General features: G+C 44.2%; 2 protein-coding genes across 2 annotated transcripts; one reads left to right on the forward strand and one right to left on the reverse strand.

Moving 5' to 3' along the window:
- Positions 1-37,204: 37,204 nt before the first annotated feature.
- LOC117052885 (solute carrier family 2, facilitated glucose transporter member 3-like) lies at positions 37,205-54,462 on the forward strand. The gene is made up of 10 exons (XM_033160217.1): positions 37,205-37,328; positions 40,347-40,442; positions 43,921-44,081; positions 44,582-44,822; positions 46,483-46,645; positions 47,547-47,734; positions 48,809-48,913; positions 50,791-50,892; positions 51,895-52,098; positions 52,855-54,462. The coding sequence occupies exons 1-10, from the start codon at positions 37,314-37,316 to the stop codon at positions 53,080-53,082; spliced, it is 1,503 nt and encodes a 500-aa protein (XP_033016108.1). The 5' UTR covers positions 37,205-37,313; the 3' UTR covers positions 53,083-54,462.
- A 3,331-nt stretch (positions 54,463-57,793) lies between these two features.
- Positions 57,794-116,830, reverse strand: LOC117052776 (actin-binding LIM protein 2-like). The gene is given in 27 exon segments (XM_033159934.1): positions 57,794-58,418; positions 59,099-59,179; positions 59,380-59,387; positions 61,978-62,032; positions 64,116-64,174; positions 67,683-67,827; positions 70,224-70,276; positions 76,974-77,027; positions 78,644-78,745; positions 85,483-85,581; positions 87,382-87,415; positions 87,417-87,503; positions 88,645-88,692; positions 88,694-88,777; positions 89,027-89,053; positions 89,800-89,817; positions 89,819-89,842; positions 89,844-89,891; positions 91,947-92,005; positions 93,212-93,299; positions 93,719-93,812; positions 95,584-95,686; positions 95,689-95,709; positions 97,608-97,717; positions 101,036-101,219; positions 107,087-107,230; positions 116,631-116,830. Coding segments are annotated over 27 exon segments (1,959 nt in total). The 5' UTR covers positions 116,647-116,830; the 3' UTR covers positions 57,794-58,304.
- Positions 116,831-121,896: the final 5,066 nt, after the last annotated feature.

A 121,896-nucleotide genomic window follows, 5' to 3' on the forward strand; every position in this document is an offset into this window, starting at 1 on the left:
GAGTTCTGGGAAACGTAGTTCAGGCCTCACAGAGTTACAATTCCCAGCAACGCTTAATAAACTAGGGAAAGAATTTGCTTCAAGGGTGTAATGCTTTCACAGCCCAAGCATCTCTTGTGGAAACTCCGCTATCTTTATTCGTGATCTCTGTTCCACCCATTTGTCTCCCTTCTGTCTGCTCCAGGATGTCTTTGATGAGCTTTGACAGGATGAGATGTTGCTCCAACTAGGAAGCAGCTTGGGACTGGGAAGTGAATCTCTGTGAGGTACTGGAGTCCCCAACTCCTTCCAGCATCTCAGCCATGCCCTGATCCACACACTTCCTATCCTCCCAAGTAGTCTCATGGGCAGCTCACCGGGCCCTTCAGATATGCCTTTTGGGCTACGTTTGACTTCATGGAATTGCAGAGTTGGAAGGGATCCCGAGGGTCATCTAGTCCAACCCCCCACCAATGCAGGAACCTCAACATTCAAGACAGATGGCTGTCTAACAACCTCCAACGAAGGAGAGCCCAGCACCTTTCAAGGGAATCCATTGAAGCTCTTACCGTCAGAAAATTATTCCTGATGTTTGGTCGGAATCTCCTTTCTTGTAACATGAAACTATTGGTTCAGGTCCTCCCCTCTGGAGCAGGAGAAAACAAGCCTGCTCCCTCCTCCATGTGACAACAGCCCTTTAGATATTTGAAGACGGCTCTCATATCTCCCCTCAGGGTCCTCTTTTCCAGGCTAAACATGCCCAACTCAAGTTGTGCAAGCCTGAGCTAACAAGTGTTTATTTTTTTCATCATGAATATTTGCTGATGTTGCTGAGGTGGTAAGTGTGCTTAGATATTTTTTTTTTAATAGTGTTATGGGGTTTTTTGTGGGGCCCTGGGTAAGCACCTACACCCCTTAAATTTTGCACCACTCAGAGATTGGGGTGGTGTGCAACAATATGACATGGTTTTGGGGTGGTGGCGTAGGTTTCTCAAGTCTTCGTGCTTTATTACATGGTATTAAAGGTAAAGGGACCCCTGACCGTTAAGTCCAGTCGCGGATGACTCTGGGGTTGTGGAGCTCATCTCGCTTTACAGGCCGAGGGAGCCGGTGTTTGTCCACAATTCTCTACCACTGACTGCAGCCCTTGCCCAAATAGCTGTTTTGCTAGCTTTGTCCCTTCCAATTTCATTCATCATAGGGGAAAACCCTCCTGCCCAGAGCCCTTTGCATTTGCCCCAGCTGACATTCTTACTTCCCTGTTATTCTTGGCATTTGCCAATATTCTACTCCCGGATTTAGGGATCACTCTCATCCGGGTTTATGTAAAAAGGTTCTTGTTCTTCTATTTTCTGTATGCTTATCTTTGACTTTGAAGTAGTCTTGATAAAGTGGTGGGAATGAAAACCAAGCTGGCATTAACATACTTCATGCACACAATAGAACTGCACAGAAGTGGAAGGAAGCAAATGTTTGCCTTTGGGATCAGGTGGAATTAAGTGAAAGAAACCCTCAGACAAAATGACTATCCTGTGCCATGGGTGAGGTGGCAGAAGTCAATCTCCTGCTCCACTAGGCAGCCTCAGCAGGGGAAAGGCTTATTTGCACGGAGGGGGAAAAGGAAGGAGGTGAATCTCACAAGGTGCTGATGGAAAACAGTATGGTGTGTTTACAAAAGCATTCCATTTGTGTGTGTGTGTGCCTAAGACACTTCAGGTAGGACAACTCCATCAGAGGCAATTATCACTACTGTCTTTTGAATGAAGTGTTTTTGTCTTTGGGGATAAGCTCTTCAGAGCACTTGCAAATGTATTATTCAGGGGGAAGGAAGTACCTATGGCCACCTGGTTAGGCACAGCAGCAAATAGTTTGAAGTGGGGGGCAGTGGTGGTTGTGTTGTTAATAAATTGTGCTATTTCCTACAAGAACCTTCCTTGTGAGGTTCAGCTCTTTTCTTTTTCTGGTGTGGGAGTTCCTTTCCCCAGCTTATTTGCATAAGGGCCCAGCTTCCTGGAGGGACAGGTCCCTCAAACAGGCTAGCCATGCATCTTATCCACCACACCTGAGAGACTGGAAACGCTGCCAGACTTGGAAGTATTGGCTGTAGAGCACAGGAGAGAAGGACTTGGAAGAAAGCCAGTCATTCCTGGATGGGAACTGGCACAGGAGTAAATGAAACTCTGCATATGGAGGCGAGTGGGTGGATACCCACACACACAAGGCAGACTCACACATAAAAGTCCTGCCCTCTTTCTGCCTTCCCATTCAGAGAACTGCTACCCAGGAAGTTCTGGTAAATGCAAAATACCGGTAGGTTTCAGGTGTCATAACAGGCAGGAGTAAAACACATATGTTGGGAAAGATGGAGGGCACAAGGAGAAGGAGATGACAGAGGACGAGATGGTTGGGCAGTGTTCTCGAAGCTACCAACATGAGTTTGACCAAACTACGGAAAGCAGTGGAAGACAGAAGTGCCTGGGGTGCTGTGGTCCATGGGGGTCACGAAGAGTCAGACATGAATAAATGACTAAACAACCAGAAGAAGACAAGTTGTAATGTAAGCACTGTTTTGGAATAAGTTTCCATGAAGCATTGGGTAGTGTCAACGGGGAAAAGGGAAATAATAAAATATCTAATTACAGCACTGGAAGGTCAATCCCATCTTAGGGAACAGTAGCTAATAATAACCTTTGTTCTGGAAGAAGGACATTACCTCTAATAATCATAACTTATCTGAGCTCGCATCAGTTGAAGTCACTTTGTTCTTTTCAAAGTACAACATGGCAAACAAAAGGGCAGATGCACTCCATCCATGCACTTGAAGCACGTGACTTCCCCCAAAGAATGCTGGGGACTGTAATTTGCTAAGGATGTTAGCAATTGTGGCTAGGTGAGGGGGGAAACTACAGTTCCCAGGATGCTTTGGGGGAAAGTCAGGTGCTTTTAATGTGTGTTGGGTGTGCTTTAAATGCATGCTGTGGATCAATCTGCTTAAATTGGATGGGTGTCCTTGTTTGGGGGATCATTAAGATTAAATACCGGCCTCAATTTGTGGCTCTCTTTTCCCAAAGGGTATATCTAACATAATTGATCTGAGGTGCTTACTCTGTGGTTGATTTTTCTGCAATATGGCTCAGCAGTATCCAGTGAATGACCGATGCTGGTGAGTCATCATTTTCCCCATCTATCTTCCCAAATGCCTGGTAGCTTAGAGACATTTTTTCCTTGTAGGAGACACTTGTTTGTAGCTTTGTTGTTTTAGCACCTGAGGTGCCACAAGGCACTTCTAGGGGCTCTCACTTCAACTCCTGCTTTGTCTTGGAGAAATCCAGTATATCTCTAAAGCATCCAGCTCCAGATTCGGGACTTGTCCAAAGCTGCTGAACACCCCAAGGAAATAATAACAGGACATTATGTCCTACAAATGGAGCTGGTGTTTCACCTGACATCTATTGTGCCATTGTTGTAGTAAGGATTAATGGGATGATAAAAGCATGTCAAGAGCCATGAGAATGTTAGAAACAATAATTATTAAGTATGTGTATCAATACATTCCAGATATGTAAATAAACAGAAGGGAGGAGATCCTTGGAAGAGAGGCCTTCAAATGACCTCTGTGCTTCAGTCAACAGGCTTCCTGCCAAAGTACTACTAAAATTCAGCAGAATTTTACAGTGTTCAGAGGAGGAGGAGGAGAAATCAGTCGTGCTTGAAAGAAGCACTGGGGAAACTATACAACCAGACTTTATGATTTGAAATTTGAACCTGAACCTACTTAGCATCTTAGGAGTTGCATTTGTTAGTTTTTTCTTTCCTTTCTTTAATTCTTTTGATTTTGTTCGTTTTTATTTCTTTTTATCTCTTACAAGGTGAGGCGTATCAAGGGCCCAATGGCTGCAGGCTGAATTTATTGACGGCATTTGGCTCACTTGGAGTATGTTGCATACACTACTTTGAACAAAGAGAAACAGCTATCTGAATCAAGGTTAATTGAAGGAAATTTTGCTGACATTCAGATGATCCCAAAATCAGTGTGGTATGGAGGCACCCTGGGAGATGGCTGGATCATGTGGCACCAGCCACGTGATCTCCAATAATAATAGTAAGGAAGCCCAAAGAACTAAAATAATAATAATAATTAAGTATATTATTTATATCATACTTTAAATGTAGTGTACACAAACACAGGGGAGGAGATACTTGGGAGAAAAACGGTCTTCAAATGATCCTTGCGATTCAGCAATAGTGTTTTCAAAGTACAAGGGTCATCTAGTCCAACCCCCTGCAGTGGCAGAAGGGTTCTCAGTTGACCCCATGCCATCTCCATTAAAAGGCTTTCAGGCATCTGGTCTGGAGAGCATCCTCTGCTGGAGTTTTGGAAAGCTGCTACAAGTCAAAAATAGATAGCACTGAAGAAGAAGAAGAGTTTGGATTTGATATCCCGCTTTTCACTACCCGAAGGAGTCTCAAAGCGGCTAACATTCTCCTTTCCCTTCCTCCCCCACAACAAACACTCTGTGAGGTGAGTGGGGCTGAGAGACTTCAGAGAAGTGTGACTAGCCCAAGGTCACCCGGCAGCTGCATGTGGAGGAGCGGAGACGCGAACCCGGTTCCCCAGATTACGAGTCTACCGCTCTTAACCACTACACCACACTGGGCTACTTGGGACAATGGACGGATTCAGTAAAAAGCACATTCATATATGCCAGTGGCCTAAGCAAATATATTCAAGTGACTGAGGGCCCCATTAAATACAAACCCCCAAATTTGTTTTGCACCATTTTGCAGCGGAAACCCCGCGTTTAGCAGCACCCAACAAACTGAGCAATTGCTACTTCAGTGTGGGGGAATGAATCCCAAATGTTGGGGTTCGTAGTTAATGTTAAATACAAACCCTGTGTTTGATATATCGATTGCTCAGTTTGTGGGGCACTGCAAAATGCGGGGTTTTAAATGCAAAACGCTGCAAGCGAACTACAAAACTTTGGCACAGGTTTGGAGAGCATCCCAAATTCTGGGGTTCCTTGTTAATTTTCCTGTGACAGAGTAAGCAAAGCTCTGTAAACTACAGTACTGAAAATTCCTGCCAGGTTCAGCATGAGATGCTATCTTAAGACTGTATTCAATCCCTGATCCATCTAGCCTAGTATTTGCTCAGAACAGAAGCAGCCAGGAAGTCGAATGTTACTTGGAGCTGTCAGGTCTGTTAATCCTTTTTAATTAAACATGCCTAAGCTACTTCGCATGATTGTTTTGAAGATAAAAGGAGGGGAGAAGAATGTATGGCCACAAGCTTCTTAGAGGAAAGACCCGGTAAAAACATGGTCAATAAATAATAAATTTAAAACAACCTCTCCCTATGATAGACAAATCAAACTGCCCTATACCGAGACAGACCTTTGGTCCATCAAACTCACTGCTGTGACTGTAACAGTTTTCCAGAGGCCCTTTCTCTATCCTGTGTTATAGAAAAATGTGGGGTTGGCTTTTACAACCAAAAGTGAAGTTGAAGCTTCATGCCTGACTGTTAATCTCACAGCAAAACCGCAACATAGGATAAAGCTTGCATGTGCTTTCAAGTGGGGGGGGGGCTCCTGTTTGTTCATCTGCTTCACAACATTCCTACTTCTTACAATGATCAATGATTTCAAAACATTGCTAAAATATGCAGGCTTTAGCAGGCTTGGGGGAGACTGAGCTATTTTGCACATGTCTACCTATGGAATAGGTAGACATTTGTCTCCTGAGAAATCTCTTTGTGGGACAAGAAGCTACAGTTAGAATTGGATATGGAACAACTGATTGGTTCAAAACTGGGAAAGGAGTACGACAAGGCTGTATATTGTCTCCCTGCTTATTTAACTTATATGCAGAATTCATCATGCGAAAGGCTGGACTGGATGAATCCCAAACCGGAATTAAGATTGCTGGAAGAAATATCAACAACCTCAGATATGCTGATGACACAACCTTGATGGCAGAAGGTGAGGAGGAATTAAAGAACCTTTTAATGAGGGTCAAAGAGGAGAGCGCAATATATGGTCTGAAGCTCAACATCAAAAAAACTAAGATCATGGCCACTGGTCCCATCACCTCCTGGCAAATAGAAGAAGAAGAAATGGAGGCAGTGAGAGATTTTACTTTCTTGGGCTCCGTGATCACTGCAGATGGTGAGAGCAGTCACGAAATTAAAAGACGCCTGCTTCTTGGGAGAAAAGCAATGACAAACCTAGACAGCATCTTTAAAAGCAGAGAAGTGAGAGCTGGACCATAAAGAAGACTGATCGCCGAAGAATTGATGCTTTTGAATTATGGTGCTGGAGGAGACTCCTGAGAGTCCCATGGACTGCAAAAAGATCAAACTTATCCATCCTTAAAGAAATAAGCCCCGAGTGCTCACTGGAAGGACAGATCCTGAAGTTGAGGCTCCAGTACTTTGGCCACCTCATGAGAAGAGAAGACTCCCTGGAAAAGACCCTGATGTTGGGAAAGGTGGAGGGCAGAAGGAGAAGGGGACAACAGAGGATGAGATGGTTGGACAGTGTTCTCGAAGCAACTAGCATGAGTTTGGCCAAACTGCGGGAGGCAGTGGAGGATAGGGGTGCCTGACGTGCTCTGGTCCATGGGGTCACGATGAGTCGGACACGACTGAACGACTGAACAACAACAACCTATGGAATTACAGTACTGATAAATAGCATTCAGACAAAGATAGGTTGTGCCTTCAGTGCTGCGGGCTCAAACCTGTAGAACTCCTGCCCTGAGGGATAGCTCATTTGGTAGAGCATGAGAATCTTAATCTCAGGGCTGTGGCTTTGAGTTCCACGTTGGGTGAAAGATTCCTGTATTGCAGCGGGGGCTAGAACATCCTTGTGGTCCTTTCCAACTCTTCTGTGATTTTGTACAGGCACATACATTTATCTGATGAAAATAGAGATGTCCTATTCAATAATAATAATAATAGTAATAATAATAATTTTATTTCTACCCTGCTTATCTGACTGGGTTGCCCCAGCCACTCTGGGAGGTTTCCAACATATATAAAAACATAATGAAACATTAAACATTGAAAAAAACCTTCCCAAACAGGGCTGCCTTCAGGTGTATTCTAAAATATAAGTACAGTGGCACCTCCGGTTGTGGATGGGATCCGTTCCGGAGGTCTGGTCGGATCCCGAGGTTTCCTCAACCTGAGGACCGCTTCTGCTGTGCATGCATCCCGAAGGGTTACGTAAATGGAGGTACGACCGTACTTATCTCCTTGGCTTGGGGGTCGCATAACTCCATACCCTCCAGCATTTCTCCAAGGAAAACAGAGACGCCTTTAAGGAAAAGCGGGACATTCCAGGACCAAATCAGAAACTGGGACGGCTTCAGTAAATCCGGAACTGGCCCTGGGAAATAAGGGACTCTTGGAGGGTCTGCAGGCACCTTCCTGGCTGAATGTCATGAAAGGCACAGCATACTTTCTTACTCCAGCAGCAGTGCTTGGGTTTCTCCTTGGATTTATTATTATTTTTTGTTTTAACGGTAAAAGACCCCTGGACAGTTAAGTTCAGCCAAATATAGTTTTTATGTATACACACCCTGTTCACCTCTGTGGTTTGTGAGTGGCACCTCATTTGTTTGTCACTTGATAGCCTTTCAGTCATCGCTTGCTTGTATCATGAGGTAAGTCAACAGCAAACATATTTTTTTCCTCGTCGTCTTTCTAAACCATGTTTGTTTATGTATATAGATTTTCATGGATAGCAAAGGTACATAGAACATATTTGTTATCAATTCACAAAGTCTTTCCTACATGTCTGTTAAATTTAAACAACACCCACCCACCCACCCCGGGAGACAACACTGCTTAGTCTCTGCTTGGCCGCAAGTTTGCTGAGACACCACCACTGAAATACATTTATTTCAGCACAGCAGCAACATGTCAGAACCACCGTTCAAATAATGTGTTACTGGCAAAAACAAAAAACAAAAAATTAGAAGAAAATGTACAAAGGGTGCTGGATGCCAAAAGAAATACATTTGTCAAGGGGAAATTAAAATGAATGGGAAAGAGGAAAAAAACCAATGGAAATAAACTGGAACTGAAAATGAGGGAGATAAATGCAGTTGGGATAGAGAGAAATTAATGGCAGGGGGGTATGAGAAGAAGTAGATTGGACCAGGAAATATACTGAAGAACTCGGACCTGACCTCTGTTTTGTCTTCTCCTAGCTCAGCCAGCATCCCAGCCACAAGCAGAGCCCAAGGACAAGAGCATACCCCTGTTATTTATCCACCACCAGCAGCATATTACCAAGGAAGTAATCCCATCACTATTTTAGGCATTTCTCTAAGCACCTTGGCTCCAAAATTTCTATTTGCTGCTGGTGATGGAATATTTAGCTGAGGGCAGAAAAGAAACCAGTGTGCCGAGGTTGGCACCCATTAACACAGACCAGGGGTGTGGTCCTGTGCAGCAAGCCTGGTGCCTCCAGAATGTGCCCGTGTCAGTTCCTCATGCAATTTTGCCTTGCATCACACTGACGGATCAGCATTCCAGAGCTCCGGAGAGGGAAAGCACCATGCCAGAAAACTACTCAGCGCCCATTAAAGGGGAGCTGCTGCCACCCAGCTAGGAAAAACCCTTCACATCCCACACAGCTTTCAGCTCCTCACCCAGGGTGACGAAACAAAAGTGCCCTTGTGCTACTTTGTTGTTGTTCAGTCGTTTCCGACTCTTCGTGACCCCGTGGACCAGGGCACGCCAGACCCCTCCCTTTTCCTAGTAAAAAACCTCCCTCCCTCCCTTAACTGAGTATATAATAGGAATTCCCAGTTAGAGCTGCTGGTTAAGGTTGTTTAGTTTTTGTTTTGTTTGTCATCCTTCGCCTAATCCTGCACTGGAAGCTGCCCACTGGGAAACCCAGTCAGATGGGCAGGATATGAACAATGAAATTATCTTTGCTGTTGCAAACAGCATTCAATAACCTTTACAGGTTTGGAACTGGCATCTACTGGTGTCCACTTCAGTTTTATTGCTGACCTGCGACTGACTCCGGCTCCTGATACTCAGCCTTAAAGGAAGTTTTCCAATTTAGGAAGCGAATCAGATTTGTCCCCTACCCCCACTCTTGACATAAATGTAGTATGGGCCAAATAAAATGAAAAACTAAAATATGGCACTCCCCCCAAAACAGATACTGAGACTTTTCAGAAGACTGTTCCTGAAAATACTCCACAAAAGGCGAAATAAAATGAACGAGTAGCAAAATTAATTAGAAATAACCACAGTGGGACTTCCGGTTTGGCTCGCCATGGTGGGGGCTGGTTATAATAACACCGGAGCAATTTCACACGGAATGTTTTGAGGATGAGATGGGAGTAATCATCCTCCCAACACACACACCCCCAGGGCTGGGGGGCAGCTTCACCCACAGATCGCCCAACACCAGCCCCCAATCCGGAAAGGAATGAGGGGGCTGGGGGCACTGGGTGGAAAGCACTGTGCGTCTCTTTGGCAACTCTCTGAAGTTGCCACCATGAGCGAACAAACTCCTGTTTTTTAAGATGAAAATTTGGATTTAATTAATGGGCATACTCTGAGTGAGGGGGTATAAACTACTCTGCTAATTGATTCAGGCACTGAGGAGCTAAAAGATTCGAGTTGAAGATGGATTATCATCACGACGGAACTGGTATGTCAGAACGGAAGGGGGGTGGGCTTTTTTTGCTTCCTTTGATTTTACTTGGCAACACACACACACACACACACACACACACACACACCCCCGGAAGGACTGACTGCCAATGGATTATGTAAGCAAGCAAGATTGGAGTGTATTACAATATTTGAGACTTATTTTGACCTTTTTATTAACTGTGTGGAAAAGATTTATGAAGATGCAATTATTTTTAATGGATTTTCAAGAATGGACATGGGGAATTGAAGCTTCTAGTCAAAGTATGGGCTTATCTGTTCTGGACAGACTTACCGGTAAAACGAAGAGATTTAGAGGTACGCCTGGTACAATTGGCAGAAAGCCAGGTTTCCTTCATTTTGGGACATGTCGCAGCTGATAATTCTGGTTATGAAGAAATGAAAGTGGAAGACATGGAGAAGCTAAAACACCCACACAGGAACATATTGTTTGATTTAACTCGTTTGCTGGATGAACTCAGAGACTGTGAAAAATGAACAAAGGGTTAACATCAGATTGAATTATGGGAACCACCTGGACGAACTCTGAAGCAGAACAAATTTGAGATGATCGCCATCCCCCGACCTAAGAGCATGGGAAGCCAAACAAAGATTTATAATTTGGCATAATATTTGGACTGTTTGGTTATTTTATAATTTGGAATGTTTTTAATGTGGCATTTATTGGATTGTTAAATTGGAAAACTTAATAAATATTTTTTTTAAAGAAAGAAAGAACCGCAGTGATCAGTCTGTTATTAGGAGAAAATGAAATTACAATCTAAACTGAACAGCAGAGGAAAAAGCATATTGATAGCACACTATAGCATGGGCGTACCCAGGGGGGGCAGTTGCCCCCCCCCTAGAAGAAAAAAAAAAAAGGTTATCGGCAGCCTAAAAGGAAAAAAAAGCTCTCCTAAAAACTACTGGTCTTTCTCCCCCTCCCAAAATCTCAATAACAATTGAGCTCTTGGCCGACACTGTGTGTGTGTGTGTGTGTGTGTGTTGCGCCGGCTGATCGTTGCAAGGGAGCTTTGGAAACTGAGTTCCCTTGCATGAAGTTCCTTTGCGAGGGCTGAGGATCCTGGGAAACTGAGTTTTTCAGCCATTTTGGGCTTTCTGTTTGGGGGGGGGGTAAAATTTTTCTGTTTTTTGAAGCTGTCTTTGTTTGCTGTTTACATAATGTGGTCAGTAATCTAAAAACGAACTGAACCCCTAAAAAACGGGGCATTCCTCATCCCCCAAAAAGGTCAACAACTTTGAGCTGAACCCCAAAAAACGGGGGTAGATCACTGCTGAAAGTAGATCACAGTCTCTAGGGAGTTGGCCACCCCTGGTGTAAGACACGTAACTAGAATAAAAATTTAAAAAAAATCAAGCGAATCATTGTAATAACTACCGTAATAAAGCACTGCTATAATTATATATAATTTTCCTAAAATTTTGGTTTCATTCACCTTTCCATGCTGAAATGTCACAACCTGAACGACCATGGCTCCCCCCCCCCCAGTTTTGATCCTGGGTACGCCCCTGCACTATAGGTATGTTCACATGAGCAGCTTATAACACAGTGAGTTTATCCCTGTTGCATTTCAAGCTTCATTTGCACAGTGTTGTTCACATCAGAGAGGGAGCAGGGATGTCTTCATCTGATGCTCATTAAAAAAAAAAAGATGCGAGCTCATGTGTGAATGCACAATGTCTGGCTTAGGTTACCTAGTCAAATAATGATTGCAAATGTTTTGAGGCAAAAATGCATAGGGCAGTACACAAATTTAATAAATATATATGTTTTCTAAAAAAAATCTACACCAAAAAGTGTTTGGTATCCTTCCCCAAAGGCAGGTGGCCCTCGTGGATGGCATGCAGGGAAGCAGGGCAGTCCACTAGGTTTTGAGTCCTTTTTTTGGCTCCCTCTCCCTCTGTTTCTTTTTCCTGGAATTCTTCCCTCAGGGCAGCTGGTGGTAGAGTATGGTGGAGGCTGCATTATACAGACAAGCCTGAGGGATACATGTAAAGAAAGTGGCACAGCAGCTGTCCTTTGGTCCAACATATTGCTAACAGCAATTCCATGTCCTGTTTCCCCTCATTCCTAACTGAGTCAACTTTTCCTTATCGCAACCTTGTAATTGGCCCACTGGGCATGTTTCTTCAAACAGTCTTTGCATGCAAGTCGTTCATTGTTTGCACAGGATCAGGGCTCCTAGAATTTTTAAGGCCCTCTTGTAGCTTGGGGGTTATGCATGCCTGCAGGCTTAATACAACCCCCAAGCTTTTTTCTTTTGGAACAGTGGCCACAGTGCCAGGAACCTTTGTGCATGCTTTAGTACCACATTTATGAAACAATGGCCCTGAACCACATAATGGAATGCCAATCACATGATGGCAAAAGTTACAGGTAGGTAGCCGTGTTGCTCTGCCATAGTCAAAACGAAATAAAATAAAAAATTCCTTCCAGTAGCACCTTAGAGACCAACTACCGTAAGTTTGTTCTTGGTATGAGCTTTCGTGTGCATGCACACTTCTTCAGATACACTGAAACGGAAGTCACCAGACCCTTAAATATAGTGAGGGAGTGGGGAGGGGTATTACTCAGAAGGGTGGTGGGAATGGGTGATCAGCTGATAGGTGTGGAAAACCTGTTGATGACTGTTAACTTTTTTGGTCTTACAGGGAAAGGCAAGGGGTGAGATGGCTAAAGATAGCTTTGTTATGTATAATGAGATAAGAATCCAATGTCTTTGTTCAGACCAGGTTTCTCCATGGTTTTAAGTTTGGTGATTAGTTGCAATTCAGCCACTTCTCTTTCCAGTCTATTTCTGAAATTCCTTTGTATTAAGACAGCTACTTTGAGATCTTTTATAGAATGTCCTGGGAGATTGAAGTGTTCTCCTACTGGTTTCTCTGTCTTGTGATTCCTGATATAACATTTATGTCCATTTATCCTTTGGCGTAGGGTTTGGCCTGTCTGTCCAATATAGAGAGCTGAAGGGCACTGTTGGCATTTGATGGCATACACAATGTTAGAAGATGAGCAATTAAATAGCCCTGAGATGGTATGTTTGATGTTGTTGGGGCCAGTAATGGTGTTGTCCGGGTTTATGTGGCAGCAAAGTTGGCATCTGGATTTATTGCAGGCTCTGGTACCCCTCCCCACTCCCTCACTATATTTAAGGATCTGGTGACTTCCGTTTCAGTGTATCTGAAGAAGTGTGCATGCACACGAAAGCTCATACCAAGAACAAACTTAGTTGGTCTCTAAGGTGCTACTGGAAGGAATTTTTTATTTTATTTCGTTTTGATGATGGCAAAATACATCCTTTGTCCCCTGAGCTTATCATTACTGTCCAACAGCCCTTTTTCGCAACATGTAACCATTTGCTCTTTATTTGTGTGCATTAGAGATGAGTTCGAAAGCACGCCAAAAAAGTGCAAATAGATAAATAGGTACCACTCCGGCGGGAAGGTAAACAGCGTTTCCGTGTGCTGCTCTGGTTTTGCCAGAAGAGGCTTGGTCATGTTGGCCACATGACCTGGAAAAACTGTCTGCGGACAAACACTGGCTCTCTCGGCCAGTAAAGCGAGATGAGCACTGCAACCCCAGAGTCGTTCACAACTGGACTTTACAGTCAGGGGTCCCTTTACCTCTACCTTTTTACCTCCTAACAACCTTCTGGTGTGATTTGGCCTGGCTATTCCAGCAACTGAATCCTTGCTGAATCCAGGAATTAGAAGGAGGTTCAGACATACAGCCTAATCCACCACCACCCCAACTCACAACAATACGTTACATTATTTGACAACAACAATCTCTATGGAGCAGGATCCTACTATAATTTTTACTCAGAAGTATTCTGCCAGACAATTGACTTGAATCCATTAAACTGATTGAGCACCTGCAAGCATTGTAACTGAGGCATGGAATGTGCGCAGCATGATTAACTTTATTGTAAACAAAACAGAAAACCAAAAAATGCATCTTTTTTGGGGGGGGGGGTAACTAATATCTGCCTTATTGAGAAGCATGCTGGAAGTCCCACAAAACACATGCAACTTTGTCCACTTCTGACACCCAACTGCTAACATACGCCCATTTTCATGACAAAGATACTCCAAGAAGCTGTCCCAAAGGTCTAGAGCTGGCTTTCTTGGGGCCAGTCTTCTTATCAGGTCATTTGATTATTCAACCAATGAACAGACTGCCTGCTCCTTGTTCATTTTCAGCTCTGCTCACAGGAATGTACCGGTACTCCATCCAAGCCGGGCTCATCGCAGCTTTGTACATGCATTCGGCATTCTGACTGCATAATTGCCCATTTTGCTCTCAGGAACTCGGTTTGGTAACCTCCTATAATGAGGCCAACTTTAAAGCATAGGTCATGAAAGCCAGCATCCTGAGTTCATTTCCTAAGAATTGGCAAGGTGTTATAGATAGTGCAAAACAGGCCCAGTCAAAGGATTGTTATGGAGTGTGCCAATCTGGTTTATTTCTCTATATCATGACCTCAGTGAAGTTTGCATACTTGATATTAAAAGAGGCTCCCAGTTTGACCTATTTTATCCCTTGGTACTAGTCTTCATCTTAAACGATGACCTGGATGACATGAGTAAATATATTGACATCCTAATACCTAATGTAGAGATCAGCACACTAATCCTTTGTTACCAACAAATATTAATAATCACTTCCTGTAGAAAGAACTGAGTTCCCAACAGACATATGCATAACCAAAACAAAATAAAAAATTCCTTCCAGTAGCACCTTAGAGACCAACTAAGTTTGTTCTTGGTATGAGCTTTCATGTGCATGCACACTTCTTCAGATACCAATCAATCCATTTATTTATTGCATTAGCCCCATGGCCATAGCGCATAGTAAAAGACCAGGCAGTAGTCTGACACTATTATGCAAAGAATACAACAGATACAGTTAAAACAATTGGAAGTGAAATCGTACTGGATAAAACAAATAAAATAAAAAGCACTAGCGGGCGTGACGACACTGTCCATGTTGGGAATATACATAAGACTAAGGCTAAGGGAAGTTGGCCAAAAAGGTGGTCCTGAGTTTCAGGGCCTGTAATATGTAGATGGCCACTCCACGTGAAACCAAGGGGTTGGCATCCACCAGTAGATATTTCATGCGGTCATTGTCCCTGGCAATAGTTGGCGGGATCAGAGGGAGAAGCCTAGATCTTATTGAGGCATATAGTGGGCAGTAGAGGAAAAGTGTAAGTCCTCTATCTTTCCATTGTTGCATGGGCAGAGTCGAAGATCCAGAGGGGTATTGGAAAATACACCCTGTAAGAATGCTGTGGGAATGGCATGAAATCAGATACACTGAAACAGAAGTCACCAGTCTGAACAATTACCAAACTTAAAACCATGGAGAGACCTGGTCTGAACAAAAACATTGGATTCTTCTCATTATACATTTTAGCCATCTCACCCCTTGCTTTTTCCTGTAAGACCAATTGCAGTCGCTAACAGTTGTCAACAGGTTTTCCACACCTATCAGCCAATCACCCATTCCCACCACCCTTCTGAGTAATACCCCTCCCCACTCCCTCACTATATATAAGGGTCTGGTGACTTCCGTTTCAGTGTATCTGAAGAAGTGTGCGTGCACACAAAAGCTCATACCAAGAACAAACTTAGTTGGTCTCTAAGGTGCTACTGGAAGGATTCTTTTATTTTTTATTTTGTTTTGACTATGGCAGACCAACACGGCAACCAGCTGTATATGTATAACCAGTTAGTCATTTCTCACTAAAGTCATGTCCTTTCAATTGCAAACTGGACAAGAGAAATACATTAAGCAGAGAGGAACTTGTCAGAAATAAACTGTGGAACCAATAAATAAAAAGGTTGTAGCACTCACTCATCTCCAAAGACCACTCCCTCCTTCACTGGGTCAAAGTGGGACTTAAACCTCCCATTTTCTATGGTTGGGTAGCTCAAAGCTCTAACTTTTCACTCCATGCTCTCAAGCAGGGCCAACCCAACAGCTTTTGGCACTAGATGCAGACCCCAAAATGGCAAGCCCCCCCCCCTGCTATGGAACAAGGGGTGAGGAACGATCTACAGCAGGAACAAGGAAGGAAGGAAGAGCGACACTGGGATCTGCTGCCCAGGTGAGTCCTCCTGCCACCTGAGGTGGTCGCCTCGCATTGCCTCATGGGTGGGCCGTCCCTCCTCTCAAGGAGCAGCTTCATGTTTCATTGGCCCACAGGCCAAAGAATGGAGGAGAGAGATGTTGCAACCTTGCTAGTGCAGGTAATAGGTGGGGAGAGCATAACTCTCAAACAAAAGGCACAGCCCTTCATCCCTGACTTACCGGTAGGTTCCACTTACTTCAGGACTTCTGTTTACTTCCCCTCCCTTTCTCCCTTTCTTTTTAATGTGCTTACAATCCAAACAAGGTAACTAAATGCTGCAATAATGGTCCTCTTCAACCAAGCCTTTGGCTGATTGAAGTATCTGATATCATTTTAAATGGGGAGGGGGAATATTGTTGTATTTGATACTGTAATGTTTTTATTATGCATTTTGTGTTTTTTTTGTATTTTTATGTTGTGAACTGTTGTGTATTGATTCAAGGGTTATCATATCTGTATTACTATTGTCTGTATTCACATTAGGGTGAAAGTAACTGCCTTCCTGTTCCAGAAGGAACAGCTACTATTGGTTCATTCAAGTTGCTGTATTTGCATCCTCAGTCTTATTGGTTCCCACCAAAAGGCAGCTTTGTGACTGCTTGAGATTGTTCCCTCCAAAATGTATCCTTTCTAGCCAGTCTACTGTCCCTATAAATGTAGCTTCCCTCTCCTCAGTTCCCCAGTCTTGTTTGCTTGAATAAAGAGTGTTACATGAAGAAGCTGTCTCCTGCCTGCTATGTCAGAGAGCTGAAATCACTTGCTGAATCACTATCCCCATGCAACAACATGAACCACCCTGAGATCTATGGGCAGTAAACACAATCAATCAATCAATCAATATGTGTTTTTATCCACTATTGGTATAATTATGGATTGGTGTCATTTTGAATTTCAAAAGAAGTGAGGGTATAATAATAAATATGATTGGAAAAGTTACAGTAAAGTCTCTGGACACCATTTGAGTCACTTCCTGTCTGGTTGCTAAAGAAAATTGGGTAACAAAACAAGGAATCAGCTAACGTCATAGCAGTTTGCAACACTGGGTGTGTAACTGGATTTCACTCCGAAAGCAAAAGGGAACTGTTTAAAATGTCGTTATTTTATCTGTGTGGAGACAGAAACATGTCTGATGCTGGCCAAGCCCAGATACTGGGTTCAGAAGAGTGCTGTGCTGAAAATTTATTCTGTGTGCAAACCCCCCCCCCCAACCGACCATTCTCTTATCAATTAAAGAGAAAGGAAAATGCATTCTAAAATCATCAAAGGTGGGGAAAATGTTGGTGAAATTCTCATGGGCAGGGAGAAGGGTTTTTGTTGAGCTCACCAGCCTCTTATTTTTTATGTGGTGTGGATTTTTGTGACTATCCTTCCTTTCATTCTACAAATCAAGCCGTATGCTCCTTTGAGTGTTCGCGGTTTCATTCTTTGTGAGTAGCTGCATTTTTATTTTCTTTTAATCTAAAACTTGTGTGAAAGACATTCATGCAAGAACCCAGCTTTCTTCCTTTGCTAAAATGGTTGTGAGAAAAAGTGGGCATTTACCGTACTTGCATAGGGAACTTATTTTTCTGATGGGCCATTGGGGCCAGAAAATTCCAGAGGCTTCTGTTAAAACTGAAAGCTATCCTAAACTGTTCGCTTTGCCATTTTTTATTTATATTTGGATTATTTAACTTAGTATTCAGCTAAGTCCTTTCCAGAGAAAACCCACTGAACTTAATGGACCTAAGTGAATCATGTACCGGTATATTAAATTCAGTGGGTCTACTCAGAGTAGCATGGGTACTGAATACCACCTGCCAAAATGCATGTGTGTTGATAAGGGCCAGGGGGGGAAACTGGGGCAGGGAAAGAAATAATTTGTAGTCTTGGGGGTGAATATTTGAGAATGCAGCCTCAGTCGTTGACTTTGATAGCAAACTGATTTTGAAAGGGGACCACAGTTATTTCTACTGTGGCTGGCAAATCTTAAGCAAGATGATTTTCATTTATTTATTTACTATTTAATGACATGTTTATACCAGTTACAGGTAGGTAGCCGTGTTGGTTCCGTGAAGTGTGCAGGCACACGAAAGCTCATACCAAGAACAAACTTAGTCGGTCTCTAAGGTGCTACTGGAAGGATTTTTTTTATGTTTATATCACTTACCATTGCAAAGAAATAAAAATAATGTCCAAATCACAGGAGGGAGAGTGTTCCAGAGGATTGGCCCCACCACGGAGAAGGCCTGGTTTGGTTTTGCTGCCAGATGCCATTCCACAGCAAGGCCTCCTCTGAAGATCTTCTCGAGGATAGAGGGAAGGCCAATTGTGAGAGGTTCAACAGCTGGAAAGAGACTAGGTTTTCTATACTCCTGGATGGAGGGAGCGTGTTGCTGTGCAAACAGGGAATACCCACCATTTCTGACTCCGCCCTGAAAGAGCAGAGTGGATAGGGAGGGGATCTCTATTTCTTCTCAGGGCAGCTAGAGAAATTGCAGACTGCTTCCATTTGGTAGCTGCAGTGGGGAGGACATAGCTTTTCTTACAGGTGGGTAGCCGTGTTGGTCTGCCAGTCAAAACAAAATAAAATAAAAAATTCCTTCCAGTAGCACCTTAGAGACCAACTAAATTTGTTCTTGGTATGAGCTTTTGTGTATCTGAAGAAGTGTGCATGCACACGAAAGATCATACCAAGAACAAACTTAGTTGGTCTCTAAGGTGCTACTGGAAGGATTTTTTTATTTTATTTTGTTATAGCTTTTCTTAGTGAGAGCAAGAAAGTGAGGGAGGACCCTTTATCTCTTCGAGTTGAGTGAGTGGGTGGGAATGCCTGGAGGTAGAGGGGACACCCCTGAGGAATGTGCTGGCATTCTGGTGCAGGAGGAGGCTAAAATTCAAGTGCTCCCCTCCTCAGTCATGAGGCTCTGGGTTGAGAACTCCACGCTGGTTATCTGGCAATTCTGTAACGCAGTCTCAAAGGAGAACGTCATCTCTGTCTCCCAAGTTGCTAAGTGTTCCCCATTAGTCCAATTGCTATGACAGCACTGTCTCCATGACAACCCTTCAGCTGAGAACACCCTTATGGGAACACGAGCAAGGAGTGAATATAAGAAGGCGGATGGAAGCATTTCAGTGCTCCTTGCTGGCTGCAGCCCTGAACTTCAGGGTCTGCATTAAAGTTAAAGGTAAAGGGACCCCTGACCATTCAGTCCAGTCGCGGACGAATCTGGGGTTGCGGCACTCATCTCGCTTTACTGGCTGAGGGAGCCGGCATACAGCTTCCGGGTCATGTGGCCAGCATGACTAAGCCGCTTCTGGTGAACCAGAGCAGCGCACGGAAACACCGTTTACCTTCCTTACTTGCACTTTGTGCTTTCGAACTGCTAGGTTGGCAGGAACAGGCACCGAGCAACGGGAGCTCACCCCGTCGTGGGGATTCAAACCACTGACCTTCCGATTGGCAAGCCCTAGGCTCTGTGGTTTAGACTACAGCACCACCCACATCCCCTCAGGGTCTGCTTTAGAGCCTGTCAAAATGGCATCTCTCAAAGCTCATAGAATCATAGAGTCATAGAGTTGGAAGAGACCACAAGGGCCATCCAGTCCAACCCCCTGCCAAGCAGGAAACACCATCAAAGCATTCCTGACAGATGGCTGCTTTGGATATAAAATGCCAGGCTACCCCACTGTTGGGGACCCAAAATCTTCTCAAGTATTCTGAATTTGCATAAACTTCCAATTCTACTATTATCATTTTTAATGTGAAATTTCGAATATGAGTTCAATATTCAAATGGCAAATGCCAACTCAGCTGCCGAATACAGTGACATGTTGCCTGCTCCATCTGAAAGAAGAGAAAAGGCAAACACAGGACTCCGTGTCTCCCCCCCCCATTCCTTTCACAGTTCTTATGTCACCTGCCTTTCTTCCTTACCTGCTGTGGTGAGAAGATCTCAAGGAGAACCACAGAAGGAGGGAATGGACACACTCAAACACTATGAAGTATAAAATGTCATTGCATGTCTGCTAACAAATACTGTCAAATATTCGTAGCCTCAACTAGTCAAAGATGAGATAGTAAACTCAAAATGCATTAGGATGTCAAATAATCAGTGAATATCTGCAGAAGAGAATTTTGATTCAGCTTTTCAGGAGCCAATTGATTACATCTCTAATACAGTATTTCATGGAGAATGCCTTTGCCTTCAAAGTTAAACCAGACAAGCCTAAGAGACTGACCTGAAACATGCATGCGTGCGTGCGCACACACACATTCAGAGGAAAGCTCTAAGGAGTTCTACAACTGGCACCACTTATACTGTATAGACTTACTGATATGATTGATGTTTTATTTCCAGATTTCCTGGGTGAGGGCATGCAGATAGCTGAAGCACGAGGTTAGACACTGAACAGGAGGCAAGTGAGGACATGTGCCCCAGGAAAGTTCAGCCAGGCTTTGTGGAGTCACTACGAACTACCAGAGGGAAAAAGCTGGAGAGAAGAAAATACGTGTGGAAGAAGGAATCATTCAAGAGGCTGAATTAGAGGGGAAAGTGAAAATAATGCGTCCATTGAATATCCCAGTATGATTGAGCTACAGTATACTTTGCTTTGATACACAAGGTTAAAAATATTTCTCTTACCACACCTTGGACCCACTAATTTTGTAATGTGTAAAGAAAACAGAATGCAGACTGCTTCAAGAGATGATGTGATTATTCAGGATACTCCCTCACCAAAATATTTGGACCAGATGTTTGTGAGGCATTGGGTATTTAGAAGGAATGAGGATAGTATCTATGAAGACTGCATTACAAATGTCAATATAAGGCATTAAAATAGAGATGAAATGAAAATTCCACAGAGGAGAAGGACAACATTCTCCTATGATTGTCATAAAGGTAAAGGTAAAGGGACCCCTGACCATTAGGTCCAGTCATGTCTGACTCTGGGATTGCGGCGCTCATCACGTTACTGGCCGAGGGAGCCGGAGTACAGCTTCCAGGTCATGTGGCCAGCATGACAAAGCCACTTCTGGCGAACCAGAGCAGCACACGGAAATGCCGTTTACCTTCCCGCTGGAGTGGTACCTATTTATCTACTTGCACTTTTGACGTGCTTTCGAACTGTTAGGTGGGCAGGAGCTGGGACCGAGCAATGGGAGCTCACCCCATCGCGGGGATTCGAACCGCCGACCTTCTGATCAGCAAGCCCTAGGCTAGAAAGGGGATTATGGGGAGCTAAGAAAGAGGGGCAAAATTTTCACACTAGTGAGAAGTCTCTATCATTTTTATGACTGGGAATATTTCCTTTCCACAGCAATGCTACAAATTCATATTAAGATCATTCACTTTTTGCTCTTGTGACTGTTCTGTGAATGCCAGCTGGACTGGGTAGAGGCTTTGTGTCACCTCGGCTGTCTCCACCCTCCCTTCTGCTCTGCATCTAGTGCACTTCCAGTGGTTTGAGAAGCCTTGCACCCACAACATTAGCCGCAATCATGGGACTGTCCTGTCATTTATGAAATATAGCATTTTGATGCATTTACCCCCAAACCAGGTTTAATTCAATTTGAGAGAAAGAACAACCTAGCTGTTTTTTAAGTTGGTCGTGTCCACACCCCTTGTCTTTTTCTCTAAGGGGAAGGCACAATGCAAACTCGGCAGTTGGAGAGAGATTTGGTGACTCCCATGGAATCAGGATTGTGTTTGAACTGAGAAGATGCAAGGGATGCCAAGTGTTCATTGCTGAAAGAACCACTGGCTGATGGTATGGTAAGACAGTCTGACTTTTAGTCCAGGAAGCCCTGAAGAACTTGGGACTCGGGTGGCGCTGTGGGTTAAACCACAGAGTCTAGGGCTTGCTGATCAGAAGGTCGGCGGTTCGAATCCCAGCGACGGGGTGAGCTCCCCTGTTCGGTCCCAGCTCCTGCCCACCTAGCAGTTCGAAAGCACGTCAAAAGTGCAAGTAGATAAATAGGTACTGCTCCGGTGGGAAGGTAAACGGCATTTCTGTGCGCTGCTCTGGTTCACCAGAAGCGGCTTAGTCATGCTGGCCACATGACTCAGAAAGTGTACACCGGCTCCCTCGGCCAGTAACACGAGATGAGCGCCGCAACCTCAGAGTTGGACATGACTGGACCTAATGGTCAGGGTTCCCTTTACCTTTACCCTTTTCCGTTTATACCCCTGCCAAGTCTTTGTTCATCAGGTGAGATACCCTTAATAGTGCTGCAAGATATCCATGTTCACCTTATGTCTGTACAAGTAAAAACCTTCTCCTTTTTCAAGGGCACATGAGCAAAGGATACCTGACCACAGTATGCAAAGTGACATCAGCTTTCAAAGTTGTTTGTGGGCACCAAGATTTATCTAGAGCTGGAACGTAATGAAAGTGTTGCAGGATATTAGTTCAGTTTGACCCCTTCACATAGAACCCAGTTCACGTTGTTCCCTTCTTTGTTCTGGGAAAGTTCACTCTATTGTCTCTGCTTCCTGTGGTAGTTGGTTAACATTTCCTTTTTTGAAAGTGAGGAGATTTCTGCAAACACTCTTGAGCAAACATTTTCCTCTTAAGAACATAGGAATATCATAGTCTGCGGGATCAGGCCAATGGCTCATCTAGTCCAGCGTCCTGTTCTCATAGTGGCCAACCAGATGCTTGTGGGAAACCAGTGAACAGATGTTTGTGGGGAAACCCTGGTTTCCAGCAGCTGGTTTTTCGAAGCATTGCTGCCTCCAACTGTGGAGGTTGAGCATAGCCATCATGGCTGGTAGCCCTTTCCATGAATCCTCTTTTAAATGCATCCAAGTTGGCGTCCATCCCTGCCTCCTGGGGGAACAAGTTCCCTAGTTTGACTATGTGCTGCATGAATAAACACTTTCTCTTATCTGTCCTATATCTTCCAGCATTCGGCTTCATTGATGTCCATGAGTTCTAGTGTTATGAGAGAGGGAGAAAAAGCTTTTCTCTACCCACTTTCTCCATGCCATGAGTAATTTTATAAACTTCTATCATGTCGCCTCTTACTCACCTTTCCTCACCCGGACATAATTTGCACCCTCCCTTCCTCAGGTGGGCGGGGTTTGCGGCACTGGGCATGATTGCCTGGGCAGGTTCACTCCCCCAACTCTGGTGGGCCCTTGGGCCTGCCCCCGGCCAAGGAGGACAAAGGACAGTGGCTGGGGGTGGGGTCAAGGGCCAGGTAAAAGCAGCAGAGCTGCCCAGCCATCCCCCCTTTTGGTTTTGGTGGCCCTTTCCTAAACCTTTTCCAACTCTGCAATACCCTCTTTGAGGTGAGGCTACCAGAACTGTCTTGAGTCACTCCACTTTTCTTTGTAGCTATTAGCTCCTCTGCATCACTAATTATCCTTCCTGCCCAATAACACCCTTTTGCTTTTTCTTCCCGTTCCATCACAGATATTATTTCCTACCATTAAAGTTGAAGGGAAGCGTGTCCATGCATCCAACTTCATTTAATTTCTTTGCAGTTTACCTCTCTGCTCTTTTCTCCTCCACTCCACCTCCTCGTCCCCCGCCCCCAGCCCAGCCAGCCAGTCCCATAATGCTCTGGGTGTCTGGTCTTCCTGGCTCGCGCTCTTTTCTCAGCGCAGATTACCCTTTTCTCCTCTTGAGTTTATGAGCTTGAGGGGGTTTTGTGTCTTTTTACTGAATTTGTAATGATCTGTTCCCAGAAAACACACACACATACATTCATTAATGGGAAGAGATGAAGATCCCAGTGTATCTTATCTCTTCAGCATCTGTTGGCTGCAGAATCACTTCTTCTCCTTCCCCTGTCCATTCTTCACCATGCAAGTGGTCCCATATCTGCAGAACCTCCTTGATTGAGGTGGAAATATTTGTGATGTGTTTTGGAGGAGGGAGAGGGCTTCTATGGTCCTCATTGCACATCTCAAATAGTGCTTTCATCAATGGGGATAGGGCAGAGAAAACAGGGGTCCCCTAGGCTTAACAGGAGGTCGAAGTAGGTTCCCTCAAGCCCTATGAAACAGATTTTGTGGTCCACTTTTTCTCACATGGCATTGCAAGAGGTGACCATGTAGATGTGACTCTGATATAGGAGGTGGAGGGCAGGAATTATAGATAAGGACTGAGCAGGTGAGGCCAAGTTTTGTTTTTGGATGGTGGGCAGGACATACTCTGAAATGAGAAAGGGGCTGAATGTGTGGTCTGAGAGAAATTGAAAAGAGGGCACTGAGGTTTTTGTTTACTGCTGTTGTAAGTTTACCCTAATGCTCCTATTAAGATGTTACAACTAGCTTCTTCTACCCTATTTTGGAGGCTTATTCCCCCCCCCCAAAAAACTTCTCATTCTGCTCTCCACCTAAATGATATCTCCTGTCCTATAGAAATTTGCCTGCTGGCTGCAGTGCTGAACAGCAGCACCAACTCAGACTGTGTGTGTGTGTGTGTGTGTGTGTGCATACACACATTACTCTGGACGTGTGAGGCAGCACATAGTCTCCAGAGTCTTCTAAGGAAGGCCCCATCATCCGTCTTTTCTTATGCATTATTGCTGAAAGGGGCTGGCATCTTATCCTCTCTCCTCTGACCTTTGTTTTGTATATTTGCATGTTCCCCGGGCTATAAAAGGAAGAGGAGAGCCAGGGAGTCTCTGACAATGATGGAAAAGGAGGTATTGGTGAAGTGAACCTAGGGGGTGGAAAACGGGATGAAAGAAACAGGAGTGGTGTGGGTGGGATATAACAAGGGGCAAATGGGTAGAGATGAATGAAAAAGGATGGAGAGGATGGGAAGGCAGAGCAAAAACACACACAAAAGCCCCAACTGGCTGGCTGCTAAGATGCGGTCCATGGTTGTTTACCAGCCTGCTTGTAGAAAAGCTAATGCTACTCTAGGCTGCATCAACAGAAGCATAGTGTCCTGATCAAGAGAAGTAATGTTGTTTTTGGCATCTGTCTGTCTTGAGAAACAATGGAGTTGTGCCTCTGGGGATGGAATCAAACTGCTGTGTTAGCTCTACTGAAAGAGCTAGGATGGTGTTGAATGCAGAGAGAAGCCAGAATGAGGGGTGGAGTCAGTCAGTGATAGGCATAGGGGGCACGCATGGTGGAAGGGAGAGGGAAGAAGCTGAAAGAGAACAGGAAGCAAGTGAGTGAGAAAGGGAGGTGCCCCAGGCCATGTGAAGGGGATTGACATGGGGAGTGATGCAGTAGCTCAAGGAGGGAGGCAGAGACTGCAGGAACATTGACTGCTGCCCTGGCATCCTGAATAGGAAGCCCACTGGGACACATGGCAACACATCCAGTTTCAGTTGCAGGTAGGTAGCCGTGTTGGTCTGCCGTAGACAAAACAAAAAAATAAGATGCACACAAAAGAGCAAAAAAAAAAAATTCTTTCCAGTAGCACCTAAGAGACCAACTAAGTTTGTTCTTGGTATGAGCTTTTGTGTGCATGCACACTTCTTCAGATATCCAGTTTCAAATATCTAAAGGTCTTCCGATGCAGTTCAATACCCTGAGAGGCAAAGGAAGAGGATGAAGCGGACCTGGCCCCAAGTCTGCAGGGTTTTCCTCTTGCGCAATAAATCCATACTGTGTTGAGAGTCACCAAAACTTCATATTGTCCTCTTCATTGTGGGACATTATCAATAACAAACCCTACGATGTCAAAACCAAGGCATGACCAGTCCAAGTACAACTGGTATTTTTAAAATAATAACTAAAATTCTTGAACCCCTGCATTCTACATTGTCTAAGGTAGGGGTCGGCAAGGTTTACCTCACCTGGGCCAGTTCACTCCAGCGGAGATCCGTGCGTGTGTGAGCGCGCCTGCCCGTGATTTCCAGCACCTGCGTCTGCGCAGATGCAATTTCCAGCGCCATGGAAGCGAGTCTCTGCGCCACACCGGTTTAGCACAGCGTGCAGGGACTAGCCAAGTGGGCAGCTCGGTTTGGGGGCAGCTCGTTGGCCGGTGAAACAACCCCCGTGGGCCACTTGTGGCCCATGGGCCTTAGGTTGCCTACCCCTGGTCTAAGGGCATGCTTGTCTGCCTCTTCGTGGAGCTGTTCCCTTGAGAGAGGCATGGAAGTGCTAATTGGCAGAGGTCCTCAATACATCTCAAATTATATCATAATGAACGATGGAAGACAAAAAGTACAACTTCCCCTCCTGACACTAGTATCTAGAATCTTTGCCAGCCCCAATGTTGGTGTTCAACCTGATATGGCACACAGTCGTGTCACATGAATGATGGGGTGCAGCCTGCCAGGGGTAGTGATCTCTGACCTTCCTCAAAATAGTGTTTCTATTTCTTTCCGCTGGTTGGCATTACAGTTTTCCATCAGGTGTTGCTGGAAAGGCAGCAAGCTTTTGAAAAACTGCCATCACTCTTCACACTCCATATCAAGTTTTGCTTGCCCACTAGCTGTAGAAAAGAACCCCCCCCCCTCTTTGTGTGTGTGTGTGTGTGTAACTTTTAAAGCAACATCCTGGTTTTCTCTTGCTTTAGGGTAAAAATAGTTTTGTTTGTTCATTTAAAAAAACACAACCTGAATTCTGAACAGAACGAAAAAGAAAACACCTTTAGCCCAGCTAAAATGTGTAAATATGGTGTATCCACAAGTAAAAATAGCAGAATATTAATGCAACAGAATGTGTTGGTGCCAACTAGATACCTGTTCAGGCAATGGCAGCCAGAGATTATTCTGTATCACATATAGATAGGCCTCCTGTGATGCTAGCTCAGATCAGCCAGTCACTGCCAGATGTTTTACCACCACAAAATGTCTAATCACATAACAATGAAGATGTCATACAGACAGCCACACAGTGATAGCACACAACCAAGGATACATGGAATGTACATCCAGATATTTTGATTTTGGGGGGTCTTTGTAGGTAAACGGGAGGTCTAGCAGGTGGCAACACGAGAACTGGCCTTTTCAATGGTGGCCCCCCAATCGTGGAATGCTTTCCCCATGGAGACTCACCTAGCGCTACCATTACATATTTCTAGGAGATATTTCCTTTTTCATCCGGCCTTTTGCTTTTAAATAGCTGTGGCGTTTTTGAGCGGGTGGAGTGTTTTAATCTAGTTTTGACAAAAACAGAATTGTCTTTTAGATGGTTTTGTTTTTTTAATGCTGGTTTTAATGTATGTATTTGTTTTTTGCTTAAACTATTGTTAAGTTGCTTTGAGTTGCCATGGCAAAAAGCAACTAATAAGTTAAATGGGCACACTCGGTTGTCTCTCAAGGCAGATGGATGCCAACAGCAAATAAACAGTCCTCAGTGCAACAGGTGCAACTGTAAAAATTACATATAGTTGTAAATTTGGGAGGTTTATCTGGATGTATGGCCCATAATTATTGGTCGTAAAACAGGTTTGGTCAGGAGAAGGTTAATGGTACCAGGAGTTCAGCTGGAGATTATCTTGATGGCTGTGGCCTGTGGTCAAGTACCCTCCTTTGTTAAGGAGATATCTCTTAATGGATGGGCTGTTTTGCAAGGAGAGAGACAGTTGAGAGTTGGGGCTTTGCCTGCTCCCCCCACAGCCCCTCCATGATAGACTGGCAGTGCTGGAAAAGATCCAGAGGCCTGACTTGCTCTTGCTAATTCAGTGGGGATTCCCTTAGAAATCTGATGGGAGCAATATCTGTTGAAGTTAATGCTGTGAACCTGTATATACAGTACGTGGGGATGAGGGAAGAAGCAGCCATGCAGATCAGATGGGGGGGGAGCGGAGTGACCTCCACCTCATGGTTTGGGGGGGGGGAGAGGGATTGGGGGGTGGCAGACAGAGAAGATGCAGTCCACTGTGGCTGCTGCTGCTGCTTTCCTGCTGAATAAGAGCTGTTCAGCTTTTTTTCCATCAGTGTGAGGGGAAGGCAGCACCTCACAATCGGCTGCCCAGCTTTCCCTCACATAAGGAGCGATATTCTGCTGCATATTGCCCTGTCAAAATCGTTATTTCAAAACCGATTTTGGCCAATATACTGAAAAATTGCACAGCGCTAAAACAGAAGTGTGCGTGCACACGAAAGCTCATACCAAGAACAAACTTAGTTGGTCTCTAAGGTGCTACTGGAAGGAATTTTTCATAAAATTGTGATATCACCATGCAAAAATGATTTTAAAAAACTGGGCGGGGGGCAGGCAAGGAACCACTGCCTTAGGTGACTGGTGCAAAGAGTCAGAACGGTTTCTGAAGTTTTCAAGTCCGTGGCTTCAGTAAATGAGCTGACCCAGAATGTTGGAAGAGAAGCTGCAGAAAGAAGTTGTGGCATATTTAAAGGGAATATTGTGGAACAACATTCCCTGCTACCTGGCCAATTTGCTGACTTTTATTGCAGATAATATAATAAATATATAATTAAAAGTACAGTAATAAAGAGAGAGAGAAACAGTTATAAATAAGAATATAATAAATAATAATACTATACTTAATAATCAGTGAAAGATATGTCCATAAATGGGCATGCTCTCCTACGGACAGAGAGCCACAGACATAAAACAGACAGATGACTCAAGAGACCCAGAGGTGTGCTTCACCTGGTATGTTTTCGCAGGCAAGGTTTCCGAAATAGAAACTCAATCGCAAATAGCACATTTAAATTATGGATTGAAGTGTGCCTGTCAGAAGACACAAACTGCGCACCTTCTGGCGTGACTCTTGCAGCGTAGGCATGCATGTGACTTGGCCTGCCCTGCCTGTCTTTGCACTGGCATCTGCAAAAGGGTACAGGGAGGGTCAGATGACACAGCCACACATTTAAAGGGAAAGCGGGCGATCCGGGAAGGATGAACAGAAGCCAGCCACCGCAGGGGAAGCGGATGGTGGCTTTGGAAGGGGAAAAGATGCACATTCAGGAAAAAGCAGGAACGGTTTGGTTTATATCTGCAAGAAAAGAAAGGCAATTGAAATGTGGGCATGCCTCTGGTTTGGTGTTCCTTTGCAGGGAGAAGCGTGAGTATCCCTCTAAGCTGATGCCGTGCACACCCTCCAACCATCTCAGGATGATGACAGGCACAGGAGGAGCTGTCATCTGCAGCCAAGGGATAGAAAGAAAAAATAGATTCTAGGGCCCGCCCTAGCCAGATTCCGTTCTCACCCAGCAGCATGCAAAATTCCCATGTAACAGAGGCAATCCTGCCACCACCTGCCTCTGCCAGCATATTTAGGGTATCATTAAGGCTGCTAAAGTGTGATCGGACTTCTCCGGGAAATGTTTATGTGCAAATGTCACCTATTGTGCTCTTGTGCAGTTCCTGTTCCTTTCAAAGAGGCTCATGCAAGGGGACTCCCTAATGGATCGGGCCCCATATAAATTAGTGCACTGGGTGCAGTTTGGAATTCTCACCTCCTATCGGACTCCAAAATCTCTTGGAACAAACATTCCTGATAATGTCAAAATGTTTTGTTCTGATTATATTTTCTGTTTTGAAGTTTTTTCCTAGCAATTTTTGAAAAACTCAGCCTTAACACCAGACAAGAATTATGAGTGCACATATACCAAATGAGCCATCGTGCATGGACCAGGCAACTCCACTGCACAACTGCACAGACCCTTAGTTCACCTCCAGTGCAGTCACCTACAGTGTAATTTATTGTTCACAAAATCATAACGCATTTTCTGAATCAAGAGATGACCATCTGCAATTCTGCAATCAGCACTGAGCAACTGCTAGCAGTGAATGCAAATTAAAATTGATTTTCAATATGTGGTTATTGTACTAATCAGTTAATGTGCTATTGCTTTCTAATGAGAAATGGTCTGGTATCAGAGGACCACCTTACAGTGAATCAGATCAGGCCAGTAGTCCATTCAGTTGAGGCTCATCATTTTGAGCCCAACCCTGTTCTGACAAGGCTCATAAGCAGGCCTTTACCATGTCATAGGTACCCCTGAGCATGTGCAGAGTGTGCACATGTTTATAAAACACCATATCAAAGAGACCCCTTGGAGAGACAACTTTTCCAGATGTACACATCCCCAAGAGGTTGGCCAAGACTGGTCAGTACAATTGGCAGTGGCGTTTGTCTTTCAGAATGACAACATTTACAGGTAGCAGAAGTAATGCAAGAAAGATTTAATAGTGCCCTAAGTGAAAATGGAGGGACGCGGGTGGCGCTGCCTAGGGCTTGCTGATCAGAAGGTCGGCGGTTCGAATCCCTGCGATGGGGTGAGCTCCTGTTGCTCTGTCCCAGCTCCTGCCAACCTAGCAGTTTGAAAGCACACTAGTTCAAGGAGATAAATAGGTACTGCTCCGGCGGGAAGGTAAACGGTGTTTCCGTGTGCTGCTCTGGTTCGCCAGAAGCGGCTTTGTCATGCTGGCCACATGACCCAGAAGCTGTACGCCGGCTCCCTCGGCCAGTAAAGCGAGATGAGCGCCGCAACCCCAGAGTTGGACACGACTGGACCTAATGGTCAGCGGTCCCTTTACCTTTACTAAGTGAAAATGGGCTTTCCAGATGTCTGGTTTTGGTTTCACATGGGTAAGAAGCGTGGGAAGGGAGACAAGAAGGAGGCATATAGAAGGGATCCTGAGGGTCATCTAGTCCAACCCCCTGCAATGCAGGAATCTCAGCTAAAGCATCCATGACAGGTGGCCACCCAACCTCTGCTTAAAAACCTCCAAGGAAGAAGAGCCCACCACCTCACAATGAGTTTGTTCCACTGTTGAACAGTTCTTACCATCAGAAAGTTCTTCCTATTTGAAGCCATTGGTTCGGGCCATACCTTCCAGAGCAGGAGAAAACAAGCTTGCTCCATCTTCCATGTGACAGTCCTTGATATATTTGAAGATGGCTATCATATCTCCTCTCAGTCTCCTCTTTTCCAGGCTAAACATACCCAGCTCCCTCAACCGTTCCTCATAAGGCTTCCTTTCCAGACCCTGGATCATTTTGGTCACCCTCCTCGGCACATGTTCCAGCGTGTCAATTTCCTTCTTAGATTGTGGTGCCCAGAACATCAAGTGTGGCCTGACCAAGGCAGAATAGAGCAGGAATATTACTCTATATGCTAATTTATTGAGACATGCAATGTAGCAAGCCTTTATAATGCATTTCATTTCAGTTGGCATGGAATATTCATGGAAGCTGCCCATTAAATAAATAAATAAAAAGAACTGTACGTATGCAAATTTGTGGACTTGCAAATGAGCCTTCCACCTTTTCCCTCATCCATTCTCAAGATGACAATTAATGCTGGGACATTTCCTTCAGGGTGACCTAGTTTTAATTCTCTCTGCATTGCTTCCGGATTATCTTCCTGGAGCTTTTTTTTTCTATTGGGAGTAGGTCGAATCAAAACACACCATTTGGGACAGGCAATATAAAATCCTGATGTTTACAAATCTATAGGTTATCCCCCCCCCCCAAATGCCAGCATAGATAAGTGTCACTAACTTTATCCATATCCAATTTCCATCTGTGGCATTTAGATGGGAAGGAGAAACTGCCTCTTTCCCATGACTCTTGTTGATGTCATCGGTTTAATGGAAACTCCTGCGTGGCCCTCCCTGAATCTCAGCTCCACAGCTGTTGCAAAGCACACTGAATTTTCCTCCAGGAACAGAAGGTGTCTGTGTTGCTGGGTTTTCATGGGTGGCTCAAGACTCTTGCACTGGGGGGCTTGTTATTTTTGGAGGGGTGTGTCGTTGCTATTGGTTTTTTTAAAAAAATCTTTATTTTAGGTCTTGTTGCGATTTATGTGCAAATTGTTCAGTTTGCTTGTGTGTTAATGTTTGATTTATTGCTTATGACTACTGTAATTTTTTGCTATGTTGTAGTTATGGGTTTTCTTCCATGTTGTAAGCCCTCTTGAGCATGGTTTGAACAGTGGAAAGGCAGCATACAAAGAAATTTATGTGTGCATGCATGTATGCATTTTGCTGTCTGGGGCAGAATGGTGCCCCCTCCTTGTCAAGTTGCAAAATACCCCCCAAACATGCACAGAACTGGCTCTAAGAGGATATTTTTCATTTAAGACATGGGCCTCCCAGAGAGAGAACATTAAATTGTGCAACAAGGAATTATTGTGCCAGTGGAACATTCTGGGTACCATTACTGTTGAATAAAACCTGTAGGGTCCCCCGCCCCCCGCCCAGATCTCTCTTTCTGGCCCAGTATTGTGAGGTTTGTGCTGTAAATATTAAAACAAAAACTAAGAGAGATCAGCTGACATGAGAGCCTTTTACTCCCTCATTGTACTTTGAAAATGTATCAACAGACTTGCAAATAACTCTACACAATTAAACAGTAAATTTTAGGCTGGCCTCTGAAAGGCACCCAGCTTTGATAGTTTATTTAAACAAATAAATCTGCTCTCTTTGCCCAACTCTGTGAGAATAAAAAACCCTCTCTGGCAAGCACCTTTTCTTTTGGTGTGCAAACAGCCTCCAGCAGAAAGAGGGAAAAGAAGCATTTTCCCAGGAGATAATATGATAGCAGGGCTCAGAAAGGAATGGGGACAGGGAATGAAAGGCCAGCAACTGCCCTGAGGTCTGGTCCTGGGGGTTCCCTCTGTGCGAGAATGTCTTTTATATCTTTTAAGCGTATGCAAACATTCTGCACTCTCTCGCTCGGTCATTAATATATCTTGTGTTAGACCTTGTGCATGTGATATGTGCATGTAATTGTTACCTTGCTAAACATTAGCAAGTAGCAGGTTGGAACAGACAGCCAATTTTTGCTATGGAAGGCACAACTAATGTAGTTACAGGTAGGTAGCCGTGTTGGTCTGTCATAGTCAAAACAAAATAAAATGAAATAAATCCTTCCAGTAGCACCTTAGAGGCCAACTAAGTTTGTTCCTGGTATGAGCTTTCGTGTGCATGCACACTTCTCGAAAGCTCATACCAAGAACAAACTTAGTTGGTCTCTAAGGTACAACTAATGTAGTTCATATAGGAAAACTTTGCTTTTTTGCTCACTTCCGTTTCAGTGTATCTGAAAAAGTGTGCATGCACATGAAAGCTCATACCAAGAACAAACTTAGTTGGTCTCTAAGGTGCTACTGGAAAGAATTTATTTTATTTTATTTTGTTTTGCTCTTTTGTGTGCATCTTATTGCATGCAGTGGGGCAATTGTATCTCCTCTCCCAAACTTTTTATTTTCCTGTTTCAGGTAGGTGATTGATTCAGGAAAATGATACAGTTGGGGAAATGATGTGGGGTGACAGGAAATGTGCTTTGTCGCACCCCAGACCTTTGTGACAACAGAGTCTGGTGCAAGGGAGAGAAATCACACCCCATTTTTCCCCAGTTGTAACCTATTTTAAGGGGAATGGAATCAGGAAAAATGTGAGAGAGAGGACAAAGTCACCTTGCACCAGAAATCGTGGTATGTCAAGCATCATATTAATGTTGCTAAAATCGTCAAAGAGTGTGTTTCATGCCGCCCTCTGGTTAGGCCTCCATAAGGCACCACCGCTGGAAAGATCAGGGTTCTCAAATATTTCCCAACAAAAAAACATTGTATTCACCAATTCTACACTATGTCTTATTTCACAGGGTTTGTATCGCTGACCCTGTGCCTGGTGCCATTTCAGCCAGAGCTCTGCAAACACCTTTTAGTGTGTGTGTGTGTGTGTGTGTGTGTGTGTAAAATCTGCATCTTATGCCACATAGGAAATGAATGCAGGCTGTTTTCATTTGTGAATAGCTGCAGATGTTAGCGAAAGAAGGAGTATTATGTAGAAAGGGGTTGGGTGAAGAACGAATGTTGCATGTTGCCAAGTGAGTCTGAGAGCATGAGAATAGGAAGGAAAGAACCAAAGGGTTATTTTAGAACTATACCCTGTTGGGCCTTGCAGAGACCTCACTTTTGCACCACGACTTTGCTTCCTGTTAACATCTGCCAAATCATTCACTACCGTTTCCTCTTCCTCCAAGCTATATTTTCAGTTCTTGCGGTCACTTAAAAACAGAAAGCAAGGTGCCAATGCCCATGGTCTCTTCCCACCGGCAGAAGCTCTTGCATTTTCAGCAGTGGCCTCCTGGGCTCCTCCAGTCCTTCAAAAACACACATGGGTAATTCCAGTCATTTGTGAACTTTCGGGAATCACTTCCTTCTCCAGGCTTTCCCTCTCTTTCCAGCCGTGTATGAGCCTCTCCATCCTGTCCTGAAATAACCCTGTCATTCCTGCCCTGGCCTACCCACGTACACAACGCTGCTAGCGCCTGTCAATCCCACTAGAGCGTAGGCCCTCTTGCTCCAGGCTTCTGCTTCTCCTCCCCCCTTGAGATTTCTGCTAGTGCCTCTCTCTCAACTGGTTTCTATAATTTTGGGCCTCCCCTCAGATTTCCCTGCTGTCTTTGCTTTTCAAAACTGCAGCTCTGCCGGTCTTCCTCAGCCCTGAACAGCGATGCCCTGCTAGTACTCGCATCTCGACGAGTTTGAGTGAAAGAAATTCAACTATTTTGTCCTTTCCCTCTGTCTGCTGCGTTATTAGCACCCTTCCAGCAGCCTCCTTGCTTCTTCTCTCTCTCAGCTGGTGTGGCTTTCGGTGTCAGAGGCCCAGCAAACCTGTACAGAAATGCCACCCTCCGTTTCCAAGGGTTGTTTGCAATTTTAAATAGTAATTAAACTATACCCAGAATAGTTTGGATCAAGGGAATTCCTGAGAGATTAAAGTCCCGTGGGTGTTTATTTCCCTGAAGCTTGCTGTGTCCTTCTTCCCTGGCCTACCCAACAAGAGCCGCAGCTGAGGAACACCCTGGTTTCTGGCCCCAGCAAATTTCCCAGAAGACTAGTTTCAGTGCTACAAGCCCAGCCAGGTTTTGGATTACATGTGGATCAAGTTCACGCAACCAAGCAGATGAGATAGTACAGTAAACCTCTTTCTGGACTTGCACAGCTTCAGACTGACTTACAAGTAAGGGATAATATGACTAGATACTGTAGGTTGCTGGGAGGAAATGCCTACATATAGAAAACTAGGTGTCAGAGAGAAAGGTAGCTAACCTTCTTCCTGACATGCTAGTTTTCTCTGTGTGTGGATTTCTGTGTGCAAGTTGAAGCATTCAGTCATGTGATCCCATGCCCCTACGATCTGAGAAGTAGAAGGGAGAGAATTAGATAACTGCGATCTGTACAATCAAGAAAAGGTCATAGCTTGCCACTAGAGATTTCTTCATCTTCATAATATGTGTGTGAAATGATGAGCAAGTCAGATACACACATGCACCGACAAGAGATACGGTAAGTGTATAGCTTATGGCATGACTTAAGGGTATTCTTTTGTCCCTCGTTGTCCCTGTTTCCATGACAACATTGATCAGGAAAAACTGAGCTTGTGGCAAAGATGCTGAATTGGAGCAGCTTCTGAGTTGGAGTGAACAAGGAGGCCTGAAGGACTGAGAAAATGAGACAATAACGGCACGTCTCCCTCGTAAGCACCCCTCTCTGGCTGCATTTAGGAAGTCCTGCAACAACATAATCTCTCTTTTGCTCTGTGGTTTCCTTTCAGCTTCCCGAGAGCTTGAAAGGAAGGAGCACCCTGCCCGTAGGTGGAGAAATGTATACAACCCCAAGTACGCAAAACTATGAAGGTAAAATTATGCAATTGTCAACATAACCTGTTCTCACAAAATATGTGAGTGGTGGTTTTTTTTAAAGGACCTGGAATATTGGTCCCAGTTCTCTCAACATCAATACTGAGGCAAGGAGCTATTGTAAATGTTAAAAAAAAAAAGCTAAATTGGACAATTGGAACTACCTCAGGCTTTGTGGATCTTTGAAGTGGATCACTGTGGTGCAATCCTTAACCAAAAAAAATAAAATAAATTGTCCTCCCACTGCATGCCTTAGAAGCAAAGTCAGAGCTATTTTCAGGAATGCGATTTGGAAATCTGTTGAATGGGAGGGGGATCATTTTTAGACTTTTGAAATTGAGTTTCTGAATGTTGCTGGATGTGGCATTTCTCTCAAGTGTTCAGAAGCAATCAGTCTGCATAGTCTACAATAATTCTATAGTGTGTCTAGAACATTATTGAATGCTTTCTCTCAATCAGGTCCAGCCATTAGGGAGATGGAGGAGGCTTCCTCAGGCAGCAGCTTCTGGTCCAGTTAAAGCCCGTAAGTTTAGTTATAGAATGTATACAGTCATACCTCGGGTTGCACGTTTTCAGGATACGAACGTGCCGAACCCGGAAGTACCGGAATGGGTTACTTCCAGGTTTCGGCGCTCACGCATGCGCAGAAACACCAAATTGCGTCACGCGAGTGTCCAGACGCAGTGGCACGGGTTGCGAACATGCCTCCTGCACGGATTGCGTTCGCAACCCGAGCATCCACTGTACTTTTATAGCTGGGCTGGGGATTTTATTTTGAGTTGCGTAGGCCGAAATGCCTTAGCCTGTCTCTGCTAGAGATGAGCTCAAACTCCCAAGAGACTGCCATCTACTCACAGAGTTAAAAACTGGCAGTGATCTATCCCCCCTTTTGGGATTCAGGTCAAAGTTGTTGAGTTTTTTCAGGGAGGAGGTAAAATGTTGAGCTTTTTATTAGGGGAGCCACAGTTGTTCAGCCAATGATCTACCAGTGATCTACCAGACATCCAGTGATCTACCGGTAGATTACGATCTACCTGTTGGACATGCCTGGATTAGATGATCCTCGGGGTCCCTTCCAACTCTACAAATCTAGGATTCCGTGCCAGAAAGGAGAATACAAATATATGAATGACGTAGACTGCAGAATTAAAGCAGCTGCAAATTTGCTGGTTTCATCTCCCCTTAGTTTTAGCAATCTTTGATTAATCATCCGTTATCTCTTTTATGGTGGCCCCAGTGCCAAAAGAATGACGAAATTAGGACGACCAAAATTGCACAAAACGGGGGGGCGGCAACCTTTTGAGTTTCCCAGGGGCAAAATAATAATTTTTTTTAAAAAAATATGAAAATGGATTCGGGCTAAATCTGAGACTGAGGCCATTTTAATAGTTCCGTAATAGCAATTCCTTAGTGCTCAGGAACTGTGGCAACACTGGCCCGGCATAATTGTGGAACGTTTTAATTTCTTCATGGGTTTTTCCTCTTCTGTCTCCGATTCTCTCCCCACCCCCATTTGTTGCAGAAGCCCAGAATGAGAACTCCTAACTATTTCTTGAGCGTTTTCGCATTCCCTGAGAAAGACAAGCGGGCTGAATGGGAGAAATCCTTTAATTCACGCCCTCCTGGCCGATATTTCTGGGCTTTGGGGAGTCTCTGAAACAGAGAAAGCAAAGTCTTCTGCCAGAAAAAGCCCCGACGCCGCTCCATCGGGACTGGACCAGGGCGGGGGCTCGCCGCCCCGTCACTGCCCGGCTGTCCCGCCCCGCCCGGCAGAAGCTTGAAATAGACCCGCACCGCCTCCCAACCCCGAAAGAGAAAGAGAGCGAGAGCGAGAGCGAGGCGGGCGGACGGATTTCGCGCAGCAGGAAACGACGCGTGGAGCGTAGCGGTTGCGCATCCTCGGAGCAGCGCCGCGCCGGCACTTTCTTCTTTGACGGGCGCGGGAGCGGAGGCGTTTGGCGGGCATGGAGAGCAAGAAGGTGAGGGCGATGCCTCAGGGCTCGGGGCCGCTCGGCGGCGGCGGCGCCTCGGGAACGCGCTGGCGGGCGCATCGGGAGCGACGCCGTGCAAGGCGAGGGACGGGCCTCTGCGCATCTCTCGGGGGTCTGAAAAAGGGGCAGGAGGCAAGCGAGGGAAAGGGCCGCTTGGCTGCAGGCCGGCCGGCCGGAAGGGCCTTAGAAACTGGAGAGGAGGATGGCCCTGGAATTTGCAAATGGGAGCTGGTACTTGGGATGCTTTGGGATGGAGAGGGCGAGGAAGACCCGTTCCTCCACACCTCTTGCAATACAAATGAATGAATAAGCCTGTGCCTGTTCTGATTCTCAGTATCTCCCGGTGCTGAGTGTTCGGCGCAGAATATTTTGGGTCTCCGTTATTTGCTGGTTGCCCGATTGGTGTGTGCTTGGGTGAGGACAGGCTTCCAGGCACGCGCCCGGCAGCGCAACTGGGTGCTTCCCTTTAGCGTTCAGTAAAGATACCTGGCGGTTATTTGCTTTCGTCAGAGCATTTGGGATGCTTGGGATGCAGGCGATGGCTGCTCACTGCTGCCCAGATTCGGGAGGGGGTTCTTGCAGAGAGCCTCTGTCCAAGGTCATTTTGAGGGTGGCAAAGAGATGGATTCAACAAGTGGTGCCACTTGGGATACACTGCTCATTGCCCGGGGGGGAGCTTTTAAAGCCTTTAGTAAAATGTGGAGGAGGAAGACCAGAGTATGTGGAAGGGAGAGAGCATGCATGTGCTTGGAGTTGCTGTGGGTTCCACCGTGGGGCACCCAGGCCTCCCCACCCCTGAATACCAGGGCTGCCTTCTGGACAGACATTGCAGAGGGCAAATACTGTTAGATAGTAGCAACACAATTATGCTGGATCGGCAGCAGAGGAGATGTTTTTAGACAAATGTTTCTCATGGAATTGCCAAGGCCTCTTTGCTGTCCTATGACTTTGCAGTAAGATAAGGAAGCAGCAGAAACCCCACAGTGAAGCAATCCAGAGATTGTTGCATTTAGGGGCAGCCATAAGACACTCTTGAGATGTCGGGCAATTCAGAGGAGTCTACAGGGAAGCAGAGCTGTAGGAGGAGAAAAGTGAGGTTGCCTAAGGGAGCCTGGCCTGTAGGGGGGTGCACGTGCAAACACTCACGTACATACATCATGGTTGAACAGAGGACTGGAAGTAGAAGCCTCGGCCCCTTACAACTGCTTTGTCTTGTGGCTGGTCTAGGCTGATGTAGTCCTGTGATTCAGTGTGGGCTGCTAGACAGGAAGTCCTTGATTCAAATCTCACCTCAGCTATGAAACCAGGGAGTTGGCCTTAGGCAAGCTGGGGCTTCCCATCTGCAACAGAGTAATGGTAATGACACAGCTTACATTTCCAATGGTGATGGTTACAGAGATGGGAAGGGCTTTCAACAGTGAAAAAAAGTGCCATATCATGCCATATCGGTTGCAATAATCATTTGACTGTTTGCTGGGAGATCTTAACCCTTCACAGCCAGCTTGGGGGTATTTACATGCCGTACATGTTTTTGTTTCCCTTTGCATTAAAAGGGCTGCTGAGAGGGTACCTAGCCATAAAGGCATCAGACCTTTGTGCCAGGATCCCATCACTACCAACATTTGTGGAAAACAGGGTGGGGGAGATTTAAAGCACAGAAGCTGTAGACAGGTGGGGCCAGGGTGGTTTGTTCTTGTTTTGTTTTTTGGGTGGAGATGCTGGGGGGGGATGAAGTGGGGCAAGGGTGTTGAATTTCATCACCTTCACTATTTTCTCCAGAGCAAACCTCTCCCCAAAATGGGGGTGCCTGACCCATGACAGATTCAGGAAATCTGTTTTGGGAGTGCATGAAGTGATGAGATGCACTTGAGGTTTATTACAAGTTGGGACGCAGGTATATTTGGGTGGGCTACTTCAGGGGCTCCCACTGGACTGGACCCACACATGCTGCTGTGCTGTGTCTCACCTAGCCGCACAAAAGTGGGGTCATGCGGTACCTGTAAGTGGATGGGCACAGTTTAAAGGCCTGTGCCCACATATATATACAGATGTGCAGAAGTGTACCACCGCTGCCCCTCTGCAGCAACCAATCTATCTTCTCAGATTTCAGCCCCAGAAAGCCTGGGAGAATTCCCCGGTGCTCTCAAGAGGCTGCTGTGCTCTTGTCATGTGGCCTGGATCAGAATCCATGCCTTAATGAAAAAACGGTCACAAATAGCAAATCACACATCAAATTAAAACAGCCCTCGGAGGGATTGTGCAAGTTGTAGAAGCTTGACAGTAACAGGGAGGGACAGGGAGGTCATCTTTTTTATCTTTTTCAGTAACTACCCCACCACCACCAAAAAAAAAAAACCTGCCTGGGGCCTTACCTGTGGCAATTCCAGTGCATGTGCTGGAGGAAGGGCTAAATTGTCTGATCTGTGGGAGATTAATGTTTTAATTTTCTTCCAATCTTGGATAAGGTAAGGAAGGAAGGTTCACAAATCCTATATTGGGCTCCATTAGCCTGCTTTCCTGCACAAGCATATTCAGGAAATCCTCAAGGAAGAACTTGTGTGTTGTGTGTCTGATATGATTTTTACCCTTTTAAGTGCTTGAATGTTTTCTCCCAGACACAAGCTTCACCAGTTGTTGCCTAGGGAGGGAGTCAGCCATTTTGAGGAGTTAACATTTGCAGACAATTTCCCACAAGTGTCTTTATTATTCTTCCTTTAAAAAACCAAAACTTTTGTGGTGACTTAGCAGCGTGTAATGAAGAGCTGAATGAGAAATATAAATGCTCTTGGATTAGAATTTTTCTGTTGGGGTAATGGTTCTCTGTATTTCCTGCAGTGTCTACAAGTTGTATTCTTTCCCAAGGAGAAATGGATAACTTGGAAAGCATTTCTCATTTTTACTCATTGATTTCTAAGAAACTTTGGATTGAGATTGCTGCTTGTTCGCATGGGAAGCCAATTGGGAAAATGTGAATTAACTCTTTTCTCTCCTTCCCTTCTATTGCAGAAGATAACGTGCCCGCTTGTCACTGCTGTGTTTGTTGCTGTCATTGGGTCTCTCCAGTTTGGGTACAACACAGGAGTCATCAATGCTCCTGCAGAGGTAAGGCAATGGCACATATGCTGTGGGCTTTTAGGGTCTCCATTGCTATCCTTGCCTGGTGACCAGGAAGTTGAGGAAGCCATGAAGGGTACAAGAAGCAGGGCGGGGGGGGGGGAGAATAAATCAAATTGTGGGGCACAGAAATGTAGTAGTCATGGAGACTGGGGAGATGAAACTCAAGAACAATTGCCACCTGATGTATCCTTAACTATTGTGCGTATGAGGAAGAAATAAAAGTAGGATACAGTCTCTCCGGGAAGAATCCTCATGCCTAAATTCCACCAGCCACACAGGGATTCCTGGCTTGATATCTGGCAGTCCAGACAGACAAAGAATGCAAAGCATGGGTGTCACAATGCCCATGTTTTGAGGGGTTTCCGGTTCAAATTCCTCTGTAGCTGTTAACACATTTCCAGAAAATGGACTTGTTGTGTGATAAATGTAATGGTCCTTCATTTTGGTTGTATGCGATGCAGAGGTTCCCCTTCAAGAAAGCAGTTCTTTTAGGGGGATATCAATTTTCCTTGCAACCTATTGTTGCTGACCATTGTCTGAAAGTGGTCTCATAAGTACCAGTCATGCCCATGGAATCCGCACAGATCATCCTGTAAGGAGGGGAAGAACTGTTGAGAAAATCTGGGGGAAAGTACAGATAAAAACTCACTGTTTTCTGACCTGGCCTTGAGGGAAGGGGGAAATACACAACTTACAAGGGGCATCATAATATAAAATCTGAGTAAGCTCAGTTGGTCGAGCATGAGACTCTTAATCTCAGGATTGTGGGTTCGAGGCCCATGTTGGGCAAAAGATTTCTGCATTTCAGGGGGTTGGACTAGATGACCCTCATGGTCCCTCCCAAACCTATATTGCACACATGCACATGCACACACACGTTAGGTGTTTCTGCCCTGCCCTGCAAATAGGTTCCCAGGACTGCTTCCAAGAAACTTGGCAAAACTATCAAAAATACACAGAGACAATATACTAAACTCAGCAAAAGCAGCAATATCCCTGCTCTAGGATGGCCAAAACATAAAAACGGCAATGTTAGTGCTATAAAGAGAGTTTTGTGGCAGACAGATGACTGAGGTGGGGACAGTGGGAGAAGAGCAGATTTGATGCTTAGAATTGGGGTAAGATTAAATGATTAACCTCTCAGGGGCACACATCTTTGGGGTTTTTTATTCATATCCCACCTTTCCTTCCAAGGAGCTCAAGGGGCGTAAATGGTTCTCCCTCCTCATTTAATCCTCACAACAACCCTGTGAGGTAGGTTAGAGGCAGTGAGCTTCATGGCCTAGTGGTGGCGATTTGAATCTGGGTCTCCCAGGTCCAAGTCCCCCTCAGCATTACACTGGTAGGAGGGGGAAGGAAGGTAGCTGCAATGAATGGAGGAGAGCCAGCTGCTGAGTCACACAGTGAGGGCACATCTGCTGGAAGGAAGAAAGGGAGGGAGGGGGAAGGAAGGAAGGGGGGAGGGCCTGGCGCACAATGCAGAGCTAAGAGATGCTCTTGTTTCCCTCAAGCTTCTCTTCTACTTCAGCCCCCACCTCTGGCTCCAATCCTGCAACTATCATCCCCCTTCCCCTCGCAGTTATAATTCTTGCCCATCTTTTCTCGATGTTCATGTTTTTAATCTTCATGCAGTAGTAGAGCAATAGATGGGAAGTTCCAAGCAAGACACCTCAGAATTGCGTCATTAGATTAAGAGAGAGAGAACCGGGGAAGTGTGTGGGTTTGGGTTTTTACAAAACGAATGACTCACTTGTACCACGCTCCCTGCAAATGCAGAAACCACAGGCGCCTGTTCTTGCGCTCATGCTTAAGGTCCTGTTGCCATCTGGTGGCAGCGCAGAAGATGGCTGCCTCCCGGCCACTGACCCTGCTGCTCTTTCCTCATGTTGACCAGAACTATTTGCACCTGAACGCTTTTTCAAATATGTGAAAGGGTGGGTGGGTGGGATTTCTTGTGGTTTTAACAGTTGTGAGTGCAGAAGATGGAATTTCAGCAGACTTATTACCTCCTTTCATGTCTGACTGTATCAGCCAAAAGCCTCTTCTCTTCACAGGAGCTGAGCATGTATCGGAATGTAGTTTTGTATGACGCTATTAATTAAACGTCTGTTTAATTCAGTGGATTGAAAGATCAGGTCCAATATTACGTGATGAAATAGACCTGTTTAAAGCTATAAGCCAATGCACTCTTACCTTTGAGAAGCATTTGAGAACTGCTTGCTTGGGATTTGACATGGCTAAAAAGGAGCTCGTGTCTCCACTCCCCATTTCTTAACCTTTCTAGAATAGTTCCATTCTTTGTACCTCCAGGGGACATTTTACACATTGAATTACCTGCAACAGATTTTTTTTTTTTTAAAAAAAAGAATTACCCGCAACAGATTTCCTGTACATTTCAGACATTAGAATGCACACTCCTTATTCACCTGACATATGGCAGGGGCACGGGACTTTCAGGAAAGTTTGTCTGCTGTTGTGTATGTTCTCACTGAGTACCGTATTTTTCGCTCCATAAAGACGCACTTTTTTCCTCCTAAAAAGTAAGGGGAAATATCTGTGTGTCTTACGGAGCGAATGGTGGTCCCTGGAGCTGAATTGCCCAGGGGCCAAAAGATGATCATGTTTTTTATTTTACAAAGAGAAAAGGAGTGTTGAAAGGACCCCACTCAGCTGATCAGCAAGAGATCTGGAGAGAGATCAGCCCCGCCCTCTTGCCCAGGCCTCCTTTGCTGAATGTGCTGCAGAGGGAGATTGTTTGTTTCCCCAGTGATATGTGACTGGCTGATTAGATTATCTGTCTGGAAACGGTAGAAAAGGCTCCCTTTCCTTTAGAAGCTGCAGAAATGTGTGTTGAACCCCATAAAAACGGGGCTTTCCTCTTTGCTTTTTCCCCTTTGCAAAAGGAACTTTGCTTTTCCCCCTTTGCAAAAAAAGCTGCAAAACTTTTAGCTGATCCTCAAAAAAACAGGGTTTTTCTCTTTGCAAAAAAAAGCTGCAAAAACTTCAGCTGATCCTCAAAAAAACCAGGGCTTTTTCCTTTGCAAAAAAGCTACAAAACTTTTAGCTGATCATCAAAAAAACCAGGGCTCTTAAAGGAGAAAAACCAGAGAAATATTTATTTTCTTGTTTCCTCCTCTAAAAACGAGGTGCACCCTATGGTCCGGTGCACCTTATGGAGCGAAAAATACCGTAATTCCTGATTTAAACTTCCAATAAAGCCAAGGTTTCTTCCCCACTTACTGTTGGAAAACTGCTGCCCTAGAATCGTAAAAGTATTTCTCCTGTCTTGAACCAGATTCACTTAGAAAAGTATTTAACTTTTATACCACTCAAGAAGCTTTTCTTTTGATTTCTGTTCTCACCTCCTTGCTTTAGTACAATTCCAAAGTTTCCTTAACGCGATATCCCTGGTATGTGGTTGTAACTCAATACCTATGGAGTGTTTTTTTCTTCTCACACACAGATTATCAAGGGCTTTTTTAATGAATCATGGGTAGAGCGGTCGGGAGCCCCGATGTCCGACACACTGCTGACCTCACTGTGGGCACTCTCTGTGTCAATTTTCTCAGTAGGAGGGATGATTGGCTCTTTTTCTGTTGGACTTTTCGTCAACCGATTTGGCAGGTACGTTGGGGGGATATTCTGGAGCAGTTTCCGCCTCCGTTTTGAAGAACAGGAAGGGATAAGAGGAAATTATCTCCATTACAGAACGGACAGAGAATTCAATTCTATAATGATCATTGTGTCACACTTTTGGGGAATGCCTAGTATGGAAATACTAAGAAGGCAACTTGCCCTACCAGAAAGCAAATATGCTTTGGGCAGCCTATTTTGGGGGCCATTAAGGACAACAAATTGCACAGGCAGAGGGGAACAATGGAGCGCAATCCATCAGGAAGAGCTTCTGCACAGGCCCCCTCGAAACGAGTCTGCTTTGTCCTTCAGTGAGGTTTCTTTGCACATGAGAATGTCCCAGTGATGGATTATGACCCATATTAATTAGGGGTGGATGGTGCCACTTTGATTTTCTGTTTAAATAAGTAACACCACTTTGGGGGCATGTTTATATGGAAAAGCAGTATATAAATGGAAATAATGATAAGATTTTTCCCCCTCCTGTGCAGGCGAAACTCTATGTTGCTGGTGAATATTTTGCCCATTTCAGGTGGCATTTTGATGGGCTTCTCCCGAATGGCAAACGCTTTGGAAATGTTCATTGCTGGCCGGCTTGTTGTTGGTCTCTACTGCGGCCTCTGCACCGGCTTTGTGCCCATGTATATCAGTGAGGTCTCCCCCACTGCCTTGCGAGGAGCTTTTGGCACACTGAATCAGCTGGGTATTGTCGTGGGTATCCTGGTGGCACAGGTAAGACTTTTCCTGGAATGACTACAAAGCCACACAGCTAAGTGGTTCGTTGGTATTGCTGGAAGGGAGTTAATGACCAGGTCCCAACTCTGTGCACCTGGGAGTAATCCCTGTTGAGGACTGTGGACTTAATTCTAAATTAAACATGCATAAGATTGGGTTCAGTTGGCTACTTGGGAAATAGTTTATGGCTAGTTGATAAGGCTGCTGGCAGGGACTGTCTGGTTTTGTTACTGACCTCATGCAAGTTACTCTGGGGGGACGCGGGTGGCGCTGTTGTCTAAACCACAGAGCCTAAGGGTCGGCGGTTTGAATCCCTGCGACGGGGTGAGCTCCTGTTGCTCGATCCCTGCTCCTGCCAGCCTAGCAGTTCGAAAGCACGTCACAGTGCAAGTAGATAAATAGGTACCGCTCTGGCGGGAAGGTAAACAGCATTTCCGTGCACTGCTCTGGTTCACCAGAAGCGGCTTAGTCATGCTGGCCACATGACCCGGAAAAACTACAGTGGTGCCTCGCAAGACGAAATTAATTTGTTCTGCGAGTGCTGTCGTATAGCGAAAATTTCGTCTTGTGAAGCACCAACGGGGGAAGAGCAGTTTGACGGAAAAAAATCACGAACATTTTTCGTCTTGCGAGGCAAGCACATTGTAAAATTCGTCTTGCAAGACAGCCTTCCGCTAGGGAATGCCTTTCGTCTAGCAAGTTTTTCGTCTAGCGAGGCATTCGTCTAGCGGGGTACCACTGTATCTGCGGACAAACGTGGCTCCCTCGGCCAGTAAAGTGAGATGAGCACCGCAACCCCAGAGTCGTTCGCCACTGGACTTAACTGTCAGGGGTCCTTTACCTTTTTTAAGTTACTCTGGGAGCTTTTTTTCAGATTAAAGCTGAACGTGCTTAAAATAAATGAGGATTCATTCAGGAAAGGGGATGCTACATTACAAAGAATCATTCCTTCTTATCATTGAAACCTGGGTGGAGTTCTGTAGAGGCGGGCTAGGGATCATCAACAAACTACGATTCCTCATGGGAAGAATCCATAGTTCTTTATGGGAAGCCCTTGTGTTCAGTCGTTCAGTCGTGTCCGACTCTTTGTGACCCCACGGACCAGAGCACGCCAGGCACGCCTGTCTTTCACTGCCTCCTGCAGTTTGGCCAAACATGCCAGTCGCTTCGAGAACACTGTCCAGCCACCTCGTCCTCGGTCGCCCCCTTCTCCTTGTGCCCTCCATCTTCCCCAAGATGGAGGGCACAAGGAGAAGTCAGTTTGGTGTAGTGGTTAGGAGCGGCAGACTCGTAATCTGGGGAACCGGATTCGCGTCTCTGCTCCTCCACATGCAGCTGCTGGGTGACCTTGGCCTAGTCACACTTCTTTGAAGTCTCTCAGCCCCACTCACCTCACAGAGTGTTTGTTGTGGGGGAGGAAGGGAAAGGAGAATGTTAGCCGCTTTGAGACTCCTTCGGGTAGTAAAAAGCGGGATATCAAATCCAAACTCTTCTTCTTCTTCTTCTTCTTCTTCTTCCCCAACATCAGGGTCTTTTCCAGGGAAGCCCTAGATTGTTATAGAACGTTCAGTTATTCTGCACGTAACTTTCAGTTTATGGGAATATAGCTCATAAGCGTTTTGTCTTGTTCTTTCTCTCCACCTACTGCTACAATCAGATCTTTGGCCTAGATGTCATCCTGGGAAGTAAAACTCTCTGGCCACTACTGGTAGGATTAACTGTTGTCCCAGCCGTCTTGCAGTGTGCAGCACTGCCATTCTGTCCCGAGAGCCCACGATTCCTGCTGATCAACAGGATGCAGGAAGAGAAAGCACATGCAGGTAACCGCCAAGTAATGAAGAGACCCAATCCCTTGGCTTGCCTCGGCGTAGCCACTTCATTATCCTTATAGGACAATCTATTCACTGCCAGAAGCTATAAGCGGAATTGCGAATTAACAGGCCACACACTACCATCACCTTTCTTCTGTACACCCCATGGTGTTCTGTCCATACTATTGGCCATGCATAGCTGTGAAGGTTACAAGAAGGTACCGCCCACTTGAGCAGCCATTTTGCTTAAAACATTGAGAAAACAGCACAACAAAAACATAGAAGCATGGAAATCCTGGCTGGCCCATTCAGTTCCTCTTTTGTCTTGTCTTCTCCAAAACTTGAACTGGACTCAAGCAAGTCGTTTTGTGGGTTGTGTGAATGGTTTATTGCTTAAATGCGGGCCGGAGGGCGGGGGAGCGCATGCCCATACGTGCGCACACTTGCTTTTTCTGGTGCACTTTCTGGGTCAGCGTGGCACCAGAAATAGCTTGTGCGCATGCGCAAACGTCCTTTCTGGTGCACTTTTGGGTCTGCGGAGGCCAATGCAAACGGGCCTCCGCAGACCCAAAAGTGGGCCGGAAATGACACTTGTGCATGCGCACAATCTATTTCCAGTGCCGTGCTGACCCAGAGATGAGTGGGCAGCGGTGGCAGGGGTCGTTGCGGGCCGGATAATTGGCTTCGTGGGCCGTATCCGGCCCGCGGGCTTTAGTTTGGGGACCCCTGGGTTAAACCAAAGGCCAGTTAACCTCATGAGTTGAGCAAAAGAATAGACTAGGGAGCCGGCTTCTTTGTCATGAAGAAATGAACCCTCAGGGTAGGATGGCATCGTCACTGGTTGGGACTCAACAGTTTGTAGACTGTTGTCGTGCTGTGCATAATTCAGATGTTTGATTCCTCCTGCCAGTTCTCCAGAAGCTCCGTGGTACCCAAGATGTGTCCAGTGATATTGAGGAGATGAAAGAAGAGAGTGCCAAGATGTCTCAAGAGAAGAAAGTGACGATTCCTGAGCTCTTCCGTTCCCCCAGCTACCGCCAGGCCATCATCGTTGCCATTATGCTGCAGCTCTCCCAGCAGCTCTCTGGCATCAACGCAGTACGTTCCTTTCCTCTTTCATTCCCCGAGTGCTTTTCTCTTGCAGCCAAATACTTTTTGCCACGCAGAAGGAGGAGGCCATGTTCTAAATTGCTGGCTGTGTGGATGGGCCAGTTCCTGTTGGAACTCTAATTTGAAGCAGAGAATAGTGATTACTGAGTCACAGTAACTCAGGCCCCAGTCCCTAGATATAAAAGTAGGAACAGCTGCAATCCCCACGAAAGGGCTGTGATGAGGCTTAATGATAGCAGGGAATTTTGTTACCTGCCCTCAATCTTAGCAACAGTTAAGCAACGCAGTGGGTGGTCAATCCTGCGCACACTTATCTGGGCAGAATTCCCATTATACTCAGTGAGATTTGCTTCTGAGTCAATAGGCACCAGGCAAAAATCTTCCTTTATAACCAGGCCTTTGGTTGACATCCTATGCCTTTTTAAAATGTGGCTCTTTCTTTGGGGGGAGGATGCTATTGGGTTGTTGTTTTATTTTGATTGTATGGTGGTTTTTTTGTTGACCTTTTCTGTGAACCACCCTGAGACCTCTGGGTATAGGGCGGCATATAAATTGAATAAATAATAATTATTTTATTTGCCAAATCATTTTTATTAGCTTTTCCAATCATAAAAATCACATATATTTATAAATATCAATTAATCCATATAGCCCAATTAGTTCAAATAAATCCAAATAAATTGCTGAATTATTGAGTTTTTTAAGACTTCCCTTGCTTCAGACAATCAGGATCTTGATCATCCTCTTAATTCCATTGCCTTCCATAGTCTCGGTGTCATCTGTCTCTTTTCTGATGTTATCTGTCGTTCTTTTCATTTTCTTTCATGCCACTGAGTGCTTTCACAAGTGAGATAAAACACCCAATATCCATCATGACCGTGTGGATTTTATGTCCGTACTTTTTTCCGCCCCCCTGGCACGGTGCCTCTCTGCTTCACATCCAAAAGTCCCATCTCAACAGCCGCCATAATTAATTAATAATAATATGATAGACGTTGAATTTCCCTGCTTAGCAAGGTGAGCTCCAGACACCAGCAGTGACAAATATTTATCTGCCTGTAGGTCTTTTACTATTCTACTGAGGTTTTTGAAGATGCTGGAGTGAAACAGCCGGTGTACGCTACCATTGGTGCCGGTGTGGTCAACACCATCTTTACAGTTGTATCGGTAAGTAGTCTTTGGCAACATGGCATTCATGTACTTTATAGCTGAGTCAAAGTCTCCCCTCCCCATTATATTTTATAGAATATAGAACGATAGGGAGGGAGGTAAATATATGGCTAGAACTCAAGGTGGACACTGGGGTGGGTACTCAGTACTGTACTGCAGCCCTGTGCTTATTTGTTCTCTCCACTCTAGCTGGGCAACATTTTCTTTTTGAAAAAGAAAAGAAATTTCTTCTCTCCCAAACGGAGCGTTGCTTCCTTCTCCTTCCTTCTTTCCCGATTGTGTTGCCCTGAAGCCAAATCTGCCTGTGGGCGGGAGGCAGTTCCCTACAGTGGTGCCTTGCAAGACGAAATTAATTCATTCCGCGAGTCGTTTCGTATTGCGAAAATTTCGTCTTGCGAAGCACAGTTTCCCATAGGAATGCATTGAAATTTAATTCCCATAGGAATGCATTGAAATTTTGGTCTTGCAAAGCACGGCCATAGAAAACTTTGTCTTGCGAGTCACCTAAAAAAATCGCAAAACCCTTTCGTCTAGCGAGTTTTTCGTTGCGCGAGGCATTTGTCTTGCGAGGTACCACTGTATTTTATTGCTGTCATGAGAGAGGGTGGGGTGCTGCTGCCCCTGTTTGCGTCCCTCCCCACCCCCACAAGCACGGAAATGTTTCCCAGCTATAGAACAGCAAACTCTGAGGTGGCATTTCTTGTCTTAACCAAAGTGACTTCAGATATTAAAGCAGTACTACTTGAGCTATAAGTTTTAATTCAGTTCGTCAGTTGGCCTTAGTTCTCATGGGTTACCAGAGTAGAAAATGAAAAGGGTAATTGATTTCTACATATTTAAATGGTCTATCTTAATATATATATATTTAAAATGACTGGTAATCTTTGCTTATTAAAGTATTAGGGTACTGTTTCAGGGTTGGGGGATAGAGAAGAGATTTCAGTTAAGTTGGGATGCAAATTCACAGGACACTTCACCAGCCTGGTGGTTGCTATGGTCATCATTCAGTTACAAAAGGTGGTAAAGGGACCCCTGACCGTTAGGTCCAGTCGCGGACGACTTTGGGGTTGCGGGGCTAATCTTGCTCTATAGGCCGAGGGAGCTGGTGTTTGTCTGCAGGCAGTTTCCGGGTCATGTGTCCAGCATGACTAAGCTGCTTCTGACGAACCAGAGCAGTGCACGGAAACGCCATTTACCTTCCCGCCAGAGTGGTACCTATTTATCTACTTGCACTTTGACGTGCTTTCGAACTGCTAGGTGGGCAGGAACAGGGACCAAGCAACGGGAGCTCACCCCGTTGCGGGGATTCGAACTGCCTACCTTCTGATCGGCAAGCCCTAGTCTCTGTGGTTTAGATCACAGCACCACCCACGTAGTACACTTTAAAGTCTATTTTATGCCCCCAAATGAGAAATATGTGTGTTCTTTGGGGATTTTATTACATGAATGCGCTGAATTGGACAGATTCTTGAGGGTTGGGTCTATCAAATATTATTAGTTGTGACAGCTAAGTGGAGTGTTCATGTTCAGAGGTAGTTCAGAAATCGTGTGGCTCTTTAGGTACAAGGTGCTGAGAACGAACACCAGGGAAGGGTGCCCTGCTTGTGGGCGCAGCCTCTTCTGAAAGCAGAATCCTGGATCAATGTGGACTTTGATCCTCTGACTCAACATAGCAATTGTTAATTTTCATAAGGTGACAAAACAATGAAGACTGCCACCATGTCTCAAAAAGATAAATGTCTACATAGAAGTTTGTTTCTCCTGCCTCTGCAGCCTCTCCTCTCTCAGCAGAGGAGAAAGAGGAGGAGGCGCTTAAGGTTGGGGAGAGCGCTTGCCACCAAAAGCAACATTTTATTTTTCTTCCCATTTCCCAGCTCTTCCTTGTTGAGCGTGCAGGCCGAAGAACGCTCCATTTGATTGGCTTAGGAGGCATGGCCATCTGTGCTGTCGCCATGACTATTTCCTTGGCATTGAAGGTAAGCCGCCACCATCCCTGCTTCCTGGTGCGTCCGCAGTGTCTTTGGGGTCAAAATGGATCAGGCACACCTGCAAGTGTAATGAGAAGAAAGGAAATGGCTTAGCAGGTTGGAATTATTATAATAGTATTGCAGCTGATTTCTCACAGGCCAGCATGTACACTAGTCCACTAGCAAGCAAGACAGCCACAACCAGATCACACTTATTTTGGAGGTCAAGGTGTGGTGTACATGGTTTCCCCCACTCCCCGTGTTGTCCTCACAACAACCCAAAGGCTGAGAGGCAGTGACTGGCCCAAGGTCACCCAGTGAGCTTCATGGCTGAGTGGGGGTTCGATCCCTGGTCTCCCAGGTCCTAGTCCAACCCTCTAGCCCAGGGGTCAGCAAACCTACCACGCTTTGGGCTGGTGTCTCGAGCACCCATACGCGTGCGCACATGCTATTCCAGTGCACTTCCTTTTCAGAGGAGCACCGGAAATAGTTTATGTGCATGTGCACGATCTCCTCCGACCCGGATGTGCACCAGAAATAACGCATGCGCACAAGCTATTTCCGGTGCTCCTTCGACCCAGAAGTGGGCAGCCGCGCTGGTAAAAGCAGGCAGTGGGGGTCACCACGGGCCGGATAAATGAGTCCCTCGGGCCGTATTCAGCCGGCGGGCCTTAGTTTGGAGACCTCTGCTCTAAACATTACTGGTTCTCGTAGGCGTGCTAGCTGCTTATTTGCTTCATGCTATTGCTGCTCACAGGGCTGGCTCAAAAGTTTTTTTGCAGGAAGAAATTGCAGCTTCCTTGCACCTGGGTTCAAATCTAGTCTTGAGTCGGGAAATCTTGACGGCTGGGTCTTTCTTTCTTAGCTTTAGGCGCCTTTCTGTAAAATATAAATGAAAATGAACCAGATACAGAGACAGGCTCTAAAATACTTTGCAAGACACAGGCGTGTTTGGACTCTTCTGTCTCAAATTTGCTAACTGCTGTTTAATTCTCTTTCTCTTTGTTATAGGGCGTTGTATCCTGGATTGGCTACCTCAGCGTTGTTGCCACTTTAGCCTTTGTGGCTCTCTTCGAAATTGGCCCTGGCCCAATCCCCTGGTTCATTGTGTCTGAACTATTCAGCCAGGGGCCTCGTCCCGCAGCTGTGGCTGTAGCTGGCCTTTCAAACTGGACGTCCAATTTTCTGGTGGGCATGCTGTTTCCGATCCTAAAGGTAAGAGTCTTGCTTTGAGCTATGTATCACGATCTGTGTATTGGGTGGTGAACAGAATAGCCAAACCACAATGTCAGGCTCCTGTCTGAGTTCTCAGTCTAAAATCGAATAGAATGGGAAAGGTGAGAGGGCAAGCAAGGGCACTGAGAGGTGAAAATGAGCAAACAAGAGCTTGTCACACTTGAGAATAGTGGTTGCTGTGAAAATATTGAAGGACAGAAAACAAAGGACAATAGGTGATTAGATATCTCCGGAGTTTGAAGCATGGGAACTCCCAAATAAATAAAATTAAATAATAATTTGGTAGATTTGGAACTTTTTTAAAAAATTGATATTTGGATAAATAATTTGGAATGTAATTTGGAATGTTTCAATGTGCTTTTGTTATATTGGAGAAACTAATAAAAATGATTTGGCCAAAAAAAAGAGAATAGTGGTTCTGAGGAGCTTTAATGAGTGGTTTGCCTGGTGTGATAACATTTGGGAAAGTTACAGGTAGGTAGCTGTGTTGGTCTGTCATAGTAAAAAATAAAATAAAATAAAAATAAAAATAAATCCTCCCAGTAGCACTTTTGGGAAAGTGTTTTCTTTGCAACTTCCAAGGATTAAGATGCAAATTAAAATAGGCATATCCATGTCATGTTGTGCAGGAGCACCATGCAGAAGGACTCTGGTGGTTGCACCCCATAGCTATGTTTTAAATTTCAGGCCTGTGACCTTACTGAGGTATAACTCTTTCTCTTTTCTCCCTCGCAGAAAGCCCTCAACCATTATGTCTTCCTCATCTTTGTTGGTTTCCTCATCATCTTCTTCTTATTCACCTTCTTTAAAGTCCCTGAGACAAAAGGCCGGACTTTTGAAGAGATCTCCAGTGGCTTTGAAAGGAGAAGAGAGGATGGTGTTCTTCCAGCAACCACGGAAAAGGGGCCAATGGTGGAACTGACTAGCATACAGCCCACTAAAGACGTTGCACCAAATATTTAAAATAATGTTCTGTTCTTGACACTTTCTTGGTTCTGAGGATAATCCTCACAGGGGGGAAGCAGAGATACTTTTTTAATTGCTGCTATTTCTTCATTTCCCCCTCAGCCTTTCCTTGTGTGCCAAGACTCTTGCCACATGCTAAAACAAGTTAAATGCAGGGAAACTTTCCTTGCTTACAGTGCTGGAAGGCAATACAGCTTTACCATTCTCCCTTCCCTGTCACTCATTCGTAGAGACCTAAGAAATGGCTCCCTCCCCCGCCTCTTTTTAATGCATTCTCCTTGCATCATTACATGGGCCTAACCCTGTATAAGGGGGTTCTGGTCATTTACAGCATTGAAGCAAATTACTTTCCTGTAAGTGAACTAATGGCTTCTCCTATGGTCCTTCTCTTGCCAGAGTGTTTTCTACAGTGTGGATGTGGGGAATGGCTGTCCAGGATTATTTAAATCATGGGTGTGTATGGGAAAGAGCTATTTATTTCATCAAATGGGAGTTTCCTTCATCTTCGGGAAATAGGGATAAAGAGAAAATATCCCCCCCCCCCTTTTGTACTATTCAAGAAAAATTGTTTACTAGAGTTTATTTATTCCTGTGTCATTTTGCTTGTAAATATTTATTTTTATGTAAAATAGAAGGTAGTGCGGACTGGGAATCACTATGACTGTCAAAGCATTTTGGTGGTAGGCAGTGAAATACCAAAGAGGAAAGAGGTCACTCTGTAGGTGGTGTACGGCCCTGCGGAGATTGCGCTTATCTCCTTTTAAAAGGGTCTGCTGTGCAGTTAGGAAAACTGAGCCTTGGAGAGAACAAGCCTGTAGTTCAATGGACACTTCTGTGCTTTACCAGACTATTTGGTGAATGTGTTGAATACCTGTCATTAAGTATTACTTGAAAATTGTAATGTCATCCCATTTCCAGCTTATAGGCTGGAGGCCGTTTCTTGTAGTGATTTTTGAAGACATGAATGAATTTCCTGTGGCTGCTAATGTGTGAACATATTATTCAGGAAGGGGAACATAAATGTCTTATTTCGAGACCCATCCAAACAGTCTTTATGGACCTCAGTATTTGTAGGGTCTCCTAATTTGCATTTGCAATATGAGGATTGAGCCTTTCTGTGAGGGCATCCACCTCACACTCTGCAGTAGTGAGAAGTGAAAAACCATCTCTGGAGGCCTCTCTGTAGGTTCCCCTGCATTCCTCTTCTTTTCGAAGCAGATGCAATTCTGTATCAAATTTTCATGCATATTAGGGTCCTGGAATTCACGCTGTCGCTTAAAGGCATTGTGAAGTAGTAAGATGACATTGACCTACCGTTTCTTGTGGCAGTCATGATAGTTTAGTGGTTTGTTCTCGTTCTCTCTCTCTCTCTCTCTCTCTCTCTCTCTCTCTCTCTCTAAAAGAGTAACACAACAGATGGTATTTATGAAACTGAAACGAAAACTAGTTTTCCAAAATGTATTTTTGTAATTAATTATTTTATTATTAAATGAAGTATGTGGCAATTTATTGACAAGAAATAACTTTGGGCTGCAGACAATAGAATGTAGGAATAGACTAAAGCTACTAAAACTGGATACTGAAAAAGTTGTAACCCATTTATCTGAAGAGCCCGAGATCTCAAATATTTGTTAGCCAGAGCTAGGGCTTATTTTACTTGAGATTTTGCTAACTCTTGTCTTGCGGGGAATGTTCTGTTACAGGTACAGATATATGACATAGTGCAATATGCTAGCGGTATGTGTGTGTTAATTCATTCCACTTGAAGAGGAAGCCAGTATGTATTAATGTTCTCTTCCCTGTTCATACCCATTAACCCAGTGGGACAATGTCCATACTCAGTGACCGCATGGGAAGATGTCTACCCCATAACCTTAAACCAGTAATAAAAATAATACTGTCACCTTCGCCTCTCTAAGGGAACCCTGGGAGCTGTTGCTGTGTGACAGAGAATCTAGAACTCTTAATACAAAGATGGAGACCCACACCAACCCATCATCCCTAGTGTGATGTGGTGTTCCTTTGGGCATTGAACTTGGGGAGGTTTTGAAGGAAGTGTCTACTGTCTTGGGAGTACCTGTTACATTCATAGCTTGGAAGAGCCTCACTTCCAGAACAACTGAAAAGAGATTGTCATAAACACTGGAAATTGTTACCACCCGTTTATATTGATTATTGCGAATTATCTTCATGTTGCTTCTTTTTGCTGCTCAGCCTGTTACATAAAACTCTGAGTGTAATGAGATTGTAGTTGCAGTAGGATGCCTCCAATCACCCTGCAGCAAGAGAAAGAGAGACTGGTAGCCCCCCAAACCCCTTCCCTCATGGCTTGAAACATTTGGCACCCAGCAAAGGCATGAAAAGCCTGTTTTCACACAATCTCATTGGGCTTCCAAGATGGAAGAAGAGGAGAGGCAGCTTCAAGTGTCAAGCATTCTGGTTACACTCTTTAAAAAAAAATCCATAATTTCCTTACCCAAATAACTACCCCTCACATCCACTCCCCATTTTTGGATCCTGCTTTTTTTGAGTTCACACTTTTTTATTTTTTTGACCCTCATAGCCTAATTTAGTCTCTCCCCCCCCCCCGGCATCTCTTCCAAATGGGTGGCAAAAGCATTCCTGACCTTGCATTCCACACTTCCGTGCAATGCCTTGGGTTGAAATTGTGTAACTCACTTGTTCCTTTTTGTTTTCTGTACTGTGAATATTTCCAGTGGGTTTTATAATTTTTGTTATTGTGAATGTGTTGGATGTTTTTAAAATAAAAAGGTTTCGGTGGAAATACTGCATACGTGTGTATAATTTCCAGCTTTGTAATTTCTCCCCACAAGACAACAACCAGCAGCTGCCACATGTAGTTCTACTAACATTTAACCTTTTCGTGCAGATTCAAAACCCTGCACATCATTCCTGGACTTCCCATGCAGCAACCTGCAAAATCACTTAGACCCTACAGATCTTCCACTCCACAGACCAAAGCTGATCATTTATGCAGACCTTCCTTGCCTCCCTACTGCATTTTTCTTCCTGCTGTCCCTCCCAGCTCATAGATCTCAATTTCTAAAAGCCCTGGCTAGCATGATAGAAGCATGCCGCTCACTGGAAGGTCTTGGGCCAGTCACCATGACTCCACTGTTACCTGTGCAGGGTTGCTGTGAGGATGTAGACTGCCTTGTTGAATTCCTTGGAGGCAAGGCTGAGATCAATGTTACCTATTCAATGTGTGTTTGCAGTGATAGAAAGCAAGAGCTTAGATATGTTTGGGCATGCCACTTGACAAGAGATAGGATACCACAAATCCCCCCCCCCCGTGGTATATAAAATGAATATAAAGAAACTAAACTACCAAACCACCGGTAACACAGTCATCTGCTTCCAGGTCAGAAACCATATACAGTACAGTACATGTAGCAGAGGATCTGGAAAGGGAGTGTATTTCTTACTATGCTTGTTTGCCCATCCTCTGACCGCTTGCAGATGCCTAAGCAAAGCTCCAACTATTTTTAAGTTTAAAAAGCAAAACAGCAGCCATTTCACATAGAGTTATTTTCTATCAAGTTTTCTCAATTAGTGGCTTGAAGATTAATAGGTGTGGCCCAGAAGTAATCTGTAGCAGAATGAGGCCAAATTGCTGTTGAAACAAAAGACAAATTGCATGCTAACAAAGGGGGGCTAAAACTCCTGTTGTAAACATAATGAACCATACGATTGCAGTAGTTGATTTATTAAAAAAAAATTCAAACACCCTCCCTCCTCTCCCTTCCACTGTCTCAGGCAGCTGTTCTCTGAGCTCCCCTGCCTTAAATTCGCCTGCAGCGCTTAGAGCCAGGGCTGCTGCAATAAGCAGCTCTGCAGATAGGTGAAAGGCAGAGGGCATCACAGGAGGGAGAGAAGGAAGGAAAGAAAGAGGGACGACCATCACTCAAGGCACCCCAGGGTGCCATGGGTTGAAAACCACTGAGTTAGGCAGTAAGCAAAGCTGGAGGTGAGGAATTTGCTGGTAGGTATGGCCAGATGTGACTGCATCTGACGAGAGAGGAGGAATCGGTAAGCCGACTAACCCAGCTGCCCCTCAGGATATCATGGCAGAAGTTTCTTTGCACAGGTGCATGCAAACACTCACAGACAAATGGTTCTATATTAATGATTGGTTTTTTTAATGACACCACATGTGAACTGAATTTTCTATCTACGGTACTTCTCTCTATAGCAGCACCTCCTTCAGAGAGGCAAACAGTGGAGTAACAAACCATATAACGTGAGTTACAAAACAATATTTTTTAATGTGGACACCACTGTGTGCATAGAATCAATATTAGTTACACATTCTTTGTACCAGAGTGAAATGTAGAAAAAATAGAAATACAGTCAGAATTGCACAGCCTTATGACACACAAGAATTTTACGCATTTTTGTGATGTGAAAGTTGAATTACTACATGATCTCCAGCTGGGTAAACCCAAAGTAGTTAGAACTTTGTCCCACTGAAGTAAGTGGTTCAGGCATTTTAAATCAAGTATTTCATCTAAAATAGGTTGCATGTTGAACTGTCTGAATGGTACTCTGAACACATCTATCTTTACTAAATGGTACTCTGAACAATCTTATCTTTACTAAAATAAAAGATGGGTAGCTATTTTTCATTTGCTACTTTACATGTGGAACAGTAGCTTGCATTTAAGTGAGAGAATGAGACTTAAAGTGCTTTATTATAGGTTTGCTTTTATTCCTAAAAAGATGTCGCACACAAACATTGGTAAGAGTGACGTTCTCACATGCTTTTCTTTGGCCTTTATCACATTTGCTTCAAAGTAGCACATTTTTTACCCTCTTGGGGAAGATTTTTTTCATCAGCATATTCTGATTTTGTACAGGTTTTGCTCTCTAGTGCAAAATGTAGAAACAAAACAGTAGCCGCTTTTTTTGTCAAAACTACACATTTCCTTCTTATTTAAAATTACTTTTTTGCAACAGGCAACAGCTAAAGCAATCATTACTTTAAAGCAAGGCTTGTTATATACTTTTGAAGACCCAGTAGCTACTGCGATATTCCTCTGGGTCATGCAAATGCCAGGTTTTCTCTCTTTCCAATTTTCTGTCCCTACCCCTAACACAATGAAGCTAGACAAAGGGGTCAACAGCAGGCGCAGATGATAAGCTGTGGCAAGAGTGCACTTCTGTTTTCATTAAGCACATTTCAGTTTGTCTACAGGAGGCTAGAAAAGCAGAGCCTTTTTCTTTAGCTCATTTCTTTTCCAAAGTGCAAGCCGTTCAAATTGTTCAATGCTCATTTCGAAGACTTCCTGGAACTGTTCAGGGGACAGGTGCCGCTTGAAGCAGAAAAGAAAGAAAAAGCAGTGTAAGTACCCTAAAAAAATAAATCCTTACTTTTATGCATGTATTGTGCCAGAAATAAAAATGTGAAGTTCTGAATCAAATTCAAAACATATTTCGGAAACCATTTGCCCCAAAATCGTACATTAAAATGTCAAAGGAAATACTTCTCTATTAAGTTTGTATTGCATCTTTCTGCCCATAGCACTCAAAGCAACCAAGAATCAGAATGAAAATACAGTAAGCCATAAAAAGACAAAGAAAGTAAACAGAAAGGCTGGTAGATACCAATCAGGATCAGAAAATAAAATAATAAAATACCAAGTGTGGAGGCTCAAAGCCTGTCCATGGCCTCCATTACTCCATGGTATATGGAAAAGGAAAATACTTACCAAGTGTTCCTGTTCCACATGACTTATGGAGGATTTTCTAGATCCCTTAGGAGTAGACCCCTTCCCTTAATCCAGAGGGAGGGACAACAACTCTGGTTGCTCCAGAAGGAGAGGAACCTCTCCCACTAACCTGACTAGAAAAGTGGTAGAGTCCTTCAACTCTGGGTGTAGCACTCACTAACTTGCTACCTTCTGTGCCACTCACCTTCCAAATGCCACATCTGCTCAGGAAATTTCAACACATACAATTTAAAAATAAATGAATAAGCAAATGCATTCCTTACCTCCAGCCTAGTTCTGTCTACATCCTTTGGTAGCTTCACTCGAACTCTGTTTGTTACAATAAGTGTTTCATATGGATAGACCTAATGCAAAGAAAAAGTGTGACACTAGAAAGATGCATTCCTTGTGGCAATTTTTTAAAATGCAAATGGAACATATTTGTATCTATATTTGATGTATTTAATTTCACAAGGACTAAAGAAGAAAAAAAGGAATATACTGAACCTTGTTAAGAAGGGCTGATTCTCAACATTCTCTAAGTGTTGTCAACAGCAACCCTTACCTTGTATTCTGTAAGAGACAGGAAAAAAACTGGCAGGTTAGAGCAGAACTGGCTATTGCTTATATACTACAATTTGAGAAGTGGTTCAAGTATTACTTCTGTGGGAGATTTTAGCAGTCAAACCTAACAATGCATATATGCTAGTTAGTATATGAAGGGGTTAAGGACCACAGAGTTCTAGATCACTAGAGTAGGCTCAATGATGTCATGCCCCCTCCTCCTGAGAGCGAAGGCTTGTTTCCTGTTCCAATTCTCTCTCTCTCTCTCTCTCTCTCTCTCTCTCTCTCTCTCTCTCTCTCTCTCTCTCTCTCTCCCTCTCTCCCACACAGACACACACACACACACACACACACACACACACTGCAAGCAATGGAGGCAGACATGCCTCAAGTTAGCTCTCTGCCTCAGACATCTGTCTGAGGCTGCTTTGCTGCATTTTTCTACCCAAGAACATTTCCCTGTATTTTATGACTGTTGCATAAAGAAAAAGTGTGTGGCTGTGACCTTGGATTAAGTAAGTAAAGCATTTTTAAACTTACTTCAGAGTGTGGTCTGTTTCACAGAGGAGGGTAGAAGCGGGGGCCAGCTGCCTGAAGCAGCTGGAATGTATTAAGACAACTGAATAGCCTATTCCTATGCTTCATTAATCTGCCTAATGATAAGATTTAAACTCTGCTACCGAGGCTCTTTATGTACTAGCCCTGTTGTTTTTTAAAATCAGGCACTAGCTGTTTTTCGTTTGTTAGCTAACCCACACATGTGGGTCTGCAGAGGATTAAATATATCCTCTTACTTACACCCATCAACTTCTCCCTGTTGACTGCCATCAACAAAGTTTACTGTGCAGAGTCACACCATGTAGAAACTGCAAGTTCGAAACTGCAGTGGCCAGGTTACCAGCTGGGGTTCCCTTCAGATCTCACATACCCCAGCCCGTTTTGAAACAGTTGCAGTGCTTACGAGTTTATTTCTAGGCCCAATTCAAGGAGTTCATGTTGGTGTTTAAGGCCCTGAATGTCATAGGCCCCAAATACCTGAAATACTGTGTCCTTCCCAACAGACCCCTCAGGTGTTAAGATTGGCAGAGGGGAGCCTTTTGGTGATCTGCCACCCTCAGAAGCTTGGGGGTGGCCAGAGGCAGAGCAAGGTGGGGATGGTGGGGCCGTCTGACCCAGGTGTCATCCTGAAGGGGGGTGACATTTGGCACCGTGCGTGTGCCGTTGCCCCCGCTCCCAGCTGGAGGAGGCAGGCAAGCAGGCAGCCAGGTAGGCATGAGGACGGGTGTCCTCCCTGAAGGAAGGTGACATTAGGCTTGGGAGTCGCAGGCGGGGGGGGGGACACCAAAAAATGTCCACACCAGGTACCACCTGACCTTGCTGCACCTCTGGGGGTGGCGGCAGTCTCTGTGGCAGACCCTAAACTGTGGAACCCCCTCTTCTTCTTTATGCAATATTCATTGAATGTGAAAGACACGTGAGATGTACATTTTCAGGACCCACCCTATTTTTGTGATTACGTTTTAAACTGGTGTTTTTTAAAAATATACAATCATACCTCGGCTTGAGCACGCTACGTGTTGCGTACGTTCAGATTGCGTTCTCCGCTAACCCGGAAGTGCAACACGGAGCGCGGATGTTTCTGCGCATGTCCACGCATGCGCAGAAGCGTTCTGCACAGTTTGTGCATGTGCAGAAGCGCGATATCGCGCTTTCGCGCATGCGCGAAAGTGCCGCCCGGGTTGCGCACTGTTCAGGGTGCGAATGGCACCCCGGAACAAATTCAGTGCGCAACCCGAGCTACCACTGTACTGTTTTAGTTGTTGTAACCTGGGACCTTACGGTGAAAGATTAAGGTGATAATGATGATCTAGTGCCCCTTATCATATGCACCAACAAGTAATACGGTATATATTTAGTACAGGCACTTCATATAACAACACTAACATATCCTTAATGGCTGTTATGTTGACATTTTTTGTACAAATGGGAAAGGGTGGGCTAAAACACATTCAGTATTACTACATAGAAGAGGGGGTTTGTGTGATGTTCACATGATGGCCCTAATGCCTGAACCAGTAGTTTTCAACCTTTTGGACCTGGGACTGGGTCTTAGCTGAAAAAGTAATTTGGAGACCCACTCCCGCATTTTTAGCTTTCATCTGTGTGACCCACGTTGGATCAGACTGCAATTCAGTAGCAGGTCCCAACCCACCAGCAGAAAATCAGTGAAATCTCAACCTTCCCTGAGGTTGTGAGATCACTATAGCTGCACACTCCACTGACCTCTCTGACCCAAACATTAAGATTATTCGCCGTAAAAGCAATTATGCTGGTAATTTGATGCTAAATTTGCAACTCCTGCACTGATGCAAATGCATTAAATATGAAATCCGTTCTACATTGTGCAAAGCAACCTGAAGTTTGATTGTTATTAGTGGTACGCAGAGAGAGTACTGAGGTTGCCAACTGCTCGGTTTTGGTTAGTGCCTGAAGGTTATGCAGTCTTAGCACAACTCATACAGAACAGCGGTTTGGGATCCCTCCCTCCCAAACCCCCCTTTCCTTTGAAAGGCAGAAATGGGACAGTTTTGGGGTATACCTCTCTTTCCCCAAGTAGAATCCTGGTCGGTGTCATACTGGGCCATATCTGCAGCCTAGGATAAAAAGAAAAATGGAATTTTGTAAATTAATTCAATCAATAATAAAGTATAATGCAGAAAAATGCCATATATAGCATGCACTCTTTAATATAACACTTTACCTGTGATGGGAAAGTGACAAATCAGCTGCAACATGCATATGGATATGTACAGTATATTAGATTAAACTTTCTGAAGAGTGGTCTATAACCACCGTAAAAACAACAGCGAATTTACTAAAGCCAATTTTTAGTTTGGAATTCTTTAAGCATAGGAATTGTCATCCAGCTTTGTTATTACTGAAACTAGGTGTGGTTCAAACCTTGTATTTGAAGGTGCTGTTTTTTTCTTGAGGTATTTGACAACGGTTGTGTGAAATATCTCTGGCAATTGTGTCCAAAGGGCCTGTCATTAATTATTTCACTGAGGTAACAAAGCTATCAGGTTGCATCTTATACACACTTAGCTAAGAGTAAGTCCCATTGAGCTTAAAAGGGCTTAATTATGAGTAGTCATAAATATGATTTCACTGTTAATCATCTTACTGAAGTAATGCTGCATTATTTGCTTTTAATAATTAATGTCAAGCTCACATTTAGGCTAATGCAATTAATTTCACTTTCTCATTTTATTTTTAAATTTAGCTTGAAGGAGAGCCTATTCTGATGTTTCCTCGTAAGTACAGGCAACCTCCGATTTGCGTGGGGGTTGTGTTCCAGGTCGCTGCATGTGACGGTGGAGCGCACATAAACTTGCCCCGCCCCATTATGCTCCGCCCCCTTTCCCAGCCACTGCACCATGATGCGCGCAGTCAGGCGTCAAACAGTTGTTGCCTGTAATTCTTATGAATTTTATTGGGGTGATTATTTTCCTTCCTTTTAAAGAAACAACGTCAAATTTACATATTTACATATCATGATAAACGCATTCATCAGATTTAAAGTGTCTCTGTGCTCTTAAAAAGGAAATAATCGGCCCTGGTGGTACCACATCAAATGGGGACGGCTTTTTAACCCTTTCCCCCATGTTGAGAGAGAAACAGAGAAAGGAGTAGTGGGAGAATACATCTGTTTGGAGATAGCCTTAAAGAGGAGCAGAAGTCTATGGAGCTGGTAGCCAAATATGTTTACCCACAGAAAAAAACCAACTGATTGCCATACAGAAGTAAAAATCACATTTCCCACCTGAGGACAGCTCTGAAAGTTGTGATTAAGCCCCCTGACAGCTGGCCCTTTCTGCAAAAGCATCTCCAGGGCATCTCCAGACACATATCTTATTGCGGGTATACGGAACAACAAACATTTTCAATGCAGATTTGTACTGTCTTCCCCTCCTGCTACATAAATATTCTTCAATACTCTCTTGCGACTGTGCTGTCCTCCTTTGACTCCTTGCAGGCCACTGCTTACGTTCCCTCCATGTCCCCACCACTGCCTTTTCCAGCAGTGGACCCTCAACCTCTTCACACAAGCAAAGCCACTGGAACAGCAAAAGAGATCAGGCCTGCAGGAATTTTGTCTCCTTCCCCACACTTTTTATTTAAGCGCAGATTGTTTGAGCTGTGCCACCGTGCCAGCGCTACACTTTCACTCTTAACAGTTTTAATCTTCCGTTTCACAAAAATGTCACCCTCAGGAAGCGTATGTGTGAGAGGCTCCACTGGAGAACTGACTTCAATTTGGCACATTGCCGTGGTGCATCAAAGTTGACAGTAAAAAAACAACAACAGGAATATTTCTAGTGTGGAACTTTTGAGGTATTGCTACTTATGGCATGTGACCATCCTAAAAGTTTTAAAGTCAGAAATGAACTTGAATGCTGGAGCACATTTGAGCAGTGCTAGGAACACAAAGAATCCTGAATACACAATAAAAAATAAGTGTAGTGCCCCTGCCCCTCACCAACTGTCAGTTGGCCCAACCCATGCCTTCAAGGGGCCAGATGAAATTCAGCAAAAGGCTGAATCTGCCCTCATGCCATAGATTACTCACCCCTTATGCCAGATCAGACTAACACAGGGAGCTAGATGGTTCATCAACCTAATCAAATACTGTATGTCATTGTATTTGCACTTAAGACATTTTTTATGTCTACCTACATGGTGTAACCCATTCTTTCCATAGTCGGGAAGAGAAGCAGATTTGGAATATGGAAATCCTACAAAAGAGACAGAAGATATATTTTTTAAAAATGCATTGTCTGACATATGCATAGATCAATAACCAAGAGGTTGCCTCAATAATTTTAAGTTGTACTGTAGAAAATAGACAGGTCTCGTCAAATGTATCAAAATGGAGGCAGAATCTGCCACATCCACTCTTGAGTTTATGTGTATAAATGCAGCTGATTTTATGTTATACATTATTTTATAGGACAACAAGCTAACATATTTTATGAAGGATGAGCAGATCCAGCTGTAAGGATTCTATCCATTAGACTTCTTCCAGTCTGAAATTGAGGGCTGAATTTCCATAAAATGTCCGTAGGTAAAGGGACCCCTGACCATTAGGTCCAGTCGTGTCCAACTCTGGGGTTGCGGCGCTCATCTCACGTTACTGGCCGAGGGAGCCGCCCGCGTCCCGTCCGTATTATACTCAAAATGTCTGTATTATACTCAAAAATGAGAGAAGGAGCAGAGATAAAGGAAAACCGCAGAAGTGCCTCAACTTCTACAAATCATTTTGGGGTCATGTGGCGTTTTCCAGATACTCCCTTCGATGTTCTAGGTTAGGCACATTTAGAAGTATAGAAAAACCTTTCTGTTTGGGTTGGCAATTGATGGCCAAGCAGTTAAACTTAAAATATATTTTTTTTGATGCACTTTGAAGCTTTCACATGCATTAATTTAATCTAATTCTTGCGTGGAAATTTTGTGGGTGTGTTTATATTGTAATCTGCTTTGGCCTCTGGCAGTGAAATGAGACAGATCCCTCCCTCCACAAGAAAATAATGAGGTATGAGTGGCTCAGAGAAGAAAAGTAGAACAAGTGGTTCAGCTGTGCAGATTTAGAGCTGAATGCAATTTCTAAGGCTAAAAGGAAACACTGAACAGTATTTCAAAACAGAGAAGTGCTGAGAATCAAAAGCAACTCATCGTGAGTGTTAAAGAAAATGTCAAATTTCTGTGGGTATAGATACAATTCCAGATGCAACAGAAAACAGAAAAGCAGCCACCAGCGAGCGTTGAGGCCTCTCAGTCTGGAAGTACCTAGTACTAAGACTCTAAGTGCTGAACAGTGTGATTACGGCTAGAATCCTGCGCACATTTTTTTAAAAAAATAATTTTTATTGAAGATTTTATTGGTTTACCAAAGTACACGCCTTGTCTCTTTTTTCAGGTTTTAGAATCTTTTTTACATAAAAAAATAAAAATATTTTTTTTTTGCACATGAAAGCTTACACCAAGAACAAACTTAGCTGGTCTCTAAGGTGCTACTGGACAATTTTATTACTATTTTATATATTTCGACTACGTCAGACCAACACGGCTACCTACCTGAATCTTTTTTTACATTTGAAGTGAGACGTTAGTGTTGTATACAGAATAAAGTTGAGGAAGAAGGGGGGAAGAGGGGTGGTAATACTTGGTGTGTATGTGGGGGTTTTATGTCAGCGTCATTTTTCTATTCCTTTATTATATTTCCTAGATAGTGAGAGAGGTTGTTGGGGGCCCAGGGAATGTTTGGTTTGTGTGTGGGGAGGGGGCTGTTGGGTCAAGTTAGCCCATATTGATTTGTACCCTGTCGGTGGGTTCTTGCTGTTGTCTTGTTGGGCTGTGCATATCTTGTGCACATTTTAATTCTATAATGACTCACTTCTAAATAAACAAGGGTAGAATCAGATTGCCAAATTAGTTTCAGTGGGACTTAACTAATTCTCTCTGGATTGTACCCAGAATGTTTTGATGGCAAGGGCTTCTCTGCAGATCATTTGGGATTTTAAGAGAGCTAGATGGCATGCTCCAAAAATATGTAAACGCAACATTTATTTATTTAATTTTTTAAAAAAACACACCCAGAAAAATACTTTCATTGGAACTAGAATTTAGTTGCATTTTCGGTAAACACTTTGAACAACTGGACCACAAGACTACTAAGCATTGGCAAAATAATGCCATTATGGGATTCAGAATGGTTCCCACTACAGCTCTTGTCACAGGGCTGCTGGAATGGTTCTGGCTTGATTCAAGGGCCCAATTCTCCAAATTGTTACGGTCGTACTGAATCCTGATTCTGTCTTCTGCAGCATTGGCTACCCTGCCCAGTTTGGTGCCATCTGCAAATTGGATGACCATCCCCTCAATTCCTGCATCCAAGTCACTTATAAAGTCAATGAACAACAACAGGCCCAGGACAGACCCTGCAGCACCCTCCCACAAGCTTTACCAATAACTCAGAAGGAGCAGTTCATAGTGTTGGGGTGCTTTTGGATCCATCTTTGTCATTAGAGCCCCTGCTGACTCCTGTGCTTAGGAGTGCCTCGTTTAGGCTGGGAAGACAGCTATGGCCATTTGTGGACCAGGATAGCCTTTCTACTGTTGCCACATGTGCTAGTAACCTCCCAGATGGACTACTGCAATATGCTCTATGTGGGGCTGCCCCTGAGGCTGGCCCAGAAGTTGCACCCAGTAGAAAATGCAATGGCTTGAATGCTCAGTGGGGCAGACTATAGGAGTTATGCCTGCTTTATATATTGGGGTGGGGGGCGCAATATGGATAGCACAGATTTACAAAAATGTGTAATAGGGACAAGTGTACATTCTATCTTCACTCTCCAATAAGACACTTTGCAATGAAATATTTTAGGAAATGTTGGCAAATCTTGAAAATGCTATTAGTTAAGTGGCTGGAAGTTTTTGGACACTTGCTTTCATGGATCACTAGTCATTATTCTTCTATATTAAATGGATCCCTCTATCTATAAATGGGCAGGTGTGCAAACAATGCGCCTTCTCTGCCAGTATTAATGCAATATATGGTGGCTGTCCCAGTGCCAACGCATTAGTTTGAGGCCAACACCTCAATAAAATATGCAGCTTTCAGCTGTCTTCTTACAGACCACCCAGGTGCCTTCCAGATATTTTGGACTCCAATCCCCATCAATCTCAGTGATTACGGGAGTTGTACTCCAACAACAGCAGGAAGGCTCCAGGTTACAGAGGGGTGCCATATAGACCCTCCTAAGTCTCATGCCTTATGCCTTTGGCTGAACGTTGATGGGAAATCTGAAACCTCCCATGCTGTGCTTTCAGTTGCACTTTTGGAAGTGACCGTGAATACGGGTGAAACAGCTGAAGTTCAATGACATCACTTGTAGGTTAAATACAGCCGTTTCTGGTGAAAAACTCCCTGCCCCATTACAGCTGTGTTAATGCAATAATCTCAGTAACTGCCACCAATCTGCTTCAGTAAAAGGTTAAAGGGGTACCCACTGATCATATATTTTTTGTATCTCGTTGCAATTCAACTCCCACCTTACAATTTTCTCCAACTACGATTTCACTTCATGGATCTGAAGAAGTGGGTTTGAGCAACAAAGCACATGCCCATAATAATAAATGTGTTAAGTCGTTAATGTGCCACATGACTCTTTTGATTGTGTTAATCAGGTCTCGGTCAATTTACTTTACCAGATACGAAGAGGGGTGGGAACTTCCAGTACTTACGTAAGTAGGTACTGTTGGCGTTATTGTGCAAACGCTGGAGCTCTCTGTCGGTTCCAGGACTTTGTGGGAGTGACTGAGTATCTAGATCTGGAGAGTTAGTTCTGGCATCCACCTCCCCTTTCAAAGTCAGCCAACTTGATTTTAGCTGGGAAGAACAAATCCCAGCATTAAAATGGGATGCTTTCCCGAAAATTCATATAGGTAGGAATTAACCGCGTGAAACGTGAAAGTAAAATCCAAGTTTTATCATTATTTTGAAACCTTTTGTATGAGCAAGAAAGTATTTCGCCACTGAAATGTTAGGAAGGAGGGATTTCCTGTTGCTCACTTACCGCTTTTCAATTTCAGTAAGATTTCAGGCTATAGGAATATGAGCAACCTACCAAAAGAGGAAGTAAGGAGTAGCAAATCTGACAAGCTGCCTTCATGTCCGGGTGGGGTGTGTGTGTCATCAGAAGGGTTTAACATGCCTTAAACCAACATCAGCAGCATGCAAGGCCCATTTACACAGCAAATATTAAATTTGCAAAGATAAAATGCTTCCTTCCTCCCAGTCCAAGATCTCAAAAAACCTGACTGGTCTTAGAAGCAGCACTGTCATTCAGTTTTTTAAAAATCAGTCAATTATCAGAGGTTTCAGTGATTATTCAGTTATTTTGTGCATGCATAAAACCAGGTGATGAAAAATGAATTATTCTGAGCAAGCACTCTTAGTATCATAGCATCCTCCACAATGTGAGGTCAGGTACATTTAATATTTGCATGAAATGAAAGATTATGCATCCCCCCCCCCCCGTAATTTACCCCAAGCAACTACACTGTTATATGAAGGCCAATAAAGAACCTGTGTAGCTAGATCAAAGGTCTAGGTACAGCAGTGGCCTAAAAAATCAAGTCCTGAAAATGATGAACAGCAAGATGCTGGAGATTCTTCTCACTGTGGAATCATTTAGTGCTAAAGTGCCTACCTGGGTTCTTCTTAAGAATACAGTGCAATAAAACAAACTGAAATCTCAGTTACAGGTTATCTGAAGAAGTGTGCATGCACACGAAAGCTCATACCAAGAACAAACTTAGTTGGTCTCTAAGGTGCTACTGGAAGGAATTTTTTTATTTTTTATTTTGTTTAAACTGAAATCTTGTTGGTGTTTTGCATAAACTGAGTGTCAAATGTGTGAGATGACAAAGCTGTTGTCTTGATTTCAAGTTGGTGGATGAGCTTCTCACCTTCTGCTCACCCGAGAAAGAGATCCTGCTCCCTATCCTGCCTTCTGGCAAGTGCTGGCGACTCTGAAGAGTGGTGAGGAGCCAACCTTTCACCTCCTGTCAGGCTGGGACGTGCACAGAAGTGGCAAAAGAAAATCTCAGCGCTTCTGGGTGCTGCCCAGCCCAGCATGAGGCCGACTTTTACCCTCAGAGGAAGCACAGCATAGCTTGCTCATCTTGTGCTGTGCCAGGGAGAACTCAAAAGCATTTGTCTTGGGTCCCCCCCCCACCCGAACATATACCAACTTGACATGATGACATGAATGAATGTCCCTGCTTTGTGAAGTCTGGCACAACTGCCTGAAGAGCAGAGCAAAGGAGCTTTCAATACCTCTGAGCTTGACTTGCTGCATTGAAAATAATGCCTAATTAATTTAGGACATTAATTTTAATTAACTCGTTAGTTTAATGAAGCAGCCCTACTTATAAGGTATCTTGGTTTGGTGACATTGCCACCTAATATCCCTAATACATTTTGAAAGTGTCTTACCAGTTTTTCATTTTCTATGCCTGCCTGCCTGCCTGCCTGCCTACCTGTATGAAACTACACCCCACACCGTGGCCGGCACAAAATGCAAAAGCAGATACTGGGTCAATCATATTGTTATACTGACACCAGCTAGGATAAAATGGCACCTTCTGGATCACGCAGCATACTCTTGGCTGGGTGATGTGATGGTAGGACAATTGTGTGAATGATCTGCAAGTGGAACAAGTTCCATGTGATCTATTCTTCTAGGAGTCTGTTTAATTCTTGAAGCAGACACTCAAAAAAATTTATTGAAAAAAAGCTATAGTGCAAAAATGTGGAGAGCTTCACCAAGAGCTTCATTATTATAATTTGTATTTCTTTCCATTGCTAATAGTTTTCATAGCCTAGATTCATTAACACTGGGTGTTATTTTTGGCTGTGGTCAGAAATCTTTGGAACCACTTAACTGGAGCAGTTCTGCTGATTTCAGTTAGACCAGTGTTTCTCAACCTTGGATCCCCAGCTGTTGTTAAGACTACAACTCCCATCATTCCTAGCTAGCAGATCCAGTGGTCAGGGGTGTTGGGAGTTGTAGTCCAACAACAGCTGGGGACTCAAGATTGAGAAACCCAGAGTTAGACCATTCTGCTGGATGCGATTCTATTGATCACAGATATTTAATTAAATGTCTTGCCACTTCAAAGCAAACTATAAAACAAAAAGATATCTTGCTTTTTAAGCACCATTTCAAAAACTGTCCCCATGCTGTAGGAAACTATCATTCTGATGCCTTCAAAATTTACCTTCCTGCTGTCTTGATCACAACTACTGCTGTCATCATCTGATTTTCTTGATGCTAGACAATAAAAAGAATTTCCAGAGTAAAAATAGCATTTTGGTTTTGTTTGTTTTTTAAAGTGTATTCTGCAAACAACAACAACAGCTTATATAAACAAACCTGCAAAAAGAGGGTTATGAAATGCTACATTTGTCAGTAATTATGAAATTAATATAAGGGCCGGTGTACTAGCAAGCATCCAGGCCTTGTGTTATAGAAATGGGGGAGACATCCATGGCTAAATAAACTGAGCTACTTCCCCCCTATTGGAAAGAAGCTTGGCTAATTCATGAGTCATAACCAAATAACACCGTATCCCTCAATTCTCTTCCATATACCCAGTCCTTCCCCAAGAACTTCATCTGTTTCCATTTGCAGCCAAAGCTAGGCAGTTGGCTTACACTGGGTAACATCTAGAAACAAATGAAGTATGTGGAGCATAAATTAAATGATTGTTTCACTTTTGCCACTTCACCAAGTGGCAGGAATCTCAAGGTGGTCTCCCTGTTGATTATTGAAGAGTTTGGATTTGATATCCCGCTTTATCACTACCCGAAGGAGTCTCAAAGCGGCTAACATTCTCCGTTCCCTTCCTCCCCCACAACAAACACTCTGTGAGGTGAGTGGGGCTGAGAGACTTCAGAGAAGTGTGACTAGCCCAAGGTCACCCAGCATGTGGAGGAGCGGGGAAGCGAACCCGGTTCCCCAGATTACGAGTCCACCACTCTTAACCACTACACCACACTGGCTCTCAGGCCTGTGGTACCTTTTAGAATAAACTACTATTTAGATGTGTACAGTTTGTGCAGGGTGGGGTGGGAAAGAGGAGAGAAAACAGACAAATCCTATCCATTAAAAACAAAGCAGCTGTTTTTCAGGAGCCAGGACGTAGCTGAAGAATGCAAACCTAAGTGTGGTATCTAATGGCAGTCAAGGTTCAAAATCATGCATTTCCAGCTATCAGCTGCATATTGTAGGTGTAAATTGCATATACGTGGAAGTGGGGAAATCTCCCAGGAGATATGCTCATACATAGCCTAAATGGAGCACATAAGACTTGCTGAACTTGATGGGACTAGGTAAAGGGACCCCTGACCGTTAGGTCTAGTCGTGGATGACTCTGGGGTTGTGGCGCTCATCTCGCTCTATAGGCTGAGGGAGCCGGCGTTTGTCCGCAGACAGCTTCTGGGTCATGTGGCCAGCATGACTAAGCCGCTTCTGGTGCACCAGAGCAGTGCACGGAAACACCGTTTACCTTCCCGCCGGAACGGTACCTATTTATCTACTTGAACTTTGATGTGCTTTCGAACTGCTGGGTTGGCAGGAGCAGAGACCGAGCAACAGCCACAAACTCTATTTTTTTGTTAGGTGGACCAGTATTCATAATCTCATCAGAGTTAACCTCATAAATAACATTGTGGAGCACATGGTGAGGAAAGTCTTGCAGTGTTTTATCCCCACAAATACTGTCTGTCTATCGATCAACCGATCACATAAATGTAAGTTTAAAGTCCTCCTTGAATCAACATTAGATCTAATGGAATAATTGTCCAGTCCATGTTGCAGCTTTACCATGGCAGTAATTCCACATTAAACAACACAGACAAGTCTCTTTTGCGCAACACTATAGCTGAAAGGCTTGGAAAATTCAGCCTAGCAGGAAATAGTTCCTGGAAACGCCACATGACTGGATCAGATGGTTATTTTTGTGACACAGGAGTTTGAACTAACCAAAACAAGTTGAGAATCTAGCATATGGCTTTATCTTAAGCCTTAATTTCAGCACAAAAGAATTAAGCAGAACTCTCATCTCAGGTGGAATCATTCTTGCCCCCATTCTTAATACGACAGGAGATGAACTCCTATGGACTCCCAGGCAAGAATTTGTAGTAGAGGAAGAAAACAAAAAGCTTTATAGGTCATTTGAAAAGATAGTCTGTGCCTCCCAACTCCACAGATAGTAAATGTTTTGAAAGACAAAGTACATTCACAGGCTGAATTCTGAGCTTATTTTCACAATCCTAAAACTTGCTTAATGTATAATAAAAGATGGAGAGTCTTAGCAGGCCAGGGAGACACTAATACCAAGCATTTTGGAAGCTTCTCATTCTGTTTCTAAAATGTAGTTGCACTGTTAAGGAAAGAATCTTTTCTGGCTGTCCTACTCTCCTGCCCCCAAGTTCTGTTGCAAGGTTTTTAAAGTTGGCACTGCATTTGCTAGCTTTAATTCTTAGAAGATTTGTGCAACTTGTTTTGGGATTTATTCAGAACAAATGACTGTTTCCATGGATCTTTACACAAAAATGGACTTTTGTTTTCTTCAACAAGACATATTTTAGATCTAATGGAGCTAGCTTTTCAGTTCTCTGTTTACATACAAATAACTCCATGTACCCAGTGTTCCTTTTGTGCTTTGAGATAGCCATCTGGTGTGCATATTAGTTTCCTGTGAATGAATTTTCTCTCTAGTAAATATGATGGTTAACTCATGTATGTAAATATGAATCATTATTGCTAGTATTTATAAAATTTGTACACGACCCTTCATCCCTTGTGAGAAAGGACAGCCGTCAGGGCTGATGAGAGCTGTAGCCCAATGTAGACTGTTGCAATGTAGTTGAGGTTTCTCTGAAACATGCTGCTAGTTCCATCTCTGACCTCAAGACTTCAGTTCTGGCTGTTATGTGATTCTGTACCTGTTGTGTTCCCATCTCCTTGAAATGACACTAAATCTTCTATGGGAAGGATTTAGACAGGGAAAAGGCAGAACATGAAGATTAAATGTTCCTACCCCAACTGTACTTTCCCAAGTAAATTAGCAGGTCCCACCCCCCACCCACCCCCCGATTTCCACCATGGCTGCTTTGAAATAACAGCAGGAGATACTGATCATGGCTCTTCGTGTCATGTTTACCTGAGCTCTAATTCACCGGCAACATCCTTCTCTGTTGACATGATCTGGGTTGATTCAAAACTGACAGCATGTCTTAACCTCAACTTTGGAAGGCTGTGCTCACAATAACTGGAATACTCAGAAGCAGATGCGATGCGATGGAAATGTCTCAAAACATGTCATAAACAGACTGCAATGGATTCTTATCCTTTTATGACAATGCATGATTTAGCCATCTTGAGTGCATCCAGTTCATTCAACTAACAGTAAAGAAAAAATCCCCACAACTGATTAAATCTTTCTTGTGGTAATTGTCACTCCAAATACCATTTGATGCATTGGGGGCTGAACTGCTCTTGTTCTGTGTTATAGAAATACAGGGTTGGTTTCAGACTTAATAATGCTTAGAGTAAACCCACTGAAATCAACAGGATCTAAGCTAGTCATTAATTTCAAGGGGTTTACTTAAAGCATGATTAAGTCTGGATCCAAGCCACTAACACTAACATAAATAATGTGTCTTTACTTTCTTCGTTTTTAAAAAGCTGCCTTCATTTTCCAGAAGTTCAGCAATTGCTTTGAATCTGCCCTATATCCTTCCCCATGTCTTTCAGCCAGGTGTGTGCCCTACACTTGGGATTAATATTTAGATCACACTAACCTCCTTGCAGTAATTTATTGTGAGCTATACCAAAATACATAAACACTTTTATGTCTCCAACAACAAAGCCTTGTTGGCATTTGTCTGTCTTGAGAGACAATGAAGTGCGCCTTTGGGGGTGAAGTCAAAGCACTCCATTGATGTGACCTCCCCAGCATACAAGCCTGAGCAGTGTGCATGGAAGTCCTGGGCTGCCCAGATTACAAGACTCCCCTCTCGGCCTCGCCAAGGGGAAAGGAAAGCAATGCGTTTGGAAACAGGTTGGCTGCAGGAGTTGCCAGAAGGAGCCATACAAGGAACCATCCATCTGTCCTAGGGACTCAACTCAGGACTCCACTTGTGCAGTTTGCTCCTTAGCCTTTTCTCCTCCTGAAGATATCACACAAAGCAGCAGAGCTTTTCCTAGATGGGCTACCTTCCCAGGTTGACAAGTCCCATCTGCCCCTCACTTCCTTTTACAGTAGAAGAGGAGGAGGAGGGAGGAGGAGGAGGAGGAGTTTGGATTTGATATCCTGCTTTTCACTACCCGAAGGAGTCTCAAGCGGCTAACATTCTCCTTTCCCTTCCTCCCCCACAACAAACACTCTGTCAGGTGAGTGGGGCTGAGAGACTTCAAAGAAGTGTGACTAGCCCAAGGTCACCCAGCAGCTGCATGTGGAGGAGCGGAGACGCGAACCTGGTTCACCAGATTACGAGTCTACCGCTCTTAACCACTACACCACACTGGCTCCCAGTATGAGCAGAAACTGCCTTCTTGACTGTTGGACCCCCTCTTGGTCTTGTCTGCTCAATCTGTTGGAGCCTATCTTCGCATGCATGGGAATTCCCTAACTCACCGAGGGTTTGAGACGCATCAGCTTCCCCCCATCTGGTTTAGCTGACCAGTTGAAGCCATTTCTCAGGGTGTAGCTGCTGTCACATGCTGACAGCTCCTAGGAGCCTCAGGTAGAGCTGAGTGCAGGGTGGGGTCCAAAGATGGATAAACTACCCCAGAAGGAGCATGACAGGTTCCCACACCAGGGGGACTCACCATCCCCTAATGCTCCATAAACCACAGGGGCAAATATGTAATTAGCCTTCTCTAGTATTTATTAGTTTTCAAATAACTGAACAGAAGCACAGACTTTTATTCTCTTAGCACGATACACCTGCCTTGTATCTGTACAAATCCTGACAGACAGGTCACCAATGTGAATCTTCAGAATACCACATTATTATGTAAGGATAGACTAGGAAGAAAATGGGGTGGAAGCAAACAGTGAGTGACCTCACTGAGATGTGTGGCTTATATGAAAGATTTATTTCTGTCACACAAGGCAAAATCCAGCATGCAGAAGATATTTAAAAGGTGGTGAATAATGCAAAATTCAACAACTGATTAATGCATTTTGATGTTTGCCTCATAACTACAATGAATTTGCAGCCCAAATGCATTTTGGTAGAGAGTCTAAATATTCACTGGAGCTCCACCAACATTTTTCTACTTTAGTTAGAAATGCTGGTGACATCTCTCTCTTTACAAATCTGACGGATCCTAGCAACTAATCCATTGAACTTGAAAGACAATACATTGTTATCTTCTGCACTATATGTATCTCCATATGTACCTGAGACATGCTCCCCCTACATGTGCATGATTGATTTTGCAATAATCTGATGTGCATCTTTCCTGGTCAAAGTTACCAATTAGCTCCAGAAGATCTGTTACAGCTTCAAGAGATCCACAAAAACAATGGGTTGTCCTGAGGCACAGGAAACATCCTTTCATCACCTTCCTATTAGGGGCTCCAGGGCTTGAAGAAGGACTTTGTGACCTGACTGAGAGGCCTGCCTCAGTACGTTATCCAAAACCCTGTGTGACACAATCTCTTTCTACACACTGCTGGGACTAGTGGTGTGGCATCTGTTTCTGAATTGGCCAGGCCTGGAATATATAATGACCCCAGTTTCCAGCAGTGATCAGGATACTTAGGTTGGAGGTTATGGTCTCACCGGCTATGCTAGGTTCCCGACTGGTGATCAAAGGATCACTGAACCTGAGGCTGGCAGGCGGGAGCCCACAGAACCAGTTCCACAGCATCAGGGTCCCTCACAGTGCTTTGGTGGGCCTGAGGATCCGAGTGCTTCCCACACCGCACCAACCCAAGAGCACAGGGAGATAAACACAGGGGGCACAGTGCCCATCTTTAGACCAGAGGCCTGGCCTAGTTCTCCACAAGGCAGCAAAGCCTACAAGAGGTGGACTGGAGGAGAGGAGCTCAAGAGGCCTCCATTCACTTTCAACCCTGGCCAGAGCAAGTTGCTTAGCTCTCCATAATGCTGCCTTGTCACGATTTCAGCTCATGGCCTAACCTCAAACAACTGACTTCCAGGACCCTGAGCTGGAGAACAACATTACCCTGTTTCAAATGCAAAGGCATCTGGCTCTGCCTTTGGCCTAGGTTCATTTGTCCCAGTATCTGAAACAAACCTATATATGTACCTTCCCTGCCAGCACACATTCATTTCTCTGAGCATTAGCATCTGCAAAAGAAGCTACTGCAGTGGATCTGACCTGGCCTGACCCTGACACTTTCCATGTCACCTTGTTTCAGCCTCTCGACGGTTTTGTCAACAGCAGCATTTGTTGACAGTCATTTCCCCAATTCTTTTCACTTCTTCATGCGCGCCACATGATTTTTTTTTACACTTTAATCCCCATTAAGATGTCTGAAGATGTTTCTAAGCAAACCCTAAACTGCATTCTGTAGCAGAGAACTGCTAAGAATTGGCAGCAGAAACAGGATACCTCATACAGGAATTAAAAGGCAATTTACTGTAAAATATTTAACAGCAGGCGCTGTTAAGAGAAAAGAGGGAATTATAAGCCAATGATCCAGGTGAACCCACTAAAAATGTTCTGTACTGTTTTGCAAAAAAGCACAAACAAAAAACCACCCTTGGAGGCGTAGGACACAATAGTGACGGATCTTTGGGAGACCGAGATTGTCCGAGTAACAAAGAAATAAGATCCCGTCTGCCTGGACATACATTCATGCAACCGGAATAGTGATAGGAACAAATGAGCAGAGAGTGGTGGGACACACTCAGAGGTAAACATGCATAAGGAGGGAAAAGGACCTGCGCTAGACCACACGGCAGCAGAGAAAAGCAGACTGTACCATGCTGTCTGTAGATAGGGGGTTTCCTATAGATGTTATCTTTTATTCCAGTGTCTGAGAAGAAGGAAAGAAAAAGAAGAAGACCCAACAGTAAGCAAGCGGTTGAAATATGCTTCCTCTTTATCAAATACCTCCACCACCACCCCAGATATTGAATTAATGTATTGCTTAATTTTGAGCATATGAATAACTGAGACATTAGCATTGGCTTGGTTCCCAACTTGTTGCTGCGTTCATGGAAGGAGATCTGCACTCCTGGAAGGACTCCCTGTGTATACAGATTTCCTGACCATGGAGCAAAAAGTCAGGAATCAACTCAGCAACAGATTTATTTATACGTGCGACCTTTCTGCAGTGTACTTAAGATGGCTGAGCAATGAATGTTCAATTCTTTCATATTTCTATGATAAAATGCATTTTTAAAAAATGGGCCATGTGGCTGAAATGTTCCCATATTCCTAATGTGACTAAAGCCTTGTTCAGCTGTTAAAACTCACAAGTAAAACCAAAACAAAACAAAAAATAAACGCTCATACCAAGAACAAACTTAGTTGGTCTCTAAGGTGCTACTGGAAGGAATTTTTTATTATTTTTTATTTTGTTTTGACTATGGCAGACCAACACGGCTACCTACCTGTATGTAAAACCAAGATATGAACAGACTCACCCCCCAACGTCACACAGACCGTGCATAAAGCATGAATACCTGCAGGGAGGTATCACGTGAAAGCTTCTATCTGGATTGTTCAGACTTCCAGATTGTATGGAAAGTATACAAAATGCAATGTAAATATCTGGGAGACATGTCATCTGATATACTTTTGTAAGAGTTACTTATTCCTTTAAGAGAATTTAAAAGATTTAGCTATCTTTATGGTATCCAGTTCAGCCAGCCAGCATTAACATATAAATTACCAGCTCTGATCAATTTTTTTCCCCAAACTTTGTTTGCAGTAGCTTTAAGTCCTTAAAACAAAGTTTGTCAGAGTCCTAAGTGACACAGGGCTCCAGACACCTCCCAGCTGATGTTCATGCTATATGTGAGGATGCCAGAGGGAGAAACTACTCTGTGTATATATCATGAGACGGATTAGTCAGCACAGCTCCCACTCTGCTCATGTGATGGTTTTACACACAAGTATAAGGCCTTAATAGGGCTCAGGGCTAAACTAGATGCGATGCATGAGATCTGATTGTTTTCTGTGTTTAAAAGTTGTCGTGTCAGGCCCAGTTTGAAGTATTAAAGGCCAAACTGTTATTTGAGCTCTCCCAACCAGAAGTGATGTTAAGATCTCCCAAAATTCTTTTCACTTTGTTCTTTGTAGGAATCAAAGCGAGTCTGACTTAAATCAGGGAAAATATGTGGTGAGAAAAAGTATCCCACTGCTGCTGCCCCAATAAAAATTGGATTCCAGGTGCTTGCAATCAAAGGAAAAGATGGCTTGGATAGCAAAGGAAAACATTCCAGTTTGGCTCTTAATTTGATGGCCCAGAAAACTGTTGTTAATAGATGGAAGTTAAGATTTGTATATTAGAAATGAAATTCAATTAAGTGTAGCATTAAAATATTTTTGGTTTATATAAAAATAAATTTGTTTGTCTATTGTTTATACACGCAAGCATTACAGATGATGGCAATTAAAGATTAAGACAAAGCAATGAATGCCTACCTGGGACATGGAAATGTCTAGGTGCTTGCTGATATAGCGATGATGAAGATTTGCTGTCTGAGCACATGGATAAGCTTGGAGTGCTTCGACCACTTTCGCTGCCTCCAAGAGGAAGAGCAAAACAAAAACAAAAAGCATATAAAACAAAAAAATGGCAAGCAAAATAGAGAAATTCAAGCATAAAAGAAAAGCTTTTTCAAATGACTTCTTAATCCAACATTTTTTTAAAAACAAAAACAAACCAACAAACAATGGCTTAGGAAGCCCCAAATTATTTCAAACATCCCAGCAGCTTCTGATTCTGTAAGTATCTACAATACTGCACTATGGCTCAGATCTTAAAACCTATATAGGAAAGTATTTAAGATTTTGCCCTTGTTAACAACTATGCTATGCAGAAGGGTAGGAAATGGCTTCACTGAAAGTTTAGCCCAACATCATTTGCACCACACACAGATCTTATAATCAGAGTTGCATCCTCTCCCAAAACCTACTGGGGTGGACCATATCAGTCCACATGAATGTATGAAGCTGGCCTGACTGACAACTATTCAGACTAGTGGTGGCTCCCTAAATTCTCAAAGAAGGAGCTAGTCTGGGTCAAACATCTTGGAAGCAAGGGCTTGTCCACACTTTCATCTGACCTGAGCTTTCATTGTATTATTTATCGATTTCTTATTCCTGGTCTGAACGCACACACACACACCCCGCGCTTGATCCAGTTAAGCTGCAGCGTAATTGCTGAGGTGAAGAAATTCCTTACTGAGCTGCAGCGCAAATTCACAAAGCATCAATGAAGCATTTAGTGAAGCTCGTAGGCAATGCATGCATGAGGCAGAGCTATCAGTGTTTATTAGAACAGAAGGAAGACAAATTAAGAAATAACTGGACAAGGTTAAACCTTCGTGTAAAACCCTGAGAGTACTATAGATTGAATGATTAGCTCCCATTATAGTAAGCCTTCACCTTTTTTGATGAGCTCCCAGCTTTCCTCCCTACCTCTCTTTTTCTAGCCTCCCACCCCTAAATCCTGGCCCCACCCACCTTTAAAAATTTGTGTACGGCCTTCTCGCCTAGGATTATTTTATATGGATTTTCCTTTCCCTCCTATGTTTCGCTTTACTTTTTATTTTCAGTTTCAGCTATAGTCACCTTAGATTTGTGACATGTACGCTTCTTAGGTTGTTACAAATTCCTTCCTGTATATTATGTAAAAAAGGAATGCATTTTTAAGGTAAATTTTATTAACACCGTCTTAACTGAAACAGTGGGTTTATTCTCTGGAAAATCTTTTGTCTGGCACTAGACAAGGTATTTTTCCTCTTTTAAAATTGTTCAGATTGAAAGGCCTCTCTTGTGACATTTTGTTTTGAATTCTTTGAACCTGAAGTAAACAGACACTTGTGAATATATCAAAATTGACTCATTTCCACATATTGTCCCTCCATCTCCTTCCAGTTAATTAACTGCTTTTTCATAGAATAGTGCAATATTACAGTTTTGGAAACAATGTAATGAACAGCTACACCCCAACAACAGTTTATTTACAAAACTGCAATTGTCTTATGCCACAACTTCTGGGGGAACTGCTTTCAGTATGGGAAATCCAGTTCACAGAAAGTCTCATGACATACATAGCTACAGGCTAGATTTGCTAAAGCAAATCTTAACAGTGGGGGATATAGCTTTGCCTTCACCAACTTGGTGCCCACCAGATGTTTTGGACCACAGCTCCCATTACCCTCTGCCTACATGTACATGTTGCTTGGGGCTGATGGGAATTGTAGCACATGGCAGCAGAAAGAGGCGCATCTCTTTATAAACTCCATTTTACTTCTACGGCTGAAGGGCAGAGTAGGGAGAAAGCTTGTAAAATTTGCTTCTGCTTTTCCATCCTTTGCATAGGGTCTAGATTTCATTTCATTATTTGGAGTTTAAGTTCTTTCTTATGCCAATTTGATGTCACTTAAAACACAAGTGAACATAATATGCTAATACCTCACCTTTATGAGATGGATGCTTTACTAGGAAAAGTGAGACCTGCCACCAGTACTGTGATTTAAAGCTCCGTGTCCGAGTGTCCCCTTTTTTTCCTCCATAGTGTGTTGAGCATGCATTAGGGAACTTTCTAAGTTCACACAAACTCATGTGTGTCAAGAGGTAGGTATTTCAAGGCAGATGTAGGTGATATACAAAGGGTTTCTTAAAGGGTTCTGCATACCAGTTCACAAGGAAGTACCGGTATATAAATTTAGGTACCTACAGGTGAAACTTGAAAAATTAGAATATCGTGGAAAGGTTAATTTCTTTCAGTAATTCAACTTAAAAGGTGAAACTAATATGAGATAGACTCATGACATGCAAAGCGAGATAAGTCAAGCATTTATTTGTTATAATTGTGATTATTATGGCATACAGCTGATGAGAACCCCAAATTAAAAATCTCAACTTTGGGGTTTTCATCAGCTGGACACCATAATCATCACAATTATAACAAATAAAGGCTTGACATATCTCGCTTTGCATGTCATGAGTCTATCTCATATATTAAACTCCAGTAGCTAATAAAGGACAATTGCTTACATAAATGAAATTTTCCATGATATTCTAATTTTTTGAGTTTCACCTGTACTGTGTTCCTTTAATTTTGGAGCAACTGAATAAGAATGGCTACTTCCCTAACTCTCTCTCCTTAAAATGTAGAGAGTTAAAGTTCTACATCCACCTCTAAGCAATGTAGAAAGATCTGGCCCCACCTCTGATCAGTATAAAAAGCCCAGGAGAAAGTAGAGATAAAGTATTCTATATTAGCTTTCATCATTCTCAGTTTCTTATGTCTCTCCTTGCCCTCCCTCCCTAACTCCCTTTTCAGGTTGCTATGGACACTGATAGCTATAAACATCTTAGGATGCTTGAATATAATGTAACTCAGAATGGTTTGGGATGTGATCCATGGTTTACTCACTCGTTTACCTCACACTTACCTTTCCTCCACTCTTTCTAGGCACGGTCTGTGATTTAAAGCTCCGTGTCCGAGTGTCCCCTTTTTTTCCTCCAGAGCTTTCCCTGCAAAAAAAAACGCTCTTTAAAGTTCTGCCTGCCCAAATTGGTGTTTGCTCCAATTCAGCTTTAAAGAGCAGATTCTTGTGGGGAAAGCTCAGGGTAAAACAAAAAACAAAACCACTTTGGCATGGAACATTAAAAGTGTAGACCTCTGCCTGGCAAGAGCAGAGCAAAAGGTAAGAGTGGATAAGCCTGTACAGTGGTACCTCTGGTTACGTACTTAATTCGTCCGGAGGTCCGTTCTTAACCTGAAACTGTTTCTTAACCTAAAGCACCACTTTAGCTAATGGGACCCCCTGCTGCCGCTGCACTGCCAGAGCACGATTTCTGTTCTTATCCTGAAGCAAAGTTCTTAACCTGAAGTGTTATTTCTGGGTTTGCAGACTTTGTAACCTGAAGCGTCTGTAACCTGAAGCGTCTGTAACCTGAGGTACCACTGTAGTTAACTAGGAGTGCTGCAGTGAGTTTAGGGTGATAGATGCAAAAGGGCTTGGCTTTATTAGTGTTTATTTCTTTGTGGGGCATATTTTCTGTAATATTTCCATCCAATTCTTATTCCCTTCATTTATTTTATTATTTCTTCACCCACAGTCCTAGCACTGGACACCTGCATTGACCTTTTGGGGCCCTATTTGCTTTGTTTTCTATTCTCTGCTGTTGCTGTGTGGATTGTGCAGCAATAAACAGTTTCAGTTGCAATTTTGAGTTTGTGTTATCTTTTCTACTGATTTAGCTTTACCCACTTGGGCGCAAATTTCAGAGGCAGAAATTTTACCACCCAGCAAGGGGTGGTCGCCACTGTCTTATGTGAGAGTGCAGTGCAGGGGCACCTGTGGGGTGGGCACTAAATTTGCCCTTGGGTGGATGGTCATGTTCAATCACTCTCGCATGAATGTTCCAATCTGTTCACTTTGTTCCCTATGTGCATGGCCTCACTTTCAAAGACCTACCATAGTGATGAATGGGGAGGATGTGGCTCTGGGTAGGAGAATATAGCACCTTCATCCTCTGGGACTTGTGTCATTTGAAAGTCAGATATTGCCCCCCCTTTTTCCTGCGGCATGTAATGGCATCCATTTACTGTGACCAGAGATCTCAAAGTTGGGCCAGATTTTAGCTGCACAGCTTCACCTTTGCATCCTGCCTGCATTGTTTTTCCTGATTTCTGTTTCTTGATGTGATGCTACAATGAGATACTGAAGCACGACTGCATGTGCGCGCATGCGCGCACACTCTCAAATCCCTGGCATGCATTAATCGCAGCACCGACTCCCCCTTGTTTCCTACTGTGTATATGAGATGAAGTATGATATTCATCACATCAATTATACTAGCTACATTCAAATTAGATTTCCACCCCCTCTCAGCTTCATGTAATGGGCAAGAGGCCAAGGAAAGGCCAGACCTGAATAAATGTATTTTGTTCTGCCCTTTGATCTTTCCACAACAGTCACCCACAGACAAATGACAGGGAAGGGTGAACCTATTTTTGCATTCCTGGTTCTCACTCAAGCTCACAACAGGGATTTGCTAAAAAGAAAGGTAAAAAAAAGAAAAGAAAGCTCTCCCTTTCGGGGCTGGAGTGTCAGAAATGCACCACCTTCAAATTACAACTCTTTTCAGAAACTGCTCTGGGGATTTCTACTGAAGGGAAGTCCAGAAAACCAGGTGTCTTTATTCCTTTTGCTATCCGGGTGTAATGGTAATGCTGACTCTGTGCCAATGAGCAAGAAACTTCTATATTTCCCTTCGGGTGGAGGTAGCATGCCTTTGCCACCATATCTTGGTCGGTAATTAGTTGCAAACTAGAGAAAAGCAGCACTATTTGACTAGGTCTTTGTGAAGATATCTTGGATCATTTCGAGGGCTGATTTTAGGATCTCTGATCTGCAGCAATCGCAGAAACGGATCAGATCTTGTACTTGTCGGTCACCTACAACCTAGAGCTTCTAGGGTGCAGCAGCTAACTGTGACTGATGGCATTTGTTGGACCCTAAGTCTTTAATTAAAAATGCCTGCCTGAAATCTTCCTGCATCTGATTTAGGTCCATTCCTTACACAGCAACCTTTGAATGCTGGAGGGTATTTGTGATTTTGTTCCCAGGAAAATTGTCCCCTCCCCTCCGCTTCCCCGTCCATGTTCAGTTACTTAACACTTGAACCAGGAACCCTCTTGGGCCTAAGAACTGTACCCCTTTTGCGGGCAACGGCTGCAAGGCCTACAAACCAGTAGTGAGGGACAGGGCCAGAGGCAAAGGGAGAAGGGTAGTGGATTGTACTCTTACCTTCGTACAGTAGGCTACATTCCAGCCATGCAAATGTCAGAGGTTTCCACATCTCTCCACAACAACACACATCATCTCCATCCAGGCAAGCAAGAGGCACCATCATCACAGTTCAAGGACACATTCCAGTCAGGCAACAGCAGACGAGGGCATTGGGCATGTGGGGTGTGGCCAGAAGCAGCCATTGTGACCTTGCCACCACCCTGACCCACACGACTCCGGAAAGCAGCAGCTGGGAAGCCAGCTCCGTGGCATCACTCAAGCCACTCCTGCCGAGGCCTGGAGGCCACATCCACCCCTGCATGAGACTCCTCATCCTCGAGTTGGACAAACCTATTCGTTTTACTTGGATTACTACTTTGAAAATTAGAGTCTGCCACTTGGACTGCTACTTCCCGAAGACGGTAAGAGGTTAACGCCCACAAATTCATTGTGTGTAGACGTGCAGAGCAGCACAAAGCCCCGAGTCTCATGAAGTTGTCTACGCTGAAAAAATGTGCCAAATTGACAAGAGGGTGCTTCTAGAAGAAAGAGGCTCAAATATTTGTGGTAGGTTGCCCAGAAGGCCATGGAATACATTCCTTAAAATGAAACTTCACCAACTTTTAGCTGAAGGGTTAGGTTCATCTCACAAGATAGTACTGCTCTAATGCACAACAAAGATAGAAACCAGTCTTTTTAAAATTCAGCGTATCAGAATATGCCAAGCATGTTAGGCTGCTTTTATCTACAGATTAGTGGATATGTACAAATTTCATACATTGATAAGAGTTAAGCATTTTTTCCTGAAAACAGTTATTTTCTTTCCTGTAAGTGCTTTTTATGCCATTTCACTTATTGTTGCCTTTTAAGCTTCCCATTGTATTTATATTATCAATAAAAATAGCAATTTTGTGGAAGAAATAATGTTCTATTAAACACCTCCAATGTTTTTAACTATTTAGGTAAGTATGCCGGAGAAAAGGATTCTAAGATTTCCTCAGCACATATTTCTCCTGCTTGCCCTCTCTCTACATAAACACACACAAACACACACACACATACACACAGAATCAATCAAAGCTTTTGTGAATATTGCAAGAGGTTCCCCAATTTATACACAGTACACATCTCAGGAGATCAAACCCAACTGATGCAAGGCCTAAGGTATAAACTAATGAACTGGATACCTGTCCAAAAGGAAGGTAGGGGTAAATAATTTTGGCAGATATTTGATTTAGCCATTCATATTTCCATGGGCTTTGTAAATTTGATCTGACAAAAAACCCAAAATTATTGTAAACATGTTTGCAAATGTCTGTATATTGTGAAGTTAAATAATTTTGCCTTCAGTAATCATTCAGTACCCAGAGAAGAAAGGTTTATAGCAAGAAATAGCAACAAAAGTTAGAGAGAGAAAGAATCTATTAGAGAGACATGCAAACACAACAGCAAAACACACTTGGAGATGTCTACAGTAACCACATCACAAATGGCATTCCTGGGCCTTACCTTTGAAGAAAGGGATGTAATGATGTCTGAATGTAGATGTAAGGCTTGTGTGTTGGGGCAGGGAGAGGCAGCTACTGGTACCAAGAGTCTGAGTACCAGCTAGGGGGCAACAGAAAGTTAAATGAAAATAAACTCCTTCATTTACTTACTGAAAGCTACAAAACACTCACAGCAATGACATCTTTTCAATTTAGGAAAACTGTCATACTAATAATGCAAATGCTTGTTTGCACTAGGATTGATTGGGATGAGTTGAGGAGGAATAGCGCCTTCTACTCTGCAGTGAAGCCACAAGCGCAACATCTCTTGAGAAGCAGGAAACTCTGTTCTAAGTATTGAATTCATTTCCATGGAACCTACAGACAAGAGAGCGTAGCACAGTTCAGACTGTTCTACAGCAGGAGTTGTGTGATGGAAATCACCCCTACCCTGCAAGCCATTGTTCTGCCCCCGTTTGGGAGTGGTGTTGAGAGTGGGTCTGGACAGTCTTGAAGCGGTACTTTATGACTTCCTCTGCCGAGGCATCACCCATTTCCCAGATGGGCAACCTGGCACCCACACCCAGGTATGTAACTTTGAAACCTATCTATACATGACACAATTTGTGTTGCTTGTAACCCATAGTTTTTTCTATTTAGGGCTGGGGAAAGGGGGACTGCCCACCTGCCCTACAGTCTGGAACCACAGTTGTTATTTCACTTCCAGATAAAAGCAGAACAGTGACTACTGGGGGCTGCTAAATCATCCATGTCTGGAAGCACCTTCAGTTTGTCTCAACAGGAGTTTGCTTCCAAGCCTCAGAAGGGAAAATACCATTTCTCTTTCCTACAGAATTGGCACAACTTTATTTGGAGTATTGGGTTCAATTTCTGGAGGTAAAGGTAAAGGTAAAGGGACCCCTGACCATCAGGTCCCAGTGGTGTCCGACTCTGGGGTTGCGGCGCTCATCTCGCTCTATAGGCCGAGGGAGCCGGCGTTTGTCTGCAGACAGCTTCCGGGTCATGTGGCCAGCATGACAAAGCCACTTCTGGCGAACCAGAGCAGCGCCACGGAAACGCCGTTTACCTTCCCGCTGGAGCGGTCCCTATTTATCTACTTGCACTTTGACATGCTTTCAAACTGCTAGGTGGGCAGTAGCAGGGACCGAGCAACGGGAGCTCACCCCGTGGCAGGGATTCGAACCGCCGACCTTCTGATCAGCAAGCCCTAGACTCTGTGGTTTTAACCCACAGCGCCACCTGGGTCCCTTCATTTCTGGAGACCAGAGTTCAAAAATTATCTTTTCCCGGATTGGGTATATTGTAGGAGGGTCTTGGTGGTGCTTACCAACATATTTTACCGGGTGCTTTCGAGTGACATATCAATCTATTTTTATTGCTAGAGATGGATTTTTCTTGTCTCCTGGATGACAAATTAATCCTACTGAAAACATTAAGCTTCTCCCGCTTCCCTGGAAGGATGAAAGTCCACCTAGAGGTCCCGTAGTGGAACCCTGAATCAGAGTGAGGACTGACTTTGTGTAGGAGGAGGATGTGGAGTGAACATGTTTTTTGGAAGACCCGCTACCAAAGTAGGGGGCTGCTTAATATTCTAGAATTCTTCTAGAAACTTCCATAAATCCCTCATTGCTCACATGAGTGTGCAGGCCTTGTTACTGTGGCCCAATGATGCCATTCTTCAACGGCTGCATGGATTTTGAAGTGGTGAGCTTAATGCTCTCAGGGTGGCAGTATTTGACAAAATATAAAAACCTTGTAATAAATTTTAGAGTGAGCCTGGAATTGCAGTTATTTCTGTGCAAGGTACATCTAAAGAAGGAAGACTGTCTCCTCTTCCACAGGTCAAAGGTCAGCAGGAAAGCCAATGAGCGCCTGTAAAGGAAAGCTGTTTGTCAGTTACCTGGTCGGCTGTAATTCTGAGGAGAGTGGCAGGTTTGGGGTGTTGCGACCATAGCCAAGTGAGCCAGTAGAACTAGGGCTGGATATCCTGTACTGCTTGAAAGAACGGTCATCTTGGTCACCCTAAGGATGAGAGAGGGAAAACATGAATATTCAACCACATTTTGTACTCATGCCATCCAAACTTCAGGTTTCGCAATTAAGTTTCTTATTCAGTTCCAAAGACACAAAAGCAACACTAAAAAAAATAAAACTAAAAAATAAACACCTAGAATTTATTGTCACACGATCTCTACTCCCCTGGTACATAGATTAAAAAATGCAGTAGTTTATAACAGATTCACAGAACATTGTAACTGCACTGATGTAAACAGGGATGCATCCATGAGGTTTTCTAGGCTTTTCTCACGACCCCCTCATTTTGTGTGTGTGTTTTTCTTACTTACAGCTGAGTTTGTGAAGCCCTTTCTATGTCCACTCCTCCCCCATATTTTATTGTTCTCCCTTATTTATACAAGAAGCATGTTCAGCAGTCTCACCCATCTCCCACAGAAGCACCAACAATTAATTATGTTGCACTGCATTTATCTTTTAAGTCCTTTCAATTTCAACAAAGGCATCACCCCACAAATCAATGTTGCTTATGTAATAAAACTGGCCTAGAGCTGTGAAATTCCTAGATGGGGAGAGTTCAGGGTGTGCACCTGACATGTCACTATAAGCTCCTTAGAGAGAATGTGGGGGGGGGAGTGTATCTCAGACATAACATACATCCTAGGTCTGCTGGTGACACTGTGTGCTGCAGCTTTGTGTTGGGAATTCGTGACCATTATAAAACAACCCACTCTATTTTCCTATGAATGAGGTATGATGGAATGAAACGAAGAGTGTTTTAAGGAAAACTTTATATTTTATAAAAGTGTTACTTCACACACTGACAACTGTTGGAGGTTGTATATTGTGGGGGACAATATACATGGATGACATGAAGATGAAAGATGTTGGAAGTCAGAAGAGAACCTACAAAGCTAAAGAGCTGCCTATATACAGGCACCAAGTATATATCATGTGCGTAACAAAAACATGAAGTTATTTGGCTTGGTAACGAATTTTGAAGTGGAATTTAGCAAGGGTTTACTTCTTAACTGTGACATGCATGTACAGTATACATTCTTACACACAAAAATGGCTCAGTATTTGCTTACATATAGCAACACACACACACACACACACACACACACAACCACATACACACACACATTACCTCCCCGTAACTATGTCTGTCATCTGTCAAATAGCTGATATATGGAGAAATAGGAGATCATATCTGGACGGTCTATGTTATAGATAGCTTTATCCTTAGGAAGAGCAGCCAAATCTCTGTAATCAGGATTTCACTCCAAGTTTTGCCTAAGAAATAGAGGGGGAAACAGCTGTGAAGAGGCAGCTTAGAAAACCAAGTATCACAACACACATGTTTGGTACCCAGGAAACGTAAGGAAACTTTTGAGATACTCCAAAGGGGACAATTTTCATCTACTTTCTCTTCAGCTGCTATGGTACAACTAAAGAGTTACGCTTGAATTGTTGGTCTCAAGAGTATTGGTCTCTGTCTTTGAAATGTTTATATAAAGCCACTGAGGAACCTTCAGGATCTGTCCTTCCAGTGAGCACTCAGGGCTGATTTCCTTAAGAATGGGATAGGTTTGATCTTCTTGCAGTCCATGGGACTCTCAGGAGTCTCCTCCAGCACCATAATTCAAAACATAGATTCTTCGGCGATCAGCCTTCTTTATGGTCCTGCTCTCACTTCCCATACATCACTATGCCTCGGGTACACAATCTAAAGGCAGCTGGGAATTGTAGGCCTATGAGGATAAACTACAGTTCCCAGGGTTCTTGGGGGTGGGTGGGTGAGTGAGGGAAAGTGCTTTCACTGCATGGAGTGCGGCATCCTGTTGCGAAGTGTGCCCTGCTAGTCTTTCCACCAGCGCAGGAGGGAGAATGGAACTTTTGCAGTTGTTTCTTCTTTGGCCAACGGCAAGGGGTTAGGTTGTTTCCCCACTGGTCATGATGGAAGAATGGAGAGGCATAGAGAGGCATAGTGTGGTGTCATCAGTATACCGAATGGCACCCAATTCATGTTTTTCCTTTTCTACTGATCTGGGATAACTATCGTGACACTGAGTCATTGCCTAGAAACTGGTGTCATCTAGATGAAGTAACAGAGCACACAGCCAAAACCAAAAACTATGATGCCTGGAGACCGCTTGATTGCATTCCTGTAGACGGACAACGGTAATAATATCTGCATATTATTGTTTCTTAATATTTGCTTTCAAAACTAAACCCTCCTTTCTGCTTTTCATTGCTATCAATGATTTTCTTAGTGATTTCCCCCTATAATGAATGTACTTACATAAATCACTCGACTTGGGGGAACCTGAAGTATTTGAAGTATTGAAGCAGTACTGAAATTATGCTCTCAGATGATGTTCTAGTTTCCTGGAACTGAAAACAATGTAAGATGAGTATTGTTGAGTAATTACTAAAGGAAAATGTAAAACAAAATGTTTTGTACCTCAATTCAAAAGGTAACAGTTCAAAAACCCTTGCCCTGTTGAAAATTATTTATCTGCACAAGCCTAGAATTGAGCTTAGCATTTCATCCCAGTTCTGAGTTTCAATAAAACTGCAACATAATGCTAAACTGAAATTTTGGTGTGGGAAATGTATGGTCCCCAATTGTTGTGGGCCCAAACCCCCATTCTCCCCAGTCAGCACTGGCCATGCCAAGGAATGGGGGCAGTTGAGTCCAGCAACATCTGGAAGGCACACAGCTTTCCCACCCCTGGTTTAAAGCAATTACATATATACATATAGGTAAGGATAAAGCATCCCTGGATGGTTAAATCCAGTGCAAAGGCGACTATGGATTGTAGTGCTCATCTCACTTTCAGACGGAGGGAGCAGGCGTTTGTCCACAGACAGCTTTCTGGGTCATGTGGCCAGCAAGGACTAAACCACTTCTGGTGCAACTGGACAGCGTGACGGAAGCCAGAGCACATGGAAACACTGTTTACCTTCCCGCCAGAGCGGTACCTACTTGCACTGGTGTGCTTTTCAACTGCTAGGTTGGCAGGAGCTGGGAACAAAGCAAGGGAGCTCACCCCCTTCGCAGGGATTTGAACCGACAACCTTCTGATTGGCAAGCCAAAGAGGCTCACAATGGTTTAGACCACAGCACCACCTGCTCCCACTACACACCCACCCACCCTTCCATTTGGATGGAGAACCCTTTTACTGGTTTGTTATCCATGTGCTCTTGCTTATCATAATTCCTTAGTTCAGCACTGCTGTAATACAGGTACTGGGCCATTTTGCAAACTCCTCCTCTCTGTGCTAGCAGCTTAATTGTGCAGATGTTTCTCCTCCTTCTTTTCTTCACGTGATAACTTTGGGATATGCTGATTTAGGATATTTATCCATTACTGAAAACATGTATCTTAGCTTTGGGAAATGAAAAGTACAGATTTTTTTCCAGTATTGTATACAGTTCCGCCTGCCCGGAAGTGAGGTAATCTACTTGTGCATGCAGACTGCTTTTCCTCTTATTTGTTAAGGGAACTCTTAACAATACAATCTAATAGCTGGCAGCTTGACAGGAGTTAGACTGGGTCTCTTGCTTTAATCCTGAAATATTGGGTAAATATTCAATGTGCTGTCAGAATTACAAGTTTTTTGACAGTGTAACTGGCTGGAATATATAATAATAATACTGATACTACTACTACTACTAGTAGTAGTAGTAGTAGCAGCAGTATATCCCACCCATCTGACTGGGTTGCCCCAGCCACTCTGGCGGCTTTCAACAATATAGAAGCATAATAAAACGCCAACATTAAAAACTTCATGATACATACTTCATATGTTCTTCTAAATGATGTCTATTTTCTAATCTCCTTGACATCTATGGAGGGCATTCCACAGTGTGGGTGCCACCACTGAAAAGGCCCTTAGAGCTAGATCTCAGTGTCCAGAGTGATGGGGTGAGACACTGCTTCAGGTATACATGTATATTATTTCTTAACTATTTCAAAAATTATTTCCCTCCCATTCTTGAAATATTTGATAAATGAGCTCTGTCTCTGCTGCTCCAGAGAAGCGGACACGGGGCAATGGATTCAAACTACAAGAAAGAAGATTCCACCTAAACATTAGGAGAACTTCCTGGCAGTAAGAGCTGTTCGACAGTGAATTTGCTGCCAAGGAGTGTGGTGGTGAGGCCTCCTTCTTTGGAGGTCTTTAAGCGGAGGCTGACAGCCTCTGTCAGGAATGCTTTGATGGTGTTTCCTGCTTGGCAGGGGTTGGACTGGATGGCCCTTGGGTTCTCTCCAACTCTAGGATTCTATGATTCTAATGGAAACGAGACTGCACCCCCTGCACACACACCCTAAAATTCACAGGCTGATTTCTGACATATAGAATTGCAGAGGCTAAAGAATTCCAGTAGCCTGGTTGTTTATGACAGTCAATGGAGCACATTTCAACTGGGAAGGGTTTTACCTTGGCTTTTTCTTCAGCTTTGGCTGCCTGTCTGCAGGCGGGATGCCAGATGGAAGCCCCTGAAAATAAAGAGTCAGCACTCTAGTTAATTCCTGTTATTTCTAACAGTTTCCCCCGAAATGCTCTATTTACTGGTAAGAGAAAGGGCTCATTCACATTTCTGTTTGTTAGGGTGATTTCAATTTCCATTTGTCCCATGGTTTAAAGTCAGACAACTCAAGACGGTTTGTTCCATTGCTTCCCAACGAACCCCGCTAAACTGCAACAAAACCTGGATTGATGTTTGTCATGATTCCGCATAAAGATGTTTTTTTTCTCCCAGGAAAAGCAGTGGGTCAAAGGAAAATCCTCATTGGTACTGTGCCTAGACATCACGGGAACCAATGCCAAGTCTAGATGAGCGCCAGACTGAGAAGAATAAGGGATTGTGCAAAGACCCTGTTTTGATTATGCGAACATGCTCTAGTTAGAGGAGGTATGACTATAAACACTAAATAAACAGGTGTCATGTTCAAGACACAATACTTTTAAAATGGCTAGAATCAGGATTAGATTAACCAGTATACTAAATTAGATGCAGAATCAGTAGTGACTCCTCCTGCTCTAGTTGAATTCTTTGAGCAATCCGAAGTGTAGACAATGTAGCTATCATTTTACACTAAAGGTAAAGGTAAAGGGACCCCTGACCGTTAGGTCCAGTCACGGGCGGACTCTGGGGTTGTGGCGCTCATCCGCTCTATAGGCTGAGGAGCCGGCATTTGTCTGCAGACAGCTTCCAGGTCATGTGGCCAGCATGACTAAGCTGCTTCTGGTGAACCAGAGCAGTGCACGGAAACACCATTTACCATTCCCGCCAGAGCAGTACCTATTTATCTACTTGCACTTGATGTGCTTTCGAACTGCTAGGTTGGCAGGAGCAGGGACCGAGCAACGGGAGCTCACCCCGTTGCGGGGATTCGAACCGCCGACCTTCTGATCAGCAACCCCTAGGCTCTGTGGTTTAGACCACAGAGCCACCCGCTACCCATACACTACCCATAGCTCAATAGATAAACGGGTGTAAAGACAAAGCTACAGATAAGCAACCATATTTTCAACTGCAAACATTTCTTTGAAAATGCTGCATCTCCTCTAAACTAAGACCACAGTGCTGTGCCTATCGTAGCAAAACCACAATAAAAACAAACCAGTTACAAACAATGCTAGCTGTTCTCTATGAATAAAGCTCAGCAGTGCCAGTAATTCCAATCTGCTTTTCCCTTTACCTTGAAGATACATCTCTTCTCCTTCTGCAAACATCTGATTGCACTTGATACACAGTGCACAAGTTGGGTGATAGTGCTTTTCTCCAGCCTGTTGGGAGACAAAAGAGAATAAAGATGAAGGTGTCTGCAGACTACTACATCCAGATCACTCTGTAGTTGAGACAAGGCTGGAGGAGGGGTGCTAGTTAAAGTAGTCCCCTCCACTCCAACCTATGAAATGGAAAGAGTATGTCGTGTGTAATCCCCAGTGAAGCATGCAAGTCATTTTAAAGTAGGCAAGTTGATGCTTTAGGGGTAAGAAAATACCACTTTCCAGAAAGCGAGTGTCAAAGACTGACAAAATATCAGTGTTCCAGTTCTTGTAACTCAGGCTTCCTCAACCTCGGCCCTCCAGATGTTCTGAGACTACAATTCCCATCATCCCTGACCACTGGAGGGCCGAGGCTGAGGAAGCCTGTTGTAACTCATGAATCAAAGGTCGGTTCTCACGGCAGAGAGTTGCCTTACCTCCAGAACTCTTCCTGTGATGTACTTTTCACAATTGTCACATCTTATTCCAAATTTAGCATGATAGTCCATTTCACAATATGGAACACCATCTCTAGAAGAAAGAAGATATTCATGCATCATTTCAACTACAAATGTCAAAACTGATGATTTAGTTGGGACATTTTATAATTGTATATATAGGGAGTCCTAGCAGTTCCCTAGGTGTGGCTCAGTTGATAAGAAGCAAAGTTATGTGTCCCAGGTTGATTTAATAACACCATGCCATCAAAGACTACAGATGTAATAAACTGCCCAACCTTTCTGCGGCACATTACTATGCAAAATGAATCAATTAATCTACTGGCAATTAACTGTGAGGGCTGTAAAGTAACATTTACTTCAAATGCATTAATGCACTGTACTGGCTCAATACTTTGAATACAACCCTTCAACTGTAAGCAATGCAACCACTAGTTCGTGACACTGCTGTTTATAGCATCCCAGTCTTTTTGAAGAAAGTTGTAGTCATTTTATCTCCTGCCTCCTGGGCCAGACCATCTAAATGTGTTTCACACGCAGTTACAAAGACCGATGATCGCAACTTCACCAGGTAATGAAACTGACAAATAAGGAAAAAGCTGCTGTGACAGCAAAAGGACTAAAAGCTGAGCCCTACTCAAGTCAATACATAAATGCCCTACATGCAAGTAATGCATGATCCAGGGCAGGAATAGGCAAACTTGGCCCTCTGGGTGTTTTGGGATTACAACTCCCATCATCCCTAGCTAACAGGACCGGTGGTCAGGGATGATGGCAGTTGTAGTCCCAAAACATCTGGAGGGCCGAGTTTGCCTGATCTAGGGCAAGTGAGACCCCATCAGAACCCCAAGTCTGAATTCATTTTCCAGCTGCTGGATGGAAGACATGGCAAAGGTGGTAGAATTCTATGTATTGCCGCCATTTTACCCTCCCATTCTAAATGCCATGTTTGTTGTAAAAGAGCACTAATCAACTGCAAGATGTCTAGGGGATAGGTAACCAGGAAGATGAGGGGTCTATGAAGAATGATTAGAGTTGGATATGTTTAGCTTGGAGAAGGAAATATTAAGGGGAAAGATGAGAGCTGTCTTCAGACAGCTGAAGGGCTGTCATTCAGAAGATGGGGTAGGTCTGTTCTGTTGCTCCTGATGGCAGGACTAGACCTAATGAGTGGAAACTGCTTGGGAGATGGTGGGCTCTCCTCTGTTGGAGGTGTTTGTACATCCTGCATTGTACGTTATACATTGACTAAGGGGTTGGTACATGCCTGACAAGGTCCCTTCCAATTCTGCAATTGTCAGGTTGGTGCCGCACTGATCGTTTAGCTAGAAAAAGTTGTACTAAGACAGGATTGGATGCCTCGTTCTGTCAGGTCTTGATGATACAAACTAGGTCAACCTCTTCATCCAGGACCATGTCCTGGATTAAAGCTGTTTTATTAATAACTGACCTCGCATTTAGTAGCATCAGCTGTAGGTAGGGTGGGTGGGGAGTTAACATGGCATTGAGAGATTCTGGAGCTAGCTTCCCCATTCAGTTGCGAGTAGGCAAGCCAGCAGGAAGGATGTGTGCACTGTGAAAGCCACATGAGTCTCAATGGAATAGGGTAAAAACATTCAAATAGTCACAAAATTATGGGAAGTCCAAGGCATGTTAAGAAAAGAAAGAGGAAATCAGGCAGGCGTTCATGAGATTTAGTGTGTCCTTTGTTCGCTAGGCTTGCCTAGTGAAAAGCGTTCTACATTCCACAGAATCACACATCACAACAAGCCAACAAAACACATTTTGACAAAATAGCGCTGAAAGTGTCTTAAGAGAAGATGGATCCACTCTATCCAACATACTTGCTGATATATTCAGCATTCAGAAGTTTGCCGCATATCTTGCACTTAAAACAGGACAGGTGCCAGTGTTTGTCCAAAGCTACCAAAGACTGTCCATTTTTATTTCAGAGCCACAGTTCCCACAATCTGTAAAAAAGAAGAAGAAGGCACAAATGACTTTAAAATGTATGCAATATACTTCACGAGTCATTTAAGAGGCTATAGAAAAACAAATGTACCCCCTGGGTTTTGGGCATGTACTCAGGATACACAGCCATGGCCAGATTTCAGAATAATGGTATATACTAGGGCACCTGGGAAATTTCAGGAAAAATATGCAAACACGTTATATCTCTAAATTCTGCCCCCATTCAAATTAATAGTTTTATTTTGTTCGTAGGATGCAAGCATTTTGTCTAGTTTTACTATTTGGGCATTCCTTTGCCAGAGAGAAATGAAGACGTGACTTCATGGATTCTTTCCATCTTTCTAATGCTTCTATTTAACAGCCTGGGTTTGGGAGACAGGGATTTGTGCTGTGTCTTTTGCACATTCACTCACGTGCTCAGCCCAGCTAAAACCAAACAGAGACCTGCACTTGGCTTCGCCACCTACTTCTTACTTGCGTCAGCAGCTTGCCTGCCTTGAGCAAATATGGTTTGGATTATCTAATTTATGTTTGGCATTTTAAAATTAATTTTCAATACAAATAATAAAACACTGGGTCAAATAAAAGTTATGCAAAGAACTGCAACATGGAGAAACATACATGAAGGTATTTTCCTGAAATTTCCAAAACACATTAAAAACAAGTTAATTTTTCAACAATTTTATCCATATGTATCCATAAAGAGATTTTTTTAAAGAAAAAAGCCTATTTTGCCTACCTTCTATATTTATTCTAAACTAACCAGAGAACAGTGATGCTGCAGCTGGTGCCATAGGGGCCACAATGCAAGTTTTTGCAGCTGTCAAAAAAAACTTGTTATGCCAACATCATATTTAAAATAATGATACCTCTGTAGGTTCAAAAGGTATAAAATGTCCCATCATTCATGAATTAAACTAAAGGGCTCTCTTCAAAATCCTGCATGACATTGCAGAACCAAATATGTGCTAACATCTCCAGCATATATCCCAGAAAGACAGATAAACACAATGAAATCTTTGACGAAGCCAGGTACCCCAGTACATATTTTAAAAACTTGTACTTTAATGCTGTTGCAGCACAGCTGTTAATGTGTTAATACAGATCCAAGGACACTCTTGATACAATGTGTTCTGCCTTTTTTGAAATATAAAACGCACACAACTGGGGTGTGTGTGTAGCAGATAGTTAGGTTTAAGACTCAAATCACTCCTTAGTGGCAGAATTTGACATGGGCCCTGCCATTATCTCTCAGCTAAAGGTTGCTGTGTTGAGGGAGAAAGGGGGGGGAGAACCACACTTGCCCCCCTAAGCTCTTTGAAAAGTAGGGGAAGAAAAGTAATAAATAAATGAATAGTTTAGATAAAAGATGAAAGTTCTGAGACCCCCAGTTTCATTTTGCCATTGATTATTTGTTTAAACAAATAATGCTGACACCAATATTCACAAATATTCAAACTTTAACAGGATTTCACATTTTGCCACAGAAAATTTATTAACCTCATCTGTTAAGATGTTGAGACATCTCTTGATTGCTTTGATCTTGGCATCTCATGCACGAAACCTTATAGATTGCAAAACAGTGTTGCATGGCATCAAAAGCTATCTGATGCCATTGCATGTCAATGGCTAAATCCTGTCAAAAGCTAAATATTCCAGCTGTCACATATTATCAAAGACCAGCTACCACATACTAACTACTGAAATCAAAGCACTGGATATGAAATAGAGAAATCAAATCTTTGGTGAATATTCAGTTAATATTCAAATATTCAGAGCACATTCATGGAACTATTTAACATGAAACTGGAGACTGAAGAAATGAATTTTAGCGAGATTTGGGGGGGAAACAATTTTTCAAAAGCCCAGTCATATACTTTTTAAAATCTGCCCTTACTTCGGAGGACTGGAAAATTGCTGTTGCTTCCAGCAGGTGGCAGAGAGCATTTCTGACAGATACAGTCTTTGCCATTGAAAGTTACGCGGTCCCCAGGAGGAAAAGGATGCCTGCAGCAAAAGAAACCAAATGCATTAGAAAATGAAGAACCTTGCAATGTTTCAACTGCATTTCTATTTTTATAAAAGGGACTCCTTTACTTAGTTTCAGCTCTTTTATCATTCATTTCCAGCTGGCAAATCTGACCAGCGACTCAGAAGCTCAGCATTTAAGAGGCGTCACTGAAGAAGAATGCTTACTTCCTCTTGGGAAAGAATTGAGGTACCCTAGCAGCTTAAAAAATATGCTTCTCAAAATATTCTTCTCAAAACACACAACATCCTTTTGCAGACCTTTTTTTCTGAAACAAGAAATTGACTAATAACAGAACATACAAACCAAGGCATATTGGGTTGAACCGATTTAGAACTGGCTGCAAGAGCCATATTCCAGCAAATGTACAAGCGCCACATTGCAGTTCAGCCTCTGTTGCCAATGTATTTCCACCCTAGCAAACACTCCCTCCACAGATGTTCCTACCTCACTCACCATCCTGCAACGAAAGGATTCTGTTTGTTCCTTCTCCGTCATCTAAGGGCCCAGCCACACTTGCATTTGTCACATGATTTTTAGTATTTTGCATCAGGGGTCTGAGAGGGTTCCCGTCCCCTGCCCCCCGGGTCCCACCACTTTCCCCAGGAAAACTGCTGCTTATTGCTGAATTGGAACAGATGATAACTGTGGAAAACCAAAATAAAAATTTGTTCCTCTTCTGAACTGGTACTAAAATAGCTCCTGAGCAGGATTTCATGTGCTTTCCTGGGAACTGTGTTGGGGGCAGTCATTGACTCATTTTGTATATGTCAAAATGATTGTTTTCAGATTCTCTGGTTTTTTGATCATGTGTTTTTCTGATTATCTGGTCTTCTGAGTCTGTGACTCTTTTCCACAGATGGGTGGAGCTAGAGACAACATGAAAAGTTGACTACAGTGGACGCTCGGGTTGCGAACGTGATCCGTGCAGCGGTGCGTCTGTGCACGCGCGGGTCACAATTTAACGCTTCTGCGCATGTGCAAGTGCCGAAACCCAGAAGTAACCTGTTCCAGTACTTCCGGGTGCGGCGCGGTGCGCAACCCAAAAACACACAACCTGAAGCGGCCATAACCCAAGGTATGACTGTATTGATTTTAGGAAGAATGAATGGGAAAACACAGGGCTTAAGGGGTCTTTCACCAAGTAAATTATGAGGCAAAGACCACAAGTGGGAACACCCAGCCCCAAACCAAACTAAAAACGTGGCAAAGAGGTACGGACTTAAGGGAAAGTGTGGCTCTCTCTGCTCTTTTCACGCTCAGTCCATCATCTAATTGTCCTTCCACAGACATACTTAAGTATCCATTGTGTATCCATTGTGTTCACTTTCTAGAAGTGACCAGCAGCTTCACTGAACTCAAAAACCTAGTTTTATCCCTCTCAGTATAGCAACATGGTGATCAAGAATGGTGAAGGGATCCTATAGGAATCTCATTGCCACAGGCAGGAAAAAAATGTGGGTTTTAGTTAGAGGGAGCTCAACCATGTCAGAAAAATAATGCAGGGAATCGAATAATGCACACAGAAACTGTGATTCCAATATAGTGACTAATACCAGTGGGGACTGAATATTAACCAAAACATTAACTCATGGCAGCCATCTTGGATTCCAATGACAAAGCCAACTTTGAATGAACCAAGCAGACAAATCATGTTTCCAACATCATAGTCCCATTCGATACAAACAGGTTGTTTTGCTCATTACTGGATAACCAACAGGTTTACAAATGTGCAAGATAAATCTCTTGTGTCTCAGATTATCTCAATGTGAAAATTTCGAATGGAGATTGCTCATACAAGATTTTCCTTCAAGAAAGCATTGTATTGCGAGCGCTGAGGCCAATGAAGCACAGAAAGATAAATTATGTTTCTTTAAGGAGGCTCACAGCCAACAGACAAAGTATCTGCCAGAATGGTACCCTAGTAAAGCCATTTAAAATAGTGTGGTGTTGTGGTTAGTATCAGACTAAACATGGATTTAAATCTGGGTGAGGAGGCTTTAAATCCCCACCTGGCTATGAAGCTCACTGAGTGACCTTGGGCTGCTCACTGCCTCTCAGCTTAATTTACCTCACAGGGCTGTTGTGGGGATTAAAGGAGAAGGTGAAAACTATTTATTCCACTTTAAGCTACTTGAAAAAAAGGTTGGCTATAAATACAGTAAATACATAAAAACTGGTGAAAACCTATGCACATTTCACAAGTGCATGAGTGGGTGTCATGATCCCTGAAGATACAGCATGGAGGCAGGCATGAGCAGAAACCTCCTGTGCGGTCTGAGGCTGCCACTCGATGTACAGCGGCACCTTGTTTTACAACCATAATCTGTTCCGGAGGTCTGGTTGTAAACCAAAACAGGTTGTAACCCAAGGCGCGCTTTCGCCAATGGGGCCTCCCCTCCAAAATGGGTTGTAATCCCCCCCCCAATTGGGCTGTAAAAATAAAAAAAAAAGGGACACACACTTCCGGGTTTGACGTGGTTGTAATCCAAAGCGGTTGCAAACCAAGGTACCACTGTATCTCCAGGATTGCCCATGACACCTGAAACATCTCCAGAGACTGTACTCTGGAAGGCTCCCAACAGAGTATTAAAAACATAATAAAACATCTAACATTAAAAACTTCCCTAAACAGGGCCGCCTTCAGTTGTTCTTTAAAAGTAAAATAGTTGCTTATTGCCTTGACATCTGCTGGGAGGGCGTTCCACAGGGCGCCACTACCGAGAAGGCCCTCTGCCTGGTTCCCTGTAACCTCACTTCTCGCAGCGAGGGAACTGCCAGAAGGCCCTTGGCGCTGGACCTCAGTGTCCGGGCTGGATGATGGGGGTGGAGATGCTCCTTCAGGTATACTGGACTGAGGCTGTTTAGGGCTTTCAAGGTCATGAAGAGTCGGACACGACTGAATGACTGAACAACAACAACCAACACTTTGAATTGTGCTCGGAAACGTACTGGGAGCCAATGTAGGACTTTCAGGACCGGTGTTATATGGTTTCAGCGAATAATAATAATAATAACAATAATAATAATAAAGGCCCCTAAGAACACACCACAAGGCCTGCAATGTCAAGGAAGCCTCCAGAGATCCTAGGACCCACTGGAGAGTGGCAGGTTCTTAGTGGGGCCAAGGGCACCTGGAGCCTCGAACAGTTCCTGGAGCAAAAAGTCCAATAGCTGTCAGGAGAGGAAATCTGGTGAACAGAAGCATTCCTGGAATTGAACTAGGTCAATTCTCACCATCTCATTTAAAAATAAAAATAAAGGTAGATGTTAAAGCTTCAGAGAAATAAACTCACCTGCAAGCTACACACACGAAACAATTTGGATGGTAGGTTTTCCCCAGTGCTGAAACCACTTCTCCCTCAATAAACTGATCACAGCTGAAGCACCGTGTCCCATAGAGGCGCTGATAGTCCAAAGTACAGATATAGTCTCCTTGCCTTACAAAAAATCCTCCTTGAGCCAAGTCACATCCGCATGCTGTGGGCAAAACAGAATACAATACATGACAAAAGAAACTCCATCCCTAAGAAGGCAGAGCATCACTTATTGATTTATTTTAAGCTGTACATGGCCTTTTCTTTTATCTCACGAGAGGCCAAAAGGTCTTTTCACCTTTTACAGATACAGCGTAACTCATTGTAGAATGAATAATGCTGATATAAAGCGTATTTTCTGGACTCGTCCCAAAATAAAGAAACTCTGGCACATAGTGATAAATGAAATATAAACAGGACATATACTGGTTAACCTTTTTGGATATACTAAAGACCATACTCAAACAGATGATAAAGAACTGGATCCCTGCTGTAGCACATGACATGTTGCTGGAATTTTTTAAAAGGACTTTTCCTTCTGTGCCTTTTCAGGCAGGTAAACTGACGAGGGGGTGTTCGCTGTGGTGGCACTCCAATTGTGGAATGCCCTCCCATCACACGTTCAGCTGGTGCCAACCGTGATGGGTGTAAATACCTATTTATTTACTGAGCCATTTGGTAAGCTGAGCGGAGGAGATGTTTTATTGCTCCCACAGCACTGTGATATAATCCGATTTACTGCTGCTGTTTTTTAAAGATTTTTTTGAATGCATTATATACTTTTATATAGTAGCTCACTCTGAGACTGGCTTTAAACAAAGAGCATATTGTAAATCACTGAATAACTCACCCTCTGGCTGGTGTCCTGCACCTCCTCCTTGTGTAATCTGAAACACCCTTACTTTACGCTATGTTCTTATGCAGGCTCTCTCAGATTACACACAGTAGCTTTTAGCAAATTTATTTATAGACTAGCAAGTGGAGTTGATCTGGTATATACCAACTCCTGTTATTAACTCACACATGGCTTAGCATATTCCTTCTTCTTTCTTTCTGTTAACTATGGAATAGTGCATTTCCAATCTTAGAATTTTCTCAGTTGTTTATGATAATAACGCTGTCAGCCAACTTGTCTGCACATGCATGTGGTCTACTCATGTGAGCAGTGTAGCCTGAGAGCTATGAGCTCACACAAGCTCACAGCTCCTTTCCCTGCAAGAGGGGGATCTTTCCTGCATTTCTGACAGCTCCATTACAGTGTTCACACAAGTAGTCCGTGTGCTTTTTACATATACCACATTTTTTGCTCCATAGGGCGCACTGGACCATAGGGCGCACCTCGTTTTTAGAGGAGGAAACAAGAAAAAAAAATATTTTTCTGGTTTTTCTCCTCTAAAAGCCCTGCTTTTTTGAGGATCAGCTAAAAGTTTTGCAGCTTTTTTGCAAAGGGAAAAGCCCTGGGTTTTTTTTGAGGATCAGCTAAAAGTTTCGCAGCTTTTTTTGCAAAGGGGGAAAAGCAGCCAGTCACATGTCGCTGGGGAAACAAACAACCTCCCTCTGCAGCACATTCAACAAAGGAGGCCTGGACAAGGGGGCGGGGCTGAAAAGCGGGGTCCTTTCAACACCCCCTTTTCTCTTTGTAAAATAAAAAGCACGATCTGGTTTGGGCCCCTGAGCAATTCAGCTCCAGGGACCACCATTCGCTCCATAAGACGCACAGACACCCCCTTACTTTTTAGGAGGGAAAAAGTGCGTCTTATGGAGCGAAAAATACAGTAAGCATTCTCATTGTGGGGGAATACTGCACCCAACATTTTCCCGAACCAGGCAAGACTAATGGCACCTTCAGCAGAGGATGCAGCAATTTAGACTGGGGAAACAGCGCAAGAGAAAAGGGCTAAACATCTCTATTATCAGATTAGCAGCCAAACACTGCTGCGCTGCAGAAGAAAACTGCACTGAAGATCACAGGTCTCCTATGCCATGTGGACATTGAGGCCCAAGGCTGACATTTGGGCTCGCCCAGTGTGAGATACTGCCTCCACTCTCCCAGAACCAATGAGATAGCAACCACGGTGGCTCTAACTATCCAGTTATAGAGGCCTTTGAGATTGCTTTCTGTTTTCATTCTTTCCATAGCCACCCAGTGACTGTTTTAGGGGGTTGGAGGTATCCTTTTGTTTTTTTAATAGACCCTGGCATATACCAGCAATAAAGAGTATCGAAACTAATTGAAAAATACTCATTTGGGAGGTTCAGGCAAGGTGAATTCACATGAAGCGATGAGTGAAATCTAGGAAATTTACAGTATCATATCCCTGTCATGGAAGAGATGACAGAATATCTATTTTTCTCTAAGAGAAGGCCTGGTCAGCCTGGATTCAGTGTGTACAACAGGAAGCATGATGTACCATTCAAAGCTATGATTGTTGTGAGCGAAATGCCAAACCAAATCCCTGAGACACCAATGTGCCTGCCCTGCAATCTCTGTTAATCACCATTTACTTCTTCCTCTCAATTACCATCTATTATAATAACCTACTATAAAAAGTCAATAATAAGAATTGATTGCAGATTGCCATCAGGCTCCACATCAACATTCTCCTGTTTGCCATGAGTTGACTAATAGTTGTCTAGAAGCATATGGAATATGAAAACTCTACTCGCCTGCCAGCTCCTGAAATAATCAATGTGTATTGTATGGGAGTTGGAACGTGGGTGGCGCTGTGGTCTAAACCACTGAGCCTAGGGCCTGCCGATCAGAAGGTTGGCGGTTCGAATCCCCGCGATGGGGTGAGCTCCTGTTGTTCGGTCCCTGCTCCTGCCAACCTAGCAGTTCGAAAGCACATCAAAGTGCAAGTAGATAAATAGGTACCGCTCTGGCGGGAAGGTAAACGGCGTTTCTGTGTGCTGCTCTGGTTTGCCAGAAGCGGCTTAGTCATGCTGGCCACATGACCCGGAAGCTGTCTGTGGACAAACGCCGGCTCCCTCGGTCTATAGAGCGAGATGAGCGTCGCAACCCCAGAGTCGTCCGCGACTGGACCTAACAGTCAGGGGTACCTTTACCCAGTGTTTTTCAACCACTGTTCCGCGGCACACTAGTGTGCCGCGAGATGTTGCCTGGTGTGCCGTGGGGAAAATTGAAAAATTCAAGAGAATTACTTTATATATAGTCAATATAGGCACAGAGTTAAATTTTTTAACATTTTCTAATGGTGGTGTGCCTCGTGATTTTTTTCATGAAACAAGTGTGCCTTTGCCCAAAAAAGGTTGAAAAACACTGCCTTTACCTTTACCTTTACTGTATGAGAAGGAACACATCAACAAATTTGAGGCTGAGAAAAACAAAGCAAAAAAGTCTGCAAAAGTTTGAAATCACCCTGCTGATGCACAAATTGCACCTGGTTTTGGTAGCTAACCATTATAGCGTAGCAGCAGTGAAGTCCAATACTACCAACAAAATACTCAAGAACAGCTGCTGACCTATGGAAAATGTGAGTCTGGTTGCACACAATAGGATGTTATTCTGAATAAACATGCATAGGATTGCAGTGTTAGGGAAGAAGGGGGGATGCAAAGCTACCATCTCTTGCAATTACTTGGCAGTGATGAAAGCACTCTGTATGCGCTCTGTAGAAAGGAATGATTTCAAAATCATGATCTGGGCAAATAATTGTTTACATTAGTGTTTTCCCCCATTTAGTACTTCTCATGACTATGATCATCTAAACAACTCATATAAAATGTTACAAAATGTTGCTTGCTGCATAGGTGGAGCAAATGTGTGGAGATCTGTGATAGGTTCACCTGCCCATTATCAAAACCAGACCTCTTTAAAAAGATAGAAGGGTAGACCTAATGGCATCTACACCCGTGGAGTAACTCTATTCTTCAGTCCTTTGAAAAGAAAAGAAAAATGCCTAAACGCTGGCCTTTCTGTGGGAAGAAAGAAGCAGCATTGGGAAAATGCAGAAGGATTACAATGTCTGTCTCCATGAAACACGAGGGGATGGTGTATGGTGGTTCCATGCTAAATATCTTGAACGAAATAAAATGAAATATGGCTTAATGCTCAAAGCCTGATTTCTCATACAGCAATGCTGCAGAAAGGTCACATCATCCCTCTTTCTTAATTCATGAACAGGTGGGAGAGAGAATATAATGTCCACCTTCACTCAGCAGATCACCAGCAACTCTGAACTGCTCAACAGCCACCTGAACTAGACAAGAAGCAAACCCCAAACAACCCAACCATTCAACAAGGAAAATATTGCAGCTTCCAAAGCTTGTTACTGCACTCCAACTTTGGTTGGGGGTGGTGGTTCTACCCCCAATTGGGCCATGGGGAGCTTAGGAATGCCGGGGTGGGGAGAGAGAATGACAACAAGCACCGAGTGGATAAATTCCTGCCAGCCCTCATCCACCTTCATCTTCACTTTACGTAAAGATGCCCATTTCCTGGAAATGAAGAGAGTATTCACTAGTGGTCTCTCCAATGGCGGCTTTGTTTTGCAGGCAGCAGGAGTGAGAGAAGGGTCCACATCACATGGAGGATGATGAAAGACAAGCGCATGCAAGTGCATAACAGTGTCTGGCCATCCTTGGCCCATCTTACTGGAGAGAAGCTGCCCCCCCCTTCCTTTCAATGGAGGAGAGGAGAATGGCCTCTTTCCCTCGCTTGGAGTTTTGGTACGACAGCACCAATGAGGGAGATTTTTGTGCTGGTTGTGGGCAACAGAAGCAGGGGTGTTCACCACTGGCAAGAAATATGGGCACCACTGTAAAATGGGGGCATATCTTTATGGCAACTGTTGGCATGAATTAAATTCTTCCCGTCTCCTCAGCTGCCACAGTCTCAACAGAACATTACACCTAGCATAGCAACAATATGGATTTTAAAACGTTACTAAGTACCATAGACATTTTTAAAAACAAACTACCTAGTCGGATTAAAATTAGCATCTTTCCCATTCCACAGGAAAATACAAATTGAGCCGGCATACAAATTCCATGGAGACTAACTTATTAGAAGTTAAGACAGAAGCCTGTGACCCTCCACATACTGTTGGACTACAACTCCCATCAATCCTGACCAATGGCCAAGCTGGCCAGAGCAGACAGGAGTTGAAACTCCAGCAATATCTGGAGCGCTCTAAGTTGCCCATCCCTGCTGCTGCTATTATCATGTGCCAACTGTGATTTGTCCTTCTGCACATGTAAGGCCAACTGCCACTCTTAGCATGTTGGGCGCAGGGGACAGTAGTAATATCATTCCAACCTGGAAGATGTGATGCTATGACCAGTGCCTACTGCTGCTAGCTACTGGATCAAAGAGCTATGAGGGAATGGTGCCAATGATGAGAGGAGGCCCTACGTGGCAATATTCAGGAGCTGAAAACCTCCGTCTGGGAGGGACACCAGCCGTGGAACTTCACAGGAAAATGCACAACCAATAAGTTGTGACCTAGCAGTCAATCAGGCAGAAGTACCACTCTGCAGGTGCAGGGAGATTAGACAGGGGGAAGCACAAATAAGGAAAAGGTTAAACATTTATCTTAGAGGACCACTTTCCTACTCTTCAAAGCTTGAGATGTTGATTAGATTTTTTTTACAAAAGTGGTAGACCTTAATCATAGATCTTCTCAATCTGCTCCACTTCTTTTATCTTCCGCTTTGTTTGCTCGTGTTTGTCCAGTGTGCTGTTTGTTGTCATCGTTGTAAATGAAACAAAATCAAGTGCCAGTTCTCTAATCTTGATAAAAGTGCCATGGGTGCCAGCACAAAATGGCTGCCATGGACAACAACAAAATGATGTGCTGGTATTGCATACTGGTGTCTCCCATCACAGAAAAAGCACTGCATTTTGCCTAACACCTGAAAGTGCCTTTTTAGACAGGCAAAGTTCTTCTAGGATTACAACATACCAGAAGAGAACTGCATGGGCATTTCTCTGCCTGTCTCAATGACTTTTACATCTCTTTAAGTTTCCCTCCCCATACATAGCAGACAATATGAAAAGTAAATCCCTACCTTTGCAAACAAAACATTTAATATGGAAATACTTCTTTTGTACTCTTAGCACCTCTCCTTTGCATGGATTTCCACAATTATTGCAGAGGATTGCAGCACCAGAAGGCTTTTCCAAGTGGCTGTGCACAGCCTGTGGTTGAGAAGCTGCAAGAAAGAAAGGTTATGCCCGTTAGATCCATTTGATGAGTACAATGAATTGTTATTTATTAGACATTTGTGTGCAGCAACGGATAATAATCTCATGTTTATTCTATTTTTAAAATTTTGTTTTAATTAATTTAGTAATATGTGTAGTTATTTTATTTTTTATTAAATCTTTATTGGTTTTAAAACAAATATATATATCTCTTTATCAAATCAAATCAAAATAAAAAAGAAGAAAAAAGGAAAAAAAGACAAAAGACAAAAGAAGTGAAGCATAAAGAAATTTAAACAACTAGAAGATCATCAAAAACATTTTGTCACACAGCCCAATAAAATACAGTCATAAATAAAAGCAACTTCCAATTCTTCGCATTGTATTTGTATTGTCTTTTTTCCCTTAAGTTTGACGCACATTCCTTCAATTATTACATTTAGTCTTTTTACTTTCTTACCTTATACTTATTTTATTTCCCTTTTTCTTTTGCAAGAATCAACTTAATTCCGCTAAGAGGTTGTTATTTGGATAGTGTATTTTTAAATATTCTTTAAAGACATTCCATTCCCTATATAACTTCTGGTTTGTAAGCATTCAATCAAGTACAATACCAGAGAAATTAATGACTACACTGTGAATATTTAGGAAGCAAATAAAAAAAGTTAACTTTTACACTATCAGAAGATCCCAACAACATACCAGTATTGTCTGCATTTACATATGGGATCAACAATCTTCAGAGTACAGATCCATTTGATGAGTACAATGAATTGTTATTTATTAGACATTTGTGTGCAGCAACAGATAATAATCTCATGTTTATTCTATTTTTAAATTTTGTTTTAATTAATTTTTTAATATGTGTAGCTATTATTAATGTAAGTATTATGGAAAGTGGTTCTGGAATTTTTTCTAGCTGTTTGTAATTATATATTTTTTGTTTCCTTTAAGGAAGTTTCTTTTGAAGGTGAGAAGGAAAGACATTGCCCTGACCTTTATTCTTTTCTAAAATAGGATTATCAGAACTGCAGGCCACATTCAGACAATTTCCCAAACTATTTTTCATTATTAAATGATATTAAGGGAATACTTCTGACCTTAATTTAAGTCTGTCCCATATTATTCATTTAGAAGTGATTATGTATGACAGTACTTGGTTGATTTCACCACCTTTATGAACACAAACTGAGCATGGATGGCCCCCCCCCCAAGAGCTTGCTCCCCACTTACCCCCACATTTGCTGGACTCCTGCTATTAACACATATTGTTATTTTCCTTTCAGAGATCTTAATATGTGGCACACAACTCCTTAGACTAGAAATATGCTTTGGCACTTCTGCACACCACCCCCCAAAAAATTCTGATGCAGCCACTGAAACAGAGCAGTGTTGTGCCGCTTATCATGCCTTCCTATTGTGTTGCCCAGCCAAAAGGATGCTTATGGTGTTGACCATGGGTAGGCAAACTAAGGCCCATGGGCCGGATCAGGCCCAACGGCCTTCTGGATCCGGCCTGCAGATGGTCCGGAAATCGCCGCGTGGATCGGCAGCGCACGCATTCTTTCCCTCTCCCTCACACAGCAGTAGTGGCACCTCCTCCCTCCCTCCTCCTGGCTTCTCCCCGCCCTGCCTAGAGGAGGAAGGGGACTGGGCTTTGTTGGTGCCAGCAGCAGCAGCAGCACTCAAGCAGCCGCCATTTTAAGCAGCCCCTCTCCAGAGCCCTTTCGCGCGCCGCTCATCATCCCTCCGCCACCGCCAGCCCCTGCTGCTCGCAAGACACAGGTAAGCAGCCACCGGGGCTCGTGGTGCTCTAGCATCATTCCCCCCCCCCTGAAAATATGGTCCAGCCCCCTGCTGAAAAATTTTGCTGACCCCTGGTGTTGACGGACAGTACTTCGTTTGCAAGTATTCCTAGCTCCTTCCACCAATGCCAGCATGTGCAGTGTGTCAAGAGGAAAGATGTCATGAGTGGGTCTCCCCATCTGCCTAAGAAGACTGGCTCCTTTTGTGTCTGGTTGGCTGACCAGGGACCATTATGGCCAGACTTTGGGGATATGCTGGAGGGTGATCACACACCCCTAGGTGAAACCAGGCAGAGGGCCTTCTCGGTGGTGGCGCCTGCCCTGTGGAATGCCCTCCCAGCAGATGTCAAGGCAATAAGCAACTATTTTACTTTTAAAAGACAACTGAAGGCAGCCCTGTTTAGGGAAGTTTTAAATATTTGATGCTGTATTGTTCTTAATATTCGGTTGAAAGACACCCAGAGTGGCTGGGGAAACCCAGCCAGATGGGCGGGGTATAAATAAATTATTATTATTATTATTATTATTATTATTATTATTATTATTATTAACTTCCCTTCGGGTTTATGCTTGAAGGAGAGCAAATCTAAATGTGGTTGCGCAGTAAATCAATCATTTGATGTAACCATGGGATAAGGATCAACCTGCAATTTTAAAGTGTATTTAAAAATATATTGTAATATTTGTTAAAGAGGAAAGTTTTTGGAAGAAATTGAGGCTTAGGTGTGTATTTAGAATAGGAATTAATCAGAAATTAGATAGCAAAGTTAGATAATGAGAGAGAAAGAATGTAAATCAGAGGATTTTAAATAAGAATGTTTAAAATGATTTGGAAGACTGCTAAAGATGTATTATAATGAAATCAGCAAAGAGGGATTAGAGGAAGTCATGAAACAAAGTGAGAAAGAATAAGAAAGTTATATATATATATATATATGTTTTTAGAAATAAGATGTATTTTTCTTGTTATAGAAAATAAGTTTTATTTGTTTCAATATATGAAAATCAATAAAAAATTTATTGGGAGGAAAAAAAAAAGAATATTGGAAGACCTGTGGAATCACTGCAGTTTGGTCCCGTGAACAATATGCAATGATTGCATGCTTTTTTGAAAACTTTTTTCCACATCAAAACTCAAGGTAACAAAACGCTCCTGAACATTCCAAGCAGTGAGAAAATGAAACAGGCAGAATGAAAAATAAATGGGAGTGGCATCACCCCTGTTTCCAAGAGAAGTGAACACTTTGGCTGAACCTGAAACCAGAATGCCTTATATCCAGGCAGAGGAGCTGTGTTGGAAGACAGGCAGGCTGAGGGAGAAGGGAACCCAGATATGGGGGGGCAAAGTCTGCAGCAGTGAAGTTACAGTAGAGAGAGGAACTTGCAAGAAGAACAGGTGGAAAAGAAAGACCCGAGAAAGACTTAAGTGGCCAAGATTCAGGTAGGTAGCCGTGTTGGTCTGACGCAGTCGAAATATACTTAAATTTTTTAAAAAACTGTCCAGTAGCACCTTAGAGACCAACTAAGTTTGTTCTTGGTATGAGCTTTCGTGTGCATGCACACTTCTTCAGATACATCAAAGTGGCCAAGTGAGGAAAGGCAGGCCCAATTCTTGCAAGGCCTACATGAAGTAAATGTCAGTGGTAGGAAGGGAAGGGATTTGGGGCGGAGGAAAGAAAAGCAGTGCTGGCCAGTGAAGGACAGTGGCTAAGATCAAAGGGGGCAGGACCAGCTAGGAAGAAAACTGAGGCTTAAAAATAAGCAATGGTTGGCAAAGAGGCCCAGGAAAAAGGTAGGGAAAGTGCATGCAGGGCTATTCTTCTCACCCTCGGCCGCCCTGTAGCTGCCACGTTCCCCCATGTCATGCACCTTATGAAAGCGTAAGAGCCTGGACAGAGGCAAACCTATAGGTGCCAAGGTGCAGGAGCAACTTTGGCTGGAAAGGGGTGCATTTCATGTAAAACAGAGTCCCTAGCCTGCCTGCCTCTCCCGCCTCATCCCACCACAACGGGATGCTTTTGGCAGCTCCCCTCACCCCACCACATCCTGGCTCTGATATAAAGCGCATGGAAACTGTATGTTTAAGCACTCGTGTCAGCATCCAGTCCTCTATGCATGCACGCATTTCCCCTTGGTCTTTCTGCCATCTCCCAGAAGGGGAACACTGGAGCTTTCAGGTGTCATGTAAACATGCAGGCGTTCTCTGTTCATCTCCACACACTCAGACAGACAGACAGACAGACAGACAGACATACACCTGTTTTGTCTCTTTCCCCTCAACGCAAACCCTCTCTCCCTCTGCATACAGGCTGGCAGGTTGAGACAGCTTTAGGGCTGTCACCATCCCATACTATTAGGGTAGCACAAGGGTTCCTGTGCGTCTCTGTGACGAATACTGGAGCTTCTGTTGTTTCACAAAGAGAACTGAACAGCCTCCCAACTCACCTTGACACCTCCTACAGTCATTCACAAAATAAGTGGCCCAGCACTGCAAACACGGCATAGAATTAGTTTTCTGCCTTCTACCTCAGTGCATGTCTAAGGGCAATAAGGAATGACAAGTATCTTGTACAGCACAGCCCCCTGCTGTAGAACAAGTTTATTGGTTTATACGGTGCAGAAGTTAAGAAGAAAGTCACCCTAACTTTGCAATGTTCTTCATTTCCTGAATGAATTTGTAAGTGCCTTTAAGCCTTCACTTAAACAAGATTTTTTTTTTTAATTTTAGATTTTTCCTTCTCTCTCTCTTTTTAAACTGAATCACATGCGCACACTCAGGGAAGGTAGTAAAATTTAACTTTGTTGTAACTACCATTGTTAATAATCAGCAGCTCTAGCAATGCAACAAGGGAGTGCAGATTCACACGTTCGTGTTCAGCCATTTAGTGTCCTGACTGGATTTGGATAAAAAGCCATCTCCCAGTCTAAATTATGTCACTTGAAAAAAATGAACACATGTATATGCCACACTTTAAATTAAAAGTTTCCAAGCCAGAGATAAGATAACATAAGATAAGGTAAGATAATATTTCTTTATTGTCATTGTACAGTACAATGAAATTGGATGCCAAATGCTAGTTACAGCATTTAAGATACAGGTGGGTAGCCGTGTTGGTCTGCCATAGTCGAAACAAACAAACTCAGTTGGTCTCTAAGGTGCTACTGGAAAGCATTTAAGATGTATCTGCAGTGTATCTGAAGAAGTGTGCATGCACACGAAAGCTCATACCAAGAACAAACTTAGTTGGTCTCTACTGGAAGGAATTTTTTTATTTTATTTTGTTTTGGCTATGGCAGACCAACACGGCTACCTACCTGTAACTGCAGCATTTAAGATGGTTATATCCATAAGATGGATGGGTAGATATATAGATAGATACCAAAACAAAGAGAAGCAGAGGGACATACCTGGCACCTAGGAGACTTCGGCAGAAGTACTAAGCAAGCCCTCTTAGGGAGGGAATTCCACAAAGTGCTGCACCATAGAGGATCCTCACTCTCATTGCAACATACTGGTATCTCACCTCAGATGCTGAGGGGGGCATTTTTCTGCCTGCTGTAGCAATTGTAATGTGCTCTGCTAGATGCTGTATGGTTTTTAATTGTATTTTTACCTGAATGAAGCTTGCAAGCCACTTCACCACGGACCACAGCAATAAATCACTGAAGTAGAGGATCAACACTTATCGACATCAAGATCTCATTGAGCAACCTGGACCCAATCACTTTAGATCTGAACTCTTACACTCTTATCCATTTTTTTCGGAAATATCTATTAAGTGGTTGAGAAAAATATGTTTTACCCCTTGACGTGCAAATTACTCCCTTTGCCCTTCTGGTTCTCTTTTTGTTGGTTTAGATTAGGCCTGGGCGATGTATTGATACACCACCCAGGACAGCTATGAGGGGCAGACCAAGATGGCGGCTTCACCCAGCGGCTTCCCTCTGCTACCAGCTTCACTTTCAATATTGGGCTGCTGAAAGCAGAGGGACAGCAGCAGTGGTTTCACCTGTGATATACTGCTGTGTGAAGCCACCATCGTGCTCCGCAGAGGGAGGAGCAAGCTGCATCACTAGGCCGAAACAGCTCCTTTGGCTTCTTTAAACAGCTCCCACCCTCCGGCTGAGCAAACCCCAATGCCTGGTGCGGCATGAAAGCTAAGCAGGATCACATCTAACGCCCAAATTTTGGCTCTATCATTTCCAGTATTTATTATTTATAAATGTATGGAAGTGAAAGCTGGACCATAAAGAAGACTGATCGCCGAAGAATTGATGCTTTTGAATTATGATGCTGCAGGAGACTCTTGAGAGTCCCATGGACTGCAAAAGGATCAAACATATCCATCCTTAAAGAAATCAGCCCTGAGTGCTCACTGGAAGGGCAGATCCTGAAGTTGAGGCTCCAGTACTTTGGCCACCTCATGAGAAGAGAAGACTCCCTGGAAAAGACCCTGATGTTGGGAAAGATGGAGGGCACAAGGAGAAGGGGATGACAGAGGATGAGATGGTTGGACAGTGTTCTTGAAGTGACTGGCATGAGTTTGGCCAAACTGCGGGAGGCAGTGGAGGATAGGGGTGTCTGGCGTGCTCTGGTCCATGGGGTCACGAAGAGTCGGACACGACTGAACGACTGAACAACAACAAATGGATTTCAAATTCAAGTATTGTATAACACAAACAGCAAACTCTTGAGAGCCCAATGGTAAATGATAGGAGACGAGCATATAAATGACCTAGAAAATAGTTCCACATCTTATTCAAGGTTTCCAATTTCAAAAATACAGGCTGTTCTCTATTTAAGAGAATTCATTCATCCACAAACACTGAGTTAAGCTCTTGGCCAATAGGAAACTCCCAGGTAAACATAACTTCTGTTCCTGCTAATGCAGATGTCAAATGCGACTGGTTGCACTGGGAGACACAAATATACACTTCACCCCTTGATGTATAAATTTCTACTTTCTCTTATTTTACCGCCCTTATTTTAGTGCTATATTATAAACCAGCTGGATCTTAAGTGTGTTTCCTTAGAAGCGAACAAGCAGTGAAATGTGGCATTTGTTAAATAAACTATGAAGGTACTGAACTGTGTTGGTGCTATCACTGTTATCAGCACCTAATTTTAAGTAGTCAGCACTGCTCTTGGCACACGAAGGTCCTTTAGTGATGCTGAATCTTCTGCAATCAGCAAGAAAGAAGTGAATGTTCCACACGTGACGTGGCATGCGACATAAACACTACTTTCCCCACTTTGCTCCTCAATGCCCATTCCCACTGCAAATGAAGAGTGAAAGGCGCACTAGCAGGCCAACACAACACTCACTTACTATTTTTGTTTTAACAAAATAAAAAATAAAAAAATCCTTCCAGTAGCACCTTAGAGACCAACTAAGTTTGTTCTTGGTATGAGCTTTCGTGTGCATGCACACTTCTTCAGATTTTCGTTTTATTTGTTTTTTATTAGCATACATGCACTTTTAACATAAAAACCAAGCAGAAAATTAAATAAACTTAAGAAACAGCAAGGAGGAGCCATGCTACAGGAGCAAGATACAAGCAGATTAGTCATGGAAGCTAGGGGGATAAGAGTTGAATTTAGCTCTCTATCAGATTTTTGTCCCACCTTTCCTCGGGATCTCGGAGCAGCCCTCTCACAAGTTGTTTAGACTGAGAACCAGAAACTGGCCAGAAGTTACCCAGTAAACTCGGTGACAAGGATCTGAGCCTACATCTCCCAGTGGTCCAAGTCTAACACTCTACCCGCTAGACTATACTGCTTCTTCTCCCAAATACCTGATCTGTATAATTTAAAGCTTTTTGAAATGGCACCATGGGTGCAGATCAGGAAACTGCAGCAATACAACCAGGAAAGACAGGCAAAACAATTCAGAAAGGTGGGATTTTGCCGCCTGCTTCACTTCTCTGCCAGGTGAAGCAACGGCAAGTTCACACAAGCAGAGGCGTAGCGTGGGGGAGGCAAGGGGGACCCATGGCCCTAAGCACACATTTTTGAGGGGGCGCAATCAGGCGCCCCCACAACAACCACACAGCCGTGGCAGCTGAGACGTGGCGGCAGGTGGGTTGGTCTACTGGGCAGGTGAGTGGAGGCAGCGGGCAAGGAGCCTGTTGGGAGAGGGCTCTGTTCACCGTTTGCACACCCCACTGACGTGTGCCCCCACCCTGGCCGCGCACAAAACTTGCCCCGGCCCGAGTGCTGTCAACCCACACTATGCCATTGTACACAAGGCTGACCTTTAAAGCCCTAAACGGCCTTGGCCCTGTACTGTATACCTGAAGGAGAATCTCCAACCTCATTGTTCAGCCCTGTTACTGAGCTCCATCTCTAAGGGCCTTCTGGCAGTTCCCTCACTGCAAGAAATGGGATCAAAAGGAACCAGGCAGAGGGCCTTCTTGGAAGTGGTGCCCACACTGTGGAACACCCTCCCATCAAGGAGATAAACAATTATATTACTTTCCATGGACATCTGAAGGCAGCCCTGTATGAGGAAGTTTTTTTAATGTTTGATGTTTTACGGTGGTTTTATGATTTGTTGGAAGTCAGAGTCTCTGGGGCAACCCAGTCAGATGGGTGACATGTAAATAATTTATTATTATTTTAAAAAATTGGACTCAAAGTCTGGGGTGGGGGAATCACCCAAAAACGGGAGGACACAAAATGCCATGTTTTATCAGCAATGTCATTTGTAAGAATTTGAGTGCGCACATGACCTCAATTCCAGAGATACGGACCAGGGTGGAAGCAGTTAAGAGTGCATTGCTCCTTTTTGTGGCGGCCCCAGGTTGCAGCCCTTAATCATCTTCGCCAGCCCTGCATTCCGCCGCTCGCGCTAGCTAGCAGATAGTCATTTCCATTAAAATCTATAATCCGCTTTTCCTCAAAGAGGCACCCCAAAGCAGCAATCAAAATGCAGCAAAAAAATGTTGAAAAGCTACGAAGAAACAGCCGCATGAGAGCAGAGCGGCAGAGCAGACCAGGAGGCAGCCGCCCGCCCGCCCGCCCGCCCCTGTCATCCTCCACCGTGTTCCCAACGCGACACGCGCGGCTCGTTCTGCAGCAAAGCGACCGCGGCGGCCCCTCCCTGAAGCGGAGGAGCCTCGGAGGGGCTGGTCGGGAGGGGCGAGGCGGAAAGCCGTGCCAAGGCGCCCAGCCCCGAAATGCGCCAAGCGGGCGCGCCGAGCCTGACCCACATAGCCGCGGCTGCAGCCCCTGCCCGCCGCCTCGCCCCACCGCAGCCTCGCCCGTACCCGGGCGCCGGCGGAAGATGCTCCGCCGCCTCGTTCCCGAAGCGCCCTGGCGCACCCTGGAGCCGAGCTAGGGCGGCCGCAGGTTCCCCCGGGGGGAGGCGGGAGAGAAGAGCGGCTCCCGCCGCCGCCGCGGCACCTCCATCCCGCCCGCCCGCCCGCCTGCCGAGGAGCCACCGCCGCATTATAACGTGACTCCAGCGCCGCGGCGATGGCGGGCGAGCGCCAGGGCGCTTTCCTCCCGTGACCAAAGCAACCTGCCCGGCACTCGGGGCTGGCGGGGGCCGCGACCCCCTCTCCGACGGCCCCCGCTCCGCTGTCCCCGGCGCTTGCCTACCTGTGCCGGTGCTCATGGTGCGCCTGTTTCCCGCTCCAAGTCGCCGCCGCTGGGTTGCTGCCGCCCGCAGCCGCCGGCCTGGGCTCGCTGTCGGGCTGGCGACGCTGGCATCCCCCGGGCAGGCACCTGTTGCGCGGCTCGGGAGGCTCCGGCCAAGGCTCTCCTGCGGCGACGAGGCGCCGGCCTCCTGCGTCCTTCGCCGCCGCCGCCTCCTCGGCAGGCCAGGCGCGGCGCTCCGGCGCTGAAGGCGGGGCGTGCGGGGCGGGGTGGAGGCTGCCGGGACGGGCGCGCAGCTCTGGGCCGCCCCCGCTTTGCCGCGGATGCCGCCGCCCTCCGGAGCTAGCGAAGGGCCCGGGGTTGCTGCTGCGACATGTCGCCGGGGAAAGCTGCAGTCGTCGATCCGGCGCCGGCGCCCACTTCTGGCCGCGTTGAGAAGACCTTTCGACGCCGCAAAATGTTACAGCCAAATAATAATTCCTGAGGCTTCATTTGTGCTGCGCTCGCCACACATTCATTACTCACGTGTAGGAGCACTGCTGCACAGTTTCCTTGCGCCAGGCGCTCTTTCCTGGAGGTGTGGACGTTTGCTTTGGGGTGGGATGCCCAGTTCCTTATTCGTTCGTACATAGAATCAGAGCATTGCAGAGTTGAAGGGGACCCCAAGGCTCATCTAGCCAACCCCACTACAATGCAGGAATCTCAACTCAAGCATCCATGATAGATGGCCATCCAACCTCAGCTTAAAAAACGCCCAGGAAGAAGAGCCAATGATTGAAATGTGAAATATCTTTGTCGAAAAGGAAGCACTAGGCCAGATATAATGCCATGGTGGGGGGAAGTCTGTCCAATGGTTTTATCTGGGATGGCACAAAGCTTAGTTGACCTGGGCTAACTGATAAACATGTTTGTCTGTAGATCAGAGCTTTCTAAACTTTTCATGTTGGTGACACACTTTTTAGACATGCATCATTTCGTGACACATTAATTCGGTTTTACTGGGAAACCACTTTGCAGACCCCGTGACAAACCTACACACTGCAGCCAACACACTTAATGTGTTGTGACACACAGTTTGGGAAGCTCTGATGTAGAGAATGCTTGTGCATCTAAAAGGGAAGAGCCTCATTACTAACTCAGGGCTAGTCAATTCATTTTGGTTACCTTAGGCAGAAAATCTCACATGTGCCTCTTGCTCCCTGGCAGAAGAAATATAACAGCAATGCATTAAATAACTACTGGTAACAATTTGCTGCTCTTTTTGTGGCAACTAAAATCTGCAGAACAAGGCAGACTGCAAGCAAAAAAGTTGACAAAACCAAGTCTCTGGCTGGATCTAGACACATTAAAGAAGCGTTTCAGTTAAATGTGTTGCAAACTTCATATGAGAAATCAGGTTAGCAAAAAGGGAACTCCACAGCGCCATCTGGTGTCACAGTGTTAGAATGCATAAACAACACATATAAAGCGCTTTTTCTTTGCCAATGTAGCTGAGTCCTCTGTCCCTCATATTCCTCACATAGTAATTGCATAGCCCCATCCTGGCTTCTTTTGGTTAGACTTAAACAAAGTACGTAGAGGCAGAGTGGAGCAGAACACTGGGGACATTATCTATTTAACATCTTGATGACTTAATACATGTGGTGGTGGACAATGGCTTGTCCACAGTTGAGCACTGTTTAGCTGTTAATCCACCTTTCCCTCAAATATGATCAGCATTGTCCACTACCTCGCATATTTGAATATTTGAACCTTTATAGGCCCACGACCACAAGTGGAAGGAAGGACATACAAAACCTTAGAACTGCATATTACCCTCTAACACCTCCAGAGTCTAAAATTATCAAACTTTGCTTCTGTACATCCTGTGCATATGGAACAGGATCCATGTTACTGGTATATATGCTGTTATATTCCAGGGCCAGATAAAACACACTAGCAGCCCCATTTTGCACATGTTGAAGTTTCCAGACTGTTTCAAAAAGCGTTCCCATGTAGAGAGCGTTGTAGGAATCTAGTCCAGAGGGGGGGGAGGCCCAACTTCTATAGGAAAAGCTGCATAAGAACATAAGGAGAGCCTGCTGGATCAGGCCTATGGCTCCAGCACCCTGTTCTCACAGTTGCCTGTGGCAAACCAGCAAGCAGGATTCGAGCACAACCCCCTCCTGTGGTTTCCAGCAACAGCCTCTAAAAGGCACTCTTGTGTTTCTGCCAATTCCACCAGCACATCCAGGGAAAGGAACAGATGAAGACCCTCCAGTGCCATACCTGAAGATGCACACCTGGCACTTCAGGAAAAGTGTAACCATCCCCAGAGCACAGCGATATCCTCACCCAGATTGTCAGAACCGCTAACAGATAGCACCTCTGCCTTATCAGAAGTACCGGTAAGTTTTAGTATGTTCACCCACCCAATCCATTTCTAAAAAGATTTCGAGCTCTTATGTGTACATTCCTAAATTTGTACAATGACTATGCTGAAAGGCTATTTTAAGCAAGTTTCTGGGTGCTTTATTAAGAACTTTGTGTCTGAATCATCTCACTCAGGAGGAACAAAACCTTTTCAGCTGTTCCCTACGTTAAGTTGCTGGGTTGGGGAGATAGGAAAGGACTTGTCAACTTGGTTCTGAGCTGATCGCAAATTCCTGGGCTGAGCAACTACTCAGCAGGACCCTGTCCCTTAATTCTTAGTATGCATCCATCTACCTGTTATGACGACTACTTTGCACCTGGCAGGGGCGGAGCAAGGGGGTCGGGGGAGCAGACTGCCCCAGGTACTGCTCTGGGGGGGTGACACCCGGGGCGGCTCCCTGCCCCTGTGATCGGCGCCACCAGCGCGCACGGGCCACTGCAAGTTTTAAGGCTGCAGCGCACGTCTGTGCTGCTGTTCGCGCGCTGCAGCCTTAAAACTTGCCGTGCCGCCGCACGGAAGGGGTGCCGGCAGCTTGCGCCCGCCATCTTGGGTGGACATGCACAGTCCACCCAAGATGGTGGGCGCGAGCGGCCGGCACCCCTTCTAACTGTGCAGCAGCACGGCAAAATTTAAGGCTGCAGCGCACAAATAGCAGCACAGCAGCCTTAAAACTTGCCGTGCCACTGCACGAAAGGGGTGCTGCGTCGTGACGTCAGGGTGTGCGCGTGCTCGGGAGCGGCGCACCGCCCCCCCCGCGTTTGCCACCCTAGGCGGCAAAGCGGCTCCCTACACCCCTGGCACCTAGTTCTAGCTGATGGACTTGAAAGCCAAATCAGATTCCTCTAGCCTGATGTTTTCTCCCCCTGCTCTGCACATTGCAGTAGTGTGTAGTTGTCAGAGTCTTGGACTAGGACGGGGGTCTGCAACCTGCGGCTCCGGAGCCGCATGCGGCTCTTTTGCACTTTTGCTGCGGCTCCGGGCAGGGCCGGTGCATTTAGCGCCGAAATGTAGGGGGCGCTGCGCCGCGCTGCTGGCCCGCCTGCGCCCACCCACTTCTCTACCTTGCCGGCGGCTGTGCTGTTCATGCGTGCCTTGTTTCGTGCCAGCGCAGGCGCAGCAGCAGACCGCAACAGCTTCCCTCCTTGGCGCCTGTCCCAGCGCTTGTTTTTGGCTGCTGCTGGTGGAGCTGCTGGCTGCTGTGATTCGACGAGGCGCGACGACTCGACGAGGTAAGGAGGCAGCTGCGGGCTGGGCCAGGGGCGGCGGGCGAGGGGGAAGCCCTCTTTTAAAAAAGTGGAAGGGCCTGGCTCCAGGACACGTGGCAGTCTGGGAAGGAAAAGGAAGCCCGGCTGTTCAGCTAAGGGCGGCCCAAGGGGATGAGATGGGCGCGGGAAAAAGCTCAGGGGATGACCGGTCCCGGGCTCTGTTTCGGGGGCACGCAGGAGACTTCCCTTAAGCAGCGTGGTGAAAGGGGCCCGAGCATGGGCGTACCGACGGGGGGGGGCAGGAGGGGGCAGCGACCCCCCCAGAAGCGGGAGTCCCATGGACTGAAAGAAGGGTTTTATCCATTCTGAAGGAATGTTTTCCCGTGCCTGTAGGGGGGACGTGATCAGCCCCCTGCTTCAGCCCCTCTCAGCTGCCTTGCCCAGCCCCTCTGCTGGCCAATAGTGATTGGGGCAGTGTGCATGCCGTGTGCTTTTGCATAAGTTTGCTAAACTTTTAGGGTTGCATTTGTGCTGTTCATGGGGCGGAAGTATTCTGGGAGGTTGGATTTCCCCTTCTAGATTTGCCCCTGCAGCGTCAGGCATTTGGACGGTTCCTTTAATACAGTGCTTGTTGTTTGGCTGGGGGGGGGGAGCGTTTCGTGATATTTTGCCATTTTGCCTTCATTACCTGCTTTTCATTACCTGTCTAAATTGTGCTATGAGCTTCTGGGTGTTTATATTATTGTGGGCCGCAATGGTTTTGTGGCTCCCAGTTTTTTTCTCTCTTCGGAAACGGGTCCAAGTGGCTCTTTTTGTCTTAAAGGTTGCAGACCCCTGGACTAGGACATGGGAGACCAGGGTTCTAATCCCCGTACTCGGCCATGAAGCTCACTGGGTGTCCATGGGCCAGACATCGCCTCTAAGCCTAAACCTACCTCATAGGGCTGTTGTGGGGATGAAATGGGGAGGGCCAGAACCGTCTACACTACCTGGAGCTCCCTGAAGGGAAAAAGTGGGATTTTAATCAATTAATTAAATGCATGGGAAATGACCATGTGGATTATCCTATAGAGTTCTCTTGGATAGACATACTGTACCTATATCTCATTTGAATGCTTGTTGCTTTGCGATGGGATCAGAAACTAAAATGTGACTGTTGCACTTTCCACCAGGCTGGTGATAGAGTAAACGAGTGAATGTGTAGATTTGACATGTAGATCTGCATCACAAGCTGCATTATTTGGTTTCTATTTCCTTGCTGGAATTATGATTACGGAGCAAATATTGGGCTGGCAACGAGCAGCCTTGAGATATTCCTTTGACCTTTGTAGACATTGCTTTATTATGGCCACGTTTGTCAACCAGTTTATAATAATCCCATTACTTTAAAATCCTTAGTGATCAGAAATTTGTTCCGAACCGTGTACAGGAGTGGCTATACTTTGATTTATGGTCCTGAAGAATGCCATATGGCAGAAATAGCCAGCTGTCTTTGAAGACAATGAAAAAACATTCCTCCTCCCAGATCTGGAAAATAACTGTCATGAGCTATTCATAACGATCCTCTGAGGGACTATTAACACGATAACTTTTATTTGTTCTGGAAAACACCAGAGACATCCAGTGACAGCTTTAAGGCATTCAGTGATAA

Source organism: Lacerta agilis, chromosome 9 (assembly GCF_009819535.1).
Source record: "Lacerta agilis isolate rLacAgi1 chromosome 9, rLacAgi1.pri, whole genome shotgun sequence".
Classification (NCBI taxonomy): domain Eukaryota; kingdom Metazoa; phylum Chordata; class Lepidosauria; order Squamata; family Lacertidae; genus Lacerta; species Lacerta agilis.

What these genes read in the sequence shown, in the direction of transcription:
- LOC117052885 (XM_033160217.1), top strand. An exon ending in TCATCAATGCTCCTGCAGAG is followed by an intron (nt 40,443 to 43,920) that starts GTAAGGCAATGG and finishes TCTCACACACAG; the next exon opens with ATTATCAAGGGCTTTTTTAA. An exon ending in CTATTTCCTTGGCATTGAAG is followed by an intron (nt 50,893 to 51,894) that starts GTAAGCCGCCAC and finishes TCTTTGTTATAG; the next exon opens with GGCGTTGTATCCTGGATTGG.